Genomic DNA, 144,179 nt, shown 5'->3' with positions numbered 1-144,179 from the left:
GCATAGCACTGCATTTTCATTTTCAGTTGAACAGAACATAGTTTCCTTTCCTTACCGGTGTCGCTCTGTTACATTGAGGGTGGTTTTCAGGATTATGTTGTTGGACCTATAAAATGGTCTCCGGAGATATATGGAGTTCTTTATGGAAGTGAGATGCAGGAAAGAGAAGATGCTTCATATAGTATTAAGCAATATCTTTTCACAGCCCTTGCTTTGCTCACATCGTTCCCTCAACATCTCTGTGGTATCTTGCCCTTTCCTGTTGTTGCACAGGCTGCTGTCCCACTGTGAGGGCTCTTCTCACACTACCAACATCTAGAATAAATGTATTATCTCCCCCTTCAGCACAAGCAACTTCCATTGTCTGTGTGTTAAATGAGGTTAAGATCTGTTCCCTCGAGATCTTTATGTGTCTATCCTGGCTGTCCTTTTTTCTAAGCAGAAAGAGCAGAAAGATGATGTCCAAAAGTAAAAATGTGTTAGAAAACCAGGCAGGCAAAGAAGCTCTGCAAACCCAAGTTAGTATATATATTAGGCTCTGGTTTTGTGTGCAAGGGTACAGACACTCACTACACCTGTGGGTTCTACCATGTTTATTCAATGAATAGATTGCATAAAGAATTGGTGTCTATTACTGGTCTGCTTGAAGTATTTACAGCACAGTAGCATGCACAATGCTTTTCTTTTTTTTTTACATGTTGATTGCCATTCTTCCACTATCTTGGCACACAGATGCTCTAAGCTCTTTCTGGGTGGTTGCAACAATCTGGGATTTTCAGCAAAGCACAGGTAAATGTACAGTTCAGTTCAGTCTTTCTAATGTTTAGTCGATCACCTTTTTCACAGTTAAAATTAAGAAATACACATTACTGTCAAATCCCATCCTTATTAAGTAAGAGTTTGCATATTTGATACATTTTTAAATGACATTTTAAAGAAGTTTTCTTAAGATTATAGTGGAGACAGTCAGTCAAGAATGCAGTGAGCAACAGCAAAGGGGAGCATTCCAACGGCATTACCGAGGCCCTCTGCAGCCGCACACCCAGCACGCAGGCTTTGCTTCATTATGCCTAGAGGTGTAAGAATAGCTGTGAACAGCTAATAAGAATCAATGCTATTGGAGACATCTGTTTCAGTTTTCATTTTTCAGTGTTATTAGTGCTTATTGGTACAAGGCTCAGGAATGCAGCCAATCCCTTTGAAGTGAAGTGTATTGTAAGGCTAGGGGCATTGTGAGCCTTGTTGATGACCCTGTGTGTAACCTTTCAATTAAACATCCGTAATGCACGGAATGAGGAAAGACCTCCTCAAAAGAGAAGAATGGTGTACTGAAAATCATGTTGCTGGCATTTTAGTACTCGTTTTGGATTTTATAAAGTAAACTCCAAACAAATAACAAGTGCCTTAATTTTTCAAGATTCTTTAGTTTTCAAAAAAAATTTGTGACTAGTCGTGTGAAAATGCCACAGTTTGTCTAGTTGTTAATATATAATAAAAAAATATTAATCTATGCACAGTAGAAGTAACCACAGAAAAATGGCTGGTTTTCCTAGCCCTAGAAAATACAACAGAGACAACCACAGCTGACATCAGCTGCCAGCTATGTCCTGTTTTCCTTAGAAAATCAGTCCTTATCACATGCACCTACAACAAAAGCCTGAATCAGGAGGACAGTGTGATTTGTCAATAAATTGATCTGCATTAGCTCTGCAGATTGGAGTGAGTTTTCCAGAGAGGTGTCTTGCCCGCCAGGAGGAGGTAGATGCAGCCTTGGAAAACTCCTGTTACAGGCCAGGCTCAGAGGCAGCATGGTACGGTATGGTAGTCCTCTGTGTATGGTGTTCTCCATCCAGTCTCAGTGCAGAGACTGGGTTGATTAAAGAGAATGTCCCAACCGCAGGGGTAATGTCATCTGGATTGAGCTGAGAGCAGTGAGCTGTGCGGGAAGAGTAACTGTTTTGAAGTCAGAGCAAGCATACCTTACAACCATACATGGGAAGAATTTTCAAGCCCTCTGACAGTCTGATAAACCAGTTCCTAATACTGCATAGCAACCCTGGTGAAAGGTACTTTTACCAGGGCAAATGGAGAGATGTGTATCCATCACTTGAGTGGTTTATGCTGGGTGACAGCTGGTTGCTGCTCAGCACAAAGTTTTTCTAGTCCTTCGCACAGGTCTAGGAAGTCTACTTTGGTATTTATCTTATCATGAAATGGTGCAAGTCCTCCCTCCCCACTGCCTTGAGGGTAAACAAGTGACAGCATCTGCCCCCTTTTTCCAAGTGGTGTGTCTGGGCTATGGAGGAAACTTATGTTCAAACAGTGTGATGCGATGCTAGTGCCTGGCATGTTTTAATTAAAGAGATCCAGTGCTGACTGATTGCAATATCAACAAGTAAATATGTATGAACAGAAGTGGAAACAGTTATGGCATGAGGAAAAAGCGGGACAGGGACAGGAGGTGAACAGTGGTGATGGTGCCTTCATCACTGTTCTACGCTTCTCATTAGCAGTAGAGAGGATCAGCAAGTGTTTTTCAACAATTAGTGCAAAGTTTGAACACATTAACTTGATTTTTTTTTTTCAGAAAGTGATTAATACAATTACTTAATTGTATTTAAAGGGAAAGAGTGGTGAATTTTAGCAAGAATCAAAACATAATAAAAATGGGCCAAGAGGGAGATGAGAAAAGTTAGCTGGCTTCAGAGATGAGATGTTACAACCTACACATAAGCGGGAGATGAATTATTTAGTATTGTAAAAGCAGCAATGATGGAAGGAATGAATAATGGCAGTTCTTGGGCTGGCAATGAACTCTGCTGGACTGTGAGAAAGTCTTCTAAGCAAAGAGTGGAGTACACTACTGAGGACATTTAAATCAACTGCAGCAAGGTAGAGTAGAAAATATCTGAGAAAAATACCTGTCTTAGTACTTTGGGGTGAAATACAAGATGCTACAGTGCCAATAAGTTATAGCTGCATTTTAGAATAGGCCATCAAGGGTGAGCGTCGACTTAAATTCACCCTGTGCCTTCTGTCAGAAAAGCAACAGACACTACCGGCAACCAAGACAAATTTCTTTAATTTCTGTATACATAAATCCATCAGCTCAATCAAATTCATGAAAGTGGAGAAATGGAAAAAGTTAAAAATTACTTTTAGTAAATCCTTATGGGTTTTAGATAGCAAGGCTTTCAGCACCATTCAAGGCTTTGCTTGCAAAACTCAGATGCGCATGTTTGCTCTGTGTGTGTGTTATAGAAAATGCTGGTAGATGTAGGGAAAAAAAGAAACAGAACTGTGTTGGGCGGGGAGCCTTTGATGTTGAAATCAAGTTTGATATGAAAAATCTTTAACAAAAGTGGATTTTTAAAAAGGTTGTTGGCTTTATTCACAGAAAAAGGCTTGGAAGAGCAAATGAAAAATGCAGAATCCTTATGATGCCTTCTAGCATGGTTCAGCCAAAGGAAACCATTGTATTTTTAGTCATTTGCATACATCACCACCGAGAAAAAAAAATTAAGCCACGATAACTGCCATTTTTTTAAAGAAACAAAAATGTCCTGATGTTCAGTAGCTCCTAATTTTCCAAAATATCAGGAACTTCTGTGTCCTTTTATCTGGTCAGAGACACCCTCTCTGTGGCTTTTTGACAGAAAGTTACTCATTGGAAGGTGCTTCTTAAACATCCTTTAATTTTTTTATGAGCTATGGCTCAAATTTTTACTTTTTTTATATATATATATCTATCTGCGTTTGCTGAGACAGGAATAGGGCGAGTTCCTTGTCATTATCCTGCACTGAATGGACAAAATGGCATGTAGATTTAATTAGAACTATGCAACAGCAGAGCGATAATTTCTATTATGCTGCAGAAATACAGATTTGTTTAAAAGTTGTCCTTATCAATGCATGTTTGCAGGAACCCTTGAACTGCAACAATAGCAGCAAATATAGTAAAGCTACCAAGGGAATTTTTCTTCATATGGAAGAGCCACCTATGATATTTTTAAACTTCTAGACACTGAATTGCTGTTTCCCAGCAAAGATATGTATTGAGCCAGGAACACTTTTTCTCTAATAATCCATGTAGTTACAAAGAAACAAGGTGGCACATTGGCATGGTGGATTGAAGTGTGGAACAAAGAGAACCAGCCCACCATGAAAGTGGAAACAAGAAATCTGCACATTCCTATGCCTGGGGCTTCTTTGCACCTTAGTATCCTTAATTGCGTTCCAGGGTATTTCGGCGTTCCTTCTATTTGCATTTAGATCTTTCATCAGGAAGTTAATGTTCTCAGAGCAAGTAAGATCTCAAACCCCATAAATCCTTATGTTTAATACTTTAACGATATAGAGATAAGTGTTTAATTTTACTTTATGCATGACAGAGAAGCCAATGACAAATAGCACTGAGTAATATTTATGAGTTCCATGCCTGGAGGAACAATAAGCACCTTAAATTATTGTAAATTCTGACAAGGCACATACATTGAGGACTTTATAAGACTTTATACTTTATGGGTGTAACTACAATGCTGCTGTTCTCCCTGCTACAGTTCAGGTCCTGGTACTCCAAGCTAGTGTGATCACAAAGCAGCATCTTCCCAAGCTGAAGCCATCTGCAGGAATGTCTTTAACTGCCTTACTTCATGTGACTCTGTCTGCAGATTCCCAGCTATGCTCTGAAATGTAGTATGAGAAGGGCAATAAGGCAATATGTTAGAGTGCTAAGGAAATAGCATAAGTTTATTCCATGTCCATCATTGCTAGAAACAGAGTTGTTCTTTTTTTTCATTATTTGTATATTAATGTCACAGGTTCTGCTCCGTCCCCTCTGGAATACAGTTTACAGTCCCTTCTCACCCTGAACACTGGGACAGGTTCCTTTGCTAGTAAGCTGAGTGTGTCTTCTAGGAGTGTCCAGGATTTTCAAGTGCATCTCATAACTGGATTCAAGAAAGCAGTCACAAATGTGCATGAAGGTGCCAGTTCCTCTGGCTGTACTTGTCTCTAGCAGTGGTGCAAGCTGATGCTGCCTTTGTATTTACAGATAATAATGAGAGAGGATAACAACTTTGCGCAAAATGGCACAGTTGCCGGTTGCTGTCACCAATAGCTATACACTGCAAGACATTTGTGTGGTGGGGTTTCCTGACATCATTTAACCAAGCATGATGAAATGAAGAGGGGGTAAGAGGAGGGAGTTTTCCTGTCTGTAGACATGTTTAAACTGATAAAGAGGTAGTTCCCCCACTTACAAATACCATGTGTTACCACCCATTGTTTATACTTTGCCACATCAGTGCAAACCCTGTGCAGTCCATGAGCTCTGCACAGAGGATGTACCACACGTACACACTAGGATATACACCGCTGCCTGCAGAAGAGTTGTGCTGGCAGGAAATGTAGTAGCAGTGTCCCAGTCCTGCTTGGCAGGACTCCCTGCTCTCCTCCCTCATAGTAAAATCAAACTGTTGGGTGGAAAAAAAACCCAACCCAACACCTTAGGAAAAAACCCCACAACAATTCCCCAAACCAAGCATCCTTTCTCGTCTTTCCTTAAGGGCAATTTACACAACCTATACCTTCGATGGGACCTCTTCCAACAGAAGCCGAGTTTTGTTTTTACTCCGTTAATCAGGCGTGGCAGGAAACTGTTACCAGTTGTGCACAATGCATCTAGTCTCTTCCCCTCTCTGTTCCCAGTGTGCCTGGATTTGTTAAGGTACAGAAGACTGAGAAATGCGATGTGGGCTTGCCAAAATAAACCACAAGCAATGATGAAGCAATAATGTATTTTACAAAGTGTCATGGAAAAGACATGCTGCAAAATCTATTTGCTGGGCTGCTATCTACACTTTACTGTCTGCAGCTGCACAAAGCAGAACCCTGTGTATTTACTGAGTGCTCATTGAATACAGGGTTGAATTACCCAAGTTAACATGCTTCACCCAGACTCTGATCTTGGTTGTGGTTCTTTGAATTCTGATACCAATTGTTGAAAATATGTTGGATAGATAAATCTTTGGTCACATCCATCCTTTGATAACCAGAAAAATTATCCTTACCTATACCTTTAGAAGAGACCTTGTGAGCAAGACATGGCCATAGAAGGAAGAAAATCCCTAGAATTCATCAAAAGCCAGTTCAGACACTGGGACATCACTGGCTGTCATGAGGCAGCATCTCTGGGAGATGCCTCATTGTGATAATTAAATTCACTGACTACATATACAACATTCAGTCCTGTTACAGAGATGGATGCCTTCATGTTTAAATTTGAATGTACAATGAAATTCACAATAGTTATTTTTGGAGCATTCTTCTGGACACAGTCAGAAGTCTAGCTTTGTCTTATCACAGCACAAGTCTCTGGGGGAAGCAAGCATTGGTATTGAAAGGGGAAAGACGTAAAACATTTGACTGTTGCAGAAGAGCAGGCAGCAGATGTTTTCTGCTACTCCTGTCATATGACAGGTGCCTGAATGTGGTGCCTTGCCCTGCTTTGCTTCAGAGAACATGCATAAAACATCTCTGACACCTGGCTAGAAATATGATTTCACTTATGCCAAGCCTCAAGGCTGTAAACTGTGTTTGCAATAGAGTCTTGGGTTATGTCATTTAATTCTCCTTCTGATCTCCTATGTGACTTTTTTGGCTATCATCTGTTTCAAAGAAAGACACCAAACTTTGCTGAAAAGCGACCCCCATTGCCCTCTGCAGCTCCCTGAAGAGGGGACGTGGAGAGGGAGGTTCTGTGGTCTTCTTCCTGGGACCCAGGGACAGGACACACAGCAATGGTTCAGCTTCGAGTCAAGGGAGGTTCAGATGATATTACAAAGCTTCTTTACTCAGAGGATGGTCAAACCCCAGAATAGGGTCCCTCGAGAAGGTCCAAGCCTGTCAGAGACATTTGGACAATGCCTGTACCACAATTTAAGTTTTGGTCATCCCTGAGGTGGTGAGGTAGTTGGACCAGATGGTTGTGATTGCTGTAGGTCCCTTCCAGCTGAAATAGTCTGGTCTGTCCTGCTGCCCTCTGTTTGGTGAAGAGGTCCTTCCCTCTGCCCGCGCTGCACTGGGCTATGCAGCTGTGTGTAAAGCTGTGCTAAGGGGACAGGTGACAGAGTTCACAACCAGCCATGAAGTCTACACATGATTCCAGGGCTTTAATGGGGTGCTGTGGCCTCCAGGCTCTGATAGAGAGCTGGGGTTGTTTAGCCTGGAGAAGAGGAGGCTGAGGGGAGACCTCATTGCTCTCTACAACTACCTAAAAGGAGGTTGTGGAGAGGAGGGTGCTGGCCTCTTCTCCCAAGGGACAGGGGACAGGACGAGAGGGAATGGCCTCAAGCTCCACCAGGGGAGGTTTAGGCTGAACATTAGGATAAAATTTTTCATGGAAAAGGTCATTGAGCACTGGAACAGGCTGCCCAGGGAGGGGGTTGAGTCCCCTTCCCTGGAGGGGTTTAAGGGACGGGTGGACGAGGCGCTGAGGGACGTGGGTTAGTGATTGATAGGAATGGTTGGACTTGATGATCCGGTGGGTCTTTTCCAACCTGGTGATTCTATGATTCTGTGATATGCACATGGTCTTGGTGCTGTCTAGAAACTGTCACTGTGCCTGGTGAAAGGCAAATGTGCCTGCTGGGGGAACTCCTTCATCTCCCACAGCTGTATCACTGCATCCGCACATGAGTGCCCTGCTGCTAGCTCTGGGAATGTCCTCCCACTGCTGGAACCCAGGAACCAAGTTTCTAGAGGGAGGGGATGACATCCAGGCCATGGTGGCAGAGGTCCTCATAGGACTGATGCACAGAGGCATAGTGAGACGTGATTCACTACTCTCTTTGGATTCTACTGTGAGACGCATGGTGCAGCAGGGATCTGAGGGGCTGGAAGGATAGAGGAGAGCAAAAAGGACACATTACTGGGGCAGAGCATTACAGTGTGTGCTGGCTGCTCAGCTGACACAGCAGCAAACCCAGCCTCTCCTCTCTGCTTCTCGATTTGCTTCTGCACTTGGCATCTTCTAAATGGTTTTCTAAAAGTCAGATATAAATATATGCATCTAATTCTATCAATGTATTTTTAACTCTCTTTTTTTTTAACTGAGCAGTGGAGACTGGCTGTCTCTTGCCAGCTCTTGCTATGTTTTGCGCTTTGGGTGAGAGACATGTACATAAAGGGTCTTGAACGAATAGTAGCATACTGTTGTGTTCAGTGCCCATCTGTAACTCATTTTCAGTTCATTCTAAGGCTTGAACTAATGAGTGTGCTGAGGACACTTGGAGCAAAAATAAAACAAAATTCAGAAAGCTGGTGAAACACTGTTGTTCTTGGCAACAGGAAGGAGCATGGGCTGCCATGGGGAGATGCCTGGCGAGCCAGGGAACCATCCTTCCATCATTGGTGGATGGGCATCAGTGGATGAGTGTCTAGGAAAACTGAGACCCACTTGTGGGATTTGGACTGGTACACTGGCAAGCCCCACATCAGCTCAGTGCTGGAGGAGCATGCTGTCACCTTCGTGTCGCGTGGAGATGCACTGCCCCTGGGCTTGCTTTCCCACACTGTTCAGCCAATAACTGGAATGTTTTCTAATGCATTATTTCAATTAATTAATAACTTATACAAACAGTAACACTGATTTCTTAGATTTAGTAATGCCAACAAATCATAGTGTAGAAGGGAACCTGTGCTGCAGGAATAATGATAAACATGGAATGCAATAATCCAATTAACAGTAACACCTCCAGTGTGAGGACAGCACATTCTCTAATCATGATGCTGATTGGAAGTGCATCTACAAGGTGAAGAAGAGGTAAATATATTATCAGTAGTCACACAGCATCAGGAGCTCTGAATCTGAGTCATGAGTCTCTCAGCCACTTCTGTGAATTTTTTTTTTCCTCTTTTGCTGTCACTCTTGAAAAGCACCTTACTGAAATCAGAAGCTGTCCAGCACGTGCAAGTATTGAAAGGAGGTCTGCCTGCCTTGAGCTTGCAGACTCAGAATAGAGACGGCAATCATCACAATTGTTCCAAAAATGAACTTTGCTCTTTGTTCCCCCTCCATGGCAGTAAGCTCTTTTCAGCAGGACAGGCAATGCTGGCTTCCAGACTGTGGGCAGTCTTAGTATTTGCAATGTGTAAATGGGTACTTTTTGAGTCCTAAAGGTCATTTGAAGTTGATGCTCTTTTCTGATAAATTATTGTTTATATTATTAGGTCTTATAACTTTTGCCCTCTTCTTGTTTAGCCAAATTAGCTCACAGCCCTCTGCTCTTTCTGAATTATTGGCATCTTGAGCAGTGCAAAGGCAGTGAAAATGTCAGGGTATCTTTTTTCTTTTTCAGCATCATGGCTGTATTTTTCTGTTTTCATGGCAAGTTTTCCTCAGTATAGTATTTTCAGACTACAAGCTACTAAGTTGGAGGTTAGGGGCCAAAAAGCTATGGAAAAATGAAAAATGTTCATTAAAAAATTCAAAGCAGAACCGTGGAGGAAATGGATGATGGAACAAAGTATATTTTGAAGGATAAGCAAAGGTGATTGCGCTCCTCAGCAGTGGTTCAATCAAACTGATAATGATCAGACATGTGTCTGATCAGATGCACCTCGCTGAAGGAGCTTGCAGTAAGTTAGATTCTCTGTCCCTGCACAGCACCAGCCTTCATGGTGGGAACATCCCCTTCGCGTTGGAACAGCTGTGGGTGGAAGCTGCTGTGCTGGTTGAGCACCTCAGAAATTACCGGCCCCTGTGGTGTTGTTTCAGGCTGAGCTTGGGAATTCATGGGGGAGGTGGAGAGGCGGCAGCTGAGGGGTTGATATCAGGGCAATAAATGCACATTTGGGTCTGTTCTCTACTGCTATGGAAGGTCAAGTCAGACAGTTTTTTTTTACCAGCCTCTGCTTAATTTCAGAAAAATTAATAACAAAACATAAAACATTTGGATTTTTGGAAGTGCTGCAAGACGAGTTTAAAAAGCATATTTCAAAGCTTTGCTTAATCAGGATGCAGGGCCTTTCTTCACTGGTTTAACAGGATGCAATGTGAGTGCTGTCCCTCTCCAGCTTCCATTAGCATGATTGTGTTACCAGCATGTGGAGGGTTATTTTTAATTGTTTGGAGTAGAGGCAGGCTGGTTACCAAGCAAGGCTTAAATCCTACAAGGCTGTATTTCTCTGCTTTCCAAACTAATGAAAGTATTTCTTTGTGAGGAGAATTTTCCTGCACTCCCAACCAAATGTTGCAAGAGAATATTTAAAACATTGCTGCCTGTGCCTTCTAGCATCAAACCTAATTAAGTTCCTTTCATGTCTTGGAGGACTGCACATGCTTGCTTTCAGGAGGATGGCAAAGCTCTGGCACTGCCAGGAGATCCGTGTCAATGTGTGAGGTACCTCTGTGGTAATAAATGACAGTCAGAAATTGGTAGCTGGTGCTTATAATATAGACTTGAGAAGCTAAGATTGACATTTGCTGGCAGCAGGTTTGTTGTGGTTAAATATCTTTTTTCTTTAGCCAAGGAAAAATACTTGCACAAAAATTACTTGATCCACAGCAGAAGAATAGGATTAGCATCAGGAAAGGGTGTCTGGTGGCAGCCTCCGTGGTACGAGCCCCTGTCCCTGAATGGGACTCATTCTTCCCTAGCTGAGCTGGTGGGAAGTTCTTGCTCTTACAGGAAAGTGCTCAGACTGCTGCAGTGGTGTTGTTTTTGCTCTCATGTTATGCCCTTTTGCAGGGGTCAAGAGTTCTTCCACAAAACTCACTCCAGGCTATAGGTCCCAGCATAAGTAGCCTATGTTGCCTGTCCCCCAAGAAGAGCTTTTATAGATGGGTGTTGGAGCCCTCCTGAAATGCCTGTCAACTCAGCACTGTTTGCTTATTCCAGGTTCACTGGAAGGAGACCTCGCTTCACTCTTCAGCCTGTCGTGGCAATCTTTTTCTCTATCTTTTTTCCATAGCCATCGCTCAGTGAGATCTCTCCACCACTGCCAACCAGCTCTTCCAGGCTGTGCAGTCTGGCACAGAGAGAGACAAAGCCAGACTGAGTCATTTACAAAAACAAGGCACTGCCCATTATTTTAGCATGCTGGAGTGGACTACTGCTGGGAGATCTCGAGTGCCAAACAATAAATGAATCCTCTTCGGTTAATCGTCACCCCTGCCAATGAGACGGAGGTTGGTCGCTCTTGCAATGAAGGACAAAAGTCTTTTCTTCTCCTCTTTGTTGCTTGTAACAAAGCTGGTTGGATGCAGCTGGGATCAGGCCCACAGCTGATCCTCCTCTCCCCCGCCCCTGGGCCATTCCTTTCAGCTCAGCTGGGGTAGCCCAGACAATAGGGAAGCTGTGTTTGATGCATCTCAGGATGTTAGGTCTATGGTTTGGACAGCCCAAGAATATGCGTGTATTCTCTCCATTGATGTTCAGGGGCTTGATACCTCTTTGTTTTGTTTGCTTTATTGAAAGGTAAAACGGAAGATGGGATAATGCCCCTGTTTAGAAATATAGATGCATGCTGATATAAAAGGGACGAAAAGGGAATAGTTCAGACATGAGACTTGAATCCAAACTCTTTGTGGAAGGATGGTCAGCGAGGGAAGCTGTTATACCAGCTGTGCTGCCCCACTGCAAGATGTCCTCAGGCAGGATCCTTTACACAAAGTGACTCCCCGGTCCGTGTTCAGATAACAGGCTGCTTGGTATAAAGTGTCAGGATACTCTGCGAGTTCCTCCCCGGCTCTGGAAGGTAGCTCTCCATGCAAGAGTGAACAGACAGGGCTGACTCAGCTGTAAACAAACCATCAGAAAACAGCGCTCTCCGTTTTTCCGGTGTTGGAGCTTTGCTTCCCCAGTGTGTTTGATGTAGGTGCATTAAAAATATAGGACCGTTTTTTTCCACACACTGTTTCTTTATTTTTGTGGTTACCTTTCTCCTAGCTTGGGAGCCAGCAAGCAGATCCTAGCACGTCCATTTTCTGCCCACTTGTGCCTCAGCAAGATCCAGAGCTGCCTGTGCGAGCTATGCCTGTCTCATTAGGGCCTAACCTCGATACCTGCTTCCCCACAGTTTGATGGACTGGGCCTGAAAGGAACTCACCACACAGTGTCCTCGCTCCCAGAAAGTATGCTGTTAGCAAGAGCATCCTATCATCTAGCTGCCTTTCCCACTGCTTATCTTATCTGGTGGCTAAACTTTGTTTATTCTGCATATCAATCTGAGTAGCTACCTGTGCTCGTGTCTGCACTGAACAGCTAAGGGGTGATGCCCAGTGCTGTGGGTTGAATAAAAATATGCCCTGTTGTGTATTATGCCCAAGAAGCTGGAGACAGGTCTGGACTGCAGTGGTCTGATTCCCCTTCTCCTTGCTGCTGAGGAACTGTTTTTCATGCCTTCAGCGAAAAGAATACTGGAGGCTGATAAGCATCTTTAAAGAGATCACTCAAGTTGTATTTACCTATGCACGCAAATAAAACTTGAGACAATACAGGCAACATAACATTCTCCGGCATCTGATGTTAAAGAGATGAATGGCTCTTAGTCCACTTACTGTTTTGGAATAATATATTTCCTGATGTTTCCTCTGTCATTGGATTATTGATAGTTATTGTGTTTTATCTGCATATCAGTGCTTGTTCTCCCTCTGCAAAAGATGCTCACCTGGAAGCCTATGGAAATCACATACATATTCAGGACTCAAAACAATTCTTTCCTGATATATTCAAACACAGCAGCAGAATTTCATCACCTACCTCACCACCAAATTCTTTTCAGATCTTATCTTTTCCAGTCATAAGCTAAAAAAGATGCATGATACAATATCCTACCAGTGCTGCAGGGGATGTGACTCCATTGGTAATTTGTGAGATAGATGTTGGGAGTGTCCCTTAAGTAAAATTGTTGGAGGATAAAATTCCTGAGCATGGTGCTGAAATGGTGGATCTCCCACTGGCCTGGCCCAAGACCTCCAGAGAGCTAGGTGTCAAAAAGCTACTGAATATCAATTAACATTGTTTTTCTGATTCAGTTCCCTGAAACTCAACTAATCCTTCCCATAATATTTCTTTCAGCTTTTGGATGGTGAATGCATGAAAATCCTATAGACTTTGATCATAAGAGGCAACATTGCTATGGCAACTAAAGTGTGAAATATGAATAACTGGGCTGACTGGACAGATTGAAACATCCTGTGCCATCCCTGATACACAGAGGGTAACCAGACCCAGAGGACTCTGGGTTCTGCTCTGAAGAGTCTGAGAGTGGCAAGAGGGGAAGGGAGGTCTGGAGATGGAGTTTGTGGCTGTAAGCTCAGTTTTGATTGAAGCACTGAACATGCAATTATTTTAAGAAGCAACCTGGTTCTTAGCACATGTGCATTCATTGTCTAAACAAAGTCAGTTTACCGCTAGCCTTGCACTGAATTCACAAAGAACTGGGACTGAAAGCTGACTGAAAACCACTCCAAGTTTCAGCAGAATTCAGGGAAAAAAAAAAAGAGTTAGTCCATTAGAAGAAAAGAAAATATTTTCCATACAGGAGAAGAAGTCAGTGTTTGGTTTCATGGTGAGCTCTGTTAAGTGCTAGATTTAAAAGGTTCATTCCTTGAGGTTCAATAGAACTGTCGATGGCATTGTGTGGTAACACTAGGATATTGTATACATTTCTTCACAGAAAGTTATTAGAGAATAAATTACTCTTTCATAGGAAGTTTTAAAACCACTCAAAATAGAATCTTAATGGGAGATGTTTTTAAAGTAATATTTCAAGTAAATATTTTAACTGTATACTATATGCATGCTGGTGCAACTTATATTTTGAAATCAACTTTTTGTAAGTTTTGACTCTATTGAAGTATTAAATCACTTGTTTACTATCTCAGTGCCACGTGGAACAGCACAATCTTTCTCAAGGACAATAATACATCAGCAGTGATCAAGGCCCACTTATGCTGATACTATCTCAGCATCAATTTTTGTGTCCATGCGGACATGGCAGGAGAACACATCTTAGAATCTAGGAAGAAATTTTTCGTGCCAAGGGTGGTGAGGCACTGACACAGTGCCTGGCACACCTCACTTACCCACAGAGGTGGTAGATACCCATCCCTGGAAACATTCAGGGGCAGGTTGGATGGGACTCCGAGCCAGCCAGCAAGGCAGAGAAGCCCAAGGCTGCTTTCTTACCAATAACATTGCAATAATAATACAAGCAACTTCATCAGATGTCGCTAAGTATGTTGAGAAGTTAATGTTCAGATCAAACAGCAAATCAGAACATCCATTTTGAGGCATGAGTCTGATGCCCCCAAGATGAGCTACGCTGGAGAGAGGTATTTTATGATGTTTGAACAAGAGCCAGGCTTACCTGTATTTGCTTTGATGTGTTAAAGCTTTGATACTCATAGCAACTTGAAATCAACTTACAAGAAAAATTTAAGAGATTCATATCAGATTCTTATGGCACCTATTCGTAAAGATCTCTGATAGGAAGATGTGTATCTGTGATGTTTAGGTACATTCCTAGAAGCACAAGCCAGGGGACAAAGGTCTGATACAAATCGAGGGGTTAGTGACAAAAATGGAAATACTCCCAAACTTTGAAGTAGGAATGATAGAATTTATGACACTTGTGAATCCTTGTTCCAGACCAGACTCCTGGTCTAGTTGTTGCCATCTCCTTTACTTGTCACCACAGGTGACAATGTGAAAATTTTTAACAAAGAGACAAGAAACGTCAGGTTGGTTTCCTGACAGAGCATCATCATCATTGATTGTGAGCTTGGTATCTATTCAATTATGGCTGCTGGTTCCTTAGAGAAGGACAAGAGCTCCAGTACAGATTTACTTCCTGAATGTAGGAATCCTGAAGGAGCATCCAAGTCCAAACCCTTTAGTTTCTTCATGCTACTGAGAAGAGGCAATAGTTATTGTCTGAAATTACCTGCAAAATCATTTGCCTGAATTTGAGTTTTCCAGCATCAGTGAGGATAACAGAACTGTTCAGCTAAGAACTGCTGGACTGCAGGTTGATGTGTGATAGCAGAAGTCTCCATATGAAAGTGAGCTAGTCCAGTCCAGCAGTGGTGTCTTCACAACCAATTTGGCTCTCCAAGTTTTGTTTTCTGTGTTGAACAAAACCTTCACTACAAATTCACCCAATGTTGCTCCTCCTGTGGTCACTTCGGTCAGTGGGTGTTGACTGCAGGGGCCATGCTTGCTAGAGACTGGTCTGCTCGCTGCCACAAATATTCTTTCTTGTTCCTGTGTCAGGAAGGAAGGGACTTGCCCTGAATTCTTCCAAGCTAATTATCTGGAGAATGAACTCACACCAATGCCAAACCATGGAAACACAAGAATGTGCAAATAATTTTTACTTTTCAGGACCAATGTGGCAGAGAGAAGGTTGCCCTGTGGAGCACAGTCCTGCCCTCCATCAGGACCAGCAGAATTGACCACAGTGTCCTTGAAGGTATTTGCAGAACTAGAGGGCAACATTTTCCTTTTTCTGGCCACAGTGTTTGCACAAGAAAGACCTGCATGTCTGATGCTGAAGAAAATATTTGTACTTCATATATTGGAGAAATTGTTCAAGAACAGTTAATCCTTGTGAAAATCTTGCTCTGAAATTCTGCCGAGAGCAGTGGCTGTGTTGTTATCTGCCATGTCAATGCCAGTCTGTGAGCAGCAGCTTCTTGCCACATAGCATGGAACTGGGGCATCTGGCAGAACTAGTAGGAAGTTTCGCTTCCAGAGAGACACAGCAGATTCTGTTGTCCATGCTCCAGTCTTTCCTCCACCACTGGCATCTTCTTGTATACACTGTGTAACTGGAAATGCTGGTTTCATGATGTCCTACAGATGGAGCACACGGGGCACTTATTCCTTCTGCCTTACCTGGAAAACTGCTTCACACCTTCTGAGCATATGCATACACTGTGCGCCTGTGTTATCTCACTCATCTTTTTGTTGATCGCAGTGTGTATCCTAGATTCATAGTCATCTGTATTCTGCATCGTTCAAAGTCAGGTTCTTCTCAGCCTGCTACTGTCAGACTGGATGTTCTAGCACACTCTGCACACCTCAGTGATGATGCTCCTCACCCAACATAACTGTGTGCTTCCCCTCTTGTTTCACATTTCATGCTCTTGTCAACCATAACAAGTCTGAAAATAAATGACATGAAGACTGAAGCGTGGAGAGGAGGATTGATTGATTCTCCTGCAAATTTGGAAAAGATATGCCACAAACATCTTTTGATTTTCACATACGTAAGACACGGTTCATGTCACAGCCATGTAAGGCTCTGAAAGATAAAACATGCAGTTCTTTTTAAACTGGTTCTTCCAATTTTTCCACCCCCTAACCACCCTTACAGTCCTTACATATAAACATCTTTTCACAGAAGAATATTTTTCATTCATTAAACATTTCCCTGTCCTTTCTATCTGATTGGAAGAATCATCTCTGCTCTTTGGCAGCCTTTCTGAAAATAACTGCAGTTCCCTGGATCGCAGTGCCTGTAAATGCCTCCTCTGAACAAGCCCACCACCGGGTGGGCAGACTCTGCCTCTCTAAAAGTTGCTGCAAGACCGAACACTTTACAGGTTCTTAAGGAGAACATCCTGTAGATATTTTTATCCTTCCTATACCGAATACACAATGACGCTCTAAATCCTTGCATGCTGCTCTCAGATTGTTGTACAGGACACAGGGAGCGCCCTGCACTCAGCTCCCCTGGGAACTGCCTGGTGCCGAGGGAAAGCCCAGGCCCAAATGCCCTAAGACATCACGTTAGAGACCCTCAGTGTGGTATCGGTGGATCGCTAACGGGGTCTCAATAGCCAAATGGGGAAGGAAAAGCTGCCTCTTGCTGCTTCTTGGGAAGCTGTATGCTAACTCCAGCCTCCCTTCTGCCCCAGATAAGGATAGGGGTCAGACTTAGATTTGACAAAATGAGAGATGGGTATCTCTTATTTTAGAGGACATAAAGTGCCAAAAATTCTCAAGTTGTCAGAGTGAAGCAAGGAGAGTGCTTTTTATATGGCTGTGAGGCAGAAAAAAAGACAGGAAAGTCATGAGGGGTATCTGGAACATAGCATAGTTTGGGGGGGAAAATTGGTCTTATTCAGATATTGTTAATTTTGTTTCAGAAATAAGAAAATAATGATTGCATAGAAATGTCATGTCAAGTAACATGTAATTTAATTTTCAATTATATTAAAATATTAATATTACCATTGCATTTTCATTTATAAAAGCTTCAACTGCTCATGCATGCATTTGATGCAAAACTAACTACTTAGGAAAGTTAGCTTTTCATTCCATTCTGTCTGCGTATTCACCAGAAAAAAAAAAAATCCATTTTTCTCCAGTGTTATAAGGTAAAGCTTGGCAAAGTAAAACAATGATGACTGATAAAAATGAACAGGTTTAATCAAAGCAATGGAATAATATTTTATCTACTTAGTCTGTAGAGGTTTGTTTTTCTTCCTGTGGTGCAATTGTTACTTTTGGTACAGAAACACAAATATTCCAGACTTGCAGATACCAGTTCCAGTTTTCAAAAACTCCTGTCTGCCAGCTAATTAGAGCATTGCTTCATTAGCAGTACTAGCAGGAGCAGCACAGTTGTCCTTACTGCTGCTAAACGGTTCCTTTTGGGAGCAGGTAAGCAGAATAATATAGGGAAAAGCAGTATCTGATAAAAGCAAGGACTGGCAAACCTGGATGGGCTTGTCACAAGGCATAACAATTCTTAACTGTGAAGTCTTGGGTGTTGGGAGGTAGATTTCAATGTCCTGGTTCTTCACGTGCCCCTTCAAACTTCAGAACGCCACTGCACGTTTTGAGCAGATTAGGAAAAAAATAAAGATATTGCATTCTTTAATGGAAGTGAAAATTGCTGAAAGCGGTAGTGAGTTTGGTGTGCAAGTTTGAATGATAATTTGAACATGTGAATTGAGGTCCAGAAATTTACTGTGGTGCCCTCGGGGGCACTTCTTTACTGTAGCTCTGTGTAGAGATAAGCAAGGTACCATGAAAATGAATTCATGCTTCTTGTAGGTAGAGTAATTTGGGCTAATTAAGGCAGGCTTAGCACCACCCTGGTGCGGAACAGAAAGCTGAGCAGGAATTCAAAGGAACTAAGCTGTCAACCTCAGCGAGTTCCTCACCCAAAAGACCTCACTCGCAATCATCCATGGAAAAAAAGCTACTTGCACAGGCAGGTCATCACGTAAGGATCCAGATCCACAAAAAAATATTTCAGTTCTGGAGAAGGTGAGATGTCTAAAGCTTCCTGCCAAAACTCCCTCGTGATGCTTACAGGGTACGTAGGCTGCTGAAAAGCCCCCGCAGTAGAGGTGCTGCCCAGGGGACAACCCAGAACCTTGCGAGCCCTGGATGACCATCTTGTCTCAGTGGAGGCAAAGAGAAACCAGGTTCACTTCTCATCTGTCTGTCCAGCACCCAGGCCCAGCAGTGCTTGGCCATGCTTCCAGCAATACCTAAAAGATGAAAGGCTAAGCTCTGCACTGAGTTGCGACACTTTCCTTCAACCCAGCCCAGCACAGACATCAGTAATGCCCCTGGGGCTGCCTGAATCATCGCTGCAGCACCCAGACCCGACACTTTGCTTTGCAAAGCATTCGCTGTATAATGCCTGTCTCTGCTCCAGTTCCCACTTCGCTGAAGTGATGAAACCCTGCACAACATCAACCTGACTTAGCTCCTTTCTCCTGGTGCTGTATTGTCAAAGTTGCCAGGTATGTGGAAGGGGAAGGGCTAGGGCTGTGCTCACATGCTCAGAAAGCAGTTGAGAAACCTGAAAACACAGCACAATCTGATGTAAACAAACAAGTTCTGCATATTCTCCTTTCCCAAATATTCAGAAGTCTTAAAAGAATTGGGCGTGTAATTGAAAGTAGCCAAAGGCAGCTTTATCCTGTGTTACCAGCACTTACGCAGCACTCACCGATCACCCAAAGTTTCAGTTGGCAGGTTGACAGGTTTATGCATTTTCACATGGGTGAACAATTCTCTAACAAAGCATTGCAGCCTGAACACAACAAAAAACCCACATCGTCTTGTTCCACTGATTCTTATTTCAACAGGCTGGAAGAGAAATTTTCATTCTTTCTTTGCCCTGGTCCTGCCATTGGGCCCTTTGCCTCACAGAAGGGATTTCCAGTGCCAGAAGCCTGTTTTCTTCTGCCTCTTGACTCTCACTTACATTTTCTTTGAGAGGCAATAAGAATGATCCTACCTGTATGAATTCCCTTGTGCTCTTTCCCGTGTTCTTGGTAAACGCTTTAGAACGTGTCATTGTCAATGTCACAGGATCCTGCTGTGGTGATGAGATCATAAACCAGCAGCATTTTGGAGTTTGGAAGGCAATTTGTCAGAAAATTTGTCACTTGAAAGGGATGCAATGGTTCTGAGCAACGAGGAGTGCTTCCCTGTAAACCAAAGTGCTCTCAGAGTGCGGCTTCAGGGAACGGTGCTGGCGCTGGTGCCAGGATGCTGGGTCGGCTTCCTTGCATGCTAAGACCTGCATTTTTTTTTTCTCTTATAGGCCAGAGAAGAAAGTCATTCCATGAAAGGGAAACTCAGTAGGTAACACATTACTGAAAAGCCAGTAAAAAAAGGAGGTAAGATTAGATGGACAAACTTGTCCCTTCTACCATGGAAAATCAATAGCTCCCTTAAAAAAAAAGTGAATTTCCCGTCATTTGAGACAATTTCTCATTCCTGATGACTTTGCTCCAAGCTAAAAAACCCATATTTTTATTTCACTCAATATAAGATGAACAGAAAACCCCACAACAGGGACAGAAAATACACAATATGAGAATCTGACACTTTTTTCCACCAGTATCATAATTTTAATTCATGTACCTGCTATTTCCTTCCTACTTTACAAAACTTAAAAATACATGGAAGGGGAAGAGTGGGTGAATGTCTTAAGAGCTCCATCCTACAGAAACCCTGTGAGGTGCTGAGCTCAGACAGAAAGAATAATTCTGATTAAATTCCTAATGAGCAATCATTTAAAAAAAAGGGAGAAAAAAGAAAGAAAAAAAGAAAAAGTCTGTTCACACAGTTAATTTCTGTAACTTAGGAACACAGTCTATTTCTGTTATTTCGGGGGGAAAAAGTGCTTTTCTCAATCGTTGCTCTTGTGAAAGACAGAAAAGTCCACCTACAATGCAAATCATATCATTTACCAGAACCACAAACGAGAAAATTTCTGGTTCTTTCTGTGGCAAGATTTGACGTCGAGTGGCATTCTTAGCATGGAGACAAATTTATTTATTCACTAATTTAATATATTCAATAAACCAACCAGCACACAGACTTATTCTTTACAAGTAATTAGAATGTACTACAAGCATACAAATGTGCCTAAGATTGAGAACTTGGGTTATAATCTAATGAAAATATTGTCACTGAATTAATTTCCTATGTGGTGCCAGAGCCATGGAATAAAAAGTATACTGAAAGTCTTCAGAGACCTACTGTCAACAGCCCAGCACTACCTCTATTTTGAGCTGAAGAAGGTTAGATTTCAAACGCCTGTTCTTTTTCATGCATGTTCTAGTTGTCTTACAGGAATCTTCCCTGTTTGAAAGGCTTCACAAAAGTTTCAGTGATTAAGAAAGTGAAGAAATAGGCAATTTCTGCACCAAATGTCATTAAAATGCATTAGTCTCACCAAAATGTAGTTCAAATGCAGATTTACCTGGAACTTGAGGCACTTGATCCTCTCTGTGTCAAGCTGCAGTCCTGAGCTGCAGATTGCATCACTGCAGCCATGGAAAATCACACTGTGCCTGGCAGTTCCCGGCTGCAGCCGCGGGCTCTCCCAGCCAGCGCTCCAGCTGCAGCTCGGACCAGCAGCGCCTGGACGGTCACTGCTGCTTCACGCCTTCTAATAACAGTCACGCTCCATACTTGCTTAGTATTTTCCTTTTTAAGCATTTTGCAAACTAAGGCTGTATCATAGAGAAAAGGAATATTTTTAAGAACGGGACAAGTGATTGCCCCGACTCCACACATAGAGAAATGATGGGAGGGAGCTGGGACACAGACACAGGCTGCGATGCTGGTACTGTCAGGAGCAGAGCTGCAAACTGAGGGAAGGAGTGCTTATGAAGCACAGCTGTTGAGACTGATTCTTTGCCTCGCCCTTGGAAGTTAGGCAGGCAGATGAGCTACAGCAGGGGTAGGGGCTCCAGCTCTCTGTTTCGTCGGCTGATAGAGAGGGCCAAGCAGAGGTGGCCTCGTTGGGCACGGGGCCTCAGGCAAAGGCTGCCTCACAGCATGAATCTTCAAACATGCTGCTGTTTCTTCCAACCTAGAATACAGATCTAGGAGCTTTTCCCTCTTCATAGCAATGAAGAAAAGAGATTAGGTTATCCAGGGCTTTGTGATTATTCTTTTTTCGTCATGGATATTTTCCCTGCTTCAGTAAGCAGCAGGTTTCCTTTGCTGTGTCCTGCGTGAAAGACTATTGCCACTGGGAGTATAATTACGTGGTTCCTCCCCTCAGTCCTAAAGCAAAAGGTTTTTGCGTAGTGCTAAGGTGTAAAGAAAGATCAAGGGAATGCACTGGGAGCACTTCTGTGCAGCATTTATCAGCAGCTCCTTATCAGGTTAATCTGACAACACAGGTGTGAGGGAATGCCCCAGCTGGGATAGATCACTGGGAATCTGATTGTGAGTAACTCATTGTGTGCTGCTGGACACCAGTTTACTTGTTACCAGTTGAACAAAGGAACAAATTAAGCAAGCTTGATTAAGTTGTGTTGGTAACAAGGGAGGTGTGGTGGAGGGAGCTGCGTGTCTTGGCTGTCTGTGGGTGTGCAGCACACAGCCATTACACAACACCCACAGACACGCTCCCTCAGGGCAAAGGGCATGGTAATTATAGAATGGGTGTTTAGAGGGAAGAGACGTTTCATATCCCATGTTCCTCATTTTAATAATATAGACTACTATGTTGTGAAACACCTTCCTTAGAAAAGCATTAAATGCTGTGACCCATGTCCTCGCTGAGCCAGCAACCAGAAGGCATCCCCACTGCATGAGGGAAATAACTTTAGATCTCCATTGTCCTGGTCACTGTCATCTTCCCTGTGACTCCCTGTCTTTGGCCCCTACCACTAACCAGCCTTTCAACTTCATTTGGGCACCTCTGTCTCGTCACAGTTCCCAGAACCTCTTGGACGCTGAACACAGTGGAAGGGCTAAAAGTATCTTTGAGACGATCTATGTTGAGGCTGTCATAGTCCTGATGCTTCAAAGGGAGGGTGTTTTTTTATGCAGGAAAAATAATATTTCAGCTAGAAAGCTGTAAGAAATTTTTCAGAGCCTTTAGTAATTTGTATGGAAAAATGACTCAGCTCTAACAAAACTACTTCAATATACCTGTTTAGAACCAGAATATCACAGCATATAGAAAGAAGTGTTTTTTTTTTTTTTTTTGGAAGGGGAAGGACACACAAGCACAGGACAATGAGAAAAATCTGTGTGTCACTGACAGACGCCATGAATGGTTTGAGCACAGGAGCCAGGCTTCAGGGCTCTGCTCACAGCTCCAGCCTGTCAGCCTTGGTGTTAGCTATTAAACACTTGTCATAAAAGCATTGCTTTTATCTACCTGTCTGCCAAAATCCTTTTTCCTTCGGACACCATCTGACTATGCCAGGGGCAAATCCAACCCTCATTATCTGCTGCTAGGAGTAAATTGTGCTCACTACTGGTTCAGAAGAGACAAGCTGGCACAAGGGGTGGGTGGGAAGCTTCTTGTGTGAGCAGATATCCTGTTTGTCCCCTGCACAGTTCCTTGTGGACACACCATCCCAAAGGCATACAAAAGGATCCCTCCATGTCCTCTTTTGGCTTAAGAAGGGAGAATGCGATGCTCTCATTAATTAAAGGCCAAAAGATTATCAGTTATTGTAAATCCAGAGGGTAGAGAAGAGCAAATATTCTCTCAAGAACAAGTAAAATGTGCATTGCCCTAATTCATGTTGGTTTTTTACATAATTTATTGCTCAGCATTATTTTCCTTTCTCTACAGTTTCGGGCGCAGCTCTGGTCATGTCTAAAACCGTCTTGCTTGCCCTGTGATGCTCATCAAGCCTGTGATCTGCAGAAACAATGAAGCCAAACCAGGGCTTGGTGCAGTGCACTGACCTGCTGGCAACGGCTGGGGAGTCCCAGCTCAGCCCTGTTGGAGGGGACTGTCAGACCCAGGTGAGGAGCTGTGGGCCGAGGAGATGGGCATGGGCAGATAACATCTGAATCTGAGGTCTTCCACATGTACAACTGACCGTATGCTATCACTTAATCTAAGTAAGTCGTATTTAATTCTCAAAGTATGAGGAAAAAAAAGTTTGAAAGTGCAAATGGTGGCTCTTGCGTTGACAAATACTACAAGCCAAATTCATTAGAGGGCTTTTGAAGAGATTGTTTTGTTTTCTCACCATAAGTAAACAAAGAAATAGCATTCTCTATCATCTCTCTCATTTCAGAATGTACCTGCTGGTTCTAGTGCTAATTACCATGTTCCTTCTGTGATGGAAAATAGCCCCACAGCATCTTAACTGGAAAATTTGGTTTTCAGGAAAGAACAGTTTTCTGAGAATATAAAAATGGGTTTCATTCTTACTGAATAATTGGTTTATATTTGAATATGAATAAATGAGAAGCAAGTATGCTATTTATTTAATAGCATTTAATGTACAATAATTTTATACAGTGGGGCCATACGGATAATGTTTCTTTTATGTTATTAAAAATATTGATAAAACTAGGCATTCATTACACCATTTCCAAGTGCACAGAAGGATGAACAAATGTGTTTTCATTATAAGAGGTAATAATAATTAAGAGTGACAGCACCTTATCCTCAGGATCTGCCTCCCAGCAGCAGTTTGGCTGATAAAAAAACAGAAGTTAAGATAAGGCAGCAATTATTAAGATAAATCTTTTGAAGGGCTGTTTGAACTCCTGTGTCCAGCAGATAATCTGATTTTACAAGGTGCTCCGAGGTGGGTAGGCTGCATGGGAAGCAGTACCCAGGTGCAGGCCTTTAGCCCTTTGCACCGGCATTTTTACCTCTAGCCATTTCCCTGGCCACTTCTTCTTTTGTTTGCTACAGCTGTGGCATATAAATCAGTCTTCATTCTGTCTCGCTGACACCAAAGAGAAATACAGCACAAACAATGCAGAACACCAAGCCCCAAATGTATTAATCTTTTTTTTTTTCCTTTTTTTTTCCTGCTCCCTTTCACCTATCCTTTTGGGGAGATTCAGAAATGGCTATGGGCAACTCAGTAATTCTTCCTTCATAAATATTAGATGCTCGCAGAGCATGAATATTTGAATAGCTAACTCTAACTTAGGTGAAACCAATTGCTAATGGCAATCCATTTTTCCTTAGTGACATTCCACCAATAACAAGCGTGAGGGGGACAGGATGATACGGTTTGGAGCTGGACAGTACAAGGGAAAGAAGGTGCCAGTTGGGAACAAAGAAGCTTCATTGATCAGGCCTTCAGATTGAGCTCAGGTCTAGGTGCCCTCCCATACCTCAGAGTTTTGGCAGAGGTTCATGTTTGGCAGTTGTGTGCATCCCTAGGAACTAAATATTAGGAAAAAGTTTTAAACGCTTATGACTGATTTTTGTCATGTCACCAAGCTGCTGCCTCCTGACGTGCCGTGCCCTGCGCGACATTGCACACACAATGTGCAAACTGCAGTGGCAAGTACCAAGCAATTCTGTAATACTCTGCACCTGAACTGCACCACATCCCCACTGCTAAAGCTGTGGTTTGTCATGGGAAAGCGGGGATGGAGGTCCTTCAGCCCAGCCCCAGTTCTCCGGTGCAGTCCTTTTCTCTCACTGACACTTGCAGCCCTGTGCTTACAGCCCACGTCACGTTAAGCAGCTGCTCCAGGGGAAGACACTGTCATTTTGGTCCTTAATGACTGTTTTTCAAGCCAGATGAACTCACCCTGCTGCACAAGGGCTGCAAAGGATGGGCTGAAACGGTGTGAGCAGGAGTGGGGGTGGGAAGGGGGCTGCCCCTCTCGATGATAGCAAGGTAGCTGTAGAACTGCACAGTTTGATTTTTAATAAAGAATAGAAATTGTGACTTCATGCCTGAGGCATAGAAAATAAATGTAGTGTCTCTGGACATGGGGAATGGCAATGAGCAATCAGATGTGACCAGATCAAACCTCAGCTGAAGTTCACGTTTGTGTTTACATGGCCCAAGAGACACCAGCGCATATCTATCATCTTATATTGGTCTCAAATTTGCCATTACTGGATTAATACTTTATGATCCATGGGTAATCCTTGTACACATTTGTCTGGTTTAGCACACGGCTCCCCTTGGCTGTCTCAGGAAAGGTCCTGTTAGGTCTCTCTGGAACGACCACAGCCGCTTATCACCACCCCGGCATGCCCAGAAAGCTGCTGGGCTTTTTACAGCTGACTCGTCACAGCCTCGTGCTTTAGCTGAGCGTTCCTGGCACTGCTGGGAACAAGAAGCACCTGCCCCGCACATCTGTTGGTGCTGACAGAGCTCCCTCTGAGAGTGGTTGGTCTGGTTACACCATCTTTAATTCCTACAGACTTTTCCTGCCCTAAACTGGTCTATGCAAAAGCGGCTGAGGGCTGTGATGGTGTGTAAAAGACTGTCCCTATCCCTTCAGAGAAGCTCTCAACCTGCAGCTTTCCTCCTGCAGAGGAGCTCCTTGCAGCAAAAGGTGGTGTGAAAGGAGACCCTGCCATTGCTCTTACTCATCTCCCCTCGGAAGAAAGAAGGGCACTCACTGAGCAGCCTGGGCTACTGTTCCACACCACTGAAAATATTAACGCAGCGCTCGGCCGTCACAGTCCTATGGTTTTCTTGCATGAGGGCATAGTGGTGCTGTGCCCAGTACACAGAGAACACACTTCCAGTCTGCAAAAGCAAAGAAATAACTGCACACAAAAGAAAATCCTGCTTTGTTTACAGGTTGCTTTTATTTACAAATATACTGAAGTGTAATCTCTCTCTTTTTTTCTTTTTCTGTTTTTATTTAGAGTGTGTCTGTGTGTGTGCACACACGTGCACGTGGGAAGGAGCATGATGTATGAGAAACTCATGTATCTTAGCCGGCAGGCAATGGTGGCAGGAAAAAAAACCGCAGTGAAATAAAATTTAAAAACACTAATAAATAATTTAACAATGACAAGTAATTAAATTAAAAAAAAATCTGATCTACATACATTATGGTGGTTTGTTACCAACAGAGGGGAAAGGAGCAGAGAATCTATGGAGAAAGGAGCTGGTTAAGTATGAGAGAGTGTAGTCGTATTTTTTACAAGTTAAACAAATTGTAACAGACAGCTACAAAATACTACATTTCGATAACATAAATACAGAATATATAAATATACAAGTAATACAGCCATACACAGCTAAAAAATAGGGTGTTCACTTAAAAACAGAGTTCCCAATGCAAAGTATCTGGCAGCCCCTTCACAGTCCCTGCTGAGCAGACACGGGTTGTGCAGAACCAAAGGGACCCAGGCTGCATCCTCGAGGAGGGCAGATGGCTGTCAGCTTATTCTGACAGGCCTCAAATGAGCAAGACTGTGCTTAAATCCCACCAAAGCCAAAAGACTGCAGGTACCTGCCAAGAGGTAAGCAAGCACCCATGTACCCCGTAACCAGAGCGGAGTGGCCCAATGCCTTGGCCGCGCTGCTGTGGTGCAGCTGTTGGCTGTTTGTGCATGAGGAGGGGGGCTGGAGGTGACCCACACACAGAGGGAGTGTCTGCTCCTCAGCAATGCATGCGGTGGTCTGGGCATGGGCTTGGGTAAAGCACTATTTTGAGCACTTGAGACTTTGGGTACCGTGGCTCCAGCTCCCATGGGTCTGACGTGCTTCAGCAGCCTCTCTGTCCTTTCACTGTTGTGACCAAGCTCCAGGCTTGGAAGAACCCTTCCCTTCCTCCTGGATTCTGTTGTTGACTTCTAGTGACTTTTGGGGACAAGCAGAATTATTATGACACCAAGAGGTGCTCTCACAAACCTCAGCTTGCAGCATCCCTAGCAGCATCGCAGAGCCGGGTTCCCTGGGGCGGTGGCTTGGGACATACTTCGCATCCTTAAGGAAACTGGAAGGGAGTCCTGAGCACAGTAGGAAGAGGTAAGTGGATTCACATCATCCCTGGAAGGTTTGCCAGCATGAAGGACCTTCCCCATGCAATGACAGAGCAGCAAGGTGGCTGAGTTGCTGCTGACAGAGTGGCAATGACCCCTTCAAAGGACTTGGTAATGCTCATCGACTCGTGCAGGGTGAGTCTGAAAAATCCACTCAGCAGCTATCATGAGACTCAGGTGAGCCACATCACAGGCACGGTTAGCAGCAACTGAGCCAAGTGATCTGGATGCTTTGGATGACAGTGTTTAAAGAAAAGATCAAAATACTTAGGATGGTGTTTCAATCTTAGTGACTGCAACCTCCACACTTTACTTACACCAATATAATTATCATCTACATCGTGACTGAAAAACATATTAACCAGCAGCCCCTACAGCTTCAGGTGCAAGGTTTAATCCAGAGGGCTGTTGTAAATGAGGGGCCAAGAACAGCAGCGTGTGGTAGGAACCATCCCCTTGAAAGCCAGCCCTCCAATGGAAACGTGCTGCTGCCCGGCCAGGAGCCCAGCAGCAGCATCCAGAGCCAGGCTGCTCCGTAACCATTTCTGACTGCCAGGAAATCACTAGGTGTTACTGTTACAGATCTGGTAACTCCACAATAAAGACCTCTGAAGAAGCTGATGCCTAGCTATTCACTCTGATCACACCATCATCTTTGTCAAACATTATTGCGCAAACACTGGAACCTAATCAATCATCTTTTGCTTAACTGCATCTTGTCACCACTTTAGCTTAACATGTATTCCTTGCTTAACCAAAACAACATGACTTGAAACACCGTGAAGAGCTCACTTGATGCATCTGTATTAGAGAGGGGTTAATTTCCTAGGGAAAATGATCACTGTAAGGTGCATGTAATAAACTGCTGTCATGACCTTTAGCCTTCAAGTTCCCATATGTGCAATCATTGTTTGTGGTTTCCGTGGAAGTGCCAGATACTAAGATTTTTTGGCAAGAGTTTATCAATTTGACTCAGTGCAAGATATTACTGTGATACGGCCCATTAAACACTTTACTTTTACCTGATCAGTGACATTCCCTTGACAATAGAAGATTGAAGCAGAAATCAAAAAGGTCAGAGGTTGCTACATAATCTTTTACTGCAGGTCCCAGGTTAAAACCACAATGATCACACTCCAGTAGGGTAATTCATTCCAAAAAAAAAAAAAAAAAGTGACATTTATTTTGCTTTAATGAACTTTGGCCTTTGCCAGATATAACAGGTCCGCTGGAAATCATTGGCTATGCGTTCCTCCCCTTGACCAGCAGCAACCCACAGTGGCATGGAAAACGTTACGCACGTCAAAGAGCTTGACTGTGTCGTGCACATGGCACCAGAGATGGTAGAACATGGAGGAACAAACAGCTAAGGCATCATACGGTACACTGAGGGAAGAGGAGACAGCATGTACAAGCAATGAAAAGAGAAAAAAAAAAGGCAGCAAACACTCATCTAAAAAACCAGCGAAAGATGATGGTTACTTCAGCTATAAAGTGGGATATCTCATTATTCCCTTGGAAATGGATTGTTTTTTCAACAACCAGCCCAGAAGCAGAGGTAGAGTTGGGAAAAGGCAGTTCTCCAAACCGTAGGTCACATTATAGTTCTCATATAATTCCCTGTAAACACTATAAATGCATTTTGATCCTGCCAGTAATGAAGGATGAAGCAAGGTTCTGCCTATATGTAAAGTCTATAAACCTGGTATGTTTGAGATGGCAAAAATGCTTTTCTAGGACTCTAAAGTAACACAGCAGAAAGATGGGGAGAAAAACGATAAATCCATTGACAGAGGTGGTGACAAATGTTTATAATGTACCACATGAAATCTGCTTGTCTGCTGCCTTGCAAGCAATGAGGATCACCTGAGTTCTTCATAGATGTTTGCTATCACGCAGAAAGGAAATTGTTATTTATTTTGATACACAAGGAAGACGAAAAATAATTGAAGGGGATGGGTAAGAAAAGAAAATTCTTCCAACTTCAGAACACATCCAGGGGCTCACAACTTTCACCTGAAAATCCACATCCCTGTCAGAAAGTGAGAGAATGGTCACTAGCAAAAGCATGTGGGTGCGACAGATCCATCTCCCTGGGCACAGGGGCCTGCAGGGAGGGGAGTGTCACCCCGGCATCCTCACAGACATCAGCCCCTTCTCTCATTAAGGGCTGTGTGCGTGGCAGGCAATGGGTCTGCCACCGCTTTACAGCAGGAAGGGGTTGCCTGGGATCTGCACTTTGCTCTCATGCACAGCACACACGGAGCCATCTCCCCCAGGTCTTTCCTTGCCTCCACAGAGCAGAAACTCATGCACTTATCTTGCAGATAAAACTTTGCTTTCTGAAGAAACTTCTAACATGCTAGGGAGGAGCACGATCTTACTGTTGCCCTTGGACCTATCACTGATCCTTGCCATCCACCCCTCTGGGACCCAAGGAGGACCCTTCTCTGTGGCGAAGGGGTGGGCAGCGCCACAGCAGCCCCTGCTCTAGCCTCCCCTTGCCATGATGGGGTCCCAAGGAGTCCCGTGCTCCTACAGAAGGTGCTGAGCCCCACGGGAGACTTGGCAGCCTGGCTGGTACCAGTCCTCAGCCTGGAGGAGTCGGATTAACCAATGCTTTGGACTTGTTTTCGGCTATTATGGTCAATATATTAAAGGTATTTATTTAAGAAAGTGCCTATCCTGCCAATCTTTCCCCATGAGCTCTATTTTGAACACACCCTATAATTACAGATATTACCCTGGCAAATTTTCCCCATGAAGTTTTCTCCACTAAAAGCCATGACCGTACTTGTCTGCCTCTCCGCATTATAATTATCACCAGGCAATATTTATAACTATACTATTATTATTTATGATATTTTATGCCCTACGAAAACCTATATGATGTATGCTCCAACTTCAGCATCTGAGACATTCACACTTCAGCTGGGATGTTCTCTTCAATCTGTGTCCTTGTTCTTCTCGCACTTGGGTCAGGAGGAGTATTTATTGTCAATACAGGAGTCTCATCAGTGTCCCTGCAGGACTTGGGATAGACTCCAGCTCCATATATTTAAACCTCCCACTCTAATCTCTTCCGTACCTTTTCTTCACAGCTGGTGCACATTTCAGGACTTCTGATGGCTCAGGCTAGAACTGTATATCATAAAATCTTGCTGAGGCGAGATAATTTAGCCAAAGTAGTGCTTAATTATTCCAGATGGACAATGGAGCATAGCACATTTATGCCTCATGCAAAACATAAATAAACAGAACAGAATGAACAATACATGTTTGCCAATCATGGTCTAGACTTGAAATTTGGCACCTCAATACTTACAAACAAATGTAAATGTTTTATTCTCACACTTCAAAAAAAAATTAAATAAAACTCTGTCTTGTAAGCACCTTTAGTTTTAATTATTTAAGATCAATACTAACCTAAATGCTTCTGTCCCTAACATGCATCTCCTCTCCAGGGTCACAGACCTTTCTTATTATGAAATCACTGGCGTTCTCCACACATATCACTGTTAACCAGTTTCCTCAATATCAGATGCATAAGGGCTATAAACTAATCAGCAGATCTAGGTTATGCAGAAAACGTGTAGAAAGGAAACAAATGCTGAACGTCACATTTACATTAACTTCTCACAGTTCAAATGGCAATTTATCCACAACATAGTATGAATCATGCAGTAAGAAAAGGGAGGAATCTCCAGTTTCTTTGATTTATTTGTCATATGGTTGACTGATGTCGGTATCAGTGGCTTTAAAAAAAAGTTTAAACATCCAAAAGAAAGGAAGAGAGAAAGGAAGAAGAGGTCTAGCTTTCCACAAAATCCATTTCCTCTACAATGACGAGCTCAAACCAAACCAAACCAAAGTCTGCCGAAGAGCAGGGTCTTCTGTTCCTTCCATGCTTGTCTCGTGGTCTGGTACAAGCGGGGAATCAAGCAGATGGGACTGGTGGATGTGTTTTGTTTATATATATGTATGTATGTAGGTATTTTTATCTATATACATACATACACATATATGCACACAGATACAGTCTTCCTAAAAATGCTCTTTGCAGTCCAGAGGCAGCAGGAGTCACTGTGAAGGAAGAGCTGGGCAACATATGGCTGTAGAGTCTGCACTGGAAAAAGTCACTGGCTAAATATACGTCGGCTGTTTGTTTTCTTTTATTTTCATGAGGCAAAATACGAGCTCTGCATAGAGTACAGCCTGTCAATGGGGTTTCCTACTCTAGCCTGCATGGAGTTAACTTCAGAAGAGGCAAGAAAACAGTCGCTCAAGCTAGTTAAAGAGGTATCACTGTCGATATCATGAAAAATGGAGTCGTTTCCTGCAAATGAAACGTATATGTTAAGCTGGATTATGTGCAGCCAGGAGGACACAGTACACATGGATGCTCACATGTTGCACACTGCAGCAAAAGGAAACACTCCTGAGTTTGTTTTTACATGTTAATGTAATTTTGCTCTAAGGGTCTGACCTACAAAGAGGAAGGCAGGGCTCAACTGGAAGCGGTGCCACTCAGATCTGCCAGGATTTAATTTACGCTGCAGTCAGCAGCACAGAAATCTTGGCTGACAATGTGAGCAAATGGTACCACAGAAGAACAGGTCCTCAGCTCTCCACGAGCTGGGATCCAGCATTTGTGGGAGCACTGGGGCCACCAAGGAAGGTGGGGGCAGACTCCGAGTGCCTGTGACAGGGGGAAGTGGTCCAAGAGCCATAACCAGTAATGTTCTTCATTTACATACAAAGTAAAACACAGATCTACGAATGTGACAGGACCCAGTAAGTGACCCAGCTTCCCTGGCCTCAAGTGAGCTACAGCTGTAAACATGCTTTCATTTCAGAAAATTCCACTTTTTGGGGCTGATTTGGAACAGCGCCATTAATTTCCCTTAGCAACTATGTTCAGCTTAATTCAACTCTCAAGGTACCAGAAAAAGCTCTGGCTCAAGTTCTCTGAGCACTAAGAAAGTGTTAGTCTGGCTCCTTACCCTCATACCCTCGTGTGAGACAGCTTTGTGCTATCTCCTACACTGGTTTGGAGCACAGCATCTGCTTCTTGAGGAGTTTTGCTTACAAAGTCAAGCAAATTGTTAGCAACAAAATCACAAGCCACCTAATGCTCATTTGCACTTCAGATGTCCTCAGCATCTTCCAGGATTTAGTGAATTGCCTGGTGTGCACAGTGGACTTGCCTCAGTGGGAAAAGCAATAACACAGACCCAAAACAGATTTCTTGTTGGTCTGTGCATGCCATGCTCATGACATGAGACGCACGTGGACCTCTACAATGAAGTGCCCCTGGACAGCAGAAATTAATCTGACATAACGAGCCCTTGTGGGCTACAGCAAGGCCAACAATCACAGTCTGTGAAATCCTGTTACATTTTATTTAAATGCCACACTGCAATTGTCCAGAATCAATTATTACGCATTTAATGCTTGTGATGTGTTTGGTGTACCTATCCACTTGATGGTGAGTGGTCAGGAATTGTGAAAGCAAGTCATCATCTTGACTTTGGGCAGAAAATAAAATTACGCAGGAGAAATGTCCTGTGGTGACACATCTCTCAGTAGCTCAAGAGCTGTTCTTTAGCAAATCCATGCATCCAGTCTGAGGGATCTTACAGGAGAGCTTATTCATTTTGGAATGAATAAACTACTTTGCTTTACTATACCACTTTTCAAGGCACATTTTTCCCAAAGCTTCTAAGAAAAGGAAAAATCTTGTGAGGGAGCTAGAATTCGGTACTGGTTATTTCTGTGTCTTGGATAGTGGTTTAAAAAAGGTGGAGCTGGCAAGATGATGATGCTTGGTTTATCATTTATCAGAATTATACTGTGAAGTAGTTCTGAAGGGTTTCTAGAGTCTGAGATGAGCTCTCTTCTACCCCTAATGTGTACATGAAAACATTCACACAAAACTGAAGGGTACAAGTTCCCTGGTACAAATCCCAGAAAAAATATTATAAAAGCAAGTATCTCTACTGACCCTGTGGTGTGTCAACCAGCGTACGAACCCTGCTATTTCTGATGCGGCAGAATGATGCATGCCTTACCATAAGGGTTCATGTGGTCGCCTGGCATTTGTGGAGGGGTAAGACCCTGCTGAAATGGGTCTGTGCCATAACTGCTTTGATCCATTGCTACAATCTGCTGCTGTGGTGGTGCGAGTGGTGTGTAAGATGTCATCATCCCTTCCATTCGGTTGGACATCACTTCTGCAAAGCGAACAGGAGAGCACAGTCACTGCTTAGGAACAGAGGCAACAGACAGCAGCATCAATGACAGTACTGAACCCGACTGAAGCAAGCGCAGCTTGGTGTGCCCTGTCATTCATAGGGCCTGTCCAAACTTTGAGAATACACAGCCCTGATCAGTAAGCTGAAAGTCTGGTGATTTCTGACTATATCATTGCCGGAGCTCCTGGGTGCTGGACCATGTCTTCCCAAAGTCTGTCCTACGTGTGACATAGCCCTTCTATTCTCTAACTTTGTTGCTACCAGTTTGCCTGGCCCTGCACAAAGAAGACAACTTGAGGCTGCAAGGCCTTGGGAGTCAGGGAACCTCCAGAACATCCGCAGAGCAGCACAGCAAGCCCTGGTGCCTGTGTTGCTCCTGTCCCAGGGTCCAGACAGCTGCTAGGGCACAGGAGGCGCTTCCAGTGCTGTGGCTGAGGCAGCAATGCTGGTGCGCTCCAAGTGGCCTGCAGATGCCCAGCTGAGTGTAGTCCCCCTTTTCTTGAACTGGAGGATCTATCTAGAGTGAGGGTCCTGAAGATGTCCTCCAGTTGAAAGCGCCTCTACTGCACATTTCTTCTAAAAAGGAGGTAACTGCTCTGGTGTAAGCACCCCCAGGCTCCGACCCTGTAGGAGAACTCTGGGAACTCTGTGTTTCTACTGAGGATGGCACACATTATCCACAGGCCTGCGTACGCCCTCTATGGCTGTACTTAAGACATTATATGGCACTTCAAGAAACCTTGTAGATTCTTTTCCCTTTACTTTGCCTTCACCACAAATACCCTACCTTGCCCTAGTCGCTGTGAGTTTTGTTGCTCCTGCTGCTGCTGATGCCTTCGTGCTAGTTTTTTCATCTGGGTAAAAGAAGAAGAACAGAACAACCTTATGGCTCAGAATGCAACAATTTTGTTTCCTCACAAAACTCTCCGCAAACACTGAACCAATACATACACACTGTTTGTATTCAGGCGCACACACCACTGTGGGTTCAGCTTCATTTCAAAGCTTAAACATTTCAGTTTCCAGTTCACATTTGCATGCAAATTATACTCCCACCCTCATGTTGCTTTGAGCACACAAACTTAATTTCTGTGTTTGAAAGTTGCCTTTTTCATATGGATGCAGACAGCAGCATGGGCAAAACAAATGCTGCACAGGCAAAGCACACACAGCTCAGCCCCTAGGACTTGGTGGTACACGCTGAGGCTGAGGGGAGGAGAAATACATGCTGGAGGACAATCTGCATTTTACTTTTGAGAACCTGACAACCAACCTACCTTTGCTCTTTGGTTCTGAAACCAGACCTGGACAACTCGCACACTGAGTCCTGTTTCAGCTGCTAGCGTTTCTCTGACCTACAGGAGGAAATGTTTAATAATGTAATTTTTAATATTTTTTAAAAAAAACCTGATCAGTCATGTTAGGAGGAATATGCCTGCACTCACAACAAAAACTGCATGTACAGAATTACTTTTTAAAATTCCTCATATTTTTCCACAGTTCATTGAAGTTCTGCCCTAATGCCATAGCCAGTTTTTTAAGTACCAAACAAATAGCCTATGCTGTGTAAAAGGACACTGAATCATTTCACGATTTTTGTTTTATCCACAAAACAGTCTGGAGCAGTGGCTGGACTCTGTCTCTCCCATGGCCTGGTGTCAGAGCTGACTTCAGGTCCTTGATGAAGCACCTACCTTCCTACAGGGCTTGGAAGACACTTCAAAGGATGCTTTGAATGCTCGTCTCTGCTGTGTAGTAAGTATCGTCCTTGGTCGCTTAGGTCGTCTTGGGTCCTTCCCATCATCGCTTCCCTTTCCTTGGGTTACTTGTCCTTTGGTGGGCTTAACATCCCCATCTTCATCATCACTTTTAACTGGTGAAAAATAAACAGGATATAACTTGTTCCACCAAGATAATAAGGAGGTTGAGAAGTACTCTTCAGCTGCCAAACCAGTCAATGGGTTCAACCATTATCCTGTGTTTATTTGTACACCTAAAGCAACTGCGGGCAGGAAGAGACTTAGATCTGTGGGCACTGCCTAAATCAAATGCCACAAAAACATAAAAATGTTTTTGAGTTTTAATTGAGAGCATGGGACTGATCAGGGGATGGAAATTCAGAATATGCTTTGATATTTCCAGGAATCAGCCATAGACGGACTTTGGGCCCTCCCAGCATCACTTGGTCCCCCATGTGCTCACCTGCTGCAGCCACACCAACAGACACACATGCTTCCCTTCCCAGCAGAGCCACAGCCTCTCCCGAAGCACTGGCTACAGACAGATACTACTGCCCACACCACTATGGCAGCAAAACAGTATAAATACAAACAGCACAAAAAATACCTTGAAGTCTGTTTAGCTAAATACATTATTGTTCTGAGTATTTTGAAGCTCTAGAGAAAAGATTAAATATAATCTTTGCCATCTCATTTCTGCGTCTAAGAAAACATGAGTATTCCTGCTCCATGTACTTTTGTGTGTCTACATGCAGATGCACAAATTTCTCTTTCTTTGTAAACACACACAAGTATATATGTTCTTGTGTAGACCAAGTAGATTATTTGTATTTTCTATAGTTAATTTCTAAACATTTGTACAATATGGTGATATTACATGTGTTAGTATAACGGACTCGGAGATCTCAGTTGCAGTGGCAAAGGCTGAAGAGCAAGTACAAATATTGTTGTGAAAAAACACTTTTCAACTCAGCATATATTATTTCACCAGACTACTGACTTATTCTATAGGAATCACACTGCAATTTTTATATACTTAAAGATCACACTTGGGGAATTAAAGAATGAGACTAATTCATTTTAGGGTCTGATTATTATACACCTAGCAATCTAATCACCTTTTACTTTAATAAGCATCTTTTGCCTAATGATTAAGGAGAAGTTCAGTCATTTTAATAACCATGACATTATTAACTTTCCAGCATGCCATTTCTAGGAAAAGGTTTGTGAGGATTAATATTGCCCATTGGAGAGTTACTTTTGTGTCCAGTGGATAAATATTTGATTGGAGAAGGACACAATCTCAGCTAGGGCTATGTCAAATCATTTGCTCTCACACAGGCATCTGGGAGAACTGTGTTTCCAATGTCTCAGATAATGGGAGACAAAACATCCCATTTAATTTATCAACTTGTTTTTCAGGTTTGGGTTTGACTAACAGAGAATAATGAAGAAAAAAAGGCATCTGCAGGAGTAAGAAATGACCCCCTGTGCTAACGGGGAAATGAAATGGAAGCGAAGGCTGGTTTGTGCCGCTGTGGTACCCTACTGCTGATCACAAAACACAAGATATGATCCTGACAGAGAGCCGGCCTGTGCCCAGAGCAGATCTCAAAGGCAGACGGCTGGCAAACTGCAGGCCCCAGTGCCCAGAAAGCAGGGGAGGAGGATCCCTGTGCCACCGCTGTGGCGTGGGAACAGCCCTGCACAGGCAGCAGGACGGACAGCAGGACACTGAAGTTGGTGATGAGAATGCTGAAGGGCAAGGAGGAAACTCGCATGCCTTGGGCAAATTCACAAAGAGTCCAAACTTGGAGATTTATAGAGCAGAGAGCACTCCAGTTCCTGCAAACACCATACGGCACTAAGTAACATCCTGCTCCATGAAAGACCCTGGTCCTGCATGCCCTGCCGAGTCAGCAGTGACCTTTGTCTTGCAGCACTCCTGACACAAGAACACAAATTTCAGTGATGTGGAGAATATGGCTCTCAGATTAGAGATGAAGGATAATTACTGCTCCTAGCTAAATTGGAATAATGCATTTTCCCATAAACCAAAGGCAAACATTCATGTCATTTGTACGCGTAATGGAATGGTAATTGTTGATTTTCTTAGACATTTTCTTGGGAAACAAGTGCGCGATTATGATGGCTGGCAGCAATCTGTGCACACACGGTTTCTAGTCTGGATCAGCCAGGGCACACCAGCAGCAGGAGGTTTCCAGACTCCTTGAGTGCATACGGCACAGGGAGGAGGCACTCATCTCCTGTGAGTCTGGGAGGTAAGTTAGGGAGAACAGACTGCAAGTCAGGATTTTCTTAGCTCTGCCTGCTAATTTGCATAGTTGGCATGTGCATGCAGATAAAGTGGCTGTGTAAATGGATATACTTTTCTATAAGAAAGCTCTACAAACCCTTGTGACTTTTCCAGTTGGAACAGGTGTGGGAAAAGCTCACCTGAGTCTGAGTCGTCTGGGCTGACTGAGCTCAATAAGTCTTTCTCTTTTTCATAGTCACTTTTGCAAAGCAATTGCCCTTCCTTAAGAACAAACTCGTCCCCTTTCCTCAGCTGCCGCTCGCAAACACAGCAGCAGAAGCAGCTTAAGTGGTAAACACACTCCAGGGCTCGCATCACGAATTCTGTTGGGGCGATCTTTTCCATGCAGCCACTGCATTTTGCAGCAAACAGCCTGTAAGAGAGAGACAGGAAAGTCAAAGGGAATGTCAGATCATACACTGCGTGAATTTAAACACAGCAAATTCTTTAATTTAACTACAGATCAGCTGGGCTCATGCTCTAGCACACTGGGAGACTTGCATCCTTAGTCTTGGAAACATCACAGACATGCAATTTATTCAAATCTCAATCCCTTTGGTCTAGAGATTCCCAAATCACCTTTGCTGGATAAAAAACACATAGATTTGTCCTTATCTCACTGTTTTGTTCCTTCTCAAAATGCGAGACAAAAGGGAGCTCTCAGAGTTTGGGGAACTTGTTCAAAACCAAATTCATTTTAATTCACGCTCTGTTTTACGCAAGCTCCCTTGTTTCAGCACTTGAACACTACTCCAAGTAGATTTCATGACTTTCCATTTTTGGCATTGTCTGCCTCTGATGAGGCTGATAAATGAACACAGAAACAAGCATGAAAACTTCGAGCTATGGCTAAGAAGACACAGACACGCAATTGCACACATGCAATTGATAAAGAGAGAAGGGAAATAACACTGCTTTTCTTTGGATGTTGAGTTATTCCAGAACAACCTGTCTCTAAAGGGAGTACTGTGCATTTTAAATGGTGTGAAACATCCTTCGGCAGAGATAGGCAGTGATACAATCTGCTAAATTACCACTATAATCACAGGCTATAGAATATACGCTGTATTCTAGACTAGTTTTTATTAAACCTTTGCAACCCCCCTCTTTCATCCATCATTAATTTTCTAAGATAAAGTTAGAATGATTTAGATTAATTTTATTTTGCTTTTCTAATGGCAACTGGGAATCTCCCTCAGTGAGCTTTTAGGATGAGGGCTGCTTCAAATAAAGATGAATAGCTAAGTTACATCCCTGTATCACACAGTGGGCTTGGCGATTTGCAATCCGTGTCCTTTATGGCAATACATCAAAGTGCAAGGTGCATTAATATTCACATTTCAGCAATGAAAGTAACATGACTGCACGCATGGATCCAACGGAAAAAAAGGTGATTCTGCCTTCTAGGATGGGGTATACTGATTTTGGTTTTTTTTTTTTTTTCCCTCAAAATGATCCCCTTCTTTCTAAAAGGTGATTCTCTTGGGTTTTAGAAAGCAGGGGCCGTGGCAGTTGCTGACTCCTCCAAGGCCTCCATTTTGTTTAAGATGAGAGTACAGCGAAATGGAAGCCACCAGCTCCTCACCAGAGCCATGGAGTCATGGAATGGGCAGGAGGGAAAATAAAATGTAAATACATTTGCATGCAGCATCCAAGGAAAGGCCGAGTGCCCACCAACACGTGGGGTTTCCCCATCTTTATCTTTCGAAATAGTAAGAGATCCACGCTGTTAACCTTGCTGGCTCAGTGCGTCTGGTGCCACGAGGGAACGTCGGGCACTCGCCAACCATGCAAGGTGGGCGAGCGGCTCCTTTTTGGGTGCGTAATGAACTAAATCTGGCAAAGGGGAACGGGTGGCCCGCAGGACTCACGGGCGCTGTCAGTACACAGCCGGCCTTATTTCACAGCCTGCGGGGCTCGTCTGCAAGGTTTTCTGCTGTTAGACACGAACTTCAACAGACAGAGAAACATGATTTTATGGTCTGAGTAGTAATCACCACAAAAAGATGACAATGCTTTAGCTGGTTAATTCCTAAGCAGGAAATATGTTGTTGTGTATAGATAAAAGTATCTAAAAGGACTAAAATACAGACGGGAAAAAAAAAGAGCAAGCAGATTTCAAGCACTTTAGAAAGTTGTTTCTATTTCCCTGCTCAAACCTATTTGTCTCAGTTCGGTTAAGGCTGTATCTTTACTCCACAGGTTAGTGGTAGGAAGAGCACAGTAAGGACCGGGAGATGAGCAAACCCAGCGTGAGGCCACCCGAGCCGACACCCCCCGAACAGCCCCGGGGGCTGGGGACGCGCAGGGCGCCGGGAGCACCTGGCGCCGGCTGTTCCACATCGGGATGCGGGTCGGAGCCGCCCTCGAGAGGGAAACTCCGCAGCGACTGCCAAACACCCGGGAATTTCTGCGGTGCCGCCGGGATAACGGCGCCCAAACCCCGCGGACACCGGCAGCGACGGGCCGGGCCCAGCCCCACCCCGGCCAGAGGGCCCGGCCCGGGGGAGGCGGCCCGGAGGGGAGGGGAGGGGAAGAGGAGAAGGGGAAAGGAGAAAGGGGAAGGGGCAAAGGAGAAAAGGGAAGGGGCAAAGGAGAAAGGGGAAGGGGAAAAGGAGAAAGGAGAAGGGGCAAAGGAGAAAGGGGAAGGGGCAAAGGAGAAAAGGGAAGGGGCAAAGGAGAAAGGGGAAGGGGCAAAGAGAAGGGGGTGCCAGGCCGCCGCAGCGAGGGCAAAGGGGGCGCTGCCCGCCCCGCGGTGCCATCGCCGCCCCCGCTCGGCTCCCCGAGCGCCCCGGCTCCCCCTTCCCCGCTCGGCTCCCCCTTCCCCGCTCGGCTCCCCCTCCGAGGGCCGCTCTAGTGCCGCGGAGCGGGGCGGTCGCCGGTCGCACCGTCACCCGGCGGCACCGAGCGGGCTGCGTTACCGTTATCGTCAATACCCAGGGCGTCTTATACGTAAATAGAAAGCGCTTGGTGCCATGGACCGGCCGTGGCCGCTGCCAGCAGCCCCTCGGCTATAACGAATTACCCCGTCGTCGGCGCGGTACGAACTCACTCAAACTGACGGTAAAGCCGTCGGGCGGTTCTGCACGGACTGCGAGGCTTTAATGTGCCCGTTTCAACAAAAGAAAATCCCGTCCCCTGTCCTCCCCGCGTTAAGGCTTCCCCTGCACGGATGCACACGCGGCATTGCACCGTGTTCGATTTCATCCTCTGATTATAAAATCTTCATTAACCCTATCTTACAAAGTGTTAATGAGCATTTTTTTCAGCTTCCAGAACGTAACCCAAGGTTATGCACTTTTTTTTTTTTTTTAGGCAATCTCACAACAGGAAACTAATGATGACAAATGACCAGACTGGGGTATCTGTGATCTAAAACGCTGCTCATTAGACTGTTCGTTTTATAAACGAATGGTAATAAACCTGTTGAGAAGTGTAGGACAGCAGGAATACTTTACAGATCACCCCTTCACAGGTTTCTTTCAAAGCCGTAAATTTGAAGGGGAGCGTGCAGATAACTCCGTGCTGAGACAAAGACTGTCCCACACCAACCACACTGGAAGAAGTATTTCTTTTCCATTCTATACGTTTTACAAATAATTTGCACGACTCTGGCTTTTTACCCCCATTGCTGATTATCCCCAGCTCTCTTAAGTTAATGTCAAACCTCAAAATCCTTGGACTTGTTCAAGTATGTGGAGAGTGGAAATCAAATGCCTTTATTAGAAGCCCCAGGAAATCTCTGACTCCTAAGCACAACGAAAACATTCCAAAGAAAATTGTTCAAAGAGGACAAAGGAGAAAAGCAAAACAAGAAAACCTTGTTTTGAATCAATGATTGCAAGAGTTTTATAAATAAATTCTGTTGCCTGGACAATTTTGAAAGACAACTCAATAGAGGTTTAGGAGTTTTTAAGTGTATTTGCCTCTATGCCTGAAACACTTGAGGGATTCAGCTGAGCTAAAGCCTGGAACAATGGTCTGTCTGTCCATCCAAGCATTTGTAATAATCGCTGTGAAGCAACTTTACAGGACTAGATAGTAAAAGAATATTCATTAGCTAAAAACTGGGTGAACCTAACAAATTAATTTTGCATATATTTTAGGGGCAATGAAAATGCTAAGACATGCGGTCCTGTCTTTAAACAGTAGATGAAAATGTTCACCAGCGGAAGAGGCCATAAAGATTTTATTTGTTAGGATATCCCTGTGAAGTCAGGCTGAATCAGTAATCCTCAGGAACAACCACGGTTACATGATCCACCGTGCCTTCCTGCATGGGCACAACCATCTGGTGTTTAATATGTACTACTGATTTATTATCTCTCATGTAGTTATCTTGCAGTAAGTTTGACCCTACTATGCTCCTGAGAATCATGGTTCTGCTGTTTACTCTTCTGATGTCCTGACAAGCCACCCTTTACCTTCCTATTGCTCAGCCAGGTCCTTAATTTCCTCCTGTCTGTGGGCAAATAGATTTTAATTGTTTTATTATAACTAATTTAATCCGTGCTGAGAGATCTCCATATGCAGTGCAAAATTTGCTGTTCATATTAAGTGTGGTTCAAGAGGTTTGTTATACAGGACAGAGGTATAAAAATAGACTAATTCAGCCTGGCTGTTTATTTACTGGACCTCTGCCACGGAGCAGTAAATAGGAAGTTATTAAGCAGTGTTTGATGTATGTGAGAGGACAGATGCTGCTGTCTGCCTATCAGAAACGTTAAATCATTTTCCTTTCTGTGTTTATTCTGACATTACGTGTTGTAAGAAACCACGGCAGATACCTGTCTTTTCTTTATTTAATAAATATGCAAAGCTGGTGCTCACAAGCTTTTGTGAATATTGTAGGTGCAGTCTCCAGCCTCGGCATCCCCATCGCACCTGGGCAGGAGCTGGGAGCAAGCCTGGCTCGAAGTATGTGAGAGCTGCGGTAAAATGTATTATGCTTTTCATACAACTGAGTTAATAAAACTCAGAAGAAGAAATTAAATTACTAACAAATGGCATCTGTTACTTGTTCTTTGGGAGAAATTTTGACACGTCTATCTCCTTTAGATGACACAGAATAGGGGAAACACTATGCATGAGGGTTTTTTCCAGCACAGGATTTGAGCATTTTTGCAGTGTCTTACAGCTCATGGATGCTTATAAAAAAGAAAAACTGTTGCTTGGTTACATTGAATTCTGAACATTCAAAACATCTTAAATGCACTAAAGCAAAACAGAAATATTATAATTTTATTATCTGAAAAATAAAGAAACCCTAAAAAAGAAACAATCCATTTTAAATATTTTCCCTGCAGAAAGAATAATTACATAGTTTATTAAAGCCAATTTCATAGCTGAAACTTCAGTAAAAGAAAGCTAATTCCCTTTCACTGAGTAGTAATAAAACATGCGCAAAAATTAAAAGTTTCTAGAAAAGGAGTAATATTTAGAGATAAACGAAAACAAAAAAAACCTTTTTCTTCTTTGGGAAGAAGGAGAAAATTTTTATTAACCCTCTGTCCACAGGTGCTGCAGTAACACCAAGTGTTAGTGAATGCTTGCATTTTAATCTGTGCTTTTCAGCAGGGATGTGGACTCAGATGCAGCTGCAACATATCATGGCACTAACTGCCTTCTTTCCCTGTATTTTCATGAGAAGTGCTGCACTGCCATGTGAGGACACTCAAACGACAGGGTGCATGTGTTAGCCCATGATAAGCAGAATCTTGCTTGGAAGCTGGTATGAGCTTGACCATTGACACTGTCAGAGCCACAAGCTCACAACTGCTCTGCCCACCAAACCTGGTCCCCAGGCAGCATCATGGAATGGCCATACCCAGATAACGGCTTGTGTCATTACCACATCTACCCTTCGTTTGATTTCCTTTCCACTGCCACGAGAGGAAAAATTCCCATTTGCTTCAATAGGAGCAGAATTTGGCTCATTTTTAGATGCTGCTTCCCAGCAGCAGCAGCAGCGATGGCAGCACTGGGTGTACCTCATTGCTACACGGTGGTCCCGGCCAGACCACCATCACTGGCCTCTCCCACAACAGCAATGACAACTGCCCCAAAGTCTCCATCCCTACATTAATTTTCTCCCTTTACATAGTTTCAACAAAGAAAAATAAAGTCACAATGACAAAGAGCTGATGCAACCGAGACATCAAAATCCCTTCTGCCAGGCCCAGCATTTGCTGACCACGCCACAGCTCTGCACACTTGTGGTTCCAGGGTCTGAACCACGATACTGAGACCAATGGAAAAGCCCAAACAAATGGATTCAATAACATGCACAGACACACAGAATGCTAAGCTGCATCCTAATGTAACTTGCTCAAGTGAGGCCAGAATGACCTAAAAAGTTACACCTTCCTTAACTATGAAGTAAAACATAAAATGCAAAGTGCACAGGAGTTTTTCACTTCAAGCAGAATGTGTCAGAATGAATTCTTCTCATTGCTTAATTTTCATCCTCTAATTGACCACTTTGTTCAACTGTCTTCCATCACTGCCACGCAGTTCTATTTTATAGCGTTTTTGATGGAAAAATTTATGAAGAATCGAATTATTGCTGTTAGAAGGGAATTAAAACAATTTTTCATTTACAAAGTCCCTGATATTGCTCTACTGTGCTCCACCTTTGGGAATCCAATTGCTCTTCTCAGCTACTCCCATTCCTCTTTATAGCATGGCAATTGCACTGTACAGATTATGGCTGCAATTTTCTCCTAATCTGTTCTGTAGAATAGAAACTGTTATAAAAGTTAAGAGTGCCAATTGAATTGATAACACCAGGGCTGCAATTAAGATGCCTAATGGATTAACAAAATATGATGACTTTGTTAGAATTATATTTTCAGGCAGTGTAAACATTTGGGAAATAACGTTATCTTTATCTCCTAGTTTAAAAAAGGCTGAAGGGGTTCTACTGTTGTGCTGTTGGTAGTGCTTCCACTGGCACGGAGGTGCTGTAAGAGCATCGTACAGGGGGAGTTTGCACTTCTGATGCAACTCTGCTGAGCCAGGTTATTACTGAAAACCAACACTTCTTGCATTTTTCTTCCTCCGGATTTTTATTGTTATTCACCCATCTTAAACTCAATCCATCTTTATGTCCTACCTGTACAACCTCACTGACTCCCGCTGGGCAGAATCTGCGGGGGGGTGCTGTCTCACCTCCCAGCCCTGTTCCACAACACGACTGCCCATCCGAGCAGGTTGAATATCCACCCCTCTAAGGAGATGTCTTATCCTTCTTGTTCACCGAGTGGCACACTGAATTTACAGTTGCCTTTGAATTTACATTGCCAACAACACAGGGAAATTCTTCTAATATAATTTCTATATGAAATTCCCCCCAGAGGCCCCATAGCAGTGCGACTGCGCTGCTGGTGATTCACCACCCTGGCCGTTGCTTCCATAGAAAAAAAAGAATCATGTGTCAAAGCAATTCAAATATAATTTCTAAGTTATTTCTTGGCTGGCAAGAATGACTTAGGGAAAGAATTTACACAGGGCCTTTCCTCTCAACTAAGAACATTAAGAGGAAGAAACGTTATTTGCCTGTATAAAACAAAATAACTTCCTGTGCTGCTGCACTGATGCTGTACAAGAGCTGGTGCCCAAAGCCATCAGCACAGCCAATTTAGCAACTGATTTGCAAGGGAAAGATACCTTCGTCCTGTGGTGTTAATGTCTTCACAGTGGGGGGTCTATTGCCAGCTTCTCCAAACTCATCAACACAATCTATTATTAATACCCAGAAAGGCTTTATAGTATCTTTATAGCACGAGGCAATGAAAGCTCTGTGGTGTAATCTGTTATCTATATTGCAAAAACATGTGAAATAAAACAAAACATAGACACTTCATAAACAAAATGTTTCATCTGTTACATCCCTCTGCCTCTCCTATATATAAAGCAGTAGGGTGCAGGAAAGGCATTCCAAGAGATTTGCTGTTAGATGTGGGACTGTCTTCTTTTTACATTTTATTTGTAGTGTAACAAACTTTATATCCAATAAATATATCTGCTTGCTTCACTGAGATGAAAAGGTTTGGATCTTTGCAAAATAAGGCCACACCTGATTTGCAGAGCAAAGGGGTTTAGGAGCAAACTATAGCACCTAAAAATCCTAAAGAGAAGCTCTTTATGACCGAGCGATGAGCTGGTCAACCCAATGCCAGACCAGGCAGGGCGAAGAGGGAGGCGCGGTCTCGGCTCTAGCAGTGGCTGCGCGCAGTGCCCAGGCAGGGACAGGACAAGGTACCTACGTCAGGGGCATCGCCATGGTGAGAGCTGAAGAATTTGTCTCCTGTATGCAGCAGTGCCCGCTGGCGCTTTCCTGGAGGCAGTTATTTCCTTGGAAAGCACCCAAGAACAGAATTTGAGCAGAGCTGGATCTTTTCCTCTATTATTGATCGACATGTCAATATTTTATATGAAAAGCCCAGAACTACCCTACTCTTAGTCCCTTGGAGCAGACACGGTTAGGAATATCATTTAACAGCAAATAAGCAAACACACAGTTTGAAACCGAGGAAGATTTTGTTTTGAATAAACAGATTGTGGCAAAGGTGGACCTGAAGGGGGCAAGGGGAAAGTTCTGTCTACTTGGTGCATACATGTTTGCAATACAGTAAGAACCAAAAAGCCGTCAGCATAGGCCTGTATCTTATTTCCCAAATGCCCTTTTATTTTCCTCGCCTGTTGAAAATAAATTGTTCTTTTGTAGTGTTTCTCTTTTCAGTCTGACTGTCAGCTATTATTTTTCTATTTCCTCTTTTTGTCACTTTGCATTATTTTTGGTGCTGTAATTCCCATTTGTTCCCACTCCTATCTTCCTGTCTCCCATTGTTCCATTTTTTAATCCCCCGTTTTACTCTTCTTCGGCTCTTTTTTGGCCCATTCTCAGTAGGGTTTGAGAGAATACCCAGGCGTGACTCCCTGCTATAGCAACCACACCTCCCCAGGAAAGCCACAACAATCTCTTCGGGAGCAAGAAAGTCTTTCACAAGCTGGCAGCAAAAGTAAATCCTTCTTCAAGGAACAAGAAGGATTAGCAGAGAGCAGTGGGCTGCAGACTTAACCCTACCCCTCATTTCTTTAGAGCACCAGTCACTCAGAACCCTGCTGGGATGTACAATTAAACAGAACCCAAAAAAATCCTGAGTGACACAAGAGCAGGATTGTGTAAAGGTTTAATTCCACTTTAATACCTTTCCAAGTTCAGAACTCAAAGATAGCAATTTAACCCAAGAATCCCCATCTGAGCATGAAAAGTTGCCGTTTGTCCTACAAAAGTCCCTGCTATATTCTGCTCTAAATCATGTGCTGTTCCCTGACCTTTACTGAATGAATTTTCCCCCCGTCATCTCACAGAGTTTCTCTTTACAGTCATTCTTCACAAATTTTGTCTTTTTGATAGGACAGAGAGCCTTATCAGAGGCACAGGGTTTGGGGAGAAACATTAAAAGGGAGCACTGAAAAACACTAAAAAAAAAAACCAACCCAAACACTCAGGCAACTAATGTGTGTCATGCAACACCTAGGAAAAATTTATAATATGGAGTCACTCATTAATATCATGCCAGTTACGTACTCCTAATACTATAATGTAAAATAGCTCTCAGGATCGGCTTTTCTGAAAACTCCCAGCATCTGATTCGTCTTTTTCATGTTAATGAGCAGACTAGCTTAGTTATTCTAGTATGGACAATTACTATAGTTGCTTTATTAGCTGAATTTTTAGATTAACACAGAAGTACCAAAATCTCCTAGCTTCTGGAAGGCCAAATACAGCTGATAAGAGTGCTGAAGACTTAGCTACCAGCATCTGTGTTTGTATTCAGGCTTTGGTGATCTTGACTCTCTAAATCCATACAAAAAGATTTACCCATAAGCAAAAGATTTACCCTACAGCACGTCCAGACCCTCCTCTTGCCTGGAAGACCAGCCCACATTTTAAGTTATTCCAGCAGTTAAACATATATCACACAGGACACTGCCACACATTATTAGGCATGCAAAGAGGATTATTCCCTTAAGCACACAAGACTGAAAGGTTTGCCTAAACATTTTATTAACTTTTTCAGAATTTTTTTTTAATTAAGTGAAAACTTGTAAGTAGGTCAAAGCTGGAAAATACTACTTAGCTTTTGGTAATGTGTGTGTATATATATACACACTATGAACACCCATGCATACAGAGAGAAAAAAATAGAGAGGGCTCCAAGGGAGAAGTGTACAAATTCCCTGCCACATCACATCAGTATAGCATTCCTTTCTTCTAGCAAGAAAATTTGCATGGCTTGGAATTGTTCTATAAAAACACAGAAATACCTCATGGTATTCCTGAGGGTTCTATAAAGGTTTCAAAAAAATTAGGTGTTTTGTTGAATATCTAGCTGGAAAGAGTCCTGCACTGCCTGTGCTCTACTCTCCACAGCGCTGACACAGCACTTTGATTTTTTTCACAGAATGTTTGCTGAAATTGAATGACATTTGCCCACCAGTAACTCTGAGGTTCTGAAGATCAGCTGCTAAAGACAACTAGAGGAGGAGAAGCTGTGGCACTGTTCCAGTAAGCAAAATAAGAACTCTGGCACCATCAGGAACAGGACTGGGTTCTCGCTCCCAGGTAAGACAACTTCAGAGTGCTCAGCTCCATCAAGAGTTCAGTCCTAAACCTATTTCCTACTACTCCCTCATAGAATCCCCAGTTTTGTCACAGAAGCGTTGTTAGCAGTGTCTCAATTTGCTGCTGGAAGAACAACGCTTCCTATTTTGGATCTCGCACCAACACACGCCACAGTGCAAAAAGCCACTTGCCGTTCAAGTCCTGTGGCTGCCACAGGTGACCCTGCAGCCCATGCTCGTGTGGCTCCAGCTGCTGCTGGTGATGGGCATGGCTGAACTACACACTGCTCTTGTTCTCATTTCACTGACAATAGGCATTAAAATATTTCAGATTTACTCCTAGCACTGCACCAAGCAGGCAGGAAATGTAGAAGCTTGAGTGTACAAGTTAATGAAATATGGTTGGGTGAACATAAGCTCTTCATTTAGACAATAACAGTCACCACTGCAGTCTCTTTGTACCCGCTTTATGAAAGTCATAAACTCTGCAAGGAAAGACACGAGCTGTTTTACCCGGACAGTCTTTGACTCCCTCTCACTACCTGCTGGTGCAGTTAGAAAGTATGAACTGCCTTTGAACAGATTAGGCCCAAGTTAAAGTGTGACAACATCTTAAGCTTTCTCCACATGTTGCCAATGATTTCCAACTAAAGATGTTACCCTCATCGCTTCTGCCACAGTGATAAGTATCTACAGCCCACTCACTTGAGGAGATAAAAGCAGTTTAGCTGGAAGTATGAAGTGCTCTGAGTTGCTAAGCTGAGTGGCTGGCTATCCCAACCTAGCTGAATTTTTCCCCTACAAAGCACAAAATCCTTATCATTAGGGACTTAAGCTGCTTTTTATTTTGAGACAAAAAGAATACTGTTTATTGGCATCCAACTCAAACCAGCTGTAAACAGTTGCTTTGATGAAGAAGCAGCTACAACTGCAGCCTGCCTGGAGGCACATACCCGCTGCGTGTCAATCATTAAAGGAAGAATGTAAGGTGTATACCGGGTCAAAAGAAGGCCAGGGGACATTTAAGACCTCGGGGATCCTGGATAGCCTAGTTTGCCTTTAGAACTAAAAGAGGATTTTAAACTATTCTGCTGGTTGACCTTTATCTCATGAGGCAACGCGGGGACTCAGCTCATCCACAGGAACAGCAGACCTGCAGCAGTTTGGAGCTTTCCTCCCCAAGATGATGGTGGAACAGCACCCTGAGCTTTGATTTGACAAAGCCCAAACGGCTCCAGAAGGCTGCACCTCATGACAAACTCAAAATCCACACAAAAAGCTTTGACAGCTGAAGTCCTGCTGGTTTCTATAGAAATTTGAGTCACAGATGTGCAGGGCACTCCAATTAATTTTAATTCTTGTATTCACCCTTCCACATAACTTATTTCTTTCATCAAGAATCACTTTGCTGGTTGCAACTATTTAAGTTAGAGATACCCCAACAACCATTTTGGTGCGTTTAGTATAAAGTTACTATAGAATTAAAGATGAAATGGCAGGAAGATCCAAAATTTAATTTAAAGTAAGTTTGAGAACCACAGCAATAGCTCAGTCATAAAATGTGTCTCTACAGTTATAAATCCTCTTGTAGTAAGGTACATATCAGCAAAAAGCCCAAACCTCAGGACAAGAGACTCAAGAGTGCCTAGGCAATGACAGGTGCTGTTTGGAAAATAGTCACTCTTGGATGTGGACTGGGAAGGGGCTTGTAGTCATGGAAGAAAGCGAGATTGTCATACAATTTGCTCTTTTCCATTTCCTGGAGTGGGCAGGTCCAGTTACTGCTGTCACCAGAGTGAGATTAGGTCTCAAGGAAAAATAAAAGTACAAATGGAGTAGGTTTCTTACACAGCCCTTCTGGTTCACATTGCACTTTAATGTCTTTATGTGGACAGTAGTGCCTACTAAACACTTTATAAACACAGAGAAAATACACAAATCCTGACCCCAGGAATATAAATGTAAAAGAGAAATTGTCACGATTTGAGAGGTGAAGAGGCTCAGATCTTGATGGGCCTCTGACTTCTCAGCTGCAAAGTTCAGCACAAGTGAGAGAGAAAGGCCCATAATGAAGTTGGCACTGTCTCCATTCACACCATTCCCTGAGACAGACAGATGAACACAGCTGTCTGAGGGGGCGGTGAAGGGGTGAGGTGCTGCCCAACACTGGCACTAGCTCTTCAGGCACCTCCTTCCCCTGTGTGCATGGACAAGCTGCTGGGATGGAAGGTCCTGCAGGACCCACCTAGTGCTGCAGTAGCTGCTGCCTCCCACGTCCTCTCAGCTATGCCTAGCCAGGCGCCATCCCCCAGCAGGAACAGCAATTTCTACCTGATGCACAGTCACCCTCCTGGCCCCACAACAGCAGCAGCATTTACCCAAAACAAGCTGGTCTGGAACATGTAGCAACGCAGAGTGGAAATGTGCACGCTGCTCCCCAGGACATGGGGAACTGGCACTCCCCATGGACAGTCAGCGCTTGGAGAGGGCATGCAGGGCCTGCAGCTTTCCTCCTCGTCAGACCCTCTGCCTGGTGGACACTGATGTCTGACAGTTGGTCCAGGCATCCTCCCACTCCCCTTCCCCGGCACACAAGACAGCTTTCCCAAAATGAGCAGCAGTACAAAGAGTTTCAGCACTAAACAGCAGTGCCAGTTATTGGGTCTTGGAGTTTATGCTGCTTCAGAAGATTGGAGCGACTGTTTCAGTGTGAAATCAAATGCTAAGATAACTTAGCTACTAGGTGGGCCAGACTGACCAGACCTCATTCATGTTGTGTGAGCTGAAATAGCTACATACGTACAGGAAAGTGTTATTTCTATAGAAGACCCTGCTGCCACCAGAGATGTGGCTCTTCCAGGCATGGGCTCAGCACCTTGTCCTCCTCCCATGGCTGTGAAGATGCACACCAGTTTTAGCAGTTCCACTGGCCGATACAGGGTGCGTGTCCCTGTCAACATCCTCACTGATACCAGATACCCTTGTTTTGGGGATTCAGTTCAAAATCACTGCCAGGGCCTGGGAACCCTCTCCTGAGTTCTTGCCAACCTCACAGCCTCTCCCTGTCCATACCCATAGCACCATCCTGCCACTGCCCACTCCCACAGCCAAACTGGGAGCTGGGCTTTCCTGCTGCTGCTCTCTGCCACTTTCATGTACCGCATCCACAGAAACATTTTCAGCCCTTGCTGTGCTGTTACCTGCCTGATGTGCAGCTTCTGAACATCCACTTGATGCAGCCACCCCTCCCAGGTACACCTCACACTGCTGGAATTGCATAGATTATTTGGGGCTTGCATGGCAGGCAAAAAAGAGTAGAAAATCTCTGGCGCCGTTAGATTATGAGGTTTTATATACATAGTATAAAAAAAATAAGTCTTTGCAATTTATTCTGTTAAGAAATTTCCCTGCATAAAAGCTCATAAAATCTTTCTTAAAAGAGACCGTGGTTCATCTTTATTGTCATGTTGATATTTTTATAAACTTACTCTAGTGATCTATAGGAAAAGCAAATCAGACAGCTCTGTATTTATAGGCATATTTAAAAAGCCTCTTATATTTAAGAACTGCATTTAGCTGTGTTAACTGCAAGTTGCAGTAATAAAGGCTCTGCACATTTTGATGCTAAATTAAAAAAAGTTCTGCTGTTCAATAATACATAGATGCTGCTTTTTTCATTACTCTTTAATATCATTTCCATTTAGTTTATAAATAATTGTAGCTAGCTAATGAAACGAAATAAAACCTGCCTCCAACCCATTCCCTAGAGCAAACTAAACTCCTCTTTTTAAAGCTTCTTAATCACCGCCCAGTTCTTACAAAATTAGCATAGTAATGGGCTTTAAATTGAGCCTCTTTGTTTTTTAATTAAGCTCCCAGCAGGTAAAAATAAAACAGATTATTGAAGAATATGCCAACACTAATAGCCTGAAACTCTTTTGACAATTAAAAAGATCCCATGTTAACCCTTTTGAGGAATCCTGCATGCTAATTAGTCACTCTGAGGCCCAAATCCATCAATATTGCATCCAGACACCTTGTAAAGTTGAGGTGGTGAAACCAATACCTGCTGCCATTTGTGACAGGAAGGTGAGGCACAAACTCTCTGTGGCAGCAGGATGGTGCTGGACAGCAGCGATGGACCTGCCAGCCATCGCCTCACGGGCGCTAACCTGGTGATTTGTGCTGGACACGCGTGGGGCAGCATCCAGAGCGCTCGGGAAGGCGTGGGATGCTGCGCTCTGGTGCCATTGGCTCCACTCAGGCTGGGCTCTGGCTGGGACGGGGCACGGGGAGGACAGCGTGGGTACCACTGGATCTGCTCAGCGGAGCCCAGGCTCCGGGGATCCACTCTGTGCCCCAGGGCACCTCCTCATGCTCCTGGCTCCCGCACAGCTCACCCTGGTGTGCAGACAAAGGCCCCTCTCGCACGCTCTCAGCCCCTGTGCTCACTGTTTGGCGTTGCCTCCTCAGAGCCTGTGCTGCATTCTGTACAAGAAAATTAAGGGATGCCAGAGCAGCAGCCTGCTCGGCACTGCGGCCCCAGCGCTGTTTGAAGGGTCTGCTAGCAGCCAGTGCCCCAAACATGCCGGAGACGTGGCAACTCTTTCTTGCTTAGCAACATCGGACTGCCCAGAGGCAAAGGTAAACCTTAGGCAGAACAGGGGGGTTAAGAAAGAGAAACACGAAGCTGTGTCAGGACGGCAGCGATTCTCTGGGAAAATTTACTAGATACCGCTGGCAGCCTCAGAACGGGAACAGCACTGAGCCCCACGGGTAGCTCTGTCAAATATTTGGAAACCCCTCCCCGAGTCCCACACTTGATTTTCAGCATCTGATCCAAGCGTCGGTGTGGAGTGCTGGCTGCACTCTGCTTGCAGTCAGCCAGGACAATTAATCCCTGGCTTTTGGGAGCGCTGCATCCATCCCCAGAAATGAAATCACCAACATGAAAAGACCATTCATTTCCAAGCACGCTGATCACTCTGCATCCTTCAGAGACTCGCAATGAATGGTACCGAATGCTCCTGTGTGCTCAGTAAAACCCTGTCGGGTCTCAGGCAGCTGCAATAACTGCTGTCAGTCTCTGCTTTATATCACACTTTCTACTGTGAGGGTCACAGTGATGGAATTAAGGGCTGACAGAGAATGTGATCACATTTAAGGGCAGACTAGTCATGAATATATGCTGCCTTCTTTCACTGAAGCATTTGAGAGCCTGTGGCATGTCCTAATGTTTCACTTTCAAAGACAAATGGCATTTTTTGTGACTGTTAACCGATACCAGATAATTTGGAGAAATGAGGTGCACATTGCTTATAATGGACTAAAAATTCATTAGGCAAAGACCTTCATTTAGCCTCTGTGCAGGGACAAGCATTACGAACGTCACTGGACATTTCTGGACCTTGCCCTGTCACAAATGACTATCACCAGCAGAATAACTCAAAGCAACATAAATTCATCAGAGCTGAATTAACCTCCCCTGAACCACCCTGGAGTAGATCCCATAAATTTACATAAGAACTAGAGAGCCTGGCCTGCAAGATTGTGAAGATGACTTGAGTTTGTTAGATGGGGTCCATGGTCCTTCATCCCCTCTCCTCACTGCCTCTGCTGGGCCTGATGGAGACACAGCTTAAGTGTTCAGGAAGGCTGATGCCTCCTGGGACCATTTCAATTACCAGGACCTCTTCAGGAGTATATTTTCTTTAAAGTAAGAAGCTGAAATGCTGAGGATAAGCTTGCAACATTTTCAGCACATCTGGCCGAGAACAGCTGGAGAGGCAGCATTCAGTACAAACTTCTTTATCCTTGTGCTTGAGGTTTGTCAGCTATTGGTGGGGCTCCAGAGGGGCTGGCGAAGAGAGCAGCAACTCAAGTGAGTGTTTCTCAAATTCTCACAGAACTGACTTTAGAGAATGCAGAATCCACTGAGCTCCAATCATTTCACACTGAAAACTTCCCACCAGACTGAGGATGGCAATTACCTGTGCCTACGAGATTTATCCTAGAGATGTTAAGCTGGAAAACAGGCATAAATGTATTTTGGATTAGGTACTTTGCGCCAAGTGACACGAAACAAGCTCTTCTGTGAAGCTGTAGTAGTATAATGCTTTTGGAGACATGCGCTCACCCCAGTGCATCCCAAGAACACAGGAATACAAGAGGCACTCAGCACAATGGTGCATTTCAAAATATTTCTGCCTTTTTAGACAGCTTTTACCAAGCCCGGAGACATTCCTCACCATATGAATAATCACTTTCCCACCACAGAACCAGTCCAAATGAAAGAAACTTCTTTCCATGCCTAATCCTGATTGGTTTTCAGCTGCAGATGGAACTATAATGAACCTACCAACTTCTGCTCTGTGTGCAATGGCTGCTATCTCCACCAGCATCTGACCTTTTGCAAATGGGATCCAAGGTGACCTTTTCCTATTATTGCAGCAGTAAATGCAGTTTTTCAAGGAATTCTCACTGGAGCATGTTTTACATTAGTAGCTGGTATGCATCAGAAAACCCAGCTTCTCTGTTGCACAGGGTTTATTAACCCAGCTATCTCTGTAGAGATATACAGTTTTATATGAACTGTAGATGGAATTGGCATTGCTGTCACCAAGCCACTATCAGGCAGCACCTTTCAGCAGCAATGCAGCTGTCCAAACAACGCCGCTTGTACCTGAGCAGCATGGCACTACTTGTTTACTCTCTTCCAGGAGAATACACAGAGGTAATTCTGGATTTCATCACTGTCCCTTGTTTCATGCTTTATATTCAACCTCTTAGGAAATCAGAGAAAGGTACTACTTCCTAACAAAAATATCTGCCACCTGATCAGAGCTGGCAGTTTCAGCCTCCCCCCTATCCCACAGTACTTTTGCTTAATGTATCCTTGGTGGGAGCGTGTTTTACACTTGCAAGGTGTAATATGGTTTCTTGTGAACAAAAAATAGCCAGCCATTGCTTCTTGAAAGCTCCCAATGTCCTTGAAGCTGGACTTAGTGGCTGGTGGTGGTCTGGTACATCTCCTGTTCTGGCCACTGCACTGTTTGTGCTCAACAGGGGAGGGCAAGGAAACTCGGAGTGAGGCTTAGAAATTCCTGGTGGGGCTGACCCTAGTATTCCTGGTGTAAGAGCCCCCTCCCCTCTGCGAAGAGAGACACAAAAGCAGTGAAGGAGATGCAAAAAGCATTGAAGATCAGATAGGGATCCAGGGGAGACAGCTGCCACCTCCCAAGGGACTGAGGGGGGCTACTTAAGAAAACAGTACAAGTAATCCAGCAACAAGCACGGGAAAAGCAAGGCTGGGGATGCAGGACTGCTGCCTCTTGTTTCAGAGCTGGGGAAGAGCTGGCAGCAGCCTGGCCACTGCCTTCATCCCCACCACACAGGGGACAGCACTGCTTCCCTTGCTGATCTGCAGTTGTGCCCCTGACAGTCACAGAAAGCAGGGCCACGGCTTTGAGACTTTCCTTTGCTTATTATACAAGCTGACTTTGACCATCAGCTGACAAAGAGCAGAAACAGAGCAGGATAAATGCACATGGAGCTGAACACTCAGCCCAGAAACATCATTTAGCCCTGCCATTTATTTTGCTGCCACGCATGCTTCAGTATTTGACATTTCACAGAATGCGTTGGTCAAAACTATCACCTAATTGCAGTAACGATCTCTTGGTTGAGAGCAAACTCTTGGCAAAGCTTCAAACCCTAATCACGTCAACTGAATCCAACTGAAACAAAACAACTACCTGTAAAGCTGTCATTTCTTACAGCGTGACCGTTATTGCCACCCCATGAAGTGCACAAGCCACATCCTCCAAGTCCATCCTCTGACCCACAGAAGTCCCTGGAATTCCACTGGTTTGTGATTCCCATTAAAAAGACCACACCTGGACAGTTTCGTGCATAAGGCAGACTTTTACCTGGCAGTGACTCAGCAAACCATTCTGAAAATCAGAAAAATATAATAAAATAAAAAGCAGCAAAAGATCTCCTGTGCTCAAGACACGGTCTTCAATTCTCTCATATTTTTAAGCAATATTTTCCAATTTAATTTTTGTCTATCTTAAATTTTCTGAAAGGGAGATAAACTACCCATGAATATTTTATTAGATTTGGCATTATGCGAATTAGAGAAGGTTGGACCAAACCATAAATTAACTCTCAGACCCCCAAGGACAGCTCACATGATTTCCCACCTACTAAACACTAACCATCAGCATTCTTCTGCTCTGGAGGAGCTGGATGCAATTCCTGACTTGACCCTGTACAGACAGAGGGAGCAAGATAGGTTAGCGCTCTGAAAGCCAGCCTAGAGAGCAGACCTCCTCCAGCTGTTGATGGAAGCATAATGATTTTTAAAGACCTTTCAATGTAAGCGACATGCAGATAAGAGGTACAAACACTATTTATATGATTTCCACACTTTGAAACAGTGATTTTGATTTAGCTTACAATGCTGCAGCAATTTACTTCAGCAATTCTGCCCACTCATCTCACAAAATAATAGGGAAATCCATAATTAAAGGCAGATTCAAATACTGAACTTGGAGTCTTCTGACTTGCCTGTTCCTCCCCTACAATGTATGAACATGAATTAGAGCACTGAAGCACAAGTACAACCCTGCAGCAACCATCTAAATATGCCACTTGATCCAAATGAAAAAAGAACGAGAAGCTGTTTCTTAGGGAACTCAAAATGTTTCTTTGCAGCTACCAAACACTACAGGCTGGATGAACCTCCAAGCTCTTCTTTCTGTTACCCACCAGAATTAGAAGTATGACATGTTTAATCTAAACCACATTTCTCAAACCTCTAAGTGGTTTAACAGAGCTGAAAAGCTTATCACCCTGTAGAAAACAACTTATGTAATTTTTCTATCAAAAATTCACAAGCTCTAACAAACAAACTGAAAAAATAAATTACAAATGTATTCTTCCCAACACATTCATTCTTCCTTTAACACACATTTTCTTGAGCCCAAGGCAAACTTTCTGAACAGCACAACAAGATGCATTTGCTACAGGTATGTTACTTAAAACTGTTTGTAAGAAACATCCTAAACATGTCCCTTGCTGTAAATGTGACATCTTTACAGCATATGCTTAGTAAATGAAAGCCCTGGGAAAAGGAGGAAAGTCAGGATACCTCCCATATAACTGATTGTAAATTCTTGGGCACCAGGTTTATATTCTTAATAACCTACTAGTTAGACTTAGTGTGTCTGTTCCATCTAAGTCAATTTAAATGAGGTGTACCAGATACAGTACATAAAGTGTTTCATACTTGTGGATATATGTTTAACTATTGTTTCTTTAGGAAAATCTAATAGCTAGCTCCATTTAATCACTGTCAGATGTTCTACATGTTGCAAGTGGTAACTTCCTTGACACAAACTGCTTTTAATCAGGAATCTCCAAGATATCTTGCATACATCACAGATGGACTTTTTTGATACATGAAAAAGTTTTTATAGTATTTATTTTTTGGTTGTGTTACCTTGGTTTACTTTTCTCTTTACTGAGTACTTAGGAAAAACCCTACCAAGTAACTTTTTATTTCTCTGGAAAAGGCCATGAATTCCACGGGGTTTCATAAAAATTAAAACACAAATGCAACAGCCCACCTCCCCCTGCCACAAGCTCTCACCCCACTTACTCGAAGTCTGTGCCAACACAACCCGTTCTCCAAACTGGGGCAAACCCAGCCTTGGGCCCACTGCAGCGATTCCGTCCTCCCTGATCCCAAAGGCTGTTTGTAAACACATCTCGGCTGGGAGCACGCGGATGGAGCACTGATGGCAACAGCCTTCAACTCTGTTCTTTAACTCCTCTGACTCTAAAAAGGCAATCAAAGCCACCCCCCAATGCGTGATTAAATATACGCAGGGGATAATCTCGCCTCCGAAAAGCTGGAGAAAAGGTGGTGTCGAGACTGGTTTGAAGTGGTCTCCTTAATAGAAAAGGACGGTCCCTTTCTGTGTACATCATGATTTGCTTTGGGATTTCTGTTGTGCCCCGTAAGCCTACAGGATATTACAGCAGCTTTTGTGTCGCTGGTGACCCAGCTGTTCATTATTGAAAAATTCCACTGCTTGATGCTGAGGGCAGGAAGGCTGACCCCGCATCTTATGGACGTTACTATCTTTCAAAAGATACAGGATTAAAGGGCCGAGCAAAATCTGGAGGAAAGCTATGTCTGGTTTTCTGTGTTTTCGTTGTCTTTCACTATATTGGCCCAGAGAGGGATGTTTGTACAGGATTTAATTAGTTGGAATCAGGCTGAGATTATTGTTGAGACTATTTACTCAGCAAATCTCCAGTCTGAGCCGGAGCTCGAAATGAGTCTGAATAAGAAAATCTAGGAGTACTCAGTCTTACCGCTCATATTCCTTAACGAGCAGTGAAGCACGGACGTGAAGGGGCTGATCATGTGAGGTGCTGAATGCCCTTCATTCCCACTGGGATCAATACAGCATGGGGGGACTAACATTATATCACATGACTGAGCCTTAATCAGCTATATATAGCAAGAGAGAAGATCACAAAAGCCCCGGGGGTTTAAGAAGAACTTTAACTGCATTCTCTTGAGGAGTAGGGCTATAATACCAGTGCATGATACACCACAAGCAGCAATAAAAGGCATGATGTCATCACTGCCACAGTTGTAGGGATCCAGCCATTCCATATACATCAACTTCTTATAAGAAAAGGATTAGCAATATAATATTTTTTCCCCACATATTTGTTTTTTAAATTAAAGCATAAAGATTTGGACATTAGGCCCTGAATCCATGAACTTCAGTGCAAAAGAATGCATTGCGTCTTCTAGGTACAAGTAAGGTAGCTAGAAGTAGAAGCTAGAGGGTTAACCATTATGGGAAAAAGCAAGAAATAGAGTTCTGGAGCAGGATGTGCGCATCTCTGAGAACACAGCACATTCACGGTCAGGTCTCCCCAGCCTGGGAGGGAGGAGATTCCCTAGGATTCACACCTTGAACTCAATAATCCAAGGTTCTGAGCTCTCTACATTTGGAGGGGAGGGCAGTCATTCTTAGGAGAGGTTCATAAAGGTCAATAAGCTGCCATTCATACTTTGTAGAATAACACCGGTGCTTCGGTCACCATGTGGAAATGTAGAGACACCCATGCTCTTTCTGGGGCTGTGGAGGGAGCACATCCTCTCCTCTGAGAGAGCTTTGTGGTGGAAAGCCACTGTGATACATGTTGTTGTCAGACTACATTTCCCTGTAGGAGGACCTCTACCAAAATTATGAATAGCTGCTTGCAGACACTGGTGGTAATTGTCCAGCATGTTAGAGGAGGCACCAGGATTGCTATGGAGGAGAAAAATGTATTGGGTCAGCTCCCCTTAGCCAAGCACAATCCTCATCAAAAAATTACTCCCTGTGATTTATTAGGCTTGAAATCTTGATGATGGCCCAGAGGCAGCCGCCAGGCCCTCATGTCTTAAACACCAGACAAGCCCAGCAGCATTACTGCAGCAACCTCCCATCACTTGTTGAGAGCACACAGAAGCCAAAAGCTTTCTGCCATGCAGATGGATGTTTAAGATGAGGTGGCCGTTGCTTTGGTTGCACTGGTTACTATGGCACGAACCTGGCCCTGTCAGTGAGGGCACGGGGAGCCTTGCAGGCTCCTTGGGCTGCAGATGTTACCATTCATGAAACTGCTCTCCAGAGAGCAGAAAAGCCCTTCCCAGAGGCACAAGGCCCCTTGTTGCCTGGCTGCACTATTTCAGTCCAAATAATATTGTTTTAAAGTCACACTTGCCAGACTGAAGAGGAACAGATACAGAGAGAGCAAACACACCAACGCCAGTGGATCCTCACCAGCCAGACACCAGTGACCGCCCGCTGCAAGAGACAAAGGCACGCTGTGACCCACGCCTCAAAGCCAAAGGCAGCAGGCATACCGAACATCTCCTCAACTCCTGGAAAACAAAAACAGAGCAAGGAAGTAGAGGAAAATTCAGCACCACTTGCAGATCTGAGCTCTGAATTCTTACCGTTTTTGAGCAAACACTTGGCATTAGCCCAGAAGGGGTTTTGTGAGCAAGCATGTTGTCGGCGTTTTTCCTTTAAAGACTTACAACCTCAAGTAAAAGAATAAAGCCAGACTGAGATTTATGCTGCAGCTTTCTTTTACCCCCCTCCCTTTTGGTAAATTACTGATGTTGATGTATTAGCCAGCTCCACAAGCTGTGGGCATGTGACTTCAAAGGCAGAGGTTTGCCCTGCCAGGAAAGCCGACAGGATGAACCTCTCCAGTGCCGGGATGTGGATTCTGTAGCTGAGTAAGGCAGAAAGGCATCTTATCTGTAGCTGCTGTATGGCACTGGGAACTTCCTCACACCTCTGCCAACTGTTCTCAACATGCCTGATGGATCACAGGGCCTAAGGAAACTACTGCCATGTTTATATTATACAGTTGTATTATCTGTTTGCAGAAACCATAGCCCCCTTGCACACTCAGACTCCTCTCTCTAGAGAAAGGGAGAAAATTTGAATATGAATTACAGCAAGATGCAGCAGAAAATGCACAGAAAAATCTCTTTCAAATATTTTGCCAGTGAGCCCACGTGAAACAGCAAGTTTGCATCCCTCCTTGAAACACGCTATGAGCTGTCATGAATAAAAATGTTTCTGAAAGTTCAGATTTTATGAAATTCAAAGCACGGAGGAAGAGCCGGAAATCCCCAGGCGCTGTGCTCTGTGCTCACAGGCTGCCCGATCCTGCTCAGCAGCTGGCGGGGCTGAGGCTGCAGCTCGGGCTTGGAGAGAGGCGGCTGGACTGAACAGCTTCCTGCGCCACCCTGCAAGCATGGAACTGCAATGTGCCTTGTAAAAGTGGGTAAATAGTTTGTCTCCTACAAGACAAAAGTTGGAGCTACTCACTGAATTATCAGTTAAGAAATCAACCCTGAAGGTTTCTTTTTATTTTCAGTAGTGGAAAAAAACTGTTAATTTTAAACAAGGTAGAGCTCTGTGAGGAGCATCTCATTTGAAATAACCATGCCCCAGAGGTTTACCTGTGTCCAGGCAGCAGTGAAACTCAAACCCTTCTGTTTAAAACTCTGAAGCACAAACGCGCATCGCAGCAACACAGCCCAGACTGTGAGCTTGTATGCCACTGACACCACACTGACAGCACAGGCACTGCCTGGACACAGCAACCCCAGAAAAAATTGAGAGCAGCTCTGGGGCTGGAATAGGTATGGGACATGCAGTTTTGGTGTGCTTTGGCAGACACAGAGAGATGGTGGACACACGGCAGTACCCAAGGGCAAAACGTTTGAATACTTTACTACTGGTGTAAAGAGATGGCATTCTGGAACCTTCTGCCCCAGCTGAGCAGGTTCCCTGGGCACGGTCCAATGCCGAGGGAAGGGGCTCTGCAGGAGGAGGAAGGGCACCGGGCACGTGATCAGCATGGGAGACCCTGCACGTTACCAGTGCCCACATCTGGCAGTGTCCACCTGGGACCACAGCGCCGCAGCCGCATGGATGCAGCAGCCTCGACTGCGCAGGAAGGCTCAGGCTGCGAGTTCAGCGCTGTGGCTGCATGGTTATTCATCACATGACCCAAAAAGTACTGCAGCAAATGCTCATTTGTTTGGCTTTGCAGCCGCACTTACTCCTTTGTTGAGCCACTGTGCACAGAGACAGGGCATAAAATCACAGCCGAGGGTGGCCAGTGCCACGCGAGCCTGGTCACACTGCTCAGCCAGGCAGCCGTACACAGCAGGCTGTGGCCACCAGGAGCAAACAAAAGTCCTTCCCCTTTTTTCCCCTCTCTCTCTCTTTTCTCCTTCTTTTCAGAGAGTGAACGGATGGTTAGAAAGCCCTGATCCCATCACTTCACCCAAGCTGTGCTGCGCCTTGAGAGAACCGACATCCAAGCTGTTGACAGCGTGATTTCCCTATCAGCTCATCCTCCCGTGGAGAGCGACCGGGGCCAACATTTTTGGTGATTTATAAAGAAAACTGTTTTCACAGATAGCACATGAAAGAGACAAACTCTAGATTACCACTAAGATTAGCATGCAAAAATGTATTTGAATTTCTGATCAGCAGGAGGCTTCAAAGGGACCAAGTGCAGATTAGCAGGTGTTAGTGAAAAAAAAGAGAGCGCTTTTGTGCTACAAAGTTGCACGAGCAAAACAAATATGTCTTTCACTTTGAAGAGCTGGGGAGGAATTTGTGTCCATTGCCATGGAAACTCAACAGGCCTGGCGCTGTAGAGCCAGATTTTGGAGACAGAACTGTTACGTCTGCATGCAGCCGAACACAGCATGTCTTTATCAGAAGATGCTGGGTAAAGTTAAATGACAATGTGACACCACTACAACACCTTTGCTTGTTTCAGCTGTATTTCCATTATCTGAAAATGGGAGGCACATGGCAGGCACTTGCTTTTGATAACCAGAACCCCAGAAATTACATTAATTTGGAGAAAAATGTAAAGGCTCCAGAGGACCTAGGTTATCATTAACATCAAGCTAGGTTTTCTGGACCAATATGGTCCCACCCAAAAATTGTGTAGGGTTGGTCTTTGGCTGTATGTTTTTCAATTCTTTTTCTACTTCTTTTTGGTCACCTCCTCTCTGCATCTTAGCCAAACAGCACTGTCATGAATTCCTGGGCCCTAACTAGTTACCAACCATCTCCAAACAAACCAGAGCAGCTGTTCAGAGAGCACACGGTCACCGTTTTCAGTACCCTCAGTGGCCATGCTCAAGCCAGTACAATTCCACATCCTCAGGCCTCCAAACACTGTTCGCTCTGGTGCTGGCAGCAGAAGCAGCCCCTGCAGCCTCTTGGGGGACCCCATGCACCCGCTGCTGGCTGCCACGAGCAGCTGAAACGTACCAGGAGGGATGGCAGATGGGTCCTTTTACAGGGCAGGATGGAGCAGAAGAGAAAGGCAGCACAGCAAAGGTAGGAGGTGGTGAGAAAGAGCTCTCTGATGGGCAGTGATGACAGGACAGCAGGCTCAGGCTGCAGAACTTCTGCCTATGTGTCTGCCTTTGGTTGCCCAGCATGCCCAGCCTGGTTACAGCTATTGTTTTATAAACAGAACACGTCCACAATTAGCCAGTTAGTCCACCGCTAACTCATCACCATCAGCACACTTAAAATGCACAATTAATTAACTGATGCCAAGATACTGTGTTTAAAGGTCACAGTATCTTGCAGCTTCCCCGATGCCGTTCACCCTTTGCCCCCCAGCCTGGTCAGACCAATCACAGTTCTGTGGGGCACTCCTAGGCACGACCTGGGGCACGACCAGTGCTCCTGGGGCACGACCAGTTCCGAGGCCACTGACACACGCTGCCACGGATCCTCCCTGCCAAGAGCCTGCCCGGACAGAGGCCGTGGCTTGGCAAGGTCTCCTGCTGGCTCCAGCTAAGGCCCAGCAGGACTCCGCTTCCCGGGAGGAAGCGACCGTGGTGCACACGAGGCAGGGCATTCGGGGCACCTCTCTGGGCAGGGCTGGGTCAGCTGATGCTGCTGCACATGGGATGCGCAGGCAGCAGGAGGGAGGCAAAGGGCAGGGGTAATGGCTGGCATCAGACTAGTGCCCAGGAGAAAGGTGCTGAGTGTCCTGCCAGCCACCTCCAGCCCCAGTAAGGGGCACTGTGCCAAGGAGGCCAGCGCTCTGCTGAAGACTATAGAAAAAGACTCTTTTACCTTTGAAAGTATACCTTTTTGGTGTGGCTGAGGTCTGAGGTGGCCAGCAGCAGAGCCACCGTCACAGGGGCCACAGGGCCACCTTCTCCAGAGGGCACACAGCTACCTGCACGCAGCCACAGAGGATGCTTTGTGCACATTGGAAAGCAAGGAGACAGGGAAAACAAGGCACAGGCTGCTGATTTGCCACTGGTTTGGATTCCTCCCTGGGGAGGGCATGGCCATATAAGCATATGGCTTATATGCATAGACAGCAACAGGCATTGCTGTCTATGATTGCCCTTTATGGCTGGCAAGGAGCAAGCAGCTCGGGTTCCCTGGAGCACTGCACACAGGGTGCAACATAAAGGAAACAAAAAACATGGAAGCTTTGCAAAGGCAGGCTTCAGACAGCATGGGACCCAGACAGCGCTCCGGCTGCTGCACATGCATTCCCAGAAGCAGAGAATCCTGCCTGCAGGGACCCCTCCGCAGCGTGTGTCCCAGGTTCTGTGCAGTCTTCCCCAAGGGCATTTTACACAGGTTCCCCGGGGACTTTCTGGGTTTAGGGAACTTGGGGGTGGGTTGAAGGCAATAATTACTCGTTTTGCTCCACCTACAACAAGTCCTGCCAGAAAGCCCTGGACACAGGGATGCTGGCAGCCCATCAGATCAAGGCCAGCTCAGAGTGCACTGATAACACTGGGTGAAGTTGGTTTCCCTGATCTCAGCACTGTCAGGCACTATTCAGAAGCACTGGTCTTGGGTTCGCTTGCTTTCTGCTGAAAAGCTGAACTGTTATTTAACAAACAAACAAAAAAAATCCACCAGTGCCTGAGTGAGAATGAGCTTATGTAATACTCTGAAACACCCCACATGAAGGATGCATTCTGTACCAGGCAGAAGCAGCAGCACTGCCCAGACATTAGATACTAACTACCTGTGAAAATAAATGAGTGTAGCAATAATCACTGGGAGTACTTGAAACTCAGTGTACTTGCTAGAACATGCATTCCCTGCCTTAGATCTCATTTTTAACTTCCACAACCACTTGCATAAGAATACCGACTTCCTTTCCAGCTTGACTTACCTCAGCCTGCTTCATTCATATCTGCAAGTATGTGCTTTGCCCCAAGAAATCTGGCAGAAAACAAAAGTGCTGTCCTGCTCCACTTGCTGGCTACTTATGAAAAGACTCACAGTATTAAAAGCTAAAGAACTGGTTCCACAGAATTCCACAGAGATAAAGTATACAATTTGTTGCAGATACTGACTGGATTTCAGTATCATTTGCGCTCAACTAAGAGGGAGCAAAGGCAATTGGTTTTAACCACTGACGAGTCACATGCCTGTATAACAAAGTAAAAGGCAAATAGTATTTGCCTGTGAAAAAAGAATCATGCTTTAAAATAATAGTCCTCGAAGCATATTTTATATGGACCAAGTACTTTTAAATTAATTAATTACGTCCAGATATAATTGGAAAGCAAGGAAGGGGATATTTAGGTCTTTCTCCATGCCACGAGTTTCTTATAAACTACTCCTTCAAGTGTAAGCATACATGAAATACACAAATAACTCATTTATCTAAGTGAAATTAAAAAATGCAGTCTCTATCTATAGCCGGTTTAGATTTCTAGTAAAAATATTTACATTTATATTTAATTCTAAGATAGATATGACAATAAAGATAATAAATTCAAACCAAATTAATATAATTTCAAAGTGTGGGCTGGAACCACCCAAAGATTTTTTTTAAATAAATGAAGAGAGAAGGAAATTTTATGACAGAGATCTGGAAGTCGAGGGAATAACTTATAGTCAAATGCCAAGGTTTTACACTGTCAGTTATGTAAAACAGCAAAAGACAAGGCAGCTGAATTTGTACCTCACAAAACCCTGACAAGTGTGGTCAACCTCCCGAAAGCAATAATTTATTATCAGAAATGTCACGCCTACACAATAGCCTTATTGTTGATTCATTAGGTAATTTCCCTTGAAGACCAGCTGTTTCTAGCGTGGTGGGATGAATAATGAGGAAGATATTCACCGCTCAGGGTACAAATGACAGGCAGGAGGAGGCACCAGCTCCGCGGGGGGAGGGACCCGCTCGGGGGCAGGTTGCTGCGATACCTTCAATAGAGCCGGAGCGCCCCGAGAGCGGCCGGGCTGGCCCGGGGCTCCCTGTCACCTCCTGTTCCCATTGACGCGCCCCGAGGGGAGAGACTCTCTCCTCCCAGCAGACTCAATTTATTCCCAGGTGCTCCCAGCAAAGCCGCCCCGGGGCTGCGCTCCCGGAGAGGTTTTATCCTATTTTCCAGAGGTGCCTCTTGTTTTAACCTTAAGCCGAGTACTATCCAGATAATTATTAAACTATAATTTACTACAGATACTAGTACGATCTGTTTGGTTTGGCTTTTTTTTTTTTTTTAATTTTACAGAAATGCATTATTCGTCCCTCAAATGATCCCTCTGAGGGCTGCAGCTCCATCACGCAAGTACGGCTGCAATTAAAGTGAGTTAAATTCACCAATAAGCAGACAAGCACCATGTGCTGTATGGTTGGTGTTCATTATGCTCAGTACATTAATGCTAACAGTTTGTCAAGTCTTTTCATGCTACAGACACCTAAACTGCATTAACTGGGGGAAAAAAGGGAACTCATCTAGAGCTTGCCATTTGCTCAGCCCTTCCAAGGGGACCTGGAATGCAAAAATCAGGTGGAACCATTTCTTTGCCTTTCAGAAGGTATTTATTTGGAAACACAAATACATGCTGAGCAGCGCTATAGGCAGAAACATGAACACAACACCGCGGAGCGGGATCTGATTAGAATCGCCTCCGCTTTTGTTGCACGAGTAAAGGCTGCGGCAGGATGGGAGCCTGGATGCTGACAGTCACCTCTTAACAGATTCAGTGAACGTAACCAGCGCAGATACTCACAGGCTGACAGAGGGCATGAAATTTTCATCGAAATTGAAAAAAAAAAATGGAAAATAAACGCTCTCTACCTTGCCCAGCTTAAGCTCTGAGATGATGGAAGAATGATTCCAGTTCTAAAGTCCTGTGCTTTGCAAGTGTTCCTACTCCTGCTACATTTTCCTTAATGTTGCAATTACATCAACACTTGCAATCAGACACGGCTTTAGGAAAACCAAAAGAAACCTCAGACAGCAAGTATTCCTTAAGTATTTACTATAGTAAGATGCACCTACATGGTACTCTACCAATGGTACATAAAACACATCATTGTTTTCCAGTGAAAGTGCTGCCTAAGATAAATATCTTCAGCTGCAGCTAAGATGAAAATCAAGCTATTGTCCTTACCTACCTATGGAGGGGAGTGTTATAAAAATCTGGATTTACAGTTAATCAGATCTGCTGACTTTCTTTGGCTTCTGTGTGCATTTTAGTAGTGCACCCTAGCTGAGTAACCGCCATCCTCACCAGGCACCAGGACAGGTGTTCTCCTTCACCACAGCCACACCGCAGTAAGTCTATGGGTTTTAAAACCGCATCCTTTTACACTTCTAATTGGATACAAAACAGAGTATTTGTATTATCGGAAGAAAATACGTAGTGAGGACTTTTTTCCCCTGACAAGGGGGAACACTAGCCCTTCATGCAAGCTCCCCGCTCTCGAGATTGCTCTTCTCACACCTACCACTTTGGATGTTCTGGCCCCACTTGGCAAGCTTGAAAAGCCTTCTTCCCCACTCAGTCATTGAAACTTTTGCTTAATTCATGGCCTGATCCTGTTCTCCACAGCAGGATTTCAAGTTTGAAATTGCTCCTCATCTAAACGTAAGTAGAGAGTTGTTTGGGATTTATATTGGTAGAACCTCACCCTTCTATTCCCTTCAGTCAGACCCTTTAAAACATCCATTTAAATCCTGGTTTACTGAAGTCATAGGCAAAACCACAGCTCCTGAGGAGAGGGTGGCACTGCAGCTCCTGCAATGCTCTCTGGGTTCACACCCTTCACCACCACCACCACTCCAGGCAGGATGGGAATGTGGTCCTCCAGAACCAAACTGTGGCGAGAGCTGCGGGCATCGGACACTCTCTGAAGCTGTTGTCACAATAAAGTCTCACTGCAATTAGGATTAAAATCACAAATCCTCAGGATACTCTTTGCACTTCCGAGAAGCCTCCCACTGCAGGAGCACCTCTCCTGTCTCGTTGCAAGCCTCCTTTCCATGAATTATGGAGAACACTGCATTAAGATCAGTACGCTAAGAACAGCCAAGACCTGAAGTCCTCCCTGGTCCCTTGGCACTGCAGTCCTACTGGGGCACAGGCAGCGACGACTGCTGAGATTGGAAGGAGGGACTACTTTCCTATTTTTTGGCCTATTAAGCCTTCAAGTCTAAATGTGAAGATATGCTCAGTACCATTTCTCCATAGGAAACAGATAAACTGCGCCCCACTGCACAGAGGTCTGTCTGCAGAACTGGTCCTGCAATTAACAAAATCTCATTCACAGTTCAGTTTTAGGATCTGATTATTGTTCTACATTTATCTTAAGCAAAGTGGCTGACAAATAACTGCAAAATAATGTGATAAAAACCATTTATAATGCCAGCTTATCCCAGGTCTTTCTCCCTAACTAGTTATGACAAGGTAATAATGCTGGTTATGCATTTGTCTGACTTTAAATTGGTTACTTAGAGCCATGATGGATGAGGGGAAGGAGCGTCTTATTCTGAAAAGCAGCTCTTGATTTCTGATCTCATTTTTGCAGGTAATGAATTATATCTAATTAGTAGGTTCCAAATCAAATCAAGAGGTTGAGATGTTGACCCAGAGATAGCAAAAGAGGGTGAGGAGGCCTTCTTTTATGTTTTTTTGCTTATCTTAAATAAAGAATGCTTCATAAATACAGTCCTTGGCAGAGCACTGACTGCTTTGGCTAAGGATGGAATCAATTTTAAAAGTCACTGTGTCGGTTAACAGTTTAATGAAACTCATCTCCACAGATGCATTCTCTCCACTGGGAATGTAAACTCCTTATTCACCATTGGGGTCTATTTATTTTATTATTTAGGAGAAGTATGAGAAACTGTTGTTGTTGTAAACAAATCAGGCTCCAAGTGAAAGAAATGACTTGTGATTAAATACAAATATTATGCGAGTTAAGAAAAATTTCCATCAGAATTTTTGAGAAATAAGCAATTATTAAAAAAAAAAAAATCAAGGAGCTGGAGTAGAAAAAGTAGCACAAGGGATGGATAGTAAATAGATAAAAATTGGTTTTCAGTTTCATATCATACTAGCTGCAAAACAAGCAAACCACATTTCTAATCACATTTTGCTCCTAAGTGCAATTTTCCCCACCAGAGCCACCAAAGTTAATACATGAGTATAAAATCTGCCTCAAAAGTCAGTCAACTAGCCAGGCATGTTTGTGATTCTTTGGCTTTCACAACAGATTCAGATGTATCTTTGCAATGTTTATCCACATGCTGAGTTAATCATTTCTCAGTAATCTGCAGCTCCCAGGGATGGGTCTGCCAGAGGTTTGTCCGCCACTGGGTGAAGCCCCAAACGCCAGTGCACCGGCTTGAACAATCACTTTCTTTCACAATTTGCCTCTTCCTTTCCCTCTACGATTATTTTTTAAATCTACGTTAAATTACTTTAAGAAGAATTAATTATTAAAATAAAATGAGCATTTAAAAGACAAATTCTGAATTAGTAATGAGGACCAATGCTGCATGGCTTACAGTCATAAAAAAAAAGACAATCCATTATAAAAGTTCTTGACATGATGTAGCTAAGGCTGGAATAAATCCCTTTCTTAACCAAAGACCTAAATAGACCTAGAATTTTCCTAAATATTTCTAATACATTGATCCAGTCTGTCACACAACTCCTTAGTCTAGCAAAATAGTTTAGTCTAAAAAGGACAAAACCCTAACCCCCTGTTTCTAACTTGTGGATCTATCCCTTTCCCTAGAAAGCTATAGCCGATCATAATTACAGACCACCGCGCCCTGCAAACAGGAGTTCTGCGCTGACCAGCCCACTGCACACACAGGCAGCAGCACATTGGGCAGTGAAGCCTGCAAGCAGGAAACGGAAAGTGGAAGGTAATTTCCAGAAAGTGCGATGGCACCAGGAAAACCCCATGTAGCGTTCAGTCAAGGCTGATGCTTTACCACGAGCTGGTGTTCCAGCGGCTGCAGGCAATGCAGGCGGCTAGTTCTGGAGGGAAGATGGATTCACAGCATCCCAGAGACAGCTCAGCTTTGCTTGGTCAGGGCTTTCTCGCTTCTCCAAGAACCTTTTGCTGTGTGGATAAAATGATTCCCCAGAAAGGGATTTTGAGTGCAACAGCCACTCTTCCTCAAGTCTGAGCAACGCGAGAGAGATAAAAGGACTAAACACAAACTGCAGCTCAAACACATCACAGGGGCTGTGCCGTACCTGTCAAGAATGCTTTGGGGTAATAAGCCATCAGCTTCCAAAGCTTGCAGGGATCAGAGGATGCAAGACTAGAGAGCTGAGGCAATGCACTTCTGATTCATTGCAGTAAAACTTTTCCACAGCAAAACAGAGATGTATTCAGAGGCCTTAAAGCCTACAGAGGTGATTGAAATTCCTGCTTTTGTGTGGTGACACTGTGGGCACGTAGTCCCTCAGAGGATACAAACTCCCTGCATGACCCTTGCAGTCTGTGTGCACCCGTCTGAAAACTGCTGAACCATCTCTGCCTTCCCAGGAGCAAGCAGAATTTTATGTGATCTATTAAAAGAGAAATAGTCATCAGTCTTCTGGTATTTCTACCTGCCAGAGTCACCACAACTCTTATTTCTTTTCTGATCATTGTTTGAGAGGCTCTTCAGTGCTTGGCACACAGCATTCAGATCACTGCCCTTCCCAGGGATGTTCTGACAAGCCACAAACCAGCTTCATGCAGTCAAACTCAATGCAATGAGGCACTTAAAATTCCTAATGACTGCAGAGGGAGTGCTGGACTGAATAAACTGGAGCCATCCAGTGTCCTGCTTATGCTTAGCATTCCTAAGACAATGCTACCTCTTGATTAGTATGGCACTGAAAGGAACAGTACTTTATTTTCTATATTGGAGCACCTTGAAAACTTGTGGTACATTGTTTGGCTTTGCCAAGCATAGAAAAAATACATGAGTAAGACTTCTGGATCAGGAGGACCCTGGGCCACATATTTACTGAAAGGGAGACATTATCCCAGGTTGCACTCGCTTCATCACATGCCTGCCCTGCTTTTGCACTCTTTCTGATCCTGCTGTCAAGCACTTTAGATCCTAGAGTAGAAAATGGGATGAAGGAACAATTTATAAGCACATACTGTACAGCAGTAGCAGCTAAAGTGTTTACTGTAATTCCTTGACTAAAGGAATGGTTAGGCAGACCACTATCGTGTTACGGACAAGGCAATGGCAGCTCTCCTCTTATGAACCTTAATTTTAGATGGTTTATAACTGGGCTGCAGAAACTATTATAGGCTTAGACCTGCCTGTACAAAGTCCCAGCATGGAAACTTCTCAACCATCCAAGAAATGTGGAAAGATAGGCATGACAAACTGTTAGGTTAAGGTAGGCATTTAAAAAGAACATAAAAAGCTGTAGTGCAATACCTGCTTAGGAGGAGCACTGGCTTGCCAGACAGACTAGTAAAATGATGGATTCATGAACTACAACTTTCATCTAAAGAGGTTAAGTGACCAGTTCCAACTATGCCTGTTTCTCAGGCAATACCAGTTTTAACAGCTCATTTTTAAAGCCAAACAACTCTATTTTATGTATTTATCTATTTATTTATGCATTTCCAAAGATCACCACAATATTTACTCTGTTATTAAACTCCATGTGTCAGGCACTAATGGCCTGTAATTATCTTTGAAACTGGATTTGATGCTTCAAAGTTACATAGTGTAGACAAGTGTCTTAATGATGAGTGTCAGCGCCAGGTCTGCTGTTCGAGTTTCATCATGAGAAACGCTGTTCTGCTCCTGCAATTGACTTAGAGAGCACACCTGCCATGCAGAGCATATGAAAGCAGATCAACAATAAGCCTTGCTTAAAAAACAAACCAAATCCCAAATACCCTAAACCATTGTGTTATCCAATTTCAAAATGCCCTACAATAATAATGTAGAGAAGAAAAACTACCATTACCAGTGCTTCTGTTCTGCTTGGACTCAACTGCACAGACCTGCATGGACATATTACTGCTTGTCCTTATTCAACAAAATAATTCACAACAGAATTCTACAAAATCAGCATAAAATCAAATATCTGTGAGTGGTATTTCCTTTGTTCCTCTCGAGTCTGGCCAAACCAGCATGTTTTATGTCATTCTTTCTGTGAACAAAAGGCTGAGAGCTATCGCTGCCAATTCCCCATTAAGTCCCTTTGCCCTCGCTCACTCTGTCTTCATAGAGAACAGAAACCCCCCCAGCAGAAGGAACACGCTGCCATTAATTCAGTTTCCCAGGGAATTTCACACCTTTGCCAGGCCCTTTACGGTTCTCATTTCAGCGCAACCTAATCTCAAATGGATGCAGAAAGCTGTGAAGAAGGGCAGCTCAAGCTGAAGGCAGCAATTAAATGATAATTAGGGCTTTACTTCATCTTGTGATTGATAGAGGTTTACTAGGCCCAAACTGCATCCTGTCATCTGCTAATAGGGCAGGCAAGGTACTCCAATAGGTCTGAAGGATTTTGCCTTATCTCAAGAGAGATAATCTGACTCAACAAGTAATCGCCTGCCTGTGGTAAAAGTGCCACTGTCTATTTACCAGGCCAGTATTCTTCATGGTTCAGCTCTGAATGAGCCCTAGGACTTCCTTAAGAGCAAGGAACCAGGTTTTTTTTTTCTCCCCCATTCTGAGGGTTTTGGGTGTCTCTCCCAGTTCAACTACCAAACAGGAATTGGAGGCTTCAACTCCCTAAGCATGGTTCCTCCCAGCACAGTCCCTTGCAAGAGCCGCCACCTTGGAATCTCAGCAACAGAAGACTTTTGAACAGTTTTTGATCTTTACCATTCTGGAGAAAGTTCACTGTATTACAAGGATCAGCCCTGGCACCAGGTCCAAGCCAAAGGCAGCCTGGGCAAGAGTGAGGCGGTCGGCAAGCAGCAGCTAACGCACACGAGCTGGGGCTGCAGTTCCTTTGCCTCTAAGCCTGTGTACTCGTCTGTGTCATTTGGGCCTTTGTAGACCCAATTACTTATTATAAACAATTCAGTTTATCTTTATCAGAATCATTATCTAAATTGGCTGCATGACACAGACTGTTTTCCTAACTGCACTCCTGGGAAAATCTGCTATAAAATCTGTGATTTTGTACTTTCTAATTATCCCTCCATGGGCTATAAAACATTACACTTGTGTTTAAAATAGGTATAGCTAGCATTTTCCACTGCTCAAAATGGAACATCTATTCTACCTCAGAAGATAAAATGCAGCAAAATATTTGGTGTAACCAACGCAGAGAGGTTTTGCAGCAGCCACATCATGCCTGCTGATCTGATTCCACAGGCAAAGGAGTTTCTCTGAATGCACTCCATTTTTATCAGAGAATTTTGATCTCTTGCTTGATATTTCTTTCTCTCTGGGTAAGGCAAAGATGACCTAAGTCAGCGTCAAGTGAATCATGGCCTTAGCTGGCATTCTAGTCTGGAAATGATGAGGTGTCAACAAGAGCAGTGAACAGGACCATACTCCCCGTGTGTCATTAATTTTCTCTTTTTGGTATCCTCCACATTTCCTGTTGTAAAAATGCTGGCCAATTCTTCCCTGTTGCTGACTTTTGTTTTCTTTACTGTTTTGAGAAATTCCTCCTTCCTCGGGATTTCTAAATCTATTTCACACAGTGCCAAGCCAGCAGCTCTCCCCATGATTAAAAAAAAACACTTTAGTTCTAAAGAGCAAAGACCTCACCTCCCATCTTGCACAACATGAGGTGTCCCTGGCCTCCCTTTTGAGCTGATTCTGCTTGCTTGATGTACTCTCAGAAGTTCAGTAACTAGCAGCGGAGGGGTCATGTTTGCCCTCAAGTTGCTGCTTTTCATGCTTGACATGTTTTTCTACTGTCCAGTCCCTTAGCTGCAGCAGGGTCACGAGGATGGAGAACAGGGTGGGGGTTACAGAAAGGGTATTGTATTACACAAACCCAAAAAGGTTTTGGTTACAGAATGTATATTGCCCATGCCTATTGGGCTTGTGGAGAAGTATCAAGTTCACTACATTCTTATTTGGGGACTTTGATCCTTTCAGTTAAAAAGAAGCTGCTTAGAATTACTCTGCAGAGCAAAGAAATGAATCAGTTGTACTCACTCACCCAGCACTGAGGAATGCCAATATTTCTGTTAGCCAGCCCAATCCTAGGGAGATTTACCCAGCTGCAGAGAGGCTGGAAGGAGCTTAAGTCTATCAACACAACCACAGGCTCCCCGCCTCCTCTCAGAAAGGTCCAAGCACCTTTTATGCTGCCTGACTTTCAGCGATGTGAAGCCCCTTTACAATGCTCTAGGAATGCTTGTCACGTCAAGCTGGGTTTGAGTATTTTTATGATACTTCAGTACCTAAAGCAGCAATGAGAACTGCAATCATGCATCTTACCTTCTCCCCCTCATCTCTATTTCTCTAGGTTATCCATGATCACCCAGATATTCCTGCTAAGATGGTTTATCACGCAAATAAAAATACATAAAAATACATATGGACTCATTGTAGCACATTTCTGCTGTTCCAACTTTCCTGTCACCCTGAGAATACTGGACATGTCTCAGTGAATGTTTATTCTCCCCCAAAGTATGAAATTCTGTCTTTTCCTATAGGAGTCCCTGCACTTTTTGCCTGGAACATATTTATGCATCTACCCACTATGCCAGTTTTTGTTTAGATTTACATATTATACAGTTCCTGTCATCAGCAATCTTTGTTAACCTAATTTTTATGCCCTGATGGGCTATGCAATGTGCATAATATCATATTTTTTCTCATTTGCTGAATCAGGGAGACTTTATACATGCTTTTTTTCTGTCTGTATTTTACTTAAAATACAGAGAATTTTTACTTAAAATACAGAGAATCGGAGCCCTCAGGTGTTTACAGGTCCATTAGGACAGCACCTAACTATGATTTAGACAGGGCCCTCAAATTGTCATAACACAAATCATCGGAAGAGTGACAGGACCCGGCTGTCCTTTTGCTGTGCAACCCGTATTTCATCATTTAATGGTTAGGAGACTGCTGTCAGTTAGTGTGATACTACAGGTCGATGCCTAATCCAAAGGGAAGTGTTTCTGCCAGCCCAGCATAAACCTCTATCATCCACCATAAGATGAAGTGTATTTCTGCTTCATCTACAGATTCTTCTCTTATTCTGCAGCTCAGGTGACTCCTTCAGCATCGACTACATGGCCAACAAACGCCTGTGCAGAGAACGTGCTGATGCAAGCATCTGCTGATGACCCCTACTCAGCCCCCATGCACTCTTCCTTCAGCAGCAGAGCAAGCAAGCAGAATAAAAGGAACATAGAAAATCCCTCAGTCTTTCTCCTCTGGCTTCCCCCTGCGCAACACGAGACTGAGCATTGCTGGAGAGCTGCAATCCCCCACACAGCATTTTGCTGAGTGACTCCAAGCGCAGCTTTCTAGCATTCCAGACCACTGCAGATGCACACAGCCCTGGGGAGGCAGCCACAGCAGGTATCCGAGCGGTGTCTCTGAGCTGCAACTGTACTGTGGGAAGCGATGCTCTCATGAACAGGGTCAGAAGGGACCCAGGAAGGCATAATGAAGTGTTAGATGATTTTTCAAGGGGCTCTGCTCTGTTGCATTAACAATTTTCTACAGCATTAAGCAGTTTCATGGTACATTGTACCGTGTTGCCTGAAATGGCATACAGGCTATTTCCAGCCCAGAAAGCTGAAGGACTTGAGACTTTAAACATCACGCTTGGCCGAGAGACTAGAAACAGAACAGCAGCAACCCACCATAAGCTTCCTAGAGCAAAACTGATGCGGCTTCCCAAGGGCTGCAGACCCACCAGGAGTCCCACTCCGGCCTTTCAGCAAGCTGCTGCATCAGTGCCCAAAAGTCCGTATCTCTGTCAATCGTTGTCTCTGCCTACCTAACCTGTACTCTCTTCCTTGCTCCAACCCTTTGTCCTTTCCCCTCTTCCTTTTCTCTCTAAACAGTCTTCCTTCCTATTCTTTTTTCTCAGTGAAATTGTCCAGAGACAATGACTATAATAATAAGACAGAACAGCTACGTACATTTTTTCAAAACAAATCCCAAAATAAAGTCCTACTGCAGTGCTCAGCACCCTTTGCCTGTGCAGCTGAGGGACCTGATCTGTGCCCTCCATGGTCACTGAACTCGGACTGACTCCAGCTGTGGGGGTCCTGCTCAGTAACTGCAGGATCCATCCCTCTGGATTTATGGCAAGAGAGAGGAGGACCTCTCTGCTGGGCACACAATGGTCACAGCCCACATGGCTGCTGTAGGCAGCCACTTCACAAACCCTGGAGGCACCACTGGGCTCTCCTGGACTCCCAAAATGCTCATCAGCATAGAAGTATCTCTACTATTGAGGATAACCTGCTCTCTCCTGTTACCTCTGGCACCAATGGGGAGCCACGGAAATAGAAATGACCTGGAGATCAAGCTCCATTTTTACAACTCTTCACTGACTTGTGCCAGGCATTCACTACCTCCTCCTAGAGCCATTCCTGCCTCTTTGCTCCCAGCACTTACGAGGAACGTTTGTGGGAGAAGATCAAAGCTTGTGTCCAACACAGGGGGGAAGCTGGAAGGAGAGCAGAGCAGGACTTTGACTCCTGCCTGTTTTTCCCAGACATACATTCCAGAAAAAAATTATTTCTATCCATTTGAAGGAAGATTGTGCATCCCAGAGAATCAGAGAAACATTCATGCTCCAGGGCAGTGGAGGAGAGGGAGAAACCATGTCACCGTATCAGTGAACTGCTGATCTATGTAAAATGCCAGGCATGCACCCAGCACTCTGCTGAAAGCACAAGGAAGAGCACTGCTCACGGAAGCCATCCCTACACGGTGGATGGGGAGCTCCACTGGGCCTCCATGGGGCTTAGCCACAGCTGTCTCCCACCTGCTTTCTGGGATAAGATCTCAAAATAAAGCATCCTTCTCTGCATTCTGATCTCCTGTAGAAAGGAAAGGTGGGGCACCACCAATCCCAGCCAGGCAGCAAGGGTACCCTGCACCCGGGACAGGCTCCTGCACATGTGAAGGGCTTCCCCTCCACAGTATCCCATAAGGTCTGCTTCAGAGTAAGCAAGCATGGAAGCTGTCCTGGGACCATCAAGTCACGAAGGTTATGTTCTGGTTAGGACCAAGTTGTATGAACATTCCTACTTCAGAGTGTTTCCTAGTGAAGCACTGGGTTAATCCTTCAGGTGCACTTTCTCTGGCCTCAACATCCACCCTGCAAAGCTCTGCTTTCTAATGCTGAGGAAGCCAAGGTGCTTACACAGCTGACTGTCTTCTCATAGCAAACTCTTGTGCATTCAATTGCATCTGCTAATGTCCTCTGTAATCCAAACTATGCAATCAGGAAGGCTCAGATTAAGCAGCAACAAAGCTTGATGCTGTTCCCCGGCTCAGCTATCCTGAATATTTACTCAAAATTGTACTTCACATTCATGCTGTTGATTTTCTCCCTAAGAAGCAGAACTTTTGTCCACTTAAAGACCGTGAATTATCCCTTTCTTGCCACTTTCTAGAAAACTGCTTCACTAAATGGAACTAACCAGAACTGAACTTCCATTGCAGAGAACCATAAAGCTGCCTTTTCTGCTAATCTATGTCAATCATTACCATGGGGACATTCCTAACAGGCAGCCTACCCTCCTCCCCAAAATAGCTTGAAAGAAACAACAGGCTAAAAGGAATATAAAAGCGCATATATGAATGAGGAGCTGATCGCTGGAAACAGCCACAGATAAAACTCCCTGGAAATGTCATCATGCCCTGTTTGTAGATACAGCTGTACCCATATCTCTAAATTACAAATGATAATGAGGTGTAAAGATTTTATCAGATACCTAGCCTGCTTGAAAGGCCTTTGTGTGTTGACTGGTGTAGTCTCATATTAGGTGGTAGGAATTTTGTTTTCCTTTCTAAGTGGAACATCAGATTACACAGGTCTTATTTCACTGCTGATTGCAGTCGTCCACTTAACATCTTGACAGATATTCCAGAATGGAGCAGGGCTGGTGGCGCTGCCGAGTGAGGTGTGCGTTCATCCATCATCTGCTAACAGATCACTTGGAGGGCCAGGCCTGATGATGTTAGCCCATCACGCTCCACAACTTGATGCCTTTTTTTTTTTTTTTTAATTCCTACTAACTAGGTTTCTCAACAATTTTGTTGTGACAGCCTGTTAGCTCTCATTCCTACAAACACAAACATCAACTGAAAATATCACAGACCAGAGCCTGAATAACGCGGTAGGCTTTTTGATATATTTGATGGAGAGAACAGAGTTGTGTGACGGCTTGGCCCATTTCCAGCCCTGTTGCCACTGTACAGTCTGTTTTGCTGATTATTTTTCAAACACTTTGTTTTCCCACAGCAGCAGGACTGTGATCACCCATTGCACCATCTTCTGTGCTCCCACCTCAATCCACTCCAGCCCCTCCTGTGGAAGAGGATTGTGCTGTCTGAGCATCAGTCTGGTAGATTAAAGTGAGACTGTTCACTGTGGAGCCCAAATGGCCGATGGGCACAGACTCAGGCTGAGGAGTAACCACCCTGGTCCCAGATGCACTGCACCAACCTTGCTGTGGCCCAACAGTGCTGTGTACCACTCTGGCACAAAATAAGGATCTTGAGACAGACTTTTACCCCTTGGAAGGAAATGTGGCAGGTAACCTTTCCTCCTCTACATAATCGCTACTGCTCTTGCCATCTAAAGTTGAGAGAAAAATCCTTTTTAAAGAAAACTTACTTGGGGGAAAGACTTGAGAAGAGATACAGATGTAATCCACGTTTGTGGCTGTTACCAAGTACAATGCAAGTGGCAGAAGCAGTCACACCCCTAATGCTGCAGAGAAGCACCAAGAATTGGTGGGTCAGTACAAATCTCACCCAAAAAGCAAACTGGTCCATCAGCCCTATGTGGCTTATGAAACCTTCTGTGAAACACAAGCTTATTGTTCTGTACCCATTCATTAGTGCTTTTGGCACCTTGTGCAGCCTCCTTTATGACTTCTTATTTTTGTCAGCTTTTCATACTTGGTTACATTAAAAGAGGAGCTCTCTTGAACCTCTTCAGTGTTCTTAAACTCATAAACCACAAAGCACGTTCTATTCTGGCAGCCTGTGAGATTTATTACACTGACTGGCCTTGTGTTCACACCTCTGCTGAAAGACAAAAACAAACTCTTCGGCATTCAAGAAGGAGAATCTCCTCATGTCAACACGCCACTGCATAGTTTGACTCCACTGGATGGACAAGGAGAATAAGGTTTCTCTGACATAGTTGTCTATGAAATAGCCCTTAATCAGAAGCAATGAATACAGAAACTTGAAGCTACCTGTATATATGGAATAGTTGTCCTGCCTGCCTTCATGTAACACTTGGTGGAAAGATGCATTTGCTTCTATTTCAGAAACACTCAGTAAAATCATTAAAAGCCATGGATAAAACCATATAAAATAGATTTGTGTTTCCTTGCCCCTGTATAATCTACATAACAAAGGGCATATACCTCTTAATGTAAATAGATCACACTTGCACAACACTATTCTAAATAAATCTGGGGCTAATGTAGTTTATGAGATACACTGAGGAGGTTAAATTGTTTCTGACTAGGTGGTTAATTAAAGGATTTATTTTGCAATTGCAGAGGACCCATAACTCATGAGTTACAGCACAATAAAAGTGTTGTAGATGTGTAAAATAACACCATGATTAACTCCCCCACTCAGCTCTGTGTGCCCCTTCTTTATGCCAACAGCCTCAGTCCAAAATTCTAGAACTTCTACCAAACTGTGGCTTGGGGTTGGGTTTTGTAGTTGTTGTTTTTGAGTTCAGGGGTTTGTTTTGGTTTGTTGTTTTGGGGTGGTTTTTTTTTAGTGAAACAGAGGCACCTGATGGAGTGGGTGGCTCAGGGCTCCTGCCAGCTACATCAGAGAAAAAAATATATGGATGATTAATTATCAAGCAAAAGTGGTCTGGAACAGAAGAGAAACAGCCCGATAAGACTTCTTAATAGATGGTTCTCATTCTGTTTCCTTCTCAAAAGACTACCGAGGATCTTTGAGCTCTGCAGCTCCATCAGAAGACACTGCATTTGTATTTCATTTGGCAAGGTCTAGCAGTTGTTTTACGATTTCCTTAAAGTAATCTTAATGTTTAATGAAAAGTGACAAATAGGAAGTGCAAAAAAAAAAAAATAGAACATGGTTTTCCTTTTAGTTAAAACTGATTGTTTTGGTCCATATTAAAAAAAACCCAACAACTTTCCTATATATTTAGCCCTCTAAAATCCATGCCATTCGGCTACCAGCATTAATGATATTAGGGTGAATTATAAAGAGAAATCAAATTTTCCATAGCATTTGAACGCCATTAAAATGCCAAACAATAAACTACCAGACTGCAAATTAGATCAGTGGAAATATCAAACACATTGCGGTATAAAATCCATAATTGCATTTAGCGCTTTGGCTCCCAGGGGACAGGCTGCTAAAGATCATCACCATGCCACATATGAGAAGCTATTGACAGAACGATAAAAATCGACAGGCTAACCAAATAAACACTGCAGGCTTCATTAAATATTCAGCAACTGAAATTTGACTATCATGCACCTTTTTTTCCCACTAGATATGTCCTGCTGCAGCGCTCAGAATTTTTACTGTGACAGCAATATAGGACGCTGTGCCCTGCAGGCCTGCGCAGCACAGGGCACGGTCAGTGCCGTCAGGTACCAGCGCCATCAATAAACATGCTGCAGCTCCGACAAGGTTATTATTCTTCTGAATACATTATTAGCCTTGGCCCCAGGAATATCTGGCTCCAAAGACTTTAATTAGACAAAGTGTAATATTTGCAAAAGTCTTACACTTCTGTGAGGACAGAGACATCTCATCCCTAGCACGGTGCTTTTGAAGGAGCTGAGCACTAAACTACCTCCTCTCCCTCCCTCCTCCCACTGCTGGGTGATGAAGCCACAAGGCGACTCTACACACCCTGAGATGGGAGAGGGTGAAGCTGTTCCAGGCCAACCAGTGCTCAAACAGCCACTGGTATCCAGAGAGCTACAGCGTGCTGGTCCCCAGCACAGCTCTGCGCTGAGCCCAGTGAGCTCCTGTGTGCTCAGCCTCTGGGATGCTCATCCCCACACAGCTCTGACCCGAGGGTAGCTTGCTTTCCGTAGCTCTGGCTTTTATGCTGTAAAAGGAACACAAAGAGAACGAGCGTCCCTGACAACGTAGGATGGTCCTAATTTTGAATTTTATTAACCACCTATTTCTTGTCATTCTCTTGGATTCCCTGCTGCCAGGAGGAGTGTGACGACTGTGGCTTATGCAGCCGTCCTTCCTGGTCACAGTGAGATAAACAGAGCGACAGGAGAGCCTCGTACAGGCAGAGGGCACAGAGCCATACTATAGGCTTGTGAAAAATAAAAAAGAAATCTTAAGAAAAGCCGGTATGTCCCAACAGTTCTGCAAGTAGAACAATACTTGCTGCTCATGGACTTGGCCTAGCTGAAAGGGTGAGAGTCTGAGACTTCTGACAGAGTTTGGGTAGCAAATCATTGAAAATATTTAAAGTATACTGGCATATTTCTTCAAAGTACATTGAGCATTTCAAATCCTGGAAATGGCTCCCAATATCCTATCAGGATACATTTTAACCCGCTGGCAGGACCATGCATGAAGAGTGGCACACTTACTGCTGTGATACTAAAAACAACAATGAAAAGACTGCACATTGCCCCTCTCTGTTCCTACAGGCCTCAAGTCTGAAATTAGAACAAATAAAATGTATAATGCATGCTCTGGAAGCACCCAATAGGGTTATACGCAGCCATTCCCTCTTCATGGAGAAAAAGTTTATGTAAATGACTGATGACAGCGTTATTGTGTGAGGAATATCAATGGAGTAATTACAGTTACATAGCTTGCTGCTGCACTGCTGCTCTAAGCCTGTGTTAATTTTTCACACCGCTCCCTTGGGGAAGATCGCAGTGTGCTCCTAAGAGCAGAGCTAATAATCGGAGCTCTGAGCCACTGCCGCTGAAACTAGCCCCAAGGTCTTTCTGAGCAGACTGCTAAACACTGACTGTCTCCCCAGAGAGAAGAGAACAGAGATAAAATGATTAAAAACTGCCAAATTGGACTGGCAATCACTTGGCTGTACTGTCAGCCCAAGACAAGACAAATCTCAGTTATTTTTTCTTTTGTGAGCTCGAGAACCAGGATTGCACAAAGCAGCATGGCTGCAAGCAACACAGCAGACTGCCTGTGTTTCAGATCTTCACAAGCATCATGTCAATACCAGCAGACACCGATGGTGTGGCAGTGATTGTATTTAACACCAACACAAATCAAGAACCTGAGAAAACCAATTTCTGTTTAGGCCTACTGGGACCTTTATTATTATGAGTCAATTCCACTTGTTTGATCCCCAAAGTAATTTCTGGACTGAGCAGATCCCAGACTCAATAACTACATCTCACTATGTGAGCAGATCCCTGAGCTGAGATGCTGCTCCTAAAATTTTAGGCAAATGCCGTGCTCTGGTCAGTCCTGTACAGTGAAAGGCAATGCAAGGATTATGTGACAGAACGCAGCTTAATCTTTGTCCAATAACGATGCTTTAAAAAGCTGGTCAAGGTATCGCTGTACCTCAGCTGTGTGAACACTGGGAGAGGATCCCAAGCCACATCTGATGACCAGCAAAGTGTGCCACAATCAACCTACTGTCTAGTAAGCAACAGCCCACAGCAAAGCCAGCGTGCAGCACTGCCACAGACCACTTCGAAACAGTACCTCAACCTCTCCTGTTGGGGGAACATAGAGGAGTAACAGCCTGAAACAGCTGTGGACAACCCCCTTGATCCTACGCATCGCTGGTCTGCAACCCCTGTGAGCTGCATCTCCTGCGTGTACCCTGCCAAAACTGACATTGACATAGCTCCATCCCTGTAAAGGGACAAAAGGGGAACTGCCACAGGTTTGGGCCTCCTGATCCTGACAGATCTGCCTTTTGGAAATGGGATACTTTCAAAAACCTGCACATGAAGGAGGGAAGAAAGCTAAGCAACCCCAACACAAATTATTTCACCCTTTTACTGCTTTTGCTGTCAGCTCTACACCATGTATAGGGTGGGCAGAGGTGGGATTCACAAGGACAAGGTCTGCAGCAAGTCCTCTGTGAACACCCAAGCATAGTCTCTTCCACAGGAAAGCTGTAGGGGCTGACTCTGAATTATTACCTCTCAGTTATCTCTCCATTAAAGCTAATGTTTCCTGCCTGTAAAAGAAGCTGTTGGGGCAAGTCTCTGAAATTCAGCAAAAATGTGGTCATATCTGCAACCTTTTCCACTCAGCCACACACACCGATGTATTCACACACAAAGTACTCAATTACAAGAGTCTAAATATACACATACATGCAGCCTGGGAAAGTTTAAGTGACTGGAGCCTGCTCTGTACAGCATTTGTGGATGGAAACACTTCAGGCTGCTGCAGCTCAGCTTCAGCAAGCCTGGTCTGTGTGGACGTGAGACAGCCCTACTGGACAGCCCTCATCTGTCTTCAACGTAACACAGACAGTCGTCCGCCAGCTGACAGACCTTTTGCAGTGAGTTTTTGCAACATGGGTTTGCTGACTGTATTTCTTTCCTCATTTCCAATCTTAAAAAACATCCACAGAATCTTAACTTTCATCCACATAAATAACTTTTCCACACATTATAGTTTACACACACACAAGACGTGCACTTACCACACGCTTAAAGAACATAATTGTGAGCAGAGTCATTTTGTAAACTGAAAAACAACTTTCTACTTCAGCTGCTATAGATCCAGATGCTCTCTCTGTTCTGCAACACTCCAGATACATATGATTAAAAAGAACATAACAGGTATTACAACTATTAAACTGTTAGATACAATTTACAATGGCAATAACCCACTTGTCATTGGTCTTCGCTAAAGTTAACCAGAAGTTTGTCAGATATTTAACAGTCCCTGGATTGAACAGAGTTTGTGTCGTTTCACAGAACTTTGTTCAGCTCTTTCCTATAGTCCCCAGCTTTTGTTTTAACTCAGTGCTCAAATTAAGAAAAGTGTGAGGCTAACTGGTATGGGGATTTTATTTTTGGTCCATTTATACAAAGTGTTCCATTTCATTTGCAATCAGAGAAGCCCAGACCCGATTCCTGCCCCATACCTGCAGAGGGCTGAGGACTGAACCCTCTCAGTGCAGGCTACAAACTGCACTGGAACGGCACCAGAGGCAGGCGGACGCCTCGAGGACCCAGCTCTGGGCAAAACAATGCCCGAGCCTTAAGGGCTGAGGCTGCCAGCACGTGTGGGCACTGAGGCACCCACAGGAGGACCATCAGCCTGGTCCCCCAGGCCAGTCAGCCCCACGCACAGACAAGGTGAAGCCTGGCCTTGCATCCCACCAGCTGGGGAAGTGCAGCCTCCTTGGCCCTCCTGGGATTGCTTTGGCAGTGTCCCAAGGAATCCGTTCAGAAGCAGAGGGACATCTGGTGAACCATTCTCTAGAGCAGAGGTAGGAGAAGACACCAGGTTGCCCTCTCTTCCACTTCCCTGGCCCTCCAACAGTGCCAGAAGGTGCAGGATACCAGCTCTGGCATGGACTCTGGTGGACAAGGGTGGTAGGACAGGCAGAAGGACAGGAGGGGAGTGAGCATCCAGCACTGTCCTCTTTTTATGAGAAATTTGATTAACTTCAGTAGAGATATACGCACCAGGAAAGTTGTGAGTGCTCATTCACTGAGAGTAATGAGGTTTGATGGATTTTTCTCAAGGATTACGAGATACAGGCTCCCCTGCTTATCAGAAACAAGAAGTTGTCTGGGTAGATGTCTATCTTTCCCACAAAATCTGAACAATTTAAACATGTGAGAGCATGTAAAAGTCACCATAATAATACTGTAATTTGTGTCCCTCAGAGCAGAAAGACTGCGTTCTGGAAAGGATCAGTAAGAGGTGAGATGAGACGATGCCTGAATGAATGCTTTCTCTTTACAAGTCCCTAAGTTCAGCTTGTTGCCTGGCACCTCCAGCTAAATTCACACAGAATTTAGCCTCACACTTCCCTGGATTTTTACCTTAATTAAGGATCCTTAGGCTCAGTAATTCCAGCAGATGAGAAGACCAGTTTACAAAATGTCTTAACTTTCCAAATTTATTTCTGGAAAGCTGATAATTTAGGGCCTGGCACCACGTGCACGTCTTGCCTGAGCAGGAACCCTGAGTGGTGTAATCGCTTCCTGCTGCGAGGGCACGGTGTCTGGATCAAGGCTCGCAGCCGACACGCTTCTGCCTGACATCAGGCAGGATCAGCTGCTTCTCTGTGCCATCAGCACAATCCTTCAGCCACTCCTCATCAGCCAACTTTCTCCTTCAGTGGTACAAGTGTTGTCAGTGTATGAGCTGCTTCTTTTTTCTTTTTCTTCAGTTCTCAGGGGAATGAACTGGGAGGTGCAGATTTTATTATGCTAATGAAATAAGAACACAACAGCTCTCTGAAGCATGCAAGCCAGAGTCTAGGGGCAGGGCTAAAAACTTCTCCCACAGGAAAAACAGATACAAGGCTGGCTTTGAAAGTGGGCGTCTTCTACACTAACCACTGCATTGTCAGAAACCACAGCTGTCCACCACATGAGCGAGCTTAAATGTAACTGTGCCGGGGCGTGCTGACAGCACAGCGCCCACAATGCAGCGCGCCCAGGGCGCTCCCTGCAACGCAGAGTGGCTCCTGTGCTGACAGCCTTGCAGACCTGCACTCCAGAGGAGAAATAACAGGGCACCAGGCACCAAGTCAAGCTGTGCCAGAAAGCGCTTTCCTGTTTGTCTTCCTAAAGGAAAGGCGCAGAAGGACCTCCCTGGCTGTCTCCAAAGTAGGAACTTCTCCCCCCCACGGCTCCTTTTTTGAGTCTTCTCTTTGTAGAAGTTTTTATTGGTGCCCATCTCACTGCACAGCATCAATATTAGCCTGCAGAGTAAGCTTTCAGCTGAGAACCTGCACAATTCCTGCTGGATGTCTGATCTTTTAAGATGCTGTGCACAACCCCTTTCTAGATCAGCCGTTTGCCCTATCACACTCTTACAGGATATGCAGAACAGCTTGGGCCTTCCAGAAGGAAAAAAACACCAACAGGCCATTATTAAAATGAGTTTAGTAAACAATAATCATAGGAATAGTTAATAAGCACAGCCTTTCTGTGTTAAGTAGGAAATTAGATCCACTGCCCCATTACTATTTTGAGTGAGAAAGCAATGATGCCTTTAATTATGCATAGTCTGCTTTATTTGAACGGTGTTGGCTGTTGTGAGGGAAATAATCAATGTAAACGCCTCCCGAGGTTGCTCCCGAGGCAGGCGCAAAATGAACTAAGTGAGTAGAGCAGCACGTATAATCATATCAAGCAAATCCCCAGGTACTACCCGAGAATCACACATACATATGATTTATACACTCTCAACAACTCAACACTGACACCCCGAGCCGCTTCAACAGCAGAGCTTGTGCGTTGCTTTGAATTCTTACCTACACATGACAATTCTGTGTGTTTTAAAACAGCCTGCACTGAATTCAGTGGCAATCCTGCCTGATTACAGATCGTAGAGCATTTTTAACAAAAGTAGTTTTTAGGCAGAACTCCCCAAAGAATTGTTTGGACTTAAAGTAACCTTCAGTAGAAGTTCAACATGAAAAACATCTGCAACTAGACCATATTTTAGCAAGAGATGCAAGAGTTTGCCTGGAAGGATTACTATTTCATTTTTTACATTGCTATTGTATTTATCCAATAACAAATTTTTATTCCAATTTGTTTACTAAGCTACCCAGTTTTTTTGCTGTTTTCCAAGTTTTTGAGTTCAAATAAATACTTTAAATGTGAGTGTCCATTGCAGTGCATACTGGCAGCACACAGACCTGTGAGAACAAACATTGCCTGGAACCAGGCTGTCAGGGCAGATGTTTTTACCAACCACCTTTCAGTAACTTGGGTACCTCAGCAGTGCCACAGCTCTCCAGGACGCACACCTTTCCCTGCCCGGGAACAGTCACCAGACAGCTTGCATAAAGGCAGAAATTGCAATTCAGAGCCAGTTTAGCCACTGCAGCTCACAGGAAAACTGGAGTGTGCAAAACCCAGCCTGGGATTAACTACCAGGGCTCCTTCCAGCTCTGCCGGGAAGGAATTTGCTCCAGAATTCCTCAGAACCCGACATGCCCTCTGCAGACGTGAGGGGCTGCGCAGGCAGCGTAGGGCTCCTGCACAGATCCCGATCCCGCACAGGACCCCCTGCAGCCCCTCTCCAGTCACCCCACAGCTCTGGGTTGGGCCCTGTGGCTCACGCTCACCCTCCAGCCCACGTCCACTACCTGCCAAATGTAACCACTGATGGATCAGAGAAGGACAGATCCTGACTGATTTATATCCACACGAACCTAATCGCTCTAGTTTGCACCCTGTAAATCACACCTGCCATGCAGTCATCCTGCACTCCCTTGCAGGCAGCCCAGACCATGATGGGTTCGGCACCCAGGCTCGGGTACTGCCAGCCCAGGTCAGCACATCCATCATAGTCTGGGGATGGCACAGGACTCCCACTCAAAACCATTTTTTACAGCTGCTGGCTACACAAACTCTCTTCAGTTAACTCCGAGGAGCTCACTTTCTCCCAATCCACCTGCTGCAGCAGAAAAACCGTCCTGCGACAGAAAAATACACCTGCAACATCACCTTCATCGCCGTGGAGACTGGCCCTGTCCTCAGCCTCTGGAAACGCAGATCCTGTAAAGCAAGGAGCACACACCAACACAGAGGTTGGACACAGCTGACCGGGAACAGAGCGAGGTCTGCGAGCAGCAGATGCCTGCTGCGCCCTGTGGGTCGGGCAGTGTCAGCAGCAGGCACCTCTGCTTCCCTAACGAGCAGCTGGGCAAAGCAAGAAACCTTCTGCCCTGTTAAACGTTTTCCTTCTGCAACAACTGGATCTTCACACAGATCAGAGACTGCGCTGACCTGTGGTTTGTGTAACCCTTCCCCCAACCAGAACAAAGTTTAAGCTGCCCCATTCGATGCCACCTGCTTCAAAGAGCACAGCAAGAAAGTGTTTTTTGCTCAGACCTGAGCTACCAGAGTGTTTGCTCAGCACAACCATCTGAAATCTTATCACTGCCAGTGAAGGAACCACACCATTGCTATAAAGAAGTTTCTCAGTGCACATTTGGATGTTTGTGTGTGGACATCTGCTCTCCACTCCCAACACAAAATCTCTGCAGGTACCTCATCCATGTGTTAAAGGGAGTTTGATCTTCCACAGATACATGCACTGGCATGAACTTCACCCTAAGGAGTTAAATCAGTTTTTGCTATGGAAACTCATGATAAAAATAGATCCTCCTGCTGTAAAGGATTTGTACTGTGCATGATTTAAGGGGACTTATTGAACTATCCTGTGCAGTTTGTTTTGCTGCACAGAAATCATATTTGTCAAAAATTTCTTTCTTTCACCAAGATTCATTTGAACAAGTCCTGCTGTACCAGCCATATCCTGGGAAAACACAAGCATCTCCTTTTCAAATGGAAAAGGCAAGCTTGTGCTTCTTCATGTTTTGGCTACAAATAAAAGTTTTATGGAGAAGAGCATGTGGTGGTCTATAACTATTACACATAATCCTCCAACCTATCCCTAAGCATGTTCCCATAAATCTTTAACAGTAAAGAAGCAGAATAGAGATATCCAGGATCATAAAGAAACAGTATTTTGTGTGACTTCAGACTTTTTAAGTCTGCAAGCAAACCAGACATCTCCAAAACATGCTAAAAAAAATCCAACAAGAGATTACAGGCTATTATTTGTGTTCTTTGCTGGATTTGACTACTTAATGCTCTTAAAATTGAAATGCTGTAATGGTGATTCTAGAAAAATATATTCAGCCCCATGATTTCCAAGAGCTGGGTAGAGACAGAGGTGGGCATCATGAGCTTATTTTAAGATTATTTGAATGCAGAAATATTGCTCATTGATTTTAGGTTTATTTTTCAAGAGGTCTGTTCTGGTCACATGAAAATAAGTCACAGGCCCAAAGGCAGATCCTGTCACTGTAGGCTTGGCTGACCTGGAAAAAAGCGAGTGGCACGAGTTCTGCACAAGCCTTAAAGCAACAATCAGACGGACAATCTGCCTGTCTAGGTAGCACCGTGTGCTGAGGATAAGAGATACAGTATTTCTAATCTCAACTTCTCACTTTGCCTCATATAACATATACAGTACATAGAAGTATTTCCTCAACAGTTTTTGAGCTGTGAGCACCAGTGACACGATGCATCCCCGTGCTGCAGCGCTCCAGCGTGCCTGCCAGAAGAACTGTAACAATGGGCTTTGTCAGTGCATGCAACCACAAAACATGGAGATGCTCCAGAAGCATTGAATAGGCTCCTAATGCCACACACACAGCTGGAATGACCTGAAATTCACGTGCAGAAGCAAGGAAGGCTTCCAGAGCCAGGGATGAGGAGAAGGCTGGCCCATCTGCGGGATGATGTCCCATGCAGTGACCACCCTTCTCCACCTGAGCAGGCTTTCTCCCATGGGCTCAGCCTTCAGGCAGAGCTTGGGGATCACACAGCCATGCACACAAACACATCTGCACACACTCACATTTTCCAGCCCCTTAAAGAAAATAAATCGCATGAACGTCATGCATATTTTAAGCTGATACCCTGGGGGATTTTCAGACCAAAAATGCCTTAACCAGAAAACTTTGTATTTTCCTTGCTCTCAAAAACTCAGAAGAATTCATATACAAACGATGACAAATACTTCATTCAAAGAGACAGTTACTCCCAGAGCAGAGGGAATAGGGCCAGCTCAAGTAGTTAGAACGGCTACATGCAGCTAGCCCCTTTGCTTCAAGACCACAGGAATTGTTTATCACTGAGACTCTCCCAGGCTAATTGAAACCAGCCCTGACTTTTGAACCTGCCAGCACTAAAGAAACTTTAAGTGTTTTCTCCTACTGAGATTTGGCCTATGGGGACTGCTCATTGCTCACCCCTCCGTCATTTTCAGTTCATTTTATTTCCACCTTGAATGAATTCTTAGTCTAAAAGATGCTCAAACAATTCACTGGTAAACACTTAATTTATAGGACAATGACATTTTGAGATCACGTTCACCTTGTGGCATCCTTTTAAGGACACTGACAGTAAGTAAGTTTGAATCCATACATTAAGGACCACTATTATGAGACGGTTTTGACAAGATCTTTGGGGTTTACATTTTGCAAGTGTAGCTTACTGACATTTGCAAGGTACAGCATGCTCTCACTTAGGATTTTCACAAGCTTTTGGAAACAGAGATCTACCAAAGAACCTCAAACTGGCTTAACATTTGCTAAAACTAACCTGAGAAACACTGCTGTCTGACGGCAAGCTTCCCTAGGGATATGTGCTGAGCTAGACAGGTATGCTGACCTGCCCTGCACACGTACGGGGAATGATTTTTTTTTTTTTTTCCCCAGTACATATCTTCACCAGGATGCTGCAGTAACAGAACACTCACGTGTAATGCCTCTCTACAAAAAAATTATGTTGGAAAACATTGCAACCATGACACTACTGCTAACATGCAATCCACAGCCTTATCATTGATGGTGAAACTGACACAGGTCACATCACCAGGTCCTGGCAGCCTGACATCCCAAACTCTCTTCTAGCTCTCCTAATCCCCCCAGGACGCCGTTCAGCACATCACAGATTAAGTCAGGACAAGCAGGCAGGCAGCAGCACATTTATCTTCTCTGCAAACATCAGTTCCAAGAGAGATTCCACAGATAAGACAAGTTCATTCAAATTCATTCATCTGAGAATAGAAACCTGAGCCAAAACTAACATGCATTTTTATGCTTATTTACAGACCACCAGAGACTAAAAGATTCACCCAGAAATTCACAGGTACCTTCTCTGCCTCAGCAACGAAATGCCACGGACTCATTCTCCTGAGAGTTTTCGATGTACGCCAGCCCAAAGTTCAGCTCCTTCTCATGGCTCTTCTCCTTCTCTGGTCCTGCCTGCATCCTCAGTCATGCTGTGGAACTCGCCTTTCCCTGCGCAGCAGTGAGGAGGACTCCCTATGTTTGTTACTGCAGTAGCCAAATGCTACCAGCCTGCAGGCCCTAATAAACACTTGCAACTTGATCACAAAAATAACTTCTCTGTGCTTCTAGAGCTGAGCATATTTTTCTGTGCAGAAGTGTGCGGCACCCTGAAGAGTAGCCCCCCTCTGGTGCCTGCAGCTCAGCACATGAACCAGGGAACAGCCCAAAGGGCAAGTGGCCATTTTCAAACTTCTGGCAAGCTCGGCAGCATGTGAAGCCAATAACGAGGAGCTACTGGCCTCACCTGTGCCTCCTGGGAGGAAGGCAGCAGAGGCTCAGGGAAGAGTAATAAAATAGCTTAGATCTTTCTCTCAGGATGATTCCAAGATGCAGTGATGATGCACTGCTGGATCCTCTGCTTAATAGTCCCTGCAAAGATCAGCTGCTTCTCTGACATCTTCTGTAGTTGCTTCTGTATATGAAATACAAAGGATGGCTTGAGAAAAAGAGGCCAGTTAAATTAAACCTTTTGTGCTTCCTGTGTCCAGAGGAACCTAGTGCTCAGCTGTTGTCAGTTCATGGATGATCAGTAGCCAGGTCACGTCATACATGAATAAGATAGTGGTGAGGTAAAGAATCAAGAATGAGGGAAGAAGAACAAACTTTCTCAGTGAACCTATGTCATGATCTGCTGTAGAAAAAAAGCACCAACACAAACCTCTTCTTGTTATACACCTTTTCCCAACCTTGCCTCCCTTGGAGGTACAGCTGGTAGTCCGAGAACCTCATCAACAGAGGACACAGAGCAGCCATGCCTTTCCTTGTAGGAAGGACACAGGAGAGCAAACAGCATGTGATGGACGTTCATCAGTGCCACTGCAGTGGCGAGTGCCGGAGCTGGAAAGGGCAGCCTGTCCAGGGATGTAACGGGGCACGTCAGCTGCACTGCACAGATGCACAGATACTACTGAAGTGGTAGAACTCCACAGGCAGGGCCCGGGTCTTTGTTCTTACAGACAGTGGTACACGCTCAATTGATGAGGCTGATGGCTGTCCCCTGGTGACCTCACCAGGGCCTCTCTAGTGATCCATCGGCAGGATAACAACTTCCAGGAGCTCTGTAGGTCACACCACCAATATTTTCCACATAAGCTAATACTTTCAAAAGGTGGGCATTCCCCCTTGAAACAATGCAGGAATGCTTGGGGGCTTTGGATGAGCTCCTGGAGCTGGAACAGCTGCGTCAGCACGGCACTGTGCCCAAGCTGAGAAATGTGGGGGTGTAAGAGTCAAGTTCACCTGGAAGTGGGACAGGGGGTAAAACAGCTTGGGAAATGCTGACAGAGGCTGGTTGACATTCAATCTGTCCTGAGGAAGCCTCAGGAATGCCTTCATGCTCAGTATCATACAGGGATCAGCCTGGCAGGCTAACATGTGCACACCAGTTGTTTCCCCCGGGACTGAAGCCACAGCAGCAACATCCCATCACCCTATGTGTGGGAGCGGTCACAGTGCAAGTGTTCCCTAGCTTGCAGAAGGCCAGCCTGTCTAATTACTTCCTCACACCCTTATGCCCTCAGCCCTCATGAGGGGAAGAGCTTTACATTGTGCTGCTTTTCCTTCTCTAGGTTGGGTATCCATGCTACCTCACAATCTGAAGCAAATTAACTTATCTACCAAGGTGATGTTGCCTTTGTTGCACTGACAGATCCACCACAGACCTGAGAAGAGAAGGGTGAACGTGGACTGCTTGTGCTCTCCCTGAGCTCTCAGTCGCCACAGACAGGAGAGATGTCCAAAATAAAACAGGCAGAGTGACTTTACTGGTGGAGCATGAAGATGTCCTTGAAGGTACTAAGGCTGTACAGGACATCGCTGCATCCTTTGTGGGACACATATTGACAGATGGTATTCTACAACAATGCAAACAGCACTGAGAACTCAGCTGTATGGTTCTACAGAGAGGCCCTCATCCGCAGGCTGCAAAAATGAGATTGTGGGCTGCAAGCTGGTGGAGTAAGGAAGTGGGAGACATCAGTTCAACTCTCTCCTCCCCTTGAGGGGATTCACACTTTTCACCACACTAGAGAACACCTTCAACCCGCGAGCAGGTCCTGTCCCACCAGGCAGAGCAGGAGTCACCAGGTGAGCGTTGAGGAGCCAGTGGGATCTGGGCAGACAAGCTGCGGGGGCACCTACCCAGCCAAGCAGGCACCAGTCCCCACCCAGGGCTGCCCACTGCCGCTTCCAGGGGGCCGTCTGGAGGAGCAGGGTGCAGGCTCCTGTCAGCACTCCAGGCTGTTGCAGGAAGAGGGAGAAGGAGAAGAACCACCAGCTCCTCTTCTGGCAATGCTTTAAGAGAAAGTTTTGGCTGCCGCTGCGTTTTATGCGAAACCTGATCTTGTCATCGTGCGTGGTGTGCTCTCAGCATGCCTACCGCATAGAGCCCCGCGGGCCGGGGTGGAGAAGCACCTCCATGCTGGAGCACAGTCAGCTGGGTGGGAGCCAGAGCCGCTGGAGAGGACAGGCAGCCCCAGAGCCTGCGCAGTGCCCCCCTTGTAGGCTTTGGGTCCAGGCACAAGGGGACGCAGTGCCTTGTCTCACACGCTGCCACCAAGACCTATTTCACACCCTTGGCATAGCGTTGTATTGGGCCAAGCTATCCACTCGCTCCAGACGCTCCATTGCAGCTGCTCTGCTGGGCTGTCCTCTTCCACGCGCAGCCAACAGGATGCCTACGCTTTACTGCCCCACCTTACTGTCTATTCCAGAATAAAAGCTGTTCTAGGAGAAAGGAGCAGGGACAGCACTCTGCCCCAGGGCTGGGAAGTGCAGTGCCATGCAGCACAGCTCACGCTGCTCCGTGGCACCCCAGCCTGTCTGTCCTCTGCTAGAGCAATAAAATCACACCTAGGGATGTAAGCTCAGCTTCCTTACATTATTTATGTCAGCAATAGACATACCCTGACTATTGCCTACATGCACATTCTTCGTGAGAATGAGATAGAAAAAGGGATTTGAATCCAACCTTCAGAAAAATATTCAAATATTGAAACTGTACAGATCAAGTTTTCTTAAGACTTGATCCCTGCCCTGGCAGCCCCTGAGTCACAAAGCCCGTACAGCTGAGAGAGGCCATGGGGCAGCATCCTCCATGCACCCTGTCTCACCATCTTCTACCCCTGAGCACCTCCCCACTCCCGCCCTCCCAGCCACTCACACCTTTTCAGTTCTTCAAATGAATCAAGTACATCCCCTGCCTTTAAAGTGAAAACACAAAACCAGTTCCTATTCATTTAAAACAACCACACACGTTAATTATAGCTATTAAAAGCTACTCTGTATTTATACTTAATAACAGCATCTTTATTGGGGGCTTGAGAGTTCACACTCCTCTGACAGCCCTTTGCTGGAAGGTCTGAGCTAGATAAAGTTGCATAAACTTCACACTGGCTTTGCCCCGTGTCAGTGGAAGTGTGCTAGATTTACACTGCAGAGATACAAAAATTTGGCTATAAAACTGCAAAATTACAAATCCAACTTTTACAAAATCCCAGCATAACACAAACTGAATTCAAATACCAGGCACAAAATATTTTCTTTTAAAAATTCTTGTGTTTTTAAGCAGGAATTCATTCCAGCCCATGTGACTCCAGCTGGCAGCCAGCTTAGCACTGCTCCCTACTGTCAGTACTAAAACAAACAGAAATTTACAGCCTTTTCTCCACTCCAGATTGTCACAGTGCAAACAGCTAAAAACAAGTGGCATAGCTGTTGATCACACCTTCTCTGCAGGTCAGAGGACTCTCTGTTCACCCATTATGGGTAAGCAGAGTAAACATCTCTCTTTGTAACCCCTCCTCTTTATCAGAATTACTCTATATCTTGTTTTGGACATTTTCCTTATTGCAAGCCCAGCCCTTGTTATCCCCCAGAAGTCACAGCACGCTGCATCCATCAGGATTTTTAGCAGTGTCCTAGCCAACCACCCCCTATCTGGTCATTTTGGCAGGAATGCTAGCATAGCTACAACACGAGACGGCACTGATCCCAAGCTGGAACTGACCCCTACTTGATCGTCCTGATTTTTTTCCTGGAGTATTAGCGTATAAAAGGTTCTGCAGATCCACCTAAAGCTCCTTCCTCTCTGAATTTCCTCATGATGCAATCCCTTGAAGTTTCAGGATGGCCTTTATTACAGCACATGCTGAGGCTTCAAATGTAAAGCAACATTTTGAAAAGGCAGCATCTGTCTCTGTGGGCAGGAAAACCCTTTTGTTACCATATTGAACTGCTACACATAGCAAGAGATGCAGTTCAAGTAGTAAACTCTTGATCTTCACTCGAAAGTCTCTACTTTCACTTATCAGCCTGACATCTCACAGTGGGGCCACTGGACCAGACCACGGGGCTGGCTCCAGGGCTTGCAGACTGGAACCAGACCTCAGAGGGAACCGGGGAGGACGGAGGTGGCCAGCTCCCCGGGACTCTCCAGCGCAGTTCAAAGTGACACGTTTCAAACAGTCCTTTCCTCTGTACCCCATTGCCTTCAAAGCACAAACAGCTTTATAGCCTGGAGCACGTAAAGTATTCATCCAGGGATGCATGGCAGTTGCTCTTAGCAGAGGAAGGAGTGCGGCTTTGCAAAGACATTCGCATCCTGCGCACTTCCAGGACTTTTTGTAAAGGAGTTTAAAGCGGATTCCCTTGCTCTAGTCCATTCTTTGATTTCTGCCATCCTGTTTTTGCCAGATCCTTGCAGTTCTCTGTCAGAGCTGACACACAAATAATTTTTAGCAGAAATACAGTAACCTCCCAAAAATAATAAAAGAACTAAAAGCTCCCCAGCAATTGGACTCTGAAGTTCAAGGCAAAACTTCTCTGAAGTAGAAAATGAGTTAACGCATAATTAGGGGTTTTCCCAAAGAGCCTGAATAATTTATGGAAAGTTACTGACATGTTCCTGACATGTTTGGTCCAGTTACACCTTTGTACAATATTAGGCTGTGACATCACAGCACCAAAAGACAATGTTCTCAAAAGAAAAAACAGTTATTTTGAAGCCAGCAGAGTAGAAGCTCCAGAAACTGCTAAACTTAGCCCATTTTCCTAAATCACTGTTTTATAAAAGGAAAAGGAAAACATTCCTGGCTGCGTGCAATGTGTGCTGAAGTCACAGGATCCCACTTGTAACAACTTTCCTTCCCCCTGTCACAGCTTAAATTAACTGCACTCCCGAGGAGGCAAAAGAACACAACCAGAGCGCTCTGCCGGAGCCGTTCAGCTGTTTGTGACCAGAACTGTTCCCAGGGCACAGACCTAGTCACCGCTGCTTGGAAAGTCATTCTAAATCCAAATGGGCAAGTTTTCCATATTGATAAATGGATTAATGGAGCACATATTTTGCAGAGAGCTGCAGGAAAGCAACTGTCCTTGAACAAAGAGAGGGTGCTGCTTTGGATGTGAAGACACAGACACTGTTTATCTAATGGTTGGAAAGTTTACAAGAAAACAGCAAACTTCGTGCTGTGGTTGTTGAACTGAAGTAGTACTTTACTAGAACCAGGTTTTTTCGGTAATTCTGTGGTTGTAACAACTATTTTCTTTACATACTGCTATAGAAAAGGGACTCTTTTTAACTTAATTGAAGACACTATCAAGAGTAAATATACTGGGGCTTTTAATAAAAACAGTATGAGGAGAACATTCAAAGCTAAATAATCAGAAGCAATTTGTGTTCATGAGTAGAATGATGTGTCATTTTTTTCCCTTGCAACGCTCTGTACTGGATCGGTTTTGAGACTGTGGCAAACTTTAAACCTATCTTAAAATAATGAACAGCAGTGAGGGTTGAAGATAGTTTGAAAAATACGCTGGAAAGAGAAAACATATGCCCCAGAGTGTGGTGCAAAAGTCATATTTCATGCATGACTTTAGAGAATGTTAATAAGGATTAGAACCATACTTCTGCAGAATAACAATCAGTCAAAGAAGTGTAATTAATTTTTCTTTAGATCTCTGTTAGACAAAAATACAGGAGAGATAGCACTGTTGCCTATAGGTTTCACTCCAGCTAAGAATTACAGCCCTTAAATGCACGTCATAATTGTACACTGTAACTGCAGTGTAGTACATGACTCATTTGCTTTATAGCTGTTTGGTTTATAATATTATGAATCCAAAAATATTTTAAACTTCTTTTTTTTTTTGCTTTGGCCAATAAATATGATTAAGATAATACATCCAAAAACATATGTAAGCTATGTATGTGGGACATATGGAAAGCAGATGTGTTCTTAATTTACATATGACCTAAAAAAATCAGCTGATTACCAGGGATGGTACTTTGTGAGGCTGTTTTGGACTCAGAAGCAGTGTTGCTAGCTCAGCACCATTTTAAAGGAGGCAGTTTGCTTCTCTTGTGTCTGAAACCCCAGACACAGTGCTGCAGAAAGACTGCATCCCTGGAACGGCAATCACTTGGCTTCACACAGAACAGCCCCGAAATGGAAAACCAAGATCATTTGTTTCTAAACACAATTGTTATTGAAAACTTTTCTTTAATATTTTAAGTGTATGTTCCAGGGTATGCTTACAAAGCTCCAGTTGTGCCCTTAATAATGCTCTCTCAACCACAATGATAATAAAAGCTATGCTCGGTTTCCATTATAAGCTCAACTCTGAATGCCAGAATCAAAAGGCAAAGCTGTACCCACCTCTGGTGAGGAATCATGCCGAGGCAGGAGTCACTTTTTTCACAATCAGAACAGCTCAGGGAAGTGGTTTCTTAATTACAACCCCTGGTGACAGAGGTTCTCTGGGGATCATGTTCTGGGTTTCATTTTTTTTAGCTATACCTGATAAGAAAACAATAACTTCACATCAGATATAAAAGGCAATTAAAAGCTTTGTTTATGAGGTGCTCTCAGAAGCGTACACAGCCTAAAAGAGAAGTTCCTGTGTCAGCACTAGAAGTCAGACCTGGGCTGCAAAGTGGGGCACCAGAAATATGGAGTTTCTAAAGCTTTTTGAAGCATAACATTTTCTAGCCCTTTTTTTGGAGAAGAGGTGGTTCAGATCGCAGGGGAGACTGTCAGAGGGACACGATAGCTGTTCCAGAACACAGGCTAATTGAACGCACCACTGGTAAATGAAGACACATTTTTCAGGCAGGCATTTGTCACAGTTAGGAAATTCTCACTCTTTTGCCAGGCTCCAGCTTGGCAGCATCCACAGGAATTGCTCCAGCCAGAGTCCCCCTCGCAGCCGTGCCAAGACGCGAACCTGCTGCTGCTGCCTCTGCCCAGCGCTCCGCAGCTGTGCCCGGAGCTGTGGTGAGGGGTGCAGGGGCCTCGCACAGCAGCTGGCAGAGGGAGCAGCTTCCGATGCCTCTGCTGCAGCCCCTTGCACTCCTTCCTGCAGCACACGGTGCAGGGCAGCCGTCCTCCTCCCGGCAAGGTGCAGGGCAGACCTCGCACAGCCTCTGCGCCGCCTCAAGCCAACAGGCAATATTTTTCTTTTTATGCAAACGACATTTTAAAATCTGTCTCCTCTCTCCTCCCTCCCGGCATGTAATTTGGGATTTGCTGGTGCAGCAGACCCAGCGAAGCAAGCCCACATCCAGCCCCACTGCTCACCCTTCTCCAGCAACAGCACAGGATGGGGCTCCATGACTTCAGGGAGGCCACTCTAGGAGAAGTGCTCACTGCTGCTTCCAGTGGGGATGGGGAGCGCCCGGCGAGGGTGCGAGGTGCTCACTCAGCCTGTGCCCGCCACAGTGCCACATGGTGGTCTCTTGGGCATCTTCCCTCTGCAGTTCCCACCCATGGCTGAGGCCATGGTCCCTGTGGAACGATGGCTAGGAGCTGTCCTTGAGCCCCAAACAGCCCCAAGGTGCCGAGGATCAGAGCCCTGTGCTGCAGCCTGGGCACAGACAGGGTTTTCCTCTGCCAGAGACTCCAGCACACAAGCCCAGCAGGACTGCTCTTTGCTGCTTCTCATGTATTAATCGTTAAACCAGATACAATCAGGGATTGCTTCCCCAACCTGGGCTCCACAGCCTATACCATTCTCCTGTTGATTGTATATACGTTATGTATGCAATGCTGGTGCACTTTCTCACAGCAGAGCCGAGGTGTAAAACCAATATGATTCCCTGGCCCAGCAGCCGTGATGCTGAGGGATGCTTTGCCCTGGTTGTAACACAGGTTCAAATCCGAGCGCTGGGGCTGGGTCTCAGAGCTCCCATCCGCAGGGTCTGGTGCTGCCCCATGGTTTCTCTGCACTCCTGGGATGCCAAGATCAGCGGGCAGGCACCAGACAGAGAGAGCTGCTGTGGCAAGTGGGCAGCATCACAGGCACTCGGCAGACCTACTGCTGAATTAGGATCCTGAACAATTTCTCCTCCTTCTCCTCTCTGCCAGTATTTTTCTTTCCTTGTCCCAGAATCTGTCCTCTTTCCAGGAAATCTCTGTTTATATCAGACAAGGCAATGGGACGTGCAGTTATTGTTGGACTCTTGTCCAAAAACTTGCTTCTCTGGCTCTGCTCCTCTGTGGCAACCCTCCTCCAGGGGCTGCTGCCAGGGCCTGCGGCACACGCAGTCGGTCGGGGTACCCCCGCCACCGCCAACACACTCAGGACAGAGCTTCTAACAGACTCCCCAGGGAGAAATTAAAATCCCACCCAACTTTTCAGAGCTACTTCATGCAATAAGCACAGAGATTCTTCCATGATAAATCCTAAAAACTCAATCGTGTGCAATGCAGCGTCACTGCACCAGGGAAAGAATAAAGCACTGTGGAGTGGAACCCAGCCTGTAGGCTGTCGGGGCATTTTCTCATCATTGTCAGAAACCTCATGATCTGAAACATCTGAATTGTCTTACGCTGGTCATCAAGACCCACTGTCCCTCTGAACTCCAAATGTTTCCCTTCTCTGCTGTTCAATGCCTCCTTAGGTCACAGGCCCTCGCACACAAATCATTTCAGCCCTCAGAGGGGGCTGAGGGGAAGGCAGGGAGGCTCTGAAATTCAATCCCTGAAGATTTTTCCTTTTTTTTTGGTCCAAACAAAAGTAATTTTTCTTTCAATGAGAACGCTTTAGCATCATGAGCTGCTAACGCAGAAACAGGGGGATCGCTGGGGGTGATGGCTGTCCCCTGCTTACTGTCCCTCCTGCTCAGAGCAGAGCAGGATGTGTCAGGAGGAGCTGAGGAGCTGTTGTGCAAAGCCCCAGGGCACGCTGTGAGGATGGGTTTGGTTACCTCTGAAGACTCAGAACACGCTGCACTGCCTACGTCCTTCTGACACGGCCCTGTTGGGTGTTACTGCAGGAGAGCCTGCGCAGGCACCACTGCGACCAGAGCTACTGTCTCTATGCACCAACCGCAGCAGTGAAGAGCCCCGAGATTCACAAACCCAGGATAGTAACGGGATCCCAGGCTGATTTTTGCAGTCACCTTTTCTGAAGCATACACAGCCTCATACCGCATCGCTGTGGTTTGCATCTCACATTTCCAATGTGTTCAATACTCCTGTTCCTGCATTTCAGCAAAGCTTTCTCTGAGAAGCCTGAGGCTGTGAGGGTGTTTCCCAGTTTTAGTGAACCTTTTCCCCAAGCACAACCTGACATCGCACTGTCTGCCACAACTCACCTATCAGTTAACTGACCTCTACATCATAGATTCCTTCACCAGCCTGGCTTATTAGCTGGGTATTACAACTGCTCTCAGCTCACTCCATTCAATCCTGCCCTTGCTGCAGAGACTGCTGCCACAGTGACCCCGATCATGGATTCAGAGACCTGAGCAGCATTGTGCTCAAAGCAAACACGCTCTGCTAAATGAGAGCCTATACCTTGTGGATTCCTTTGCTTGCTGACGGCAGTTGCTGGTTCTTAAGGTGGAAAACCAGATGCCAGTGAAGCAGCAGTGAACTGCTCTGCACACCCCAGACAAGAGAACTTCCCATCCCTACTCCTGGTGTAGCCTGGTCCTCAGGAGGCATGGGAAGACACACTGTGTCCCAGGGATGAGCGTGCCCGGGACAGGTCCCAGCCTGCAGGAGCCCTGGGCAGGTCGCTCCGCAAAGGACTTTGATATCTGCTGGAGGAAGGTGCCATGAGATGCAAACACCTCCTGAAGACGAGATGTGTGCTCAAGTCGGGCAGCATGAGGTCGCCAGGAGACTGGGAGGGGGGACGGGAGGAGACAGGGGAATTCCTGAAAGATAATTTCTTCAGACGTTTAATTAGCACTGACTTTTAACAACTAAAATTACTTTAAAAATGTGCATAGAGATGAAAAATACAGAGCTGGACACACCTTCTAAAATGGGGACTGGTGAGCAGTGCCAGCTGGAGCGGCTCGTGGCAGTGAGCTGAAGGAAGTTTTAGGCAGCATCTCTATCACTGGTGCCAGCCTGAATGAAAGGAAAATTATCTCCAAACTTTCCCATTCGTTTGCTTGTGATTACAGCTTGAAAAAATACTTAACATGACAAAAAGATAATTCGTCTCCTCCCCAGAATGCAGCATTCCTTTAAAATTTCCCAGACTTCTATTTCAAAAATTACAGCAACCAGTACAAACTTCACAAATCCACCGAGGAGGCAACTCTTCAAATACCTGTGGTTTCCCACATTTTCCAAGGAAAACAAAAAGATTTATAGTTTCTCATGTTAAATCTGAGAGGCTAAACTTCGAGAGACATACTTGCCCACCTGCTGCATGTGTATTAGTTCTAGCTGAAGAGAAGTCAATAAAAATGGAGAAAGAAGAATTTGCAGAGCTGGTTAAAGTAATAAGATTTGTTTCAGAGCATCTGATCTTTAGACTAACAGACTTCCAAACAGTTGGACAAGTAAATAAAGCACCACAGGGAACCGCTAGTTGAAATAGGTTACCACAGGGATACGCACAAAGGAATTCCTACGACTAAGAAAGGGCCGGAGCTATGAAACTTTTAACACCAGCAACTGGGATGAATTGCTGACTTCTGTGACTCTTAGGAGTGAATTCTATGGGTACTCGCACTTTGAGGAGGACATAAAACTCTGTTCTGAGCTTTGGGAAGCATCCCACCCAGAACAATTGCCACTGAGCAACACCAATGTTTTGCACTTCGCGTTGATCCTCTGCTTCTGCACAGACCAGTGTTTTGTTCCTCTTACTCCTTTTTCTGGATGGGAGATCTGAAGAAGCTCAGTGATACAGTTCACTACGTGGTCCTACGTACACAATGCAAAAGAAAATATTTCCTTTAAAGGCCTTACTTTCTTTTGAGAAATAAAATTAAAACAAAAAAAAGTTAGCTGTGAATCTTCCTATCACCTCCCTGAGATTTTTCTGCATCACAGACACAGTATCCCCAGAATGGATTCAGGACAGCAAATACCTGTAAATCAGGGCAGTGCAAGACTGGATATGGGAAGCCCTGCAATGGTCCCAGCTCCCAGCGACGGGGAGCAGGGCTGTGCCATACAGCAGGCAGCATGCGGCTCTGACAGAGCAGAGCGCAGACAGTGAACAAAACAGGAGATGTCCCATGTCTGTCCAGCGACGAGGGGGTGGAGGTGACACTGTTGTAAGGTGCCATCCGATCAGGACTTCTTTTCTGTGCTTGACATGAATAAGGGGATTAGGATGGCGAGTTTCCGTGAGCTCACTCTATCGGACAAAAGGCCCTGAGGTTTAGTGTCACAGTGCCTGATAAAAGTACAGGAGGCTGTCAATCAGGGGCTCTGAGGTACTTGTGTTGGTGACATAATCTTATTAGAAGATAAACCAGTGAAATCCTTTTCATGATGAAAAGTTACATTTAATTGCTCCTTTGCTTTTCTTCTCTTTCTCCTGTTCATTTGTCCATTTAACTTTGTTAATGTTAGCTATTACAAGAATATAGCAGCACAAAGATGTGAGCCATCTACCCCACAGCTACGCTCATACTAAATGAACGGCTCAGGATGCTGAAGGAGGGTAGAGTCTGTGCAGAAATAGCACCAGTTGAAATCTTTTAAACAGAAGGTCAAAAGAGTTACTGAATTAATTAGCAGGAGTGCCCATGCACAAGGATAACGTTAAATGTTCTGTCGGTTGCTTTAATACCAAAGTAAGCTGACAAAAGACTCAAAAACGGCAAAGCTCAGCCTCTGTGCAGCAAACAAAGGAAGACTTTTAATATCCTCTGACAGGAGCAAATTCATATTAGCCTTGGTAATGGCAACTGTTTCAACCAACTCCAGGTTGTTTCTTTTTGGTTTCACAAACAGGCAGCTGATGCTGACAGCATGAATCACCGCACACCACCAGGAATGAATCAGGAGAAACTTCACTGGAGCTGGAGGGGCAAGTTGGGGAGCATCAGTGTCTGCATCGCCTGCGCGCCCGCTGTGGCACCCGGGATCTGTGCACTATGCCAGCCCGTGTCACACAGCCCAGGCTGACTGGAGGGGTCCTGGCAGTGCAGGAGCCTGAGAAGGCTTGAGAGGACAAAGGCGAGGTGTGCAGTGCTCTCCTCTGAGGACAGAGGAAGGGCAGGATGCTCTGCTCGATCAGAAGCTCCCCACACCCACGTGTGGAGGTGGTGGCTCTGATGCCACTTTCCCCAGACGCCCTGCAGCTGGATATCTGCATGGCCATGCAGCTGCAGTGCGAGCAGCCCACATGCGTGCACCTACCCCAGCCACACCAAGCACAGCCTCTGGGAAAACGCAGCACTCCCGTACTTGTCCACGGTCCCCCAGCCTTCCCAAGACACCCTGGCCAGCCATCACTCTGAGCCAAAGGAGGCCAGGACTCAGAAACACCCAAGCCAAAGAAGAGAGGACGAGCTGCCCTCGCTGCTATCACCACTGGGCAGCCTGGGCGGCCACAGGAGCTCTACTCACGCTGGGGCTGGGGGGGGTCAGCACTGTTTGGTCTGGCTTGAGCTCCCCAGCAGCGCCAGAAGCAGCGGGATAGCAGGAAGACAGACAGTGTTTTAAAGCTCTTTCTAAATATTTTGAGTTTGTGTGAGAGAGCTTGGATGTGACCTTGCTTTAAGAGTATTGATCCAACAAAGGCTAAACTGAAAGTCAAAAATTTTGTCCTGCAAAACCCCAAACAGACAGAGAGATCAGGCAAGGCTTGGCCAGTACAGAGCTGCTCAAGTTCCTGTGGATCAGGCTGCCTGGAAAATGTGGCTGGGAAGTAAATGAGCATCTGCCATGCTGTGCAGGTGCCCTAAGGGCCCCCGCTGTTCACCTGGTTGCATGTGTAACTTTACCTTGTAAAGAGCTCCTGAAGAGACTAAAATTAATCACCGTATGGATGTGCAGGATCCCAGCCCAAGGTAGAAGCTGTGCTTGTCAAAATATGTATTTTAAAAGCATCACGTAATTTTCATAATTAATAAACTACAAACACACTCACAGTAAATGACTGGTGCCATGTAGTGCCACAGAGTCCCACTAAAATCTGTTTTACACAAGCTTCCCGAGTGTGCACGTTATCCAAGTAAATTAACTCCACAAACGTGAGATGTTTAAAGAAAAAATGAATTCCATTCATTTTACACATTCTGTTCCTTATTTCATCCAAGTGCCTGCCTGGCTGAGAACAAACTAGCACTTTAATCTGAAATGCTTTGAGAAATTACACGTGTAATTCTCTCCCATAACTAAGATGATCTTAAAGAAAATAACTCCTCTAGAGGTCTTTAAGAAAACCATGTTTTCATTTAAGGACTAACAAAAAATTCTGACAAATGTCTTAATACTTCGCTTTTTTAGTAAAAGTACACAAGAAAAATCATAAGAGAGAAGGATCAGAGGGGCTGATGGCAGAACAGAAGCAGCTGAAAAATGTGGTTTAGTATCGGTTAAAGTCAGTGGTGGCTGGTGATGCAGTGAAAAGACAATTGTTACATTACCAGGCTGCTGATCACATGGCACCGGCATTCCACAAACGCTTTGCCAGTGGAAATCCAACTCCAGCTTTTGGGATGGCAATTTCAAAACAGTGCAACATGTTATAAATTAATTACCTGACTTACTATTTTCTCTCAAAACAACGGTTTCTATATTATGCATATTTACAAAATCCTTTATTACCTTTTCAAATACATAATCACTCATACTTCATACCTGCCAGTGCGGCACTGAACTCTACAGACTCCAGTGCCTACACTGAGAAAGCCTGTCAAAAATATTTGCATGCAGGTTATTTGCTGTGCTACCAGGTCTCCCTTGCCTGATACCAGCAGGAGGTGTGGAACGTGACCAGCCCCGCTCAGCTCTGTCAGGTAGCTGCCCTGGTCACCCCTGCTCAGAACGTTGCACGGTGCAGGCAAATCAACGAAACCAAACTCCAACAAACGAACGTTTAGCAGCTTTCAAAGCAGCGACAAGGTAAGAACAATGGGTGAGCTGAGTGCAGAAATTTATTTTTACTGATCAAACTTAAGCAAATCCAAGAAACCATTAGGAAGTGCTGTCAACTAAAGCCTGAAATCTAAGAAAGTAGCCATTCAAAGCACAGTAGGGCCTTATAAACAGTTAATCCACGCAGCTGCAGTAGTTAAAGCAAACACACTGCCCTTCACTGCGCCATCAATTACACCTCCCCAGAAAAAATTACACAAACTTTGTAGGATTTTTCAGAGAGAAGATGGATTCTTTTGGAGACTTGAGGTCAAGACTGGGCTGTTTAAAGTATATTATTAACAAATAAACATTTATTGCAAAAAAACCCTATAGGCCTTTGGGGAGGAAAATTGTGTTATTTTTGGCATCAAATGACACAAGCCATTTATGACATGAATGGCTATCACCAACAGACTGATGAAATGGCAAATGTCTCCCACTTAACTTCCCCTGGCTTCCTGAATAAACTTTTTCAAACACTTTTTTCCTTCTGAAATGGCAATAAACTCCATGTAATTTTGGTTTTCTCTCTGTTCTAGCTATTTCAAGATCCGTAGCTGGAAAGGGTTGAAGGTACTTCCAGATGGAAGCTGAAGACTCCCCAAAGACTGGTAAGGCGATGAAAATCACATTGTTAGGATCGGGGGCTGTGTGCTGCCGTTGTTTGTGTGCATTCTGGCTTGAGCGACAACTCACAATTGGCTTTCAGATGGCTGGGTGAAAAAGCTGAGGTTTAATTGTGGCATCCAACAAATTGAATGTTGTAGCTCTTGTCATTGAATGTATCCGCTCTGTGCTCAAACAACCCCTGCCAAAATATGAGCTGAATTTTTAAGAAAGAAAAAAGCCACAAATGGAACAGTCTTCGGTTATGCTAGACAACCAATATTCATAGGACAGGGATGAAATTAAACCGGCTTGCTTGCCTCGGGCATGTCTTCCAACCTTTCTGTAAGACAAGGATCTGCACAGCGAGCTCCACTACCAGTCACAGAGTCATAGAACCATGGAGTCATTAAGGTTGGAAAAGACCTCTACACTCATCAAGTCCAACCGTCAGCCCAACACCACCATGCCTGCTGAACCGTGTCCCAATGTGTCACATTTACATGTTTTTTGAACACCTGGACCAGCAGCAAAGCACGGTTGATCATGGCACCGCAGACCACCCTGCTCTGGCCTTTGCTGCAAGGGATGCCACAGGCAGGCAGCCGGCCGCAGGGAGTGGGCACTGCTTGAGCACCAGCGCTGCTTCAACGAGTTCTCCTGTCTCCTCTGCAGGGAGCAGCGGCTGGATGGGGACGCCGCCGTGCTGGGCAAGGCTGTTCTCCCTGTAATTGCCCTGGAATCTCTGGGGATTCTCCCACATAAAATTAATGCAGGCGCCATCAAGGCTAATTTATTCCACACCCACAAAACCATGCTGGGGAACTGGCCCAGGCATGGGTAGCGAGGCCAAGACAGCACAACGCTAAGGACCAAGTTCACAGGAGCTGCGCACCCCCAGAGCACACTATCTCTCTGTGGAGCGCAGGCACCCTGACAAGGTCATGTGTGCCCCTGCATTCCCTGGCACAGGACACGATAGAAAGCTGCCACTGACACACAAACCCTGCTTCCTCCATGGAACGTTCTCCCACGACAGCTCCTGCCAGGCCTGTGACAGCCAGGAGCAACCAGGGTGCAGAGCCTGCAGCAGGGGAACCCCCCCAGCCCTGGGATTCCGCCTGTCCCTGCCTTAACAAAGTAGCTGTCGGCTGTAACGCGTTCTGCTCCCATCAGCTGAATCACTTGTTTGTTGCAGCTCCAACCACCGAGCCTGGCAGATTCAAACCAACGATACCAAGTAGAGATAGCATCGCTGCAGCATTTCACATGCCATTTATTCCCCCCAGTAGTTTTACTCCGTTTCTGCTTTTGCAACATTTCATACCTTGCTCTTAACCTGTCTCTTGCACTACAAGTACTCCCATCACTGTGTCCCATCCATAATAAAACAATGCCCCTTTTCTTTTTCACACATGCACAAACCAAGAGGTACATGCAAGACACTGCTACATCTGATGATCATCAGCGCCCGTGCAAATATGGCAAGGGGCATAAACAGCACCCTGCTACAGTACTGCTGCTGTCACACGGTCACTAATTTCAAAGGGAAAATGTGCAGACAGCTTCCTTGCATCTTGGGAAAGTGTTGGTGAATGAAGTAAATAACTTCTCATGTGTGCATGCAAATGAGAAAGTGTCCAGATATTGCAAAGCTTTGGCATGTTCTGCTGACAGAAAGGGAAGAGCAGCATCGCCCCCCTGCAAAGCAATGCCCAGAACACTTCCTCCCTAGGGCTCAGAGAGAATCAGGCTATGAAAATCCAGCTGGCTGATGCTGTTGGTATTGCAGCCCACAGCCCTGGGCAGCAGAAGCACCGATGCCGCAGCAATGCTTCCCGGCCAGCTCTCAACACTAGTGAGTGACAGCACCTCAGCTCACATTAGTCGGCTGCGTGACTCCAGCTGCAGGGCAGATCTGAGCCAAGCTGAGCCTGCAGGCACGGGGCAAGATCCGCCTGACACTGGGCAGCACAACACGAGGCTCCAGCAGATGCAGACACGGATGCAGCAAGGGCAGAGTGGGTGCTGCCATCCATGCTCCCATCTTCTCCTTTCCACAAGGGCAGAGCTGGAAATGGGCACTATGGCAGCAGCGGAGCTTAGAGCTGCTGCCTCACCACATGCTGGGATGGGGACAGTGTGAGCCAGACAGGATGCACAGGGTATCGTACCAGAACTCTACAGGCACACACAGGTTCACTCCAGTCCTCTCACAGCAGCATGTGTTGGGGACATAGAACAGCAGCTACCACTGAGCGCCAGCAGCACAAGGTGGTTCCAGGTTCCCTGCTGCCCACCCCACAGGGTCAGCATCCTCACCTACAGCAATCCTGGACCCTCTGTGCCTCTCCCTTCCTGGGTGCAGACACAAACTGTACTGGCAGGAGAACTTGGGGACTTTCTCTGTAAGGCTTCGGTCCCCTGAATTTCACTGAGCCTCCTTTCACCACCTCTGTCACTGGTACAAAGCAGAGATGCTTTGTGTGACTGTTCACATGCAATAAAACCCAGACTGACATGTAATAAAACTTGTATCAATAGAATTGTGTCAGAAAAAATGTTTTCTCTTAAGATTTCAAGAGACCTGCACACAATATGCAAAACTCATTCACTGGGGCTTAGAACAGACTGGCTTTGTGTTGACCTCTAAAGAGAGGCATGCCTTGCTCACTGTTCCCTTCTCTCTCTTCTCTCTTCCTTTCTCACTCTGGACTCTAATTATCAACGATCGGAAGGTGACTGGGGAGCTCTCAAAATACAATATTTGCGTTTCCCCTGTGTGGTTATAAGCCACACAGCTCACAGAGGACCACAGAGTGCGGAGCACATGTTTGGCTTGGTCAGAACACTGGATGAAGGAAACCCACTGCTGGTACTGATGTTTGTAGAGGGCCCCACCACACTTTCCTCATCAGACCTGATGCTGGACCCATAGGGTTACGCTCCACATTTCCTGTCACGGGATGAAGCCCACGCCAAGACGCAACTGAGAAGACAACTCACAATTTTAAACTGCAACTTGTATTTAGGGTGGGCTTTGCCTATGAAGAGCCCTATCCCCAAAACCCTCAGTAAGCGGCTCCTCCGAGTTCTCCCAGACACTAGCTGTCAGGTAAGCAAACTGACCTGGCATGACCCTGCAAGCCACTGCACGCCAGGGCAATTGGCTCTGGTGGCATTACTCATGGGAGCCCCGGGAGCCAGGATTTGCCGGCTCAGGCCTCTGCCGGGGCCCGTGAACTGGCAGTGCCAGCCCCTCTGCACAGGGAGTGTTCCCAGTGCTGGCGACTGCTGCAGGAGGAATGCGCTGCCAACCTCCGCAAGCACTCGCAGACCACTGTGCACAATGGTAATCTGAAGATTGCTCCTTAAAATTATAATAGATAGGTACTGACTCAAGCTTGCAAGTACATACAAACCTTCATGGAGTGGATACTCGGTCTGCAAACCACAACTATTAATAGCTGGAGGAGGAGGATGGAGAATCAGCTCTTTCTCTCCTGGAAGTCAGAAATGCAAACCTCTCAATGCCCAGGCAGACCCACTCAAACAGGTAACCTGTGTGATCCCATCCCACACACGCAGGGAACCTCCCTCACCTGCCACAGCCAGGAAGAGCCAGCCCTTGGCCAGCCCATGGCCCCTGTGTACGCTCACCAGCAGCGCCAGCACAGCTCCAGTATCCTGAACACGTCATTCAACTCATAGGGAGTAGGTAATCCAGATCCCCAGCTGCTGGAAAAAGTAACCGAGGTGAAAACAGGGCTGTGTGTTGCTGCAGTGAGGCCCTGGGAGCTGGGTCAGCCCTTGCTCCCACTGCTCACCACCTTCCCACTGCTTCCTGCAGCTCCCGGTGGCTCTCCTGGGGCTCCTGACCATTTGAAAAGCTCGTGCTGAGTCTCACAAGCTCAGCAGGCTGGACTGCTCCCAGCTGAGACCCACAGAACTGAGGGCACAGCACCACTCAGCAAACAGACGAAGAGCTGCTGCACTCAAGATGGCTCTGCACAGATCAGCCACTACAGAGAAAAGTCTGCAGAAGATCCTGGATATTTAACAACAGTGCTGAGCTACCGGACTGTCACGTACAGCTGGACCTTACTGCACCAAAGCCTCCCCCAAATCAAAGATAGGTTACCTCTTCTGCAACCATTCCACTGGTTTGCTTCACATTTTTTGTCTTAGTTTCACGATTTCCTGCAGTGCTTTACTGTGATTTGCTAATAAACCTCTTTGTACAATACAGAATTAAATACTTGTCTCATTTCACAGGCGTTATCGACAGAAACCTCCTCAAGTGCACCCGCATACACTCCAAAAACTGGTTTAAAGTTGTGACGCAAGAGAGAGAATGAGAAACCAGAGAAGCTGCTGCCATTGGGAAGCTGCAGGAATAGCTCTATCAGGTGACAGAAAAATGCTAGCTGTAGGCAAGCTGATTATGTCAAAGGATAGGATCCCACAGGTGGGAAACAACTGTTGTGTGGAGTGGATGTTAATGAGAACTGTAACCTTTCTCGCTAATGAGTTTTGGCAGGTATTATGCTGCAGCCTAAAGGTGCAGCCCCGTGGAGCTCCCAGTGCCCCAGCTCCATCTGTGGCCGACAGCAGCTCCCAGCACTCTGGTCTGCAGTCACCATCCACATCCTGTAACTAACATGCTTTCTCACTAATACACGAGGAATGCACCCATGCTCAATTTATAAGGAGAAGCTGCTGTAACAATGATGTTTCTATCAGTCTGAGAGAATGACGAACGACCACTGACTGTAATTAAAAACACTCTAAAACAATATCAATGATTTTTTCTGCAAGTTCGAATTTGCTTGTAGATCACTATTCTTTTTTGGTTGTTTTTTTTTTGTACTTAGGGAACGGTGTTCCAGGTAACATGAAGGAACAAACGCAGGAAAGTAAACTTGCTAACAGCTACCAGGATGATTTGGTCCTCAGCATGTGCACATAAATTCCATTAGCTCCGACTGGAAGAGTGCACATGCACACTTGTACATTATAAATAATGCACTGATTGCAATAAAATCAAGAGCCAAATTCTACCCTTTGATGAGCAAGGATGGCTCTCATTGAAGTCAACAGGAACTGCATGTTCACAAGTTCACGTCAACATTTGCAGAGGAAGATTTTGTGCATATTAAAAAAGTATTATGTTTTGGAAGCAAAGCAAATGACCTCCAGGACAAGCACTCTCCGTAAATGTACTGTCTTGTTACAGGAACATCAGAGTATAAAAGTTCCCAAGAAATAGGTTATTACTTGTTCATGTTGATATCCAGGGCATTTAATGAATTTGTGCCACCGCAGTTCTGCTCCATCTATAAAGATCACTGCAAAATGTCAAAACCAACAAAATAACAAACTGGAATTAGTCACATTAATGATTCCTTTACTATAGTACAGTCTTGCAAATGTCTACTTGTTCAGTTGCCCACAGGCAAGCAGCTTTGGAAAGGCGAGCGAAGCACCCCAGCTCTGTACAAGTATTGCGAGGAGAAGTGCGCAGGTGGGTTTGGCCGGGCTGCTGGATTCCCGTCTCATGCCGGGAAAGCTGCTGGGACAGATCCTGGCTTCCCCTGGGAACGACAACCTGAATGTTTCCCCTTCTCCGGACAATCAATACTTAACGCTGCATACAATGCACTTAATTTTAAGGGGTTTGCTCTACATCATCTGCATTAAAAGTGCACAACGCGCCACACCCGGTGCTACCTACTTGCAAGACATATTTAGCATCCAATGAAGGGCAATGGCAACACATGTATTCCGTGTGCATGTTGGTCATCTTACAGGAGCAAGTCCTTGTTACCAGAAATGTCTGGGAGCAGCCAGAGCCTGGTTTGCAAAATGGCTGTTTGGAGAGCGGCCGGTTGAGGCCCAGGCAGCAGAAGCCCCCATCCCCTCCTCCCTCGCGCAGCAGCGACAAGCCCCGGCTCTGCCCAGCGCCCGCGGGTGCCAGGGGCTGCCGCTGCCCCAAGACGGTGCCGGCCGCTGCCCTGGACAGCTCTGGCAAGGTGCAGTCAAAGCAGATGTACCGAGTGAACCAGAAGGAAGGCAGCATTTCACTTGAGGAATATCAGCCCAGGCAAAGCGAGCCTGGGAACACAAACGCAAGGCTAGTATTAAAAACAAAAAAAAAGTTGGAAGATTTGCCTCGATTTTCTGTTGCATTTCAAGAGGCACCTAGAGACAGTGAATGATTCACCTAAGCAAGGCATGCAAGATTATGATCTACACGGCACACAGTTAGAAATACCAAAGAGCATTACAACCAAAACCAAAACTCAGCTCATTTTACCTTACAAGCATCGTCATTTTTTTCTCTCTTATGGTCTCTATTCTCAAACTCAGAATCCTAGCTTTACTTTCAACATTTATTTTAAATTAGATACGAAGGTATTCACATTTTTTTTTCCTTAATTACTAATGGAGAAACTGGTATTGCCTTCCCTAAATGTTACCGGTGCTTTAAAGCTCCCACTGCTGCAAAATAATCTGATCTCCCTGCTACATTTGTTAAAACCTCTTAACCCAGAAAATATCTCTGCTTTCTAAAATAAAATTCTAATACTATTTCATCAAACAAAAATCAGTTTTAATTCATAGATTTAGATACAGCACAGCACAACTACACAGCCTGCCTGGTGTGCATTCGATAACTATTCCCTGCCCACTTGACAAATTTATTCCAATTCACTCAAAGAAAGGAAATTTCAGTTCTTAATTGTGCTCCTCCAAGTCCAAAGGAACTCCTGGTTTTGCCGCTTGGCTGCTGGAGGCTGGGCTGTCAGGCTCAGGTCAGGTTGATACTCACAACCAACCTTATTCTTTGTTGCAGAACAAACGCGGAGGTTTTATATTTTGTAGCCAGCAGAAACTGTGGCTTCATTGAGTCAGTTTTTGCCTGGTGAGGAACGCAACCATCCCCAAGTCGCACCAGACCCCCTTCTCCCGCACTGAGCCTTCCAAGAGCAACACCGGGCTGTTTACCTTCACTGGAGAGCCCTGCACAATGGACTCCATGGTTTTATTTACCGCTTGCTTCCTTACCTCACTTGAGCAATAACATCACAGATCAAGCAAGCAAAAACACACAGGCAAAGAGCAGCATTTATCCCTGTTTTTACTGTGAGCACGGCCCAGCACAGCCTTTGCAGGGGACACTGAAATGGCCTTTTTCCATCTCACTGAGGTTTCAAGTCCATAGCCTTTTTGTGTATCTGCATTTTATGCAACTGGTGACATGGTCCCAGCCAGCCCAAGCAGCAGAAAAACCCTTTCTGACATTATCACCAAAAATCAGTTACATTTACAGATCACATTCTCCCAAAAGACCTGAACGGTGCAAGGCGCATTGTCCAAACTAAACAGAGAGAAAATGCACACCCCTGCTCCTAGCCCGGCAGGGACCGGATGATGGAGTATTTCCCTATCCCTTCTTTTCCCCCTGCTATCCTGGTGTGCCCACCAGCAGCTACCCATGGGCTCCGTGCTCCAAGTGGGGCAGGAGGCATCCGTGCCCCAGCGCGGCCCCATTCCACGCGTCCAGTGCCCGGTTCCTTACGGCCACAGAGGGCCCTGGCTGCAGCACGGGCATGGAAACCTCGGGCTGGCGTGCAGGGAACTCGAGCCCTCCTCTCATTATTTACTAAATCTGCAAGGCTCTCCATTCCAGGGGTAGGAGACATTACATAAAATGAAATCAATTCCTGCTACAACAAGCAGTAGCAGGTTTAATATGAATTTGAATTTTGTCTGGAATGAAAAATAAAAATCCCATCTGCATTACAGAAAGCACACTCCTTTTCCTATGGAATATTTCTTCCCAACTATCTGACAAAATTAAACAGTCTCCATTAAACACACACCCACCTCTCAAGTTCACCAGAGCAGCAGGCATTTTAAGATGTACCATTCTTTACAGGTTGCTCCACAAGGGAGGCAAGCGAGAGGGGTGCACATTTACAACAGAAATACACTAACAGCATAGCTGGCCTGAGAAAAGACCTTAGAATCCAGCTGCTTTCCCATGATTTGTTATTGATAGTTCAAAAGGTGTGATGTATGCCTTTGAACTAGTTCAAAACCTTAGGCCAAAATATAATGGACATGATTTCTAAATAAAACACAAAATGTTCCCATTTGTCACATATTTCAGTGAAGAAATTTTTGCAACATCTTTCATATTTATTGGTTATTTTTTCTCAGGTCAGTAGTTAAGTATTACAAATTATCCTCTTCTTAATCTAATTGCACACTGCCTACACTGCACTCCCTATCATTTTCTGCCGTGGATCAGTACACATTACTTATTGCCACTGCAATTATTTTCTTCAATAAGGTTACGACTGTAGCAGAAAATCAAAATGTCTCCTCAAACCCTCCGCACACGTTCCACCCCAGAGCCCTGAGAGGATTTACTCAGCCTAACCCCCAGCTGGCTGCGGGCAGCCCTGCGGCCAGCGCTCCGCTGCCCGCCTGCAGCTCCTGCCTCCCGCGGGGACGGATTCCTGCGGACACGGGGGGACCAGTGGGGGCTCTGCCCGATCCTGGCCACCCTGCTGACGTCACCAGCAGAAATCACAGCCCTGTTTCCTCAGCACAACTGCTTTTGGAACTGTTTCGAGGTGCCTCGAAAGCCTGATCGTACAGGGAATTTTCAATCAGCTGATGTGTCCGATAGCGCAGGACGGGCTGGATTGTCAGCAAAAACACCAGAGTATTTCGGAGACTTTTAAAAGCATTTTTAGTGGATGACATAATTCTAATCGTTCCTCCATGTCCTGGGCATGTGCTGAGGCTGCTCCTCACCCTATGCTTCGGTCCATTTTTATGCTGTTCCCTAACGACATGTTCAGGATCAGTGCCAGCCTGATGCGAGAGGCAAACGAATGGAGGGGGACACAGCTGCTCGACACAATGCTGCCGAGTTCAGGTGATGAACAACTGCACCGACGGGTGTAACAACATGTCTGGTACCCCCCAGTTTAAAAAAAAAAAAAAAAAAGAAAAGTAAAATTTAAGGCAAACAAAATCTTCCTGTTCACAAACAGCGATCGCCCACTCTGCGAGCGGCAGAACCGAGGAGCTCAAGTCACCTCTCACACCACAGCTCCTGCCTGCATTCCACAGCCTGTGCTCACGACAGACAGGCGCTCGCTCCCTCTGGAAGAAAAATAACATCCACAAAAATAAGAGACGTTTACTAATAGGAAGCTTTTGTCTTATTTCAAATAGAAAAGGCAACTCACTGGGAAATCTCAGCCTCAGTCCTATACTCCTGTGAAAGGAGAGGAAAGTTTCCCTACAGCAAGGAGGCTTTGCAGCGTTTCCTTCCCTCTCTGCGAGGCTCAGAGGGAAGGAAACATGCTGCTCCGTGCTGGTTGTACATAAAAAATAAGCCCAGTCTCTGCCAAGACAGGACTCAAAGACGAAGAACAGCATAAAGACATAACAGAAATCTATGGTAAGTCTCCAACAGCATCCAATAACGACACTAAAATAATGCCTGATGTGCCCTGAAGAATCTGACAGAAACCTAAATATTTCTCCCTCCTATCCTAAGCAAACCTTAAATACATTAATGAAAATTATGAAATTCTAACAGTGAATGTTTGCTATCCTATCCCTCAAAGAAGAGACTTCTTGAAGAGACTCAGGATATGGATCTTTATAGAAATTATATTTCTTTCTTACATACGAAATACGTAACCTGGAACACAGCAAATCTTATTTCAATATCAGTAATAACTGGGGCAAACCGTTGCATAACACTGAGCAGCGAGAGAAAAACAAACCAGAAATGCACAATCACAACAAAATGGAAATATACAAATGGGGAAGAAATTTAATATTTATAATTATTACTGTTTTATAGCAGGAAGCACTCTGGAGCGGTACGATAAATGAATTAATTTAAGCCAAGAACGGGAATGTAACCACCACTAATCCCCTACTTTTGATAAACAATCATTCTGAAGGTTTCTGCTTGTCAGAAAGAAAGCAACTTTTAAAGAAAAAAAGTATAAATGTAAGGCTCCAAACGTACAACAATCCTGCAAAAGCTCTCATTAAAATCCAAGGGATTCCGTTTGACTGGGGCTTGCGAGACTCAGCCTCCCTGCTGCCATTGTGCTACTCTATTTCTCCCCCTCTTATAAATTTTGCAATCAAATGTACCTGTGAACCTCAAAATCTTAAATTTTAGCAAAATAAGTGCTTTGCATTAAATCAAAAGATTTACAGGATGCACTCATGTAAAAATCTGTTGAATCTCATGCATGAAGAGTTTAAACACAGGCACAGCTTAGATGCTGGTCCCACCGATGAGATTTCTGTGATAAATCACACTTATCAAGTACCTCTGACTACTCCAAACTGTGCTTGGGCCACTAATCCATCTCCTCCCAGATTTATTCTAACATTCCAAGCACAGGGGCAGCTCCAAAGAGCCAACATTTTTATTTAAAAAAAAAAAAATGGCAAAAGCAAAATGTTTTTACCCTTCCCCCTCGCGCTAAATGCCCTCACCCAAGGATGGGCAGCAATCATTCCTGACCCAGTGAAAGGTTTAAGGTCTGATACCCGACCCATCAGGAGGTTGCTTTCATTAGAAAGACGAGACACCAGTTTTCCAAAGATACACACACAGCACTTGATTATAGTCCTGGGAGTCCTGGAGAAATCTGACCTTTAAATCACATTACTATGTACAGAAAAATCTATCTAAAGCAAATTTCACTAACTACAAAATTTAAGTGAGCTTTATTCTCTCTCTTATTTTTTTTCCCCCGGAGATCTGTAAATAGGACTCTGGACAACAAAAAGCACCTGATGTTGCTGATACTGGTCTCCCTCTGTACTGACCGCTCGCTCTCCCAAGGCACAGACACAGTGGGATTTTACACCACGGAGCGCTACGGCACCCGATGGTGGCTGGACGAGCACGGCTGCTCGCGGCCGCGCTCCTGCCTCACCGACAGAACCGAGCAGCTGCCCCGCACAGCCCAGAAAACAGCTCACATGTGGGAACAGGAATTGTTATACTTTAGCTATCCTAAAAGAATATTTCTCCGAGTCTAAAAGGCAGCGGACAGGGAAAGCAGACAAACGAGGGTAGCGCAGTTTCACATCTTTGCTCTTCGGGACTAATAAAATTTCAGAGAAAACAAATTCTGAAGTGCAGCGTCTCCCCTCCCCGCGAGCCATGGCCCCTGTCAGTCCTCGGGGGCACGCACAGCAGGCGCTCACGTAATGTCACACTAGGTACTGGGATTCAACAAAGGCCAACATGCTGATATCTTTCTATTGCTCGTCAGCCTGGTTACCCCGTACCCCCCCCATACAATTGGACACCTCTGATAATACGAAGAGTTCTGAAGCAGTGACATTTCTATTTTCAGTTAGAAAAGTAATCTTGTTTTTACAAAGCAAATGTCTACCACCTCGCTTTTTAAATCACGAAGTGTTATCCTCGATTTTACAGAAGCTGAAGACGGGACTTAGAGAGTACATTTGCCTGCAATGACACTTATTTACACTGCCAAATAATGCTTTTCTAGGTAGCCTAATGATTATTCCAAATTCTTTCCCAACTAACAAAAACACCCAAGGCAGCACTACCCACAGAAGGTCCAGTGATCTATAAACTATAGCTACCACGGGGTGTTTTATTTTGTGTGGAAGTAAAAGATGAATTCTGCGGGCTCCTACACCAGGTACGGGAAAGCGCAGCCCGTGCCGGACCCCGGCCGAGTGCGACGGCCCACGGGCTGCGTTCCCGTGAAGCGCCTGGGCCGTAGCCGGCTCTGGTAGCATGCAGTATGAAATAACACATTTTGTCGTGATTCCCGAACAGGGGGACATTTATCTGGGCCATTTATACAAGAGTTACAACCCTAACAATATTTACACTCAGCATGCCATGTTACCATTTACTACCAGTTTCCATGGCGATGGATTTTCATGCTGTAGCTATGAAATGCACATTGTTGCCACTAAGCCACTTCAGGCCTTTCTGGGAGCCTGCTGAATGCCTGACAAAAGTTGATGCAAACCAATAGTTGTTGCTCTTTGTTTGTTGCCAGACTTCTAGCAGAGCCACATTATGTCCCGGTGATTGAAGTGCCCGTGCTCGCCCCCCTCCCGGCACGGAGCGGATCCTCAGTGCCGGTGACGAGCGTGCGGCGGGCGGCTGCGGGCAGGGGCCGTGTCCGCGCGGGGCTCGGGGAGCGCCGGGACGGGGCCAGCGCGGGGCCTCCCCACGGCTCAGCGCGGGGCTCCCGGCGCGGCTCCCGGCGCGGCTCCCGGCGCGGCTCCCGCACGGCCGGACGGGGCTCTGCGCTCGGCGGCCGCCCGCTCGCCGCCCCCTTCGACGGCGCCGCGGGGCCCGGGCTGCGGCGAGGGCGCAGCTCCCGCTCGGGAGGGCAGGGCGGCTCCGCGCTCCGAACGGCGCCCCGAGCCCGCAGGGTCCTGAGCCCGCAGCCCGCAGCCCCCGGCCCGCAGCCCCGGTCGCGGCTCTTACTGTTGATAGTCCTGCTTGCAGTAGAGTTTTCGGTCCCGGAAGTAGCAGCTGGTGGTGAGCGCTTGCTGGCACGCCGCGCACTGCAGGCACTCCTCGTGCCAGGACGACTCGTTCACCCGCATCAGGAACCGGTCCGAGATGGGCCGCTGGCAGCCCTCGCACACGGCCTGGTGCTGGCAGTCCGACCCTGCGAACGGCAGCGGCGTCAGCGCCGGCCCCGCTCCCCGGCCCCGCGGACGCCGGGGAGAGCGAAGCGGCCCCGCGGAGCGCACCCCGCGCACCGAGCGCGGCACCGGGCGCAGCCCGGGGCACCGGGCAGCCGGCGCACGGCCGAGCAGAGCGGGCACTCACCGAGCAGCACTCCCAGGGTGGCCGGCCCCGAGCGCAGGGGGTGGTCTTCCATTTTGATGCCGTCCAGCATCTTGGCGCAGTCCGGCTGCCCCCGCGGGAAGCAGCGCTCCAGGGACTCGGGGCCCGCGGCGATGTCCATGGGGCGCGGCGGGGCCGCCCCGCGCCGGGCCGGGCTCGGGGGCGACTGCGGCCGGGACGAGGGAGTCGCTTTTATTTTTTTTTTATCTGGGAGACATGAGGAGCGGTCCCTGCCGGGGCGTCCGGAGCCGGGGTTGGGGTAGGGGGGAGTCCGGGGGGGGGGGGGGGGGGCAGCGGCAGCGCCGCCCCTGCGGGCAGCCCGGCGCTACGCGGCCGCGCTCATGCCGCGCACGCGGCGCGGGACGGCCCCGCGCTGTCACCTGCTCGCCGGCGGCGCCGCAGCCCCACGCCCTGCGCGTCGGGCCGTGCCGGGGCCGGGCCGGGCGGAGCGGGGCCGGGCGGGGCGGCTCCCGGCGCTCCGCAGCCGCTGTGCCATGCGGCGTCCCGAGGAGCCGCGCCGTTTAGAGCAGGGGCCGCGGCGGAGGAACACACCCCCCGGCGCCTCACCCCTCCTCAAACTTGCTGACATTTGAACTCCATTGGTGCGCGCCGTATCGCTGCGCCGCGGTGATCCGTCTCCTCGACGTCAAATAGTGCCCCGGCCCCGCCGGGCCCCCGCGGCCCCCGCACGGCGGCGGCGCCCGGGGCGCGGGGCGGGCGGGCTCGGCGCGGCGCGGCCGGGGGGCGGGCGGGGGGGGGGGGGGGGAAGGGGGGGGCACGGCGAGCGAGGACGGCGGCGGCGGGGGCCGCTCCGCTGCCGGCCCGACGGCGGCTCCCGCCCTGCGCGGGGTAGGTACCGGCGGCGGCGCCCCGGGGCCGCGGGGGGCGCGGGGGACGCGGGACGCGGGGCGCGGGGGAGCCCGGTGGATCCGGTGTCCGCGCGCGCGGAGCGGTCGCGCCGCTCCCCGAGCCGCGGCCGCCGCGTTCGGACGCGCCCGAGCTCCCGCGGCCGCTCGGGGAACGAGCCGGACGGGAGGAGCCTTCCCCCCGCGCCGCGGGGCCGGGGAGCGAAACCCGCGTCTCGCGCTTCCCTTTCGTTTTTGTTTTCGTTGGGGCTTTTTTTTTTTTTTCTGCCGAGACGTTAAAAATCTAAATCTGAGGAAATAAAAATCCGGAAAGGATTCCGTGCGGAGTTCCTTAACGTGACCCGTGATGTGCTGTGACCCCGCCGGAGGAAGGGGGTTTATTTTGTAACGCTCCCAAAATATTGATATTTAATAAGCGGGACAAGTGTTACCTTGAATTACTTAATGCTTCTTTTTCTGGGTCTTAAGATAAAGCCGCCTTTTTATGCCGTTTTCTTACAGAAACCTCTCTGAAAGAAATTCGTCGTTATGTTTTAGTTAAATATTTTGGAAAGGGTTTTCAGTAATAGAGCTGATTTGGGTTTTGTACTGGACATTACAAATCTGAAAACCTTTGTAGCTAATGCTGAAAAAATAATATACGATTATTTAATTCTGAGATCAAGATAAAAGCTGCTTAGATTTCAGAGTTTAATCAGTGGAGAGAAAAAAGCTTCTCGTTTATATATATTTTTTTTTTTTACGTCCCCTTCTTATTTTCGCTAAGGATCCCGCGCTCTCCTTCGCGCAGGGCTGCCCTCAAATTCTCTTCTACAACCGCGGGGACAGTTAAAGCCTCTCCCCCCTTCGCGTAGGAGTTTTTATAACTTCTCGTTTTAAAAACGAAGGGGAAGGAGCCGCGCGGAGCGGCGCGGAGGCTGCCGGGCTCGTAGCGCGGCGAGGGTCGCATCTTTGTTCGGGGGTCCCGCTCGCAAATATCGCCCGGCGGGTTTGTTGGTCCCCGCCCGGTCGGCGTTTTCCCTGCCTCGTTCCCCGAGAATAATTCGATGAGGTGTTACCCTCGGTTTTTAGGGCGCTTTAAACGAAAAACGAAATACAATTAAAACACCCACGCGCAAACCCATCACAGAAATAAAACCAAACCAAGACTAAGGCAACCCCACCTCCCCGCGGCTCGGGTCTAATTCTCTATTTATTTGCAAGGCAAATCTTTTTGGTTTGAGGTGTTTCGTTTTGATTTGAAGAGTCGACCGAGGGACGCGGCCGGTCTCCGCTCCTCGCTCCCTAAGCACGAGAGGGAAGAGGAGGCACGGGAGGGCGCGGCGGCAGCGGGGCCGGGGCGCGGGGCCGCTCCTCCTCCCGTCCCCCCGTCCTCCCGGGGCGGCTCGGCGAGGGCAGCGGGGAGACCCCTCTCCGCGGGTCGCCGGGCGTGTGCGGGGCGGCGGGCGGCCCGGCGCGGGGGCGGCGCGGCTCCCGCTTTCTCCGCGGGAGCGTGCGGGAGCGCCCGTCCCGCCGGGCGAGTCCCGCGGTGCCGCCCCGGGCGCCGTGTCCGCTCCGCGGGGTGCGGGGTGCGGGGCGAGGCGCGCGGGCCCCGCGGTGCGGGGGGCACCGCCCCGGCCCCGGGCGCAGCCTGCCCCCTGCCGGTGCGCGGCGGAACGGCCCGGGCCGCGCGTCCCCGGCGCTGCCCCGCGAGGGACCGGCTCTGGACGGGGCGGACGGGGCTCCCGCCTCGGTGTGTGCGGGGCGAGGGTGGGGGAGCCACGGCGGCCCCGGCTCACTTTGTCCCGTTTTTCTCGTCCCACAGACAGACCTGCGCCTCGCCGCCCGCGGAGCCCCGCGGAGCCCCGGCCTCCCCCGCACCGGCCCGGCTGCGCCAGCCCTGGGCCGCCCTCGCGGCGGGCGCAGCCCCCGGAACGGGGACCGGCGGGGCCCCTCGGGGCCGCCCCCTTGGAGCTCCCCTGCTCCCCAGGGCCGCTCTCAGCCCGCGGGCTGCGGCGTCGTGCGGAGCGGCGAGAGCTCCTGCCCGGGGGAGCGGGCAGCGGCTGTGACTGATGCTGCCCGCTCCCCGCCCTCGGAAGGATAGATGTAAGCGAGCTGCAAAGTGTAGTTACTAATAACGATAACAATAACAATAAATTACGGGGCTGTTGCTCAGTGGTGCAAACCAACGCGTGCTCTGCACCGCGGAGCCTCCGCGCCGGCCCGGGGGTCCCTGCTCCCCGGCGGCCGCGCGGAGCCACTGCCGTGTCCGCGGGCCGGAGCCGGCGGGGCCTGTGCCCCGGGAGCCCCTGCGCGTCCCGGGGGCAGCGGTGGCACCCGCGGCGAGGGCCGACCCGGGGCTTTAATTAAGCAGGGTCTCTTTGATACAGGCAGCCTGATGCTATCTCTGCGCGGCGCTCCTCCGCGGCAGTTTTTGGGGAGGAAAATTGCTGAGAAAGACGGATCAGAGGAGAGCGGGAGCCGCCCCGGGGAGCCGGCGGGTGCGGGACAAGCCCCGCAGCCCGGGGCCGAGCGAGCGCGGCGCGCTGGGGGTTCCAGCTCCGCTGCGGTGCGGGCCGCGCCGTCTGCACTTTCGGGGGGCCCGGAGGAGCTCGACTCTATTTACCATGATTAAAGGCACAAGCGAGGAGGCGCCACACATTTGCATGCGCCTTCATCTTCCTTAAGTGGATTTTTGAGGGCAGCGCGGCAGACAGGCTCGGGCCGCGCATCCCCGCGCGCCGGCGGGGACGGGAGGTCGCGAACCCCCGCCCGGCGGAGCCGCGGGCCGAGCCCCGGCGCCAGGGCCCCGTCGGAGCCCCCGGTCCCTCCCGGGGGCAGCGGCTCGCCTGGCGCCGGGGCCGCGCCCACGGGGCTCGCCGGGCGCCCCGCTCAGCCCCGCTCCGGCCCCGGACAACGCTCCCAGCGGGAGCCGCTGCCCCAGCGCGAGCCCCGCCCGCGGCCGCGGGGACAGCGGGGCCAGTTCGCCGGGCTCTGGGTTCGGACCGAGCCGCAGCGCCCCGGCCCCCGCCCGGCTGCCACCCCCGCCGCCCCCTCCGTCCTCCTCTCGGGCCCCGACGGGGCGGGCGCGGCTGGCAGCGGCGTGGCGAGCAGATGTGTCCCCGGTGCCAGGTGCAGGGCTGGGGGCAGAGTTTACCGACGGCTCCGCGGGTTCCCCAGCCCGAGGGCGTGGGGAGGGGGTCTTTTCCCAGTTCAGGGCAAATACCTTCGTTTCACTGGGAAATTTAACCTCTCCTTGGAGCTGGATCCATTATACGGGTTTAATATCCGCTCTTTTACAGCTCGGTGTTGTAAAGGCAGCAGCCAGGTCTGTGAACTCTGACATGTGCCCCCCCGGGGGGGGCTGCGGGCGCAGCCTTTCATCTGCGGGGCCGCGCACCGACCCGCGGCCGGCGGCGGGAGGGGCAGCCCCGCTCCCCCCGCTCCGCCCGCGGCCGCCGTGCCGGTCGGTGCGGTGCCCCCGCGGCAGGTGCCCCGGGTCGCGGGACGGGACCGCCGGCCGCCCCCGCGGAGCCGCCTCTCCCGCACCGGCGGGACGGGACGCGGCGACCCCGACTGCCCCGCGACCGGCAGGTGCGTGGGGCGGCCCGGGCGGGGCGAGCGGCTGCCCCGGGATCCCGGAGCGGCGGGGGCGGCTCTGCGGGGCCGCTCGCTTTGCGGGGAGCGAGTCCCGTCGGAGGGGAGGGAGCGGGCCGCCTCCTCTGCTTCTCCGAGGCGCCGCGGGATCAGTTCTATGTGTTTAATCGAGGAATCTAAATAAAACTCGATTTGCAGGAAAAAAAATATATATATCTGAAAGGTCCAGCAACGAGAAACCGTTTCTTCCCGGGTGCGGGCGGCCTCCCGGCATCGACTGACGCTCCCCGAGCCGCTCCCCGTCCCGGGACCCGCGATCGCGGCCGTTCTGCCCGGGACCGCTCGAGAGAGACAAGAAAAACAAAGAGTTCTTCAGGCCGAGGGAGAAGGGGAGCGGGCTCTGCCTGCGAGGCGGTATCGCTTTTTTTTTTTGCGTAAAGATATTAACAGTTAGCAGCAAATGGAAATTGCCTCACGTTAGGTGATGGGGCATTGCTGCCGCGGCTCCCCAGAACGGCTCTGAACACCGAAAGCGGCCACGGAAAACGGGGACAGAGCAGGAACGGCGCCTCCCCGGTCCCCGTTAGCGATTCACGCGCCGTCATTAAGGAATGCGGGGGGTGGAAATATTTGCTTCGGGACTTGAAGCACCCACGTTACGACAAGAGGGGAGCAAAACGCCGAGGCGTGCGCGCCGCACAGAAATAACGCGGAGTAACGCTCCGCGAAGGCTGCGAACGCCCGGGGCCGGAGAGCCCGGGAGGCAGCGCCCGGCGCCCCCCGCGCCGCCGCGGGCCGCTCCCCCCTCCCCGGCAGACCCTCTCCCCGGCAGACCCTCTCCCCGGCAGACCCGTCCCGCTCGCTCCGCGGCCGCGCGATGCAGCTCCACGGGGCGGCCCGTCCTCCCCCGGCGCTCGGGGCCGCGGGCTCCGCCGGCAGCGGCTCCCCGGCCTCCCCCCTCGCCTCCCCGCGATCCCCCGACCGCCGGCGAGAGCGGCCGCGGCCGCGGCGGGGCCGCCGTTTGTTCTCCCGGTACCAGTAAGCACGAAGCTTACTATTTCTAGTTATCTCGGAACAGGAATTTACATAAATTCGGTTGTGGCGTCGCATTGAGGAGCAATCCCTTCTAGAGTTGTTTCGCTAGGAGAAATCCTCTGCTCCCGGGGCTCAGGGGTTATCGCGAACAATAACGCCTCTCGCCCCCGTTAGACAGTGACAGACGAGCCCGACACTCCTCCCCTGCCCCTGGGATGATTTTAGCATTTTTATTTTTGGCCTGAATGAGGGACCCGCACCGTTTTCCCTGGAGCTGCCGTGCCCTGTTTTGCCTCCTTTGCAAAGTTTCTGGCGTGCAGAGGAGGAAAACGGGGGCGATCGGTCAGGGGGCGATGGAGCCGTCCGGCCGCTCCCAGCCCGGGGCTCGGCTTTGCTCTTCCCTTGCAGATTCCCCGGGATTTTCTGGGGTTCGATATTTGCGTAATACACGGGGGAAAGGGGTTCCCCAAGAACAGCCGGATTGTCAGATAACCGCGTGCCGAAGCAGCCCCGTTCACCGGCTCCGGAGCTCCCGTCCAGCCTGGGTGAGAAGGGACGGCAACGCCGGGAGCTGCAACAACGGATGAAGACCTTCACGCTCCGAATTTCAGTGGGATCCCTGCAGACCTGAACGCGTTTTGTTGTAGCCTCGGTCACCTGAAAGCTTGGGGGTCAGCACGACCACCCCTCCGAGAATGATTTTGTGCTTTTGAGGCAGCGAGTCCCAGAGCACAAACCCCGCATTATTCGGTCACTTCACACAGCGGCTCAAACTCCGGCTCTCCCCGCGGCTCTGTTTGAGCCCAAGTTAACGAACAAAACACACGCAGCCCCAGTCCCGAGAAGCCGGCGTGTAAACCGCCCGACCAAGGCGTTTCCAGCTCCGGTTGTGGCTGCGCGGAGGGACGGGAGCGGCCGGGCTGCTGCCCCGAGCGGGCGCTGGGCTCTGCCCTCCCGGGACCGACACCGAGCCTCAGGCTCCTAAATCACACCAGCACGCGAGCGCCCGGGTCTTAATTTTTACTGGTGTCGAGGAATAAACCCGTTGCTCATAAAAGAGGGGGACAGAGCGGGTGCGTTTGTCGTACCGGTTTTTACACGACGGCCGCGGGACGGCTCGGGCGGCGTGAAGGGGTCCCGCACCCCGACCCTCAGCTGCGGGACTGGCGAGGGACAGGACTGGGGCTCACACGCGTTCAGACTCCCTTTCCAGAGCACGAGGGCAGCCTGCAGCCTCCGGTAGCGGATTTCCAGCCATCCTCACCCCACATGTCTCGCGCACGCTTAAAATTTTGTTTCCAACCCTTTTTATTCTAGAAATTTGTTTCCTCGGCTTTGTGCGGGAAGAAGTATTTGCGATCCAAGATGCTAAGAAAAAGTGTGATTAATTAGTAAAATATGATATTAAAATAAGCTAATAAGAGATATTAATATAAGGTATTGATAAAATATTAAACTGCTGTTGTTAAAATTGGAACAGAGAGTTGTGAAGCCTGTAAGACTGAATTTTGCAGCTCAATTTACCAAAGAAGATGGAGAAATGTTGCACAACATTAACATTTTGTTGTGAGATTCTAAAGCATCTCTTTTGCCAGAGCAGCCTCTGCTCTCTGGAGCAAGCGCTGCTGGTTTCAGACACCTCGGGATGTCTCAGCGGAGTCCAGGAGAGGTGGCTCTGGGTCCCCGCTGCCCCCGGGAAGGATGATGTCTCTGCCAAGAGGCAGAGGGGAGGGCAGGACAGAGTGGGCTGAATTTAAACGCTGGAAAGACTGGGAAGAAGCAGGTAACAGGATGTACGAATAATAAAACGTGGTGGAGAAGAAGAGGAATTTTCAGATATAAGATTTTGTTTCCTATTGGCAGGTGAAAGACGTACAAAGCAGTTGTTATTGGTGGCTAAACAGGGTTTTCAGTGCTCAGATAGAAAGCTGAAAACTTCATATGTCCACCAGCCAGAATGTATGCTTCTAAAATACAATTACCTTGGAAAAAATTGCATTTTAATTTCAATTTACAATTGTTCTATGAGAGACAGATGTGAATGGCTAAAATGTTTATAACATGCCTTAACAGTAAAAAAAACAAATATTAATGAAATGTATTTCACTGATGGGATTTGATTGGCATGCTGTATTAATTACAGGCCTTTCACCTCTGGAAACACTGTTCTAATCCTGTCAGTGCCCAGGGAAAACAATTTAAAGCTTGTTTATATATTCTAAAATGATCTAGAGTCATAAAAGCATCTTTTGTTAAAAAAAAAGGCTGAATTTCAGCCTTGGTTTCACTACAATGAAATACTTAAAAAAGAGCATCTGCCAACATATACATTCTGGTCATCATCCTACGACCCAAATACACCTAAAATATCTACAGACACTACTATGTGCAAATCATACCCGTTAGGATCCATAACTTGGAATTAAAATGGTAACCAAATTTTTCAAGCCTGACTCAGCCAAGACCCGTCCGTCCCCAGCAGGTGGAGACAAGACCCCTGGCCTCCTTTACTGAAAGGATAGCAAGGAAACAATCAGTGCTGGGCAGCTGATTTCATTATTAGTAAGCCAAGGTGTTCGGAATCCATCATTCAGCTTTACAAATAACATCAGAGCAATTTAAAAGCACGAAAAATTAAACCATCCTTTACTTTTACTCCTTGGGGCTAAAGCAGTGTGCGCCTTCTGGTCTCATCTGTGAGTTTTCCAGTGTAGCCAGAAGAATGAACTTCCTTAACCTCAGAGGTAAAGCATTGCTTGAGATGTGCCTGTATCAGGAAAACACTAACCTTCCCTCCACTGAGCATGACGTGTGGATTCAGGCTCGGCACAGACTGAGAGAGGAGACAGAGGCCCCTGACCCTGGAGCCAGACCAGTGTCACATCTGCATGCACGGGACAGTCTCTGCTCATTCACACTTTAGCAGGGACCCTGGCTCCTTCTAGCTTTGGGCACCTGGAGTCCCTGCGTTCTGAGAGCCCAGGGGTTCTGCCGCACTCTGTGTGGCAGCTGCACCCGGCAGCCCACAGGAGAGGAGAGCTGGAGGAGACTGCGGAGGGGAGAGGGCTCCAACCCTTTCCCTAAGCAGGAAATGGACATAAAGAGAGAAGAAACCATTTATCTAGAGCCCAGTGACCTTAAGTGCAAAGAAGCAATTTGGCCCTTCAGCTTCCACCAAGCTAAAGTTAGGGTACCCTATGGGCTAGAAAACAGCAGAACGAACCAGCGGCGCTAACCAGCAATACTAACGTGCAGGGACAAAGGGCAGCACGAACAGCCTAACTCCTGCAGTAACCCACTGCCTCCTCGCACCGGGGACAGTGTCTCATATGACAGAGACCCTTACAGGTGACAGCAGGAAAGCAAATGAAACTCTCTCCATCTGCTGCCTGCCCAGAAACCCCGAGTGAGGCCTAGAGTGATCAGCATAACCTGCAGGCTGATTTAAGTAACCAAAGATAACTAGTTTGTAAATAATAAGTATGTGTTTTCCTCTGTAGTAGCAATGGTAACTTTTAAAGCACCATGCTCTAGTGAGCAACTCAGCCCCTATGTCAACATGGAAATGGGAAGAAAAAAAACCTGTAATGGGGTAATATTTGGAATTGTAAACTCCATTTTAGTCTATTTTACAGGTTCTATGGCAGGGCATTTTGTGTGATTTGGATATAACTCCATCAGCACATTAAAGTTTATTGGCCTTGAAAGAATAGATCCATCACCATTGATAGAAGACTCGGTGTTACACTGTCAATGCATATTTCATTTGATCTCTGCCTTAAATACAACTCAGATCTTTGGACTTTTCCTGTAATTATTTGCTGTCTTGTTAACAATTTATGACTATGTCTGTTTAAATGAACTTATTTGATATGCATTTATTTTTTCTGTAGCCTGCTATACAGGATGGATGGATGTGTTCTTCTCTTTGTCTTTTAAGAGAAATCAGAATAAAGCCGAACAATGGAACTGCAAGGGGAAAAAATTTAAATATGGTGTTTGTTTCATTTAACAACAATATGATGCAGTTGAAATCAAACAGACCTGACAACATTATTTATGAGTATTTAATATTTTTATGCTAAGTCTAGAACATTGGAATAATTACAACTGTAAAGCATCGGTTTATTTGCCAGTTGCATTGACTGCTTTATATTTGAGCACCATAGGCACAATTTGTTTGCAGTAATGGACTGTGAAAAGGGCTGGAGTTTCAGCGGGCTTTACAAAACCTCCCTCTACTCCTTTTATTTCCCTTCTTAATGTCTTCAGAATTTTTACCTGTTTGCATGAAAAGATCTTACTTCTTCATTTCTATTTCTGCACCCATCTCAGCACGCAGGGCACCGAGAGGAACGAGGCATGGCCAGAACTTCCCAGCCACCTGCCCTTCCCAGGGAATCCGGGAGGAGAGAGCATGCTGCATCCTCCCGCTGCCGTACTCCTCCTCCCCCAGAATGCCTACAGCTGGAGGGCCCAACACATCCACCGCAGGTGCACGTGCCTGTGCCCTGAGCCTCTTGCAGCAGGGCTTTGCTGAGCACTGCTTGCGCTCGGCAGCTCGAGGAATTGCGTGATTAGATAACCTTGCTTTACCATTCATTAGCCTCCATTTGTTCTAACTGGAGGCCCCCATAGCAAGCTCATGCAAGCCCACGTCAGAAGATGAATTCCACCTTCCACATAGCACCTGCTATTGCTCGGGAGAAGAGTGCTTTTCCAGGGAAGCACCGGGACAGTGGGTGACAGCACTGGCACTGCACCTACTCGCTGGATCCGTTTTCCAGGGCATCCTCTGAGGTTCTGAGGCTACCCAGTGCCCAGTGGAGTCATGTTCCAGGCCTCACTGAAAAGGAACGGATACTTCAGTCTCAAAGCTTGCTGCCACCCTCACAGATTAAGCTCCTCATCTCCCTTCCCAGAAAAATAATGTAACTATCCTCTTTCCCTCCTCGGTGTACTTCATCCCTCAGGCTAAACTGCCTCCGAGTCTTTGCTTTTCCAAAAGTCACTGTTTTCCACCGGGTATTACCCTGGCAGAGCTACACATAACTACTCCCTCCATTACATTCAAAGCATCAGGAACTGAACGAGAGATATTTTGCCAGTCGGCAGGGTCAAATCGAGAGCTGAACCTGCACCGTGGGAGAAACCCTCAAACTCTCAAATCTTTCTTTTCTCACTTAGCTCCATCTGCTGATGCTGCAGCAGATTGCACGGGGCTGCAGAGCTGTGCTGCAAACCCAGACATGCTCTGCCTCCCATCAATAATAACGTTAAGGTTAATTCTTCAAGAGATTAGAAAAAAGCCTACTATCAAGCGAAAGACAAGTGCTTGTGCATGTTGCCCCTGCGGGGTTTTTACATCAGAAGTGTGAAGTGAATTACAGGGTACAATAACCCAGGGGAAAGTTAGCTGCTTCTCGGCAAAAAGCGTTTTGGAGCCAGTTCAATAACCCACCGTGAGACCACACATCAGAACTGTATTTATTTAGGGAGCTAATTGAAATGGAGCCTGTAAGGAGGAGCTGACATCAGAGGCAAGATGCAGTTAAGATCTGAGCAAAGGCGGTGTTTGCGGGCAGAAGTAGCGAGCAGTGTGTGTGAGGCCAAGGTAGCCGTCACCCAGGCGGTTCCCACTGAGCAGGGTGGGTTGCAGTCACGAGGTGGGTTGCCAGGGAAAGGCTTGTTCGCTCAAGCCTCTGGGTAACTTTCCCGGGCTGTGATGCAGCTCTGCTTTCGCCAGTGCTGGAGCTCTGTCTGCCTTGCGGCTCTGCCAAATTGCTTCTCCGTTTCGCTAGGAACCTTGCCACTGAGCCAAGCTGTGTCCCCTCCCAGTGCGAACCCATCGGAGGGGTGACAGCATGTCACATACGGCCTAGTGGTGTTATTCAACTATCATTGTTTTGTGAGTCTGTGCTGCAGGACGTTCTAAGCTTGTTTTTACCAAAGGAAAGAAGGAATGTCGGATTGGAAAAGCCTCTCATCCTTTGAACTTCAACAGAATTTTGGGGCAAAATGCTGAAATACTTTTTCAGAAAAAAAGTTTTAAAATCAGGCTGTTAAAATCCACTTAAAACCATGAAGGTCAGTAAATAATGTTTGAGTTTGCCTCCTGCTCTTGCAGTACCAATCATGGTGCTGCCAGCTCTTTGCTGTGAGCAGGAGGACCAGAACCTCCCATTTTGAAGTGAGCACAAGGATTCCTGCACAGCCCGAGGGCTCCTGGAGCTGAAGCTTTCACGGCAATAGTGAATTCCATGAGACATGGGGTGAAACCCCAATGTCATATACAGGGGGTTATAGTCAATCCTTCAGTAAAAGGCTGAATAGAACTGCGTTTAGATCACAAACAACTGCATTTTGCCTTTTATTTTCACTTTGGAGCAACATTTCTAGGGCTTATGTTCTGCAGAATTCAGTTAGAAAAGCCATAGTTGTTACTGGGGCAAACAGCTCTGAGGAGAAGTAGATGTTTTCCTCCGCTGTGGTCCTCTCCTAGCAGTGGGCATATACTCCAAGGTAAAACTTGCTCTACTTATGTTAAACTGATAGTGTAAGTAGTAAAGTCTTTTCCCTTTTGGTTTAAATGAATACTTGCCACTTAAGTTCATGTTTATTTTTATAATATGGACTCTCTGTCGTTTATTGCTCCCAGAGGGACTCCAAATACCATGATGGTTATGAGTGAACCTGGGAATATTCCTTCTGAATTGCTTGTGATTTATCCTGTTTCTGATGCACATAATAACACAGCTCTTCCAAAGCCTGTTCGAGGCTTTTAATTATTAATTTCTGTACTTTGTGTGGCACCGTGTGACAATTATTGCTGCTGTGGGTCGGAATTACTGTGCCTGAGTTTGCCAGTAACAGCACTGTCATTGGGAAGCTTATATTTCAGTCTGATTGCTGAATGGCTTTGGAGCAGCTTGAACTTGTCCCCAGCAATGGGACAGATGTCATTTTAAACAGGCTCTTTGTGGCATCGGGGCACTGAGAGCAGAGCTCGGGGGAAAGAGAAGACCAACAGGGACTGTGAAGATACCTGGTAGGAGCAGAAGGGCAATCCGCTCTGTGCACATGCAGCACACCTTCTGAGATGCCCCAGACTTCACTACACCTCTCACTAAACATAACACAGGCACAGGACGACGCAACATAGGAGCAGATTTTCATTCCGCAGTGCCAGCTCTAACCCCACATAACTCTGAAAAGGCCAACAGATCCAAACAGGTAACTCCAGCACGCCCGTCTGCTCCAGTGAGGCCTCCCACACCACCCCAGGACTTGAGCAGAGCACCCTGGTAAGCACCAGTCCACTTGAGCAGCATAGGACACTTTCAGTTGTAGCCTCTATTGCTCTGTGTGGTAAAATGGGTCTGTGGCTTTGCTCTGCCCTATGCTCCCCGCTTTCCATTGTGCACCTGGCTTTTCCCAGCAAAGACTGAGATTTTACCACCCCAGACAGGCATTGTGCCAGGTGCTGCACGCAAGGTCAACCCGGCCACCAAGGATGCTGCAAAACGGGGTCTATGCAGAGGACCTTCGGCAGCGACCAGAGGAGAAGCCCTCCTTCCCTTCCCCCTTCCTCCTTAGTTACTGAATCTGTTTAAACTAGGGGAGAAGGGTGAGGAAGTGAGACCTTTTGGAGAAGCCACATAGATGTTTGTTTTCCTTGGGGGTTTATATCAACATTGGTCTTGACATTTTGCCTCTTATTATGTGTGGCTCTTTAAAGGGTGAAATAATATTTTCTTTTGCCTGAGAAAAGGACAAAGTTCAGACAAAGCGCTCAACCCAAAATAATTTTCTTCTTTCCCAACAGTTTACACATTGTCTACGCTGTGGCTCTCTGCGAAGCACCACTCTGCAAACAGAAGGAGACTGGCAGGGCGATGCTGCGCCTCCAGGCCCACGCTGCCTCAGCACTCCGCGCCGTGCTGCCCCGCAGCCCTGCCCACTCCTCAGGCAGAGGGAACACCACAAACCCGCTCTGGGACACCCCTAGGCACTGACTTTAATAGGTTCTATAATTGGCAAAATGTGCTTTGAAGTTCGAAAATATCATTTTTCTCCCTGCCAGTCCACCTCCCTTCATCCAGCAAAAGCCTGTTTCCAGCACTGGCTGTTTGAGTGCCCACAGTGCTGATGAAGTCCCCAGTCAAGGCATTTGCTACCAACCAGTACAGCATCTTTTTCACACGCTGCCCAGAAAGAGCTTCCTCGGACTTTTCCAGCTATGGCCTCGAGCTACATGGGTCCAGAGGAAAAGCAGCAGCAGGGACAGGAAAGCATCAGGATGAAGTTACTGCCTCTGAACAGATCTACAGCATAGGAAGGAAGATACCTTAGCCCATTCCAACGTTTAATTAGGGTCAATCAACTCATGTGACTCTTCACATGTACCCCAAAGGGAGTAAAAGCAAAAGTTTACCTAAAATGCAGGCTTTAAAATCATTTCCATGCTGCTCCTCGCAAAGAAAAGAGAGTCAGCTGAGCAGGAAACCACGGCAAAACATATTAGCGATTGCAGAGGCTCAGACATGATTGAGAAGCAAATGGAGTGAGTAATATGGGAAAACATATATATAGAAGACAAAGATGTGGGAAAACCACTGTCTGCAGAAAGCTGCCAGGGTTTTTGGATAACTTCTCCTGGTGATTTTAAGTGAACAGTCACTCACACATCCTGTGACAGCTCCAGCCCCAGTCTGGGAGCCTCATCCCTCCCTGCGGATGTGGGAGCTGACAGAGCAGGCTGGTGTGTTGGAACAGAAGGAGGTTGCTCCTCCTGCACTGTGCGAGTTGGAGGGAAGGAAACAGGGGATCAAAAAGAATTTGGTGGGGGAATTCATAAAACAAAGAGGCAAAGGGCCTAAGCCAGAGGAAAGTGAGTCTGGGAAGAAAGATGCTGCTGGGCTCAGTGCTGCTGGCCATGGTAAGGACACAACCAATTTCCTCTCTAATCTGTAAAAGCCAGAGCTGTAAGTTGCTGTACCAGCTCTTCTCCCTGCTTTGCTGAACATGCTGCTGCAAAGCAAAGGGCTCCTGACACCATCAGGAGTGAGGTGAAGTATTTTCCCAGCTGGAACCAAAAGGTGCTGATGGCAGTGAAAGCTGAGGCCAAGGAGATGCAGCACAGCGGGCGAGAACCATCCCACTGCAGTTCAGCTGGAGATCAGGTGGGCGAATGGTTCATGGCAAAGTACCCCAGGATTGCCATGGGTCAGCGGGGTGGGGCAGAGCGGGAGGCGCAGAAGGGATGTAGGGAGCAGGCTGGGCCAGTCTGGAATGGCCCATGACTGATGATGCGGACGGAAAATCAAACACATCAAAAGCCCATCCTTGCCATAAAGTCCTCCAAACACAAATTGCCCCCAGCACATGTACCCATCAGGGCACACTGCCTTCTGCTCGCTCAGAGCCCTGGGTCTCCTAATGCCCTTTTGCTACACGCTTTCCTGGATTTTGAGTAGTATTGTGTCTTCTAATCCTGTCTGAAGCTCAGAAGTGCTAATGCTTGGGTAAACAAAATATTTTATACCCTGAGAAGCTGGAGTTGTTTCTTATTAGTGTAAAGTTGTAGTTCAATTTTGAATCAGGTTTGCCACTTCTATTGCCCCTTGTAGGTAGATTTTATCTTGTGAAACATAGTGGGATTTTTGTTTCATTACATTCAGTAGAAAGCTAAATAGAACACTTAGATTGTAATAGATGGAGATATTGAGAATTCCAGATATTTAAAGTTGCTATAGATACAGAGCATCATGTTATAAACACGGTACATCACTCATTTGCAGAATTATTTTATCGCAATATCTTATTGTAACCTAATAAATCTGCATAGTGTAAAATCAAGTGAAAACAGACCTGAATAATCATTTGCAAACCTCACAGTAATATGGGATTTTTCTGTAACTCATGCATTTCTACTTCAGACATATTTTTTTTATTCAGTGTTCTCTTTTGGAATGTATTTCGCAGAGAGTCTTCAAGCAATACAAGCCCACAAAATATGTATTGACAGAAAGTTAGCAAATGTTTTATAGAGTCACATAACCAGTTGTGACAAGAAATAAACAGAGAGGCTGCGCTGGGCTCTCTAGGTGGGATGGAGGGGTCACCTGGCCAAGCTGGCTCCTCTGATGGAATCCACCCAGGCGAGGCGCTACTACTGCCTCAAACCAGCTGTTCAAATGCTGTAGGACATGCAGTGGACCTCTGACCTGCCGGTGAAGAGGGAATGAAGGCAAATTATAATTCCCCAATTATTGGGAGGTGAAATGTGACACTGGAGTTAGTGCTCACCAATCAGGTTAACAAGTTGGCTGAAACTTTATCTTTCTGTACTTAAATTACTGGGAAATGATCTTGCTGCCCTGATCGAAGAGATATCGATCATCCCCTGTTTAGAGAAGGCTGCAGGGGTTGGATGCTGTCCCTGACTGGGCTGCAGCCATCCCGGGCACAGCCAAGGCTGCCCTCACCCTCACCGCGTGGCTCAGCCGCTGCAGCCCGCACCACGCAACTGGCAAGCATTGTGTGGTTCTGTCTCACATGTGTGGGAGCTGGAGCAAGCACGGCAAAACATTTCTGGTCTTGAAACCTGCTGAGGGGTCCCATTTGTTAGGCATGTATCTACAGAGAACATAAGTAGCTTGTTGCAAGATAAGATGCTAATAAGAAGCTCAGGAGCTCTTCAAGTCTCCGGCACCTCATGCTGGAGGTACAGGGCCACTGGCCTTGCTAAGGAACAGGCAGGCAAGACCTGGATCACTGCTTCAGAGCACCCAGCAGCGGCCAAGGCTCTGCCAGGGAGCCAGCAGCCAAGCGACACGGATCCTTGCTTGCCCCACCACCCCAGTGGGTGCAGACATGCTTCCACAGCACGTGGACAAAGCAGCATCGCACAAACAAGGACCGTGGGCAAACCCCAGTGTCCGCAGGGCAGACCTTGCCTCCCCGTGGTAACTGCATGGCAATCCAAGGCCCCATTACAGCAGTGATGGTATTGTGGATGAAGGCTGATGCTCTTTGAGTTTAACAGCTCATGGCAAATATGGTGTATGTTGTCAGCGTAAGATTTATCCTTTCCTTTCATTCTACCAGCTGTCAAATGTGTTTGATTTTTCTCAAGCTTTGACTGTCGCAGGAATTTAGCCAATAAATACAACTGATGATGATTTGCACTTCAGTTTCAAGCATCTGCCATTCATAACGAAGCCTGATTGAAAATGTAAGAAGATTATTTTTAGTTTTAGAATGTGGCAGAGCCTTAGTGCAGAACGTGGTGTGAGGCATGAATAATTAACTTAAAAAAAATCAAGGTATATCAGTCTGCATAAAGCAGATGAGTGAATCCTTCCTGGAACGCTGCCTTTGCCATAATGCATCCTGTGTGCAGAGCAAGGTGCAGCGGCCGTGCCTCCTGGGCAACAGCCAATTCCTCTGCTATCACTGATATTCTGAACCTTTTCTGTCTCACTTGCAGTGTGTTGTTGCAAGTTAGTGACTCCCCACCCTGTGCACAACTTCAGCATGGGTTTAGAGCCTGCAAACCCTGTGAAAGTGATAGGGGAAATGCAGGGGGGCTCTCCAGGTAGTGGCAGGAACTAACGGGACTGTTGAAATACAGTTTTTCTCTCTCCACAGTGCTTGGTTGGCTCTGTGTGTGGAGAGGCTCCCATCCATTGAGCTGGGCCTGCGAAGATGCAGCTTTTGTTTAGTGTTAGCCCCTGCCAGCAGTGGCAGGCACACACATCAAGTGTCTCCCCAGTGCAATCTGTCCCAGAGTCCTCCCGGCGTTTCCCTGCAGTGGTGCCAGACCCCACAGATGCACATCCAGCTCCGGATGGCTGAACCGTATTTACAGGGTGGATGTTGAAAAGAGCTGTCCTAGACACTGTGCAGCAGGTAGGATGCTGCAGTGCAGAGTGAGGACCCACTCTGTTCCTCCCTATCGGTGCCAGGAGCCAGGGGGACACAGCACAGGAAGAAGGAAGGTGCTACAACTGTGGCAGTGGTTCCTGTCATGCCTGTTGTACTGTTAACTCCTGAACATTTAGTGCATGAAGACATAAACAACAAGGGGTGGTTGTTTTAGGGATTCACTCACTTTTACCTATGTTACAAAACCACCTCTAGTTTCTTGAAGGAATTGACATTGACAGGACCAAATTGTCTGATAATAAATTTATCAAGATGTTAATGATCATCAGCTTCTCTGTATACTATATGGCAGAATCGCTACAGGTCTTCCTATTAGCTGGAACTGCTACCCATTTGGAACTTGCTTTGAAATTTTATCTTTCCATCTTGTTTTCTGTTTCCTCCTTTTTTTTTCTTTTTTTTTTTTCAGAGACCTCATCTGTTTGCCAGCATTCTCTGATCAACATCTCTCATGTGTTTCCTATTAAGGCTATGATGTGTCTAGCCATTTTACTTCTCCTGCCCTTTTAAGTGGTGTCAGTCTTTTTGCTTTGCTACCAGTTGCCTTTTATCTCTGCAGTCTCCAATTCTCAGCGCACATCATTACCTAACTCTTGAACTATCTTTTCCCTACTCACTATGACAAACCTCAGAGCCCCATGGCAGGCCCTTGCCAGGATGTAGCTAACGATGCCTGACCGGCCACTGGGAGAGATGGCTTTCCACGAAAAACCAGAAAACTCCCTGCTTTTGTGATGTCAGTTGTGGAAGCGGGCATCTACCAGGTGCTGGGCATCAGCTGAGCATGTGATGCTTGGCCAACCTCGAGCAGAGATCTGTTAGGACCACTGCACAGAAACCTGCACTCCTCCTGCCACTGTGAGACGCTGGCGGGTGCTGTGCCTGTCTGCGGGTACTCAATCCTGTTCCCGGTTCCCCAGACTGTGGGTTGTCAGGGTCTGCTTTATCACACTGGGGGCAGCAAGCACAGCCTGCTGGGTAGCCTGAGACATACCCCAGGGCTGATGCTGGAGCCTGCAGAGATTCAAAGTCCTTGCTTAAAAAAGGGAAAACCCCATCCAGCTTTATCTGGTATTGACCAGGGTGTTCCTTACAGCCCTGTGAGATCTCCGAGTGTGAAAATTTGCCTACGAGAATTAGTTTGAGGTGTCTATCTTGACCAGCCTCTGCTTTCATGATTATGGTTTTTCTTGCAGGCTCCTCTCTTTCTGGCTATTTTCCCACACGGAGTGCTGGGCACAGCCACCTTAATGCCTGGCTTAGTTATCGGTATTTCATGCTGCATTTAATTCAAAAGTGGATGTCATTAATGATCCACAGACAACATCACAGAGCACCATGCAACCTCAATCTGTAACTAACTAGGGATAGTGTTATCCTACACCGTTACTAAGAATAGCTTCTAAATATATACCCAAATCCCAGACTCCAGAGCCTCCCTCATCTTGAGTGACTGGTAATCTTTCCATCCCAGCTGTCACTGACTTTCTATAGCGGCACAAGGCTCTGTCACTCAGCCAGGGACCATCCCTGAGCTCACAGAGGGCTAACCCAGGTGTAAGGGATGCTATGTGGTATCTGCACAGACAGAATTATTACAGGACTCATGTATGGGCAGTGGACACGTGTTACCCAGCCGCTGTGTGAGAGGCCGCATTCACCACCCCTCCTGGGGCTGCTGGTGATGAACACAAGTTCACCTTTCAGCAGGCTGGCAGAAGTGTGCAGAAGGTTCAAAATCACAACTCTGAGTTAATACAGCAGCTTTCCCTGTGCCCTTCACTGCAGGCACTGCAGGATGAGCAGCGTGCTTTCCCGAGTACGATTGCGCAGCACCAAGGCACAGCTACCCCAGCATGACACTGCTCCTCTCCATGCCACTCTCAGCAAGCCCTCATGCACCCACACAACGTCCATCCCCATGGGAATTCTGCTTCCCTCCCACTGAGGAGCGTGCTCACGGATGCAGGAAGGCAGGGAAGGCACGGTACCCACACTGACCGCGTGCTAGGTTTCCTGCTGCCCTGCTCGCTCGCAGGCAGCGCTGCTGGGGGTTGGTGGCCAAATAAGAAAACAAAATGAAATGTGGTGCAGCCAATTCAGTGAAACGTGTCCAGCGTGGTTCCCTGTCCAAGTAAAACTCCTCAGGATCAGGGAAAAAAATCTCTACTTTTCCCTCTGCCCAATTTTCCCTATGAAAAACATGAATAAATGAAATATCCTTCTGTGAAAGTTTCTCTAAAGGTGTATAAAATAAGAGTCAGATTACATCTGCCTGTAAAGTCTTAATCTGTTCTGGGATGGTTTATAGCAAATGCCCTGGATAGCACTTAGAATCAACTAGAATTCATTCAAAACATTTTTTTTTTCAATTAAAAAAGATTAAATCTTCATTTGGGTAATTTCAGCATAAACCCATGATGTTTCTTACACTGAATTATGAATGTAAAAGATATCTTGAGTCCAAATGCAACAGCATTGAAAGCTTTAGAACCTTTTTCTAAAGGAAATAGTAAAAATCCAATCAGAACTGTCTATTTCCATAATGAAATGAGTTAAAAAAATATTTCACAAACCCCCATTTCTAGCATTTATTTCCAAGCACTCTGTTACAAATATGATGTCCAGTCACAGAAAAGGAAGAGAACACGTTCTGTGAACAAGCCCTTTTTCGTGTTCATACTTTCCTCCTGTTGACAAGAGCCAGCGCTTTCTGCGGTGCCTGAGCAGTGCTGTGCAAACGCCAACTGACAGAGGTCCCGCCGCAGCAGCCCCCGGGAGGCACAAACTGCAGATTCACATGCTCGGAGCCCATTGCTGCTGCTGCCATGGGGAAGATGCAGGACAGCCTGGAGGGTTCCTGCCTGACAGCAGCAAAAGTCTTGCATCTCTCTGGGTTGGTAACAATTCATTTGCATGCTTCGTTCTCCCTGTCTGTAGCTGTACAGGAATTTTGCCCCTGGAAATCAGTCAGCAGTGAGGCTGTCACCGCTTGGCCCTGCAGCAGCTTGGGGCTGCGCTGCACCCCAGGGACCCACCTCAGCACTGTTTGTGTTCCCATCTGCTGCTCCCAGGCAGGGCTGCTTCCAGAGCCACTCTCCCTTGCACAGCCCCGGCACCCAGGGTCAGGGCTGATAGGGTGGACACATTCAGCAGTGCACTTTGAGAACCCAAAGGCCTCCCCGACATTGGTGTGGGCAGCCCTGCTGGCTGTGGGGAGCCGGCTCCACTCATCACCGCCCAACGCACAGGCAGCATGCCTGGCCACCGCTCAACCTGCGTCGAGGGGGCTCCTGGACGGGTCTGTAATTACACGTCCCACATGGCCTGTGCTGGTCCTGGAGTCCCCAGCTTCAGAAGCCCTTCAGAAACCTGATTGGGAAATACCCGGAGCACCACAGCAACGTCCCATCGCACCCAGTGCCCTGCACTGCCAACACCCTTCTCGTGAACTTGTGCTTGAAGGATTCACGGATACCAGAGCAGTAAGTGGATTAAAAGCACAGAGCTGCTTTTGCTCTAGCTGGAAGAAAAGCTGCCCATTATTCCTTGAAAAAAACCTAAGCCATCTATTTTTGTAAGAACAAGAGTAAGTGAAGCAGGAGGCAGCGGACGGTCTCTTTGCATGATTCTGTCCTTGGTGGGCAACTGCTCTAGGTTTCACCAGGCACCCAGGCATGCAAAGCCTCTGGCATTTCTCACAAAATGCCACAGAAGGGGCTGCACGGCAACACCAGCAACACTGCAAAATCACAAGACAGTCCTCATTTTTCAAGTGCAAAGTGAGTGATAATTGTTTAAGAATTCAGCCCCATAGGCTGGACCAGAAAGGTGTTCCAGCTCAGTTTTCCAGGGGGTATGAAAAGGATTTCCTGCAGTGTGGTTCGTTCAACTCACTTTTCATAAGCTAGTTTTCAACAACATCATCCAAAAGCCATTACTTTCATTGTATGTATCATGCAGGGTTATTTAGTAGGTCAGAAAGAAAATGTAAATGGACAGGTGCTTTAAATTACAAGATGGTGGAGGTGGTTAATAAAAAATTACTAGAAAACATTGGTAGCCTTATTTCGGGCTTGAAGTGGGTTCTGTAACTGATGGGCAAATGGCTTGGAGAAACACCGAGATCTGTCAGAAGTGGTAGGTTCCAAATGCATTCAGGAAATCGCGCTGCTCCCCAGAGACCAGAGCACACTTCCCAGACGTTATGCACCTTTAAAAGTATTTATTTCCTCTTGGATATTTGCACTGTGGGGACAATTAATTACATGATGCAAATGTCTTATATGCATGACACAGAGAGAAACCTCAACACACTTGTATTTCTTGTCAGGACCTCAGAGGTGTGAGAGCCGTGATGGGCTGCCTCTGGGTACACACTGCAGCTGACCTGGGGAGAGAACAAGCCCCGTCCCACTCCTGTGCCTGGGGCTGCATAGGCATGAGGAAAGAAGGGGAGACTGCCCCGAGCTCCAGGTGCTTCAGATGTAAGCTGCAGCCCACCTCCACCCCTCTTGGAGTACCCTGCCTTGTACCAAGGCTGCATAATGGGTCCCACCATCTAGCAAGAACCAAGCAAGGGGCTTCTTCGCACTGAGCGGCTGTGTTGTGTGCTTGCCACCAGCATTACCCACAAGTGATGTTGGCAATAGCTTGGGAGCTTCCTGCCACCACCACAGCCTCACAGGCTGGTGCAGTGCATGGGTACAGCACCCAGAGATTAGCCAGCACTCACACCAAGGCAGAGAGGCACTGAGGAGACAGTCACACCTGTGCAGCCAGTCCTACTGCGCCTGCACAGGGATGTAATCCCTCAGAAATCCTACCAGTGTCAGTGAGACAGCACAGGAACAGGGGTGCTAGCACAACAGAGAAAAACACAGGAAAGATTTAACAGGGACGTGGAGAGGATTTAATTATTTTATACATTGGAGGCTACTTATTGAGACATCTACTGAAAGATCGGTGCTTGTAATGCGTTCATGTATACAGCGTGCAAGAAGGGCGAGTCTGGTTTGTATAAGCATTCCCCAACTTCACCACATCTTATCTGATTCCTTTGGCTCAGAGATCAGGCTGGAAATCTAATGGGAGTCAACTGCTTTCCAGTATGCTTAATGCTTCCTAATTATTCTAGGTTGGAAACATGTCAACAGCTAGAGCAGAGATGCTGTAGCATCTGTTAATTCCTGACCAAACTCAGATTGTTTTTCTGTTCTTCAAGCTCAGGGCACAGGAGGAAGGATGAAGGCAATTAAGTAGGAAAAAGCTACTTGGTACCAAACATGGAAGGCATAACCAGCAGCTGGGACAGCAAAAGTTTTGGGCTTTGACACTTCGCTGCTTTCCACCCTGCCCAGAAGAGCTCAGGACCACAGGGCTTCCACCAGCTGGGGTGGGAGGTCTGCAAAAACATAGCCCTCTGCCATACACATGCCCCCAGGACTCCCACAGGCTTCAAATGTGATTCCCTTCTGAGGCTTGAAAGAAATTTTGCCTTTATTGGTCTACAGTTTGTCTTGCCAGACTGCAGAGGGGTTAGCGCCTTTAACTAGTTTGGTCGATGCTGCCCCAGCCTGACTGAACTGTGCCCTTTAGCCATCCCAGACCTCATTAGGACCTGATCTTGAGGCTGAGGAGAGAGGAAATGCACAAAGTCACAGGGAACAACAGGAAAGAAAGGAACACTACCACAAATTTTTCTGTCTTGGACGCCCTGATGATGCAGCCTCAGATGATGATGTGCAGCCAATGTATGGGTAAGAGGACGAGGTTACTCTCCGAGTCCCCGAAAGCCAGGCTGCACGCTGTGCTTCATTAGGCCAGTCGTCCTGTGAGACGTGCTCTGGGCGGCATGACTCACAGTTACTGGAAATTCCAGCTTTTTTCTTTTTCCTTTGCATCTTCCCCCTGTGTGCATAGCTTGCATGCCAGGGGATGCGCTCTACTCCAATGCTTTGCTGATTGGTTTGCAATGTCCTTACAGACATGAACAGATTAAACAACTTGTGCCAATGTGCCGTGAACTCAAATACACTAATTGCTGCGGGAGCAGGTAATGCTTTGGAATTTGGTCTGGAAAATATACACATGTGTATGTTTTGCTATGGTCTTGCATGCTTGGCACAGTCTCCTTTCTAGCAAGAAAGGATGGAATAATCTATAGGATGCCTTTGTTTCATGCAATGTATTACCCATGCCACTATGCAGACCACACGTGTTTTAGAAGTGGATATTACATGCTGCCAAAATAACAGACATTTTGTATCAAAGAAACATTTTAGTCTTATGGTGGGCCACCTACTTTACATCAGTAATTCGGCACTTCTGAAGACTGAAAAATTTTAGCTACACTCATGGAAGAGTGTGCAGTACACAGCAGTTTTAATGCTATTTTGCCACACCAGATGCAACCTGAAGGGCCAATTCCTTTCCAAGCGGTCTCACATGCCTAATTTCAGCACAGGGACAGACTCAGATCCTGCCCCGAGGGATGCTGCGCAGACAGCAGAGGTTGTGACCCACTGCCTGCTCCTTCCCAGTGTTGGTCCTGTCCCATGGCTTCAGGGAGCTCCGCACCCCAGCTGGGCTCCCCAAGTAGCTGGGGATGCAGGCAGCAGCCTCAGTGTCTTGGCCAGCGCCCTGCCCACCCCAACGCAGAAGTTACACCTCAGGAGCACCCTCTTCGCAGCCTGGGCTAAGGCAATGGTGCCCCAATCCCTTTCCCTGCTCAGTCTCACTAGATGCTCTCACCCTGATCAAAGAGCTCAGGCTGCTCTCATGACAGCAGTAAATGATGTACCGTGGATGTGGCCAGTTACCTGGGAACTGGCAGCATCATTTGGGCAAACTGCAGCTGGGCCTGTCCAGGTTGACCCATGCCCATCTCTGGTGCTGATGAATGAGTGACAACAAAAGCCAGGACACCCAAAGGGTCACCCCATGCTGTGGATGCTATTACAGCATGGGTGGGGAAAAGGGCAGACCCCGAGGACCAACCCAGCACCGGAATCTGCAGCCAGACCTCTCCTGTCATCCCAGTCACATCGTGGCAGGAGCTGCCAGACCCTTCCCACGGGGCTGCCTTGAGCTGACGAACCCCAACACCACAACATCAACCTAGTGCCGCAAAAGCCCTGCATCCGAGCTTGACACCCACTGCTCCTGACAGCAGTGACAAATGGGCTTTGGGAGGAGGAACCTGCACGGGGCATGCCCATCTGCTTGGCCTCTGGGTACGGAGGCTTGGGGCAGTCTTCATTAAACTCAGTGTGCAGGAGGAAGACCGGAGAAGATGACGCTCAGGCCCAGATGCTGCCCTGAGCAGCATCCTGACGTGTTTCAAGCTGAGCCTAAACTAACACGGGGTCATACATGTGTTTTGAATGTTTTTGGCATTTCTTTAGCCTGCTCACGGTGTTTGTGCTACTAAACCACAGCTTCCTTCTTTGGAGGAGAATAAGAAAGCTCAGAGGAGTATGTAATAAACACTAGCAGAAAAAAGCAAAATACGTCTCCCATTCTGCTGGAAAGTAACCGAAGTGCTTGGACTATGAGGAAAGGGCAGGCTTGAGCACTGGCTCCAGCAGCTGCTC

The 144,179-nt window shown here is 46.5% G+C and overlaps 1 protein-coding gene across 1 annotated transcript; it reads right to left on the bottom strand.

The window, feature by feature from the left end:
- Positions 1 to 29,702: 29,702 nt before the first annotated feature.
- On the bottom strand, positions 29,703 to 119,648 carry LMX1B (LIM homeobox transcription factor 1 beta). Its single transcript, XM_069873236.1, has 8 exons — positions 119,141 to 119,648; positions 118,790 to 118,976; positions 37,688 to 37,920; positions 35,186 to 35,364; positions 34,769 to 34,846; positions 34,279 to 34,345; positions 33,309 to 33,470; positions 29,703 to 31,573 (listed from the first exon to the last, which is right to left on the bottom strand). Exons 1-8 carry the CDS (start codon positions 119,277 to 119,279, stop codon positions 31,416 to 31,418), a joined length of 1,203 nt encoding a protein of 400 aa, XP_069729337.1. The 5' UTR covers positions 119,280 to 119,648; the 3' UTR covers positions 29,703 to 31,415.
- Between the last annotated feature and the right edge of the window lie 24,531 nt (positions 119,649 to 144,179).

The sequence above is a fragment of the Phaenicophaeus curvirostris genome, chromosome 20, assembly GCF_032191515.1.
Source record: "Phaenicophaeus curvirostris isolate KB17595 chromosome 20, BPBGC_Pcur_1.0, whole genome shotgun sequence".
In the NCBI taxonomy this organism is placed as follows: Eukaryota; Metazoa; Chordata; class Aves; order Cuculiformes; family Cuculidae; genus Phaenicophaeus; species Phaenicophaeus curvirostris.
Note: the sequence above shows the minus strand (reverse complement) of the source record. Positions and strands in the feature narration are given on the sequence as shown.

Coding starts and splice junctions, on each gene's coding strand:
- LMX1B (XM_069873236.1), bottom strand. CDS start 119,279: ATGGACATCGCCGCGGGCCCCGAGTCCCTGGAGCGCTGCTTCCCGCGG. Junction 34,346..34,768: donor TTCAGAACCAAAGAGCAAAG/GTAGGTTGGTTG, acceptor TCTTTTACCCAG/ATGAAAAAACTAGCACGAAG. Junction 33,471..34,278: donor CTCACAGCGACTAGGGCAAG/GTAGGGTATTTG, acceptor TTCGCTTTGCAG/AAGTGATGTCCAACCGAATG.